The sequence below is a fragment of the Caretta caretta genome, chromosome 18 (genome assembly GCF_965140235.1).
Source record: "Caretta caretta isolate rCarCar2 chromosome 18, rCarCar1.hap1, whole genome shotgun sequence".
In the NCBI taxonomy this organism is placed as follows: domain Eukaryota; kingdom Metazoa; phylum Chordata; order Testudines; family Cheloniidae; genus Caretta; species Caretta caretta.
Window position 1 is genome coordinate 21,175,960 of NC_134223.1, and position 144,179 is coordinate 21,320,138.

Consider the following 144,179-nt stretch of genomic DNA (forward strand, 5'->3'; position numbering starts at 1 on the left):
TGAATTGCCATGGCGCTGGGCAGAGCATTTCCAGTTCATTTCCCTGCATTATCCTTGGTCTGTGGATAAACAGAAAGCAACAAGAGCTCTCTTGGTTTTGTTTTAATTGGGTTTTGCTGTGTTGTTAATTAGTAAAAGGGGGATCAGACTCAGACTCTCCTGCAATGAAAGCCGTCTCTGCAATTTGTTTACACTTTGGATTGAAAGTGTGTCAGTTTGTGTCACATTTCAGTTCCCCCTTCAAATAATTCACTCCATTATTTTTTTAATGTTGATGGTGTGTTTTAATTTTAACAACTTTGTTTTTCAAAGGTTGCTAATAGAATAAATGCTAGCAACACTCTGCTAGAAACCTCTGAACTAAATAATTGATGTTTATTCTACCTTCTTTGTTTGCTTTCACTGTTCTCATGGATTTTTCTAACAATGCCGGGAATATCCTTATACTTATCCCTGAAACAAATTGTGGAACCTGAATATTATGACAGTGCTAACAAGGTGGCACTGTTCAGTGGTTAGAGCAGAGACATGGGATTCAAGTTGCCTGTGTTCTGTTCTATTCTAGCCACTGTGTGGTGTAGACCAAGTCACAACATCTCCCTGTGTATCAGTCTACCCATCTCTCAGAGGGAAAAATTATATTTACCACCTGGCAGGGACTCTATTAGGTTAATTAACTGATGGATGTTTGAGAGCATCAGATATAAGGTGATTTAGAAGTGTCAAGTATTTTCATTATATAATCAACTGCCAAATATATGCATTAAGTTGAGGAACTCCAAGCCATGTTCTGGAAGGAAAGGATAAGTGTTCTGTTCCCAAAGCCAATACCTAAAAAAAATAAGGGAAAGATTGAGACTATGGTAACTACCAAACATTTCAGAAAGCTTCAAACCATAGAAGTGTCTTAAGACACTGTTTTCTGTCCTCTGACTAACAAAATATTTGGTTTTTCTCCTAATAGATTTGTCATTTGACTTGGAGTGTCTTGTCCTATTGACACAGGGAACCTCAATTTCAAAGCTATTAAAACCTCATTTTTTACACCATGCCCCTGAGAAATGCGCTAACTTTCAAAGAATAATTTATTTCTCTCCCCCATCCTCCCCAAAATTAAATCCTCCAAATGAGGGGAAGCGCATGACAGAGTGGCAGGGCCAAGGAAGTAGCCGCTTATATGTTTCTCTCTGCAGTGTCCTTCCAGGAGAGGAACGTAAATGCTCCTTAGATAAACTGCAATTTAGTAGCCATGGAGCATAAGCTGTATTTAAACAAGACAACTGCCACTTACTGATAAAATATAAAGTGTCTGCTGTTGTCATGCTCCACATTCTGTGCAAGCAGAGCTGAAGAGTCAAGGTTATTTGCTTACAACTTTTAGCTAGGAGGATGGGGTTGAGAAGTCTGCAGCTTGCTGGGATGAGTAGGGCACTGGGTCCACTGGACACCCCCACAGAATGGGGGTTTGGTATTGGGAATCTGAGCTGGAATTGCCCCCCATACTGCTAGGTTTGGATTCAGGCTTATCCTGTTAGCATTCAGCACTGTGGCAAGATCAGGATGGTGAACAAGATCTCCCACAGAGAAGAAGATGAGAGAAAGAATGAGAAAGTGAGATGAATTTTTTCCTTATGTCTTGTTCTCCCTCTGTTTCTCCTTCTCTCCCTCCTCTATGTGTCTTTGTAACACACATACAAGCCCTGATCACACTCCCTCTGAAGACTCAAGTACAAAACCAAATCTAACAAACAACTACAGGTTCTCTAGCTTGTTGCCAGCTATGATCCCGATGCAATTTTCTTCTGTGTCTTTGGGGGACTTTTCATTGACTTCAGTGGGATCTGGATTAGTTCCTTCTGCACTGTGCTTGAGATTTCAGCTGGGATCAGAAAACCAAGGCATTCCTTATTTTTCTACACCAATGGTCTGGCAAGTAGGAAGCTGCTTTTGCTTTTTGATAACCCAGTAGCGTTCTCATTAGACAGAAGAGGCTTCTCCATACTTATTTCATTGGAATAAGAAGAGGAGGTTAGAGTGAAAGCAATCAGACAGATTTGACTTAAGTGCCTTTGAAAAGCCTGTGTTGTGGGTAGCAGCTGCAGAGGAGGATGTGCTCTGGATCTGGTTTCATTCTGCACCATCTGTTTTCCCTTGGAGATTTTACATACATACCATGTATTATCTATCTAACCTATCTGCCAATCTTCATATGGGATAAAAATAAATCTATGCCCTCTGAGCAGATAAGCAATCTTTATTACAGGTGAGGAACGTAAGAAGCTTTTTTTTCTTAACCACAAATACCTGGCGCATGGTTATAACCAACCCTCAGATCAAGCAAAAATGCTTCCCAGCTAGTTTATTAATATTTCCAAAATATCTATCCTTTCCTCATGGAGGGTCAAATATTCTGGGTTATGAGGATTTGGCTTGTTCATCGCCACTGAGTGAGCCAACCTCTGTGCGCTGCCATTCTCTGCTCCAGAATCTAACCTGAGAGGAAAAGAAAAATTAAGTCTCTAGTCCCCATAGTTTCAAAGATAATTTTCAAAATGTGAACAAAATGTAAACCAATGCAATGATGCTCAAGAGAGCAAAACAATAGCTCTGAGAGATGGGCGAGCTCTTACTGTACATCTCAATGGAGTGCCTAGTTTGAGGGTGAATAAGAACTTAAATGTCAGTATTGCTATCTAATTTAACTACTGGTCAAAGCATGTGAGACGGAAGAGGAAAGTGCTATGGAATAAATATCTGCATAGTCTGCTGTGATTGGCCTCTCATTTTCATTCATAAATGGGTGGAGCTTGGGAGAATACCATAAGTTTCTTTTTCCAGCATCACCCTTGAGGAGGAAAACTTAAAATAGCTTTTGGACACCCTGTGTGCAAGCATTTGAGAGTTATAAAGAGAATGGTGGGAGAAAAACTGTTCAGGAGGATCCTTGGACAAGCAACCGGATACGGGGCATCAAACAGCACTAAGGGGCATTGAGTTTAGTTGCTGGAAAAGCACTGTTAAAAAGTGAGCTCTAGACATGGAAAGAGGTGGAAGCAGTGCATCCTGAACCATCTAAAAGTAGCCTGGGTCCCTGTACTCCAAAATGGACTGCAGGTAACAACCTTGTGTCAGTAGTGGGTGATACACTAGGTTTTTCTCCCCAGTCTCTAAACGGCTATGGATTTATTAAGCCTAGCATTCAGCTCTGTTTCACTCTCAGAAAGAAAGAAAGAAAGAAAGAAAGAAAGAAAGAAAGAAAGAAAGAAAGAAAGAAAGAAAGAAAGAAAGAAAGAAAGAGATTTATGGGATGGATCTAGGAGCTGGGGGCGGGGAGGAGCAAATCTATCTGAACAAAGGCAAAGAAGTAACAAATGGCATTATGCTCCAGCATTATCTCTTGGCATCGATACGGTACGACTTATGGGACAAGCAAAGCCACTTCCTGTTAGCCAGACATATTTATTCATTTGCATCTTGTGCACCTTCAGCATCTGTCCATTATGTGGAAGTGCACAAGTACAAACATTACTGCAAGCATCACAGTTTCAGAAAAATAGCCTGTCTCTTCCATTTCCCTGGATATACTAAGTTGAGAGATCTCTCCTTGCATTAGAAGTGGGGATTTGTATTTCAGCCATATCATAGGGCTGGTATGATTGAATGGAGCTACAGTTTAATATCTTTAGTCATAATAATACTTTGTAGGACAAGTGCTTTCTAAACCCCACAGACAGAGTGTCTGGAGTGGCATTTTAAAAGGGAAAATTTAGACAAGATTCATTATCGACACCAGTAAATGTCAAACATTTTATCAACTGTGTAAAGTGGCATGTTAGATGTCTCTTTCCCCCCCCTAAAGCTTGATTAAAACTCTAAGTGCCTTTTTAATATTAATATTAGTGTCTTCTATTTTCTGCTTGTTTGGTTATTTAGAATAGCAAGAAACAGAGGGATCACATTGCTGGCAGCTGAGTGGAGTAGTTTTGCTCAGGAAGCAGAAGGCACACACTACCCTCCAGGACATGTAGAAGGACAGCCTTCATATGTCTGAACATAATTAATATTTTTAACAGTTGAAGTGTAAGATGGCTGCTCTCATTACAATCCACGGTTGTGCAGTGAGGACAAACTGACTTTCACACAATCTCTGAAGGCCAAATTTTGCAACCCTCACTCACAATGAGTAGTACTTACTGACTTACTTATCAGACTTGTCCACCATGAGAATTGTCCCCGCATTGATCTAGCACAAGTTCAGCTCCACCGGTGACAATAACACTGGCTGATATAAACAATGCCTGTGTGGATGCTACCATTTTAACCACAGTGTCTTCTGACCCTGCTCTGAGCACGTCTAGAGGACAAGATGATAAAAATGTTGGCATCCCTTCTACATTAGCTACCTTTGTGAGCACCGATGGATCAGCCTCACAGAGCTAACAATGATGGAAGAATCTCTTGCCATTTTCAATGCAGATGCATGCCCTGCATTCACTAGGAATACTGATGTGAATAAACACATCTCATGCGGATGGGTTGTAGAATCAGGCTCAATAGCACTCAGGGATATTTGAAATTACCAACTGTCAGGTTTGGGAGGGGAGGGTGACATTGGCAGTCCTGTGCATAATGGTCAGGGAGAAGAGCAGTCTGGGTAATGGCCTACAAAGCAACCTCTTTCTCAGTTTGCAGAGTGCATCCCCAACAGTGCCAGCTGGTGCATTCATGTCCAGGTCTCCCAAGCACACCTCACACTTCTTGACCTATTACAGCCCAAATCTGCATCAGGTTGCATGACTGGTCTCCCCACAGGCTCCCATGGGCCTGCTGATTGGCTGGAGCCGCACACTCCATCCCCTCTTTTAGGCTAGGTGAGGGGGCCAGTCTTTTTGCCTCCATAACAGCAGCAACTGGCCATTGGCACAGTAAAGCCGGGCAGCCCTTGTGCACCCAGCACCAGGGAGCCCTGTGTGGCTGCACTAACAGCGCAATCCGCCGAGGCCTTTGAGCTGCAGCCACGGCTGGATGCGTTCTGTCCTGCATCTCCCCATCCGCATGCTGGCAAGGACATGAGTACCACAGTGAGGAACAAGAAACCACGGTCAGGGAGTCAAAGCAGCAGCTTCCCATCCCATCTCTGCTTACAGTAGGCTCCCCGTGGATGGAATTAAGCAGCGCTTTATGTTACAATTGTGAGCAACTAAAATTTTGCAAAAAAAAATGAAGTTGTCTTTGCAATTTCTAATAGATCCCTCTGGGAGCTGGCTGCTGCCCATGGTAAGGATGAGGATAACCTTCTGCAGAGGTTCTCAGCTTCACTCACATGGTGAAAGAAGAGTTTTTCAAATTAGTTTCTGAATTTCCAGAGAGCTATGCTCTGGAACGGTCATCTGAGAGATGGAGCTCAATGCTTTTATCTGTTTGTGAGTTGTTCCAGGCTCTTGGTGCACTTACACCTTAGAAGCATAGCTCTTCATTACTGTTCTTACTGAGAGTGCTGCATTAATTAAAGGCCAGCTTTATGTTGCAAGTACAAATTATCACTCTTTGCTTGGAGGTTGAGAATAAATCAGTATCTAAATCCATGGTCTAACTCTAGGACAATAATATTTACCTGCATGGAAGATTTTAAATGAATTCCAGAGTTGTTAATGTTGTTTTTTCTTTGTGAATTTTACTCCAGCAATACTGGGCAGCTCTGAATCAAACCATCCACGGGGGAAATGGAGAATTCACAAATTCTCTCAAGATTCAGTGAATTCAGAGAAGCTGGCCACCACTTGCACATTTACACGAGCAAATTCCTTTTTTCCCCAAATATGGGAGTAACCAGCCTAGGAGAGAGTGGCATTCCTTAGGAATTCTTTGACCAGGAGGCAGTGTTTGTTCCCCTCACAGAACGCCTATAAAAGCAGCTGAGGTTACTATTTCTTACCCCATAGATACCAGAAGAGCTCTACAGTTCTCTGAGGCTTAAATTCTCTGAGATTTCTTTAAGACGTTTGATTTGTTTTGGGGGTCGGGGGGAAGATGTATGGTATTAGGTTAATCAGCCTAACAAATAAATGGCTGAGAATTGTAATTCATGATGGGGCAAGGACTCTCCACATGGTTTTCCAAGGTTCTTATTACCTTTGTATCAAAGCAATGAATATCAGTGAATTGCAAGCGGTACATTTAATTGTGTGATCACAATTCAGACAAGTTATTCATTAACAAATAATTCCTTCTGTAATAGATACCTCTGATACTTAACCCATCCCCAACCTTGTGTCATTGGCTTAAGTGCATCAGTGAATGCCATATTCACGGAAGACTATGTAACTATTCCACAAGGAGAAAATTAATCCAGTTGTCTAGGAAGTATAATATTTCTGATGTGTACTGCTATTTGAAAGATTTCATAGATAGTTTGGAATACTATGCATTATCCAACAGGTATCCATGATAACATTAAACCATTGATACATTTACAATTAGATGTTGTGGACAGCAAACACTAAAGGTTGGAAGCGCAAGTATATGTTACTATGAATCAAATGTTATTAGCATTGTTTAAACATTACAAACAGCTAATCTTTAAGGTGTCTGATGTTTTTTGGGTAATGTATTAGGCTAATCAGCATAGTCAATAACAGTTGCAGAATGTAATTAGTGATGAGAACAAATTTCATTACAGTGAAACACTGGTCATTGGTCATTGTACCCCCAGCATACAGAAACCATTGGAGAAGCAGTAGAAATCAATACACATTTCTTTCCTGCAAATACATAGTGATTAATACATGAAATCAGAAATAATTAAGCAAAGTATCAACATATCTGGATATTGCTGCAGAGGAATGCTTCTCATTTTCTACTCATCATATTAACTGATATATTGAAATGATATATTTATTTCAATCTTCAAAGAATACATTTTGATGTAAAAATTGCACAGTGCTATCTCATATCAACTTATGGAGGTTTTCAAGCTGATTTAATCAAAGTAAGGGCAACATCAGAGAAATCCCTTGAACAGTTGGCATTAGGGATGGGGTTCAAAGCTCTCATTTGAAACCTACTAGTTGATGAAACTTTTCATCTCTTCCTTTTTCTTCAACGGTTATTTTAATTCCATATGAAACTCCAGATCATAACATACTGGACATGTTTGTTTGTCTCACTAATGTTACATTGGTGCGATGAGAAAAGATGCCCTGCATTCTCGGCTTAACTGACTGCAAGGCTGTTCTTTGACACAGCAAAGCCTGATGCTAAGATTTTCCAAAGTGACTAGCTTGAGAACCGGTAACAGGGCTTTGTGTTCACATTGGGTGCTGAGCACTTTTTGAAAATTAGGACCCTCCAATTTGGGCCCCAGAGTTTCTCATCTTGGTAAATCTCAGCTTTTGGAGGCAGTGGGATCACTTATTTGCCGACACCTTTGCAGAGTTGCTTTCTTCCAAACCTCGGATGTGCCAAAGCCAATGCTATTCCCCTTAAGCCACATGTAAACTCAATGTTTTAATAACTGCAAAGGATGTTCTGTTTGCAGTGGTTTTCTGCTAATGATTTCAGGCACTGAGTGCTTAAGCATCCATTCTAATTCCACTCCTCATTAATGCGTAAACAAGTTCTTAACTTTCAGAAAAGCTCCTCTTTATTCAAAGACTGAAAGTGCACATCAGCCATTACCAAGGGTTTTTCTCTGTCACTGTACCACTAGCCCAGGAGGGGACATAAGAGTGGACAGTCTGTTTTCTTTGTCATGTTTAAATTAAAACATCCCCTGATAGATTACACTGTTAGGGATACCCAGGCTTCCATCCTCCTCTTACATTTTTGGTCTCCTAGTTGTTCTCACAATTCTAGCCCGGCTCCACTCTGGTAGGCTAGAATTACGGTGAGGTATGCCATGGTAATAAGGCTACAAATAGACCACCTGTTGACAAATACATATGTAGAAAAAGTAACAGACAATAAGATACGTTCTTCCCAAGGAGAAAGACGTGGATATTTCATCACAGCTCAACAATTTTAAATCTGACCCAACATTAAAATGTTCTCACCAGTAAACTCAATGGCCAGGATGCTCTGTTCTGTTTGACCTGTGTTCAGATGTGGAGAATGGCAATTGCACACAGCTCCCTCATCCTTGGCTGCCCAGGCTCAGCAGCTGTTAGATTATTCCCCCTGCTGCTCTATTTCCTGCAGTGGAGGCTGAGCCATAGTAGAGTCCTGCTCCACTAATCAGGCACCCGTCGGGGTGGCGGGGCAGCTGAATGCAGCCGAGCACCTTCATCAGCTTTCCACTGGTGGAGAGTGTTTGTATGCGAGGGACCCCATGCCCAGCCTTATGAGCGCTGCTTTGTACCTTACCAGATTGGAGAATTGGTCCAATGTACAAACACAACACACGAGGCTTCTGAAAACAAAACACAGATATTTAGGTGCAGGTTAATGGCATATGGAACAGCATCAAATGAAAGTTCACAGACACAGTCTTATCCTAAATCGATGTTATATGGTTACACTATGGAACTACAGATACAAAGTTATTCTTAAAAACCAGCATTTGACCAAATATTCTGCTGTTGGCTGATATTAATTGATATTTCCAGGCTATGATTTTATATAGGTGCCTATCCCAGTTTTTTAAGCTCTCCTCCCATGGAAGCTGTTCCATATCCCTAATCATGTTTGTTGCCCCTCTCTGCACCTTTTCCAATTCTAATATATTTCTTTCAGGGGCGGGGGGCGGCTGACCAGAACTACACGCAGTATTAAAGCTGTGGACGTACCATGAATTTGTATAAAAGCATTATATGTACTGTTTTATTATTTATACCTTAACTAATGGGTCCTAATATTGTTAGCTTTTTTTGTCTGATACACACTGAGCAGATGTTTTCAGAGAACTATCCACAATGATGCCAAGATCTCTTTCTTGAAAGGGAACATCGCACTGGTGCCAATCCTTATATTAAGTGGAAATGTTCAAAGGACATTGTATATCTCCCACTCTGACAATATCCTTCAAGTGGTGTAGAGCCATATATTTAATTATCATAGCAAGGTTTATCGTTTCCCTTTTTAAAGTAAGGGCTGGAAGCTGGAGGTTCCCATGAGGACAGAGGTAATTGATGGTTGGCATCTTTCATTTTAAGTGCAGCCATTCCAATCATGCATGATTCACATTTAAATAAAGGTTCTTATATGGCAAACCATCTTGTTAACAAAAGCCCGAGTATAAGGCCTAAGGTAATCCAGCAAGTGTGACTAACTAGAGATGTGCTTCCAAATGCATGAAGCAAAAGCAGGAAGATGCCTTAGATTTTACAGAATCGAATGCTCACATGGTTACCCTGTAATATTTAGTATGAGAGGGGTAGCCGTGTTAGTCTGGATCTGTAAAAGCGGCAAAGAGTCCTGTGGCACCTTATAGATGAACAGACGTATAGGAGCATTAGTTTTCATGGGTGAATACCCACTTCTTCAGATGCATGACCCACGAAGTGGGTAGTCACCCACGAAAGCTTATGCTCCAATATGTCTGTTAGTCTATAAGGTGCCACAGGACTCTTTGCCGTATAGTATTTGTTTCCTTTCCAAAGACAGCAACGAGGCCAGTGAAAGGGGCATAAGTTAAAAGTAACTTTTAATTTTTTCCCCAGGATCATAACATAAACATACTGTCCCTTTTCCAGATTCCTTTGCCTTTATATGGAATAAAATGGGCCCAACCCACTGCTCTTGTAAATATCCTCTCCTCCAGGACACAAACAGCAAAGCTAGAACCTCCTAGAAACCGGGGTGCTTGAGTATAGCAACTATCTTTGCCAGCATGTATCCCACATGCTCTGTAATGACACTGAAAAAGAAAAACCACACCAGCTCCATGTTCTAAATGGTACAGTTCATACCCACATAGTCATTAACAACCAGGGTTCTCTTCAGTGATTGGTTAGACCTCTGATTGCATCACTGTACAGCAGCTCTTATCTTTTTTTTTTTCCATAAAAAGCATCTCAGAGCTATTTAGAGAGACCATAAAAGGGGTTGTCCCAGAAAAGCCATGATTCTGATCACACACTCGTTTTACACCAGTGTAAAATCACAGGACTGGCTCCAGCCACCAATTTTCACCCATCTTAGTGAGAGCAGAATCTGACCCAGTCTCCTCCTTCACTGATGCTTCTCTGTAATTCAGAGGGGAAAGCTATCTTTTCCATATATAAAGACATTATTCTTGTATTCTTACAGTCTCTCTGAGTGCTTTCACAAAGACAAATTTCTTGGCATGGCGCATACCACTTTATATCTTCTCTATAGGCAAAGAGGTTTCCTGGCTTTCCATCATCAGTTCTGGGGTATGATGGAATTATTGCAATAACTTTTGCTCACACTATTTGTCATGCCTAAAAGGGAAATGGTGCGTTGGATGGATTTCATGCACTATCCAGAGAAAGTTGCTTTTTAAGAAAGATGCTTTTTGAGGACCCTGCGTGTTTGTAGAATATAACAGTAATGGCATTTGCAGATAGTCTTTGGACATTATGGGTCAGTATCAGTGTTTGCCTCCCCCATCTACCCACAGTAGATTCTGATAATACACACATCAGCATGGTATCATTTTGTCCTCTTTGGGAGGGAGAATAAATATCCTCAACTTTGTTCCAAAACCAGAAGCGAAAATCCAGCCAGTCCTCCCTCTGGCTGAGTTGAGGTATCCAGTGAACAGATTGTCTCATGGTGTTTCACTGCTTTCACTTATGCCTGGAAGCAGGAAACAGGAGTGAGAGAAATGTCAACAACTACAGAAATAATTCAGCAAGTTGCATTTTTGGTGCAGAGTTTGAGTTGGTTCTTATCTGATCCAAAAATGGGTCTTGGCTCCCAAAAGGTCCCTAGCTGAGCTAACAAAATCCTCTATAATAAATAAATTAGTTTATGGTAGAGTTGGGAACGAGGTGTGAATTTCAGATCTGGTTTTGGATTCCAAACGCCTGACCTCAGAATATGAATCAAGGGTTTTGGTCTGGTCCATTAGCAAGAGTGGCCAACAGATGTGTTTAGAGGCACTAGTCTTGCAGGAACCAGATCCAAAGAATTCCCTAATACCTATGCTTTTCTTCTCAACCTTGCAATGACATTCAGCTGCCTCTGGGCAGCATGCACCCTGCCAGAATGGAGTTATGGGATGATAACCATTTGCACTTAGAGTTGGCACTTTTTATACCAGTGCTCAAAGTTCTTTGCAAATATTAATTACTGAGAGGTGGGTTAAGTTCAGTGTAGTTGATCGATGGCTAACTGAAGTAGGTCACTTCACCGCTCTCTATCTGTGGTCACACACTGAGTTGGGATAGAGCAGGAATCAGAACACATGCTTCTGGAGTCCCAGCATCCCGCTCCAGATGCTAACTAGACTTGCCCCCTTCATGCAGCTTCATTAACAAATAAGTATTTCAACCAATTTTTTAAAAAACCTGTTTTTTGTCCTATAATTTTCCCATTGGCAGAGTGGTGTACCTCGGCTACTTAGTGCTGAAGAGAGGGACAAGAACCTTGCTCTTAGGGGCCATCAGCTTGAATCAGCTTAGCACTTCTGCCGGGTCATGCATGCCACTGGGTGTATGTTCCTTCTGCTTTCCATTTGTTTTTGAGTGATAAAGTTAAAGGAAAACTGACATTTTAGCTTGTATAGAACATAAATACCTTGCCAAACAGGCATGCCTAAGAGACATGGGAATTTAACTAACACCTTGAATCTGTATAACACTTTCATCCCAAAGGATCCCAAAGTGCTTTACTAGATCTGTATATGTGTGTGTGCAGAGGTCACTTCACACACGCGGAAACGCAGCAGAGCCTTGGCTGAAAGACAGCAAGAATTCTGCTCTAGCAGTTGCACACCATGGGACGATAGGCAGCAGGAAGTGAGTCCCATGCAGCTAGTTGCTGACAGAATGAGGAGCAATGGTCTCACGTTGCAGTGGGGGAGGTTTAGGTGGGATAGTAGAAAACACAATTTCACTAGGAGGGTGGTGAAGCACTGGAATGCGTTACCTAGGGAGGTACTGGAATCTCCTTCCTTAGAGGTTTTGAAGGTCAGGCTTGACAAAGCCCTGGCTGGGATGATTTAGTTGGGGCTGGTCCTGCTTTGAGCAGGGGCTTGGACTAGATGACCTCCTGAGGTCCCTCCCAACCCTGATATTTTATGATTCTATTCTAGTTCAGAATACAGGGTAGGGATTTTATGCAAGTGCTATGTAACCACTCAAGCTGGAATATGCCTTAGGCACCGTAACTCCCCAAACCAACACTTTGTTGAGTTAGCTGCTATTGCAAAGTAAGGATGTGGGTGTGGCTATGAAAACCAGGGATGCCAGCTCTCACAATTTTATCACAAGTCTCTCAGTACTTGGTGTCTGAGCATATATAGATTATTGTATTTCACAAAATATGTACAGTGAATAGGCTGCAATAAAACTGGAAATGGAAAAACATCTATCATTCATCTGTGTGTGTGTGTTTTGTTCTTTCTTGTTCATACATTTGTTATATTTCCTTCCAATTTTCTTTTCATGACTCTCAAAGCATTTTGACTTGGGGTCAGAGTTGAGTTCACAGATGTTTAAAGCAAGGAAGGACCATTACACTCATTTAGTCTGACCTCCTGCGTGACCTAAGCCACAGAATTTCACCCAGTGATTCCTGGCTGGAGCCAGACTTTCTATTGGTGCAGGAGCACACCTTTTAGGAAGACATCCAATCTTTATTTAAAGCCTGCAAGTGATGGATAGTCTCCCACCTCCCTATGTAAGTTGTTCCAGTGGTCTATTACCTTCACTGTTAAATTGTGTCCTATTCTAGTCTAAATTTGTCTAGCTTCAGCTTCTAGCTTTGTCCTATAGATTAAAGATCCATCTATTATCAGACATCTTCTCCCTGTTTAGGTGATTAGCCCTAGTTTGGTGCTGTCTTCCATCCCACTCACGACTGAATCTGATGGGGTTGCCAAGGGTATATCTTAGTGCTGAGTTTGACTTTTCAGGCCTGATTCCTCTTTCAGTCACATGGGCGTAGTGCCCATTGGCAGAGCTTGCAGTCCTTAGTAGAAAACCACAGACAAACACAAAACCCTTTGGAGTCAGAATAGCCAGTAAAATTGAGTCTTTAGCCCTTCCTGCCATGGCAATGACGTGCATGGTACTGAAAACTGTGCTGGCCCTTACATTTTAAGTTCTTTGAAGGATCAGCTATGTCTTGAATCCACTTGATTCCCGCTCTAATAACTCACCGTGATGACACCTGGAGGAGGAGCACTATGAATGCTTGTTTCGTGTTTATAACTGTATAAAACAGAAGCATGGGAACCGCTGACTGCTGCTAAGGATTAGAAATGCATCTCAAGAAGCCTTAGCAACAGGACTTAACATCACTGGGTTGAGGCACTCTAGGCCAGACTTATGCAGCATTCCCATGGAAATCAATGTGGATTTCACCCAAGGATTTGGCCTGAGTTGTCTAGGGCAGGTCATGGCATGTCGGACACTCATCTACACCGAGGCTGCATTTAAGGACAGGAAGAAAAGGGGACAGGAGTTGAGGACAGTACATGTATTTTTAGTTTCAGGGTACTGGAGATATGGCCATGAGTTATGGTCATCACCTCCGTTAAAATACCCACATGCCTGTTTGACTAGGGCAGCTCCTAGTCTCAAGAAACAGAAGAAGAGGGAAGGATGAGGTCTTTCCCTCAGATAGCTGCTGCAGCTCCATCTCTGCGGTGGCCCATGTGTTTCATTTCAGCATGGAGGATGGTGCTGAGACCACTGAGGCAGTGAGTGATTGGTACTTGGACACCCACTGGAGCAGGGTCATAGAATCATAGAATATCAGGGTTGGAAGGGACCTCAGGAGGTCATCTAGTCCAACCTCCTGCTCAAAGCAGGGCCAATCCCCAATTTTTGCCCCATCCCTAAATGGCCCCCTCAAGGATCAAACTCACAACCCTGGGTTCAACAGGCCAATGCTCAAACCACTGAGCTATCCCTCCCACCTGTGAGGGATAGGGTCTTTGTGCTCTAGCTCCATTGGCTTACAACCCAGTGGCTACAGCAGCCACACCCTCCTCCTCCTCCCCAGTCTAGACTTTGGTGGGTAGAGTAGGGGTCCCATGTTTTGCTCTCAGATCAGCTCAAGCCCTCAGCTAACCCAGCTATAAAGTGGTTACAATAAATATTTGTCTGTCTCAGGGGATAGTAGTGAGGCTTGATTCATGCGCGATTGTAAACATGGTTTGAGAACTATAAGGGGAAATTCTCATTAGGCTTTCCCAGAACCTCTCCAGCTCATCTTGATTACAACCTGCTCTAGTAATTATATAGCAGAAACTTTGGGACAGGGACCCCAACTTTTGTGGGAAAACCGCTCAGTGGTTGAGCATTGGCCTGCTAAACCCAGGGTTGTGAGCTCAATCCTTGAAGGGGCTATTTAGGGATCTGGGGCAAAAATTGGGGATTAGCCCTGCTTTGAGCAGGGGGTTGGATGAGATGACCTCCTGAGGTCCTTTCCAACCCTGATATTCTATGAAATGTTAATGCTAAACAGAAAACATCAACATTGTTCATTCTATATGCCCTTTTAATTTTGCTGTGTGCCTTACATCATCTTACCTTGAGTTTTATTGGCAAAGATTTCAAACATCTGGCTCACCGTTTCTGAACCAGAAGGAAGTCATTCAGAGACATTTTATGGAGTTTACAGTAAATACTTGGGTGCCATTAGTATTCAAGGTAGCCTCTCCACTCTCCACCAAACAAAACTGCACATCTGCAAAGACCCTTTAAAGCATCACCCATCTCTGTCTGAAATAGACAGAACTGGGAGCAGACACATGTTTCAGATGGAGATGGCCAGCTTAATTTGCCATTTCTAAATCTGTAGAGAAGCAGCATGCTGTCATTAAAGATTCATTTAGACTTGTCTTAATAGGAAACAACGTATTACAGCCCTGCTCCTAAATGACAAATTACGCTTCCCACCCCAACCATGAGGATTTTAAAGTGACAGACACGCATTTTCCCCCTTTGACCTTTAGGTTATCTGTACGGAGTGTGATACTTGTTTGGAGTGTGCTGCACTTCAATGAAACTGAGATTAAGTGGAAACAAATGAAACACCTGTCAGACCTTCAGCATCACTGAAATCCAATAAAGTCATATAATTATGAGACTGTGTTTTAATTATATATTTTGAGAACGAAGGGTGCAGAGTTGGAGTTTACAAAAAGGAATGTGTTAATTGGCTTTTTTTTTTTTTATCATCCAGGACCGGAGCTTTACTTGTCAACAGGGGATTTCAATGTCACCACAATGGCACTTACTCTAAACACACTGGTTAGCAACATTATCCATGTGCATAATGAGCAGCAAGAGAAGGGACTTTCAGAAGTTCAGTGTTAGGATAAATATCTAGCAATGTGGACACGTGTTTTCCAAAAAAGCGGTGATGGGGCAAGATGGCACACGGTGGCTGGAGTCAAATTCAGAGTAGACAGACGGGATCATGGGGGGGGGGGGGGGAACGTAACCAGCAAATGGTTGCAAAAACAGGTCGCCCCCTCTCACCACCTCACGCACAGACATTTTGGTGTAAATCAGCATAGCTCGACTGAAGTCAGTGGAGCTGAGGATTTGCCTGATATCATGCATTTCCCTCCTATTGGTTGTCTTTCCAGCTGCAGCCCGTGCTGTCTACCCTCCTGGGATATAAATGGCTTCAGCAGACACACACACAGTGACACCTAACACACACTGCTGTTTAGGTCACCTCCGAATCCGCCCTTTCATCTGTGAATTATTTAAAAACAAGCGAAAGAGGGGATGGGGGAAGGCTCTGGGGTCAGTCGTTACAGTCCCTCCTGGTTTCATCAAGGGAAGAGTTTCCATTGCAGTCCCCTGGCAAGAGGAGCATGTCTGCACAGCAGGTGAACTCTGATGTGGACTTCTTCTGGAATGTTTCACACGCTGCATGCAAATGGATGGATTCTAACACCTTCCCTACCCAGGCTTCGTGCTGGACAACGTGCGTAGTCCTATTGGGATGGCTTCCAGCAGCGTATGGTCCTATCCAGCATGAGTACAGTTGGCAGATCTGGCCCATGATGATTACAGAGGCCTGGGGCCAGTGAACATCACAGCACAGCGTGGGTGCAGTCTGTCTCTCTCTGAGTTAGGGGCTTGGAGGCTTGCGGTGGTCCCTGGAGTAGTTCAGGGCAGTAAATAGTGACCCTGGTGCAATGTCCCGGATGGGATTTTGCAGGGACACAGACTCATCAGGGCTTACATCTGCCACAGCAGTTCTCCCTCTCTTCTTCTGCCCACCCATGCTCACCCCTGTCCACCCTAGAATGCCCCCTGCAACCGGGGCTGCTGTGAGGATGGCACATAGCTCATGACAGAGGTATTCCCTGGGGAGCCCTTATGCTTGCATATGGTGTGTTTATGTCAGAATAGATGGTCTGGCGGGGCCAACAGACGACAATGAATCAGGCCCAAATCAAGAATTCCTCTGCACACTTCATCTGGACTATCTCTGATCGCTGGTAGGCAGACAAGAACCTGATCACAGACCATCCCCGTGGGCATCAGCTGGAATTGTGGGTACTCAACATTTCTGAGAAGCCAAGAACATAAGAATGGCCAGACTGGGTCAGACCAATGGTCCATCTAGCTCAGTATCCTGTCTTCTGACAGTAGCCAATGCCAGGTGCTTCAAATGGAATGAAGAGAACAGGGCAATTATCGAGTGATCCATCTGCTGTCATCCAGTCCCAGCATCTGGCAGTCAGAGGCTTAGGGACATGCAGAGCATGGGGTTGCATCCCTGACCATCTTGGCTAGCAGCCATCGATGGACTTATCCTCCATGAACTTATCTAACAAGCTTCTGTCATTTTCCCTGGCCATATCACTGTCAATAAAAGTGTTGTAAGCTGAAGAACCATACGTCATTTTTGCCTGTGGTCTTTTTTAGAATGCAAAGAAAAGACGACTGCACTACGAGACACAGCTGTGATCTTTACTCAGACATAGGCTTTGTATGCATATATTTACAATGTGACAATGTGAGTAACATGTAGTGTTATCTGTTGCTGGACTATTCTGTAGACCTTAAAAAGTATAAGTGATAGCCTACTATTGGCCCTTGCAAAGAAGCTAACTTCCTAGGATGCATTCACCTCTGATGCCTCACTCACAGGGGGGAAGCTGTGATATACATACAGCAAGATTTAATCAAGTGGTGCTTTGTTAATTCTCTCACTCTATACAATGCACAAAAGATTTGGCAAGCAAAGATCTAAGAGCTAAATGTGGTAGAGAGGTCTTGGACTAATAAGGCTTCATAATTTTTACAAACAATATTATTAGTATATTAGAAAGTATTGTAAATCATTAAAAGCAAACTACAGTCACCAAAGCAAATGAACAAAATGCTTTTCATGATACATTTTTATAGTGTTCATTCACTTACTTGCTGATCTACAAAATTCAGTCGCTCGCAATGTTTCCCATTCATTAGTGTAAATTAGCAATGTTCCACTCCAATTCTATAGATTTGCAAGTCTGCTTGTTCTGTCTTTACTTGATTGTTCTTTGAACTCTGTGTAATGTTTCTGAGTTGACTTCCCAAAGCACTCTAGAGTCAGAGCATATCCCTGGATGGTGTCCATCCATATCAATAAAATTATAAAGTAAAGCACTTCCTAGAACTTCTCCCATTCTAAGAAGTATTTAATTAAAACCCAGTTTTATGGGGCATGCACTAATTATTACTTTTTAGCCTGAAGGCTCAGAATTAACTTGTTGCTTCTAATTCTATAATTCAAATCCACTGCAGTTAGCTTGAATGCTCAGATGTTTTCCAAATATATATATATATATATATATATATATATATATATATATATATAGCTATATAGGAGTACTCAGTGATTAAAAAGAAAATCGGAAAGCATTGTGCATCCATGGGTGATGCAGAGAAGTCATCTGAGGAGAATTTGCTTACAAAAAATTGGAGGTTTTTAGTTTTGAAAAATGATTACTAACAATAACTGTTCATATTTTGTAATGCAGCCCTGCCTGGATGTCCCAGCTGAGATTGAGGCCCCATTGTGCTCGGTTCTTTATGAACACACAAAAAAGAGACACCTTCTGCTCTAAACAACTCACCGTCTAAATAGAGAAGCTAGGCAAAGGTCAAGTTGTTGTTCGCATTTTGGAGCTCTAAGGCACAGCAATATTAAGTCCCTAGCAGAGTTGAGAATCAATCTGCCCCCCCCCCCACCCCGGTTCTGTGTCCTAGGCCAGTGCTTTAATCACAAAACCATCCTTCCTTCCAGCAAATAGTCTTCATCCTTCATTAATATTAGTGAATCGTTTACATTGATTGATTGGTTTCGACTTCTACAACCAGAAGGCACCTGGCCAAACCTCTACCCATCAGCTAAAATCCCCCACACAATTACAGAAGCCGAAGCAGCTGCACCCCTCAGCAAAGTCCAGAATAATCACATACAAATACAGAAATCGGTATCCCATCCTGCCGCAGGAATCTGGCCCGCTCTGCTGATGAGCGTGCTACCCCAGCTCTTACATGTAGCCCTCATGAGTCAGAGTTGGTCTGCCCCTGCTCTAGAGGGGGCGCAGAGCAGCTCCTGATGGGCAGTGGAGGGGGCAGATGAAGGGCTCAGAGCTGCTCTAACTTGTGTTGCTGGTTAGCAGCTCTCACGGAGGCTCTCTGCTGGCCAGGAAATGTCATGGTCCAGTCCCCAGTTCCCCCCCAACAAAACACTGTCTACCAAGAATCCTCAGCGAAGCCTTAATGCAGCTCTAACTCCTCTTTGAGCCACTGCAGTGGCAGAAGAGCGACTTGCAAAGGGCTGAAGATCTGGCCAATACGCTCACATATATAAAGTGGTGATGTCTGATCCAGCCCAGTATGCATGAATTCCCTTTCATGATGCATCATCTAAATTCAAATATATATGGTTTCAAAAGCAATAGCCTGAAGGAAAAGCACAAAATCAGGCAGCTCCAAACTTTGTACTGGACTTCTTTATCCGGTCTCTGCACAGCTCTTTTTATACAGAAGTGAATGATCACCATTGCTGGATTGGGAGTTACCATCCAGGAAAGAACTGTGAGCTAAGGAAGCCCTTGAGACCAACGGCAATTGGTATAGTTGTGTCAGATTTTGTATGGCTCAGATTCCCAGCCCTCAAAGTTCGATGCTGTGGTGAAATCGCTAGCATTTTCCTGACATTACAGCACTGCAAACGATGTGCCATGAGTCACTTAGTTTTCTTGAAAGATAGGGGCTATTGGAAATGCTTTGTTTGTGCTGCTTACCTGGCTTTGGGACTGACTCTGTCCTTGGCTACACAGGAACGCTCCAAGACAGAGATTTTGTACACAGGGAGAGCAGAACATGTTTCCACAGATGGCGTGTGCATCTGCCTGAATGCATAATCCATGCAAATCACTTCAGACTTCTAATTGTGAAATTCAGCCTTTTCTCTGGGATCTTTTATAAACACAAGGTACACAGAACAGACACTTCTCTGTCCCTGCTAGCAACCCAGTTAATGTTGCTGCCCTGATCCTGCACTGTTACAATATCTTTTACCACCTTCTTCCTCATATTCTGAAGCCAAGTCTATTCCAATCCAATAGCTATCTTCCAAACTTATAGCCCTCATAGATCAATCTTTCACTTTTATAGACTGATCTCCTCCTTGAGAGTGGCCAAGGGTACAATATTTTGGGGGAAAAGAATTCCTCTCCTCTTCAGTATCACTCTACAGAAAAAGTTGGAAAAGAGAAAAGACATTAGTCACTTGCTAATTATCTGAAAGTAATATCACTCACAGGCAGCTGCTAAAACCCACAGCAGTAATAAAGATGGTTTGAGGTTTTGGCTGCAGTGCTTGTTAAATAACAGGTATAGTACACTAAGCCCTGGTCTACACTAGGACTTTAGGTCAAATTTAGCAGCGTTAAATCGATGTAAACCTGCACCTGTCCACGCGATGAAGCCCTTTTTTTCGACTTAAAGGGCTCTTAAAATCAATTTCCTTACTCCACCCCTGACAAGTGGATTAGCACTTAAATCGACCTTGCCAGGTCGAATTTGGGGTACTGTGGACACAATTCGACGGTATTGGCCTCTGGGAGCTATCCCAGAGTGCTCCATTATGACTGCTCTGGACAGCACTCTCAACTCAGATGCACTGGCCAGGTAGACAGGAAAAGAACCACGAACTTTTGAATCTCATTTCCGGAGACTGCGGGAACTGTGGGATAGCTACCCACAGTGCAACACTCCGGAAGTCGACGCTTGCCTCGGTACTGTGGAAGCATTCCGCCGAGTTAATGCACTTAATGCACTTAGAGCATTTTCTGATCGAATATATAAAAACGATTTCTAAAAAAAGACTTCTATAAATTCGACCTAATTTCATAGTGTAGACATACCCTAAGGCTTTAAGAGTTGGTTAGCAAAATTGAGAACCATTAGTGAGTACTGGAGACTCAATTTCCAGACAATGGGATGAGATCTAAACTCTCTTCCAATTGCCTGTAGAATAATGCAAAGCAAATTAATTGGTCTCTACACTCAGTAGCTAATCCGATTAAATCCCTGGCTGCTGCCAAATGCTCCAGGTACATCCAGGGAGGATGCACTTATTGTTCAGGTGAATGAACCAGTGAATCCAGGTGCATTGTTGATGCATGTTCCAGTTGCAATTGAAAAGTGTCACTGATTCCAATAGAACATTAATGGGTGTCAGCAACACACCCGGAGCAGTGGCAGTTCAGAAGAGATTGTGAGTCACTCACAGAGACAGCTAATGTACAGATCATCCTTCCAGCTGCTGCAGAGTTCATCTGCTGCCTTGTGAGTGAACTTGCCTCCACGTGATTAGAAAAGGAAGACAGGACTTGCCAGACTTGATCAGATCAGGGTCCATACCCTGGTCAGTATCAGACGTTTTACAGAAAGGTGAAAAAACCCCAATCAGTTGTCCCCAGCCCCAATCAATTAGAGATTGGCTCGTGCCCTGAAGGGGGAGGGTTTTTATCCCTTCCAAATCTCTGGAGTTGTTTTAAGCTGGATGTGCTCCAGAGTTGACACAATTGTCCAGTTCTTGTCTGAATCCTGATAATCTCATTTGCTCCACAGCTTCCCATGCTTTCTCTAAAGAAACCACGAGACCAAGGATAAAAAAAATCCTCCCCAAAATATATCATTCCCTTTTTGTTTGCCTACCAAAAAGTTACATAAATACAAAACAATGTATTTAAAATAAAGAAATATTTTTTAGTAACGAGGGGTAACCAAGTCACCCATCCTGAAGTGCTACAAGATCACAGCACCCTGTAATGTAAAAAGTGCTAAACTGCATTTCACCCGCTGGTGAGAATTCCCTGAAAGACATTGGCCCTGATTCTCCACTCCAGCACACAGGTTTTATGCTAATGTAACCACATTGGAAGTTAATGCCAGTGCAGTTGATAAAACCATTTGCTGTAATGGAGAGGAGACCAAGGACTGCTGTCTTTGAGGAGGTGGTCCCAAAATAAGTTTACCGTGATCAAAAAATCTTTTGTAACTTACTTGTAAACTGGGTGTGTGTCACATTCCCTTTATGACGAGCTCACACAGAGAATCACAGCTTATTACTGCTACTGTCCCCTTTAGCTCAGCAGGTTAAGGTTTCTGCTTTAGTGCTTCTGGGGTTCTAAACCTGCAGGTGACTCAGGGCAGACGTTACATTGGAATCCATTACTTTATTTTACAGATAAGGGTTTTCTTTTCACCTTGTTATTTCTGGACACCATTAGCCCCTTGGCCTCTTGAGTTTAAGCAAGGTGTTCACTGTATTTTTATCTGAATTACTCACAGCTCTGTGTCAGATCTACCCTGGTTGCTTCTGTAGAGCAGTCTGGTTCCACTGATTGCATGGTTCAAGTTGTTCTCCATTGTTTGTTTGACATTGATTACGAAGCCAGTGAATCAGACGGGTTGTTGCTATCCCTAATTATGATTTTTGTGTGTGCATGTTCCCACTCTGCAGGTGGATCAAATCTATTTTCATGCAAAGTCTCTTTTGTTTAAGCTTTTAGTCCCTTTGCCACAAGATGATAATGATTCAAAATGACATCTGCATCCCTCTGGTGTGTACAATACAGATCATGGTAATTCGCTTTTCTTTTGTGTCCTAATGTAGTCAGTTAGATTCCCAGTTCTTCCAGCATGGGAGTTCCAGAAATGTGTGCATAGTAAAGAGATATCTGAATAAGTCACCGGAACAATTCCATGGTGCTAATAGCAAACATTTTACTTCTGGGAACACACAGAGACTGATCCGAGGCTTACTGAAATGGACATTGGATTGGATCCATAGATCTCCACTTTTTTCTCCTCAGGTGGCTGTTTTGCTGATGTCAAAATAATTTGTTACTTGAGCAGCACTGACGTCATCCCTACTGAGGAAGAAAAAATGAGAGTTAATTTGTAGGTTTAAGACTGTACTGGCCAGGAAATCAGATAGTTACGAATTAATCACAAAGTTCACACATTTCAGCAGCTCTGCTGTCTTATCATCCCTAGCTGGACTCTAAGAGCCCCATCCTTAGCTATTGTCGAAGGGTCTGACTCCTTGGAGGAGCGAGTTCTAAAATGTTTGCCTTCTGAAATTACTGCTTAAATCAGTTATGATAAAAGAAATCAGGCAAACCCCAAGGGGGTTTCATCAAGGTAGAGAGCAAAGGCCCAACTTCTTGTGCAATCCCCGCCCCCCATTTCAGTAATGAAGTCAGGAGCATGGTCTGGTGGAAAAAACAGACAGCAGCATGTTAATTAGCAAGCAGAAAGGCAGTGAGAGCTAATGGCAGGGCACTGGTTTGAGAGACAGAAGACCTGAGTTTTATTCCTGACTCTTCCTCGGAGTTGCTGTGTGACCTTGGACTAGTCCCTTGACCTCTTTTCCCCTCCTGCCTTTGGTTTGTGCAGTGTATATAGAATGTAAATTCTTCAGGTTGCAGCGGTCTCTTTCTGGGTGTCCAAAACAGCAGGGCCCGGATCTCAGTTGGTGCCACTTGGTGCTACTGTAATAGAAACAATAAAAATTAATAAACCCTCCCAGCAAGTAAAAGCAGCTGTAACAAGCAAAGGTTGAAAGTAGGTGGCCCCTGTGGATGATTTTTGCCTAGAGAACTCAGGGATGGACATATCAAAAATATAGAGAGAGATTAAAAATGGTGTTTTTTTGAGTTTAGTTTAGTTCCTCCACCATAATAAATATTTCAGACATTGGTCAAAATCTCAGTGACATGCAAGGAACGATAACTAGCGTGTATCTAAGTGTTTTAGCAGATGCTGAAGTGGGCTTCTTCCCTAAAGCTCTAGTGTTAATTCTTTAATTTCCTACAGTTGGTCTGCCTCTTCCAGCCCTGTTTTCCAGTCACTACCCTTGCAGCATATTCCTACTTCAATACAAGGAAGGCTTTTCTCATTGCTCCCCTCCCCGCTCATGTACATGCTTAACTTCAAGAACAGGAGAAGTCCTGTTGCACCTGGGAATGATTACTGTGTGTTAATGATTAAACTCTAGGGTCAATTTATCCAGGATCAATCTAGGGCATTAGTAATTATCCAACAGCCTAAAGGCCTCCTCATCTCCCATTTACATGAGTAAGAGTTTTGCTGTTAATGTCATTCACAACAGGCTTGGGAGCTCAACCCAGAGAGCCCCGCTAGGGACTGCAATAACAATCAGCCTTTGGTAGGCATGAAGGGATGTACGTATCCTGCACCCAGAAAGGGGGAAAAGGGTTAATGGGCTTCCCTGGAGGAAAGACATATTGGCTGACTGGCCTACAGGGCGGGCCAGCTGGAGCTCATTAGGGAAAGAAGCCTTTAAGAGAAGGGGGGGTGAGAGTGTTGGTGTTAGGAAGAACAGGCTCAGGAACTACTGCACATATAGGGACTAGGGTTAGACAGTCTATATTTCTCCACTGAAGACTTCTGAGGCTGCTGATGAGGGGGCCCTTGGGGCAATTTTGTGAGGTGGCCCCTTCAGTGGGGTCTGCTCCCTGCCAGCAGCTGTGTCATGCCATGCTTGGGGCTGGCTGGCTGCCCTAGGGGAGGGGCTTACAGACTCTTTAGTTTGAATCCCCCTGGGGTCCCACTCCTGAGTCATTTCAGCCCAAAGCAAAACCACAGTTCAACTCTTACCCCACTCAAGGGGGACCAGAGACCCAGGGTGGCCAGTTTCTGCCTCAAAGCCTCCTCTGGGTGGGTTTCTTAGCAGCATACGTTTGACAGGAAGATAAAGGCACAAAAGAGAGGCCACCCTGAAAGACTGCCCCTTCACAGTTCTAGTATAGCCTCGCTCAACCAACCCACTGCCACGCTATATGTTAAATGGATAACTGTGCTGTGGTCAGAGCAGTTAGCTGTCCGGCTGGACTCTGCCCTGCTATGAGTTTGAAGACAGCCTGGGCAGATGACTTAACTGCCTCATGTCTTGAGCTGACCAGCAGACCAGAGTTGCCTAGTTCAGGTGTGCTGCATGTCCCAACTGCTGCCAAGTGCTCTGAGAAACTCTGGGGGGCAGGAAGCTGCGGTAGAAGGGCAGAGCGTGACTATCGATATGAACCCTCTATGGGAAAGATGTATAAAAGAAGCATGTGTATGAGGGTGGAGGACAAGGCTGGCTCTGGGATTGATACACCTTCTCTTCCAAATAGAGGGAAAGACCAAAATTAAATGTTATGTAAAAAGGCCATTGGCCAGGTTCCGTCTCGCTCACTCCAACAACATGGATGTAGAAGAAATGGTGAGAGCACAATCAGGCTCTGTTTCTTCCGTGTTAGTCTTTATTCAATGTTCTCTTGGGGGTTTGCTTTGTAAACCAAACTGTGGTGCCTTGTTCAAGCCATTTCCTCTCCCTAGAGGCCCTGACTCCTCCCCAGTTCAGTGGGTCCCTGCTTTGATCTGCCAGTGCAATCCAGGATTCCCTACACCAATCAGCCCAGAGTCTTGTGGTTTGACTGGGGGCATTTTCCAAAGTGTATTTGTTGTAGAAGGAGGAAAAAAAGAAAGGAACAAGGAGCTGAGCCAAAGCTCCAAGCACAGTGGAAGAAAATGGAAAAGTTTCAGTAGACCAGTGAACCCACAAAAAGCAAGAGAGAACAGAGTGAGGTAGCAAAACATCCCATGCCCTAGGACTGAATATGAGACAATCTGTACTATAGGCAGGAAAGCTGCAGACGCCAGGATGTAAATATTGGCCTGAGCTGTATGGATGTGAAGGAAGCAGTCGTGGCCAATATATTACAGAGTTTAGTTCAAGACAGACTGACAAAGTGAAGAAAAAGAGACATGTCTACAGATGGTAATGGAAAAAGGGTGATGCTGAATTTATTCTAGAGAATAGATTGGGGTCTCCTGAGCATAGGCAGCAGCTGTTTTTCCTGAACACACAGTAAAAGATTTGGGCAAATTCTCTCAGGAGTTTTTAATTTTCTTTCCACCGATTTCAGAGTTATTTTCCTCTAAAACTGCAAGTCATGCTTATTGGAGGCTGCTAGAATGCTAATAAGTCTCTGGAAAGGGCTGGGTACAGAGCACTCCTGCCATGGACAGGGTCTGAGCGGAACCTTTAAGTGTCAAGTTGTGCTAGTCCATTTTAAAAAATTCTGTCTACTTAACCCCTAGCACAACTCGCGTTTCTCAACTCCCTTCCAAGGAAATTCTAACAGGCCACATGGAAGTCCTTGCAGGTAAAGCACAATGAAGGAAAGCAACATCTATGGATTGCATATTTGCAATGGTTTCAGTAAACTCTCTGACACAGACACTGCTGCAGTCTGAGAGAACCAGCCCTTTGTCTCCTAGGTGTCTGCTCTTTTGCCCCAAAGATTAACTCTGTGTCCTGGGAAGGAGGAGAAGTTAGTGAAAAGTATAGTGTCTACAACTGGTTGGAAATTACCAGCTGTTTTTTTTCCTGACAGTTCCCCCCGCCCCAAAATGGATTTTTGTGTGGAAAAAAGTCTGGGGTAGGGTTTTTTTTCAACATTGTTGAGGTTTGCACTGAAAAAAACAAAGCACTTTCTCATTTTAAGTCTTAAAATGTTTGGTTTTCAGGTTTTTGTTTTTGAAGAAAATTTTTGACAAAAATTAAAACATTTTTATTTTCATTGAAATTTTTCATGGGGGAAAAAAAGAATTCCCTGGTCAGCTCTAATAGCATCTAATGAGGGCAGCAGGAGACTTAATGGCCATGGTGACCGTGAGTAGGTGCTGGGTTAGCCTGAGACATGGGGAGATAAGAGTTATCATAAGTAAATTACCCTACTGGGATGGAGTGAAACTTTGTTATTGTTTGCAAGGCACACAGAGATCCTTGGATGGAAGGGAAGTACAAAGTCCTATAATCAGTCGTCCTCCTCCTTAGAGATGTAGAGCTGAAAGCAAGGTGACTGGGTCCAAAACTCTTCCTCCTGTTGAGTATGAGATCTGAAACAAATGAAAGAGAACGTTAAATCCTCCAAGTGCTAAAGACAGAGATTATTCCCTCCCACGCCATAACTCCCAGCACCTGGAAAAAATAGCATGGAGGAGATGGAAAACCACAACTCTTTGAATTAAAAAGCAAAAAACATCTTTGTGTTTTTCAGTTTAACAAGTTAGATAAAGAGGTTGATAATGTACTCTAGAGCTATGAATAAACATTCTCCTGTTCAAGCTATTCCATTCTAAAAAGAAAAGGAGTACTTGTGGCACCTTAGAGACTAACCAATTTATTTGAGCATGAGCTTTCGTGAGCTACAGCTCACTTCATCAGTGATTATTCCATTCTATTAATCTAGCCAGAAGTCAGATGTGAAGAGCATGTAACTGTGGGAATGTGCCACCATCTCAGATATAAGAAAGGGGCAAAATTTAACAGGAGTTTAGAATACTTAAGAGCTGGACAACAGGGAGATGCAAAGAAAGGAAGAAGATAGATACTTTAGGGCTGTAGCCTTTGGCTTTTCCAGATGTAATGGACCAGCACAAAAAAGGCCTGCTGGGGAGGAAAGGTTCTTACAAGAGGACACCCCTGCATTGCAGATACTTAGTGGCAAGCAGGCTGGCAGACTGAGAAGATGCCTTTGGGGAAAGAGCTGTTCCTCTGTATTGCATACAGCCACTAGCGTTTCCTAGAACTGCCACAGAGCTACAGTCCAGCCACTGTACAAGGGCATGACTGTGAGAACACAATTGTTATGTTTATGGTAAATATCATACACGTTCTCCACCTTAAAGTGCACCCAGAAGCAATTGTCATTTGCCACATCAATCAGAATTTTGCCTCTTTTTCTTCTAAAGAGGTGTGTATATATCCCCATTCATATGTTTAGATCCATATTTCTGTATGTGTATGTATCTGTTCTAAAGAAATGTAAATGCATTAGTGTCTTTCAGTGCCATTCCCTTTGTGGATCAGGACCTGTCATGTCTCCAGACACTGCTAAACACAAGGAACCAACTTATTCAGTGGGAGAAAATATTTATTTATTTATTTTATTCCTTTAAAAAGCTAAAATTCACCAGTAATGTGGAAAACTTTTCTCTGACCTCTTCTGGAAACAAATTTCTTATTGATCCATGAAAGACCTCTCATCATCAGGTTCTGGTTTTGCTGATTGCTCTTGCTGTTCGCTAAGATTTCCTGCTATAAAGAAACTCATTTTGCAAAGCAATTTTGAGCTACATCCAAACTGGTCCCACTGTACAAGATTAAGGTATCACCATCATCCACATGCAGTTTTGCCTCTTCCAACTAACTGCCAACGTTATTAGTATGCTAAGTAAACAGCAAAGTGCCTAATGCTCTGAAACGTGCCCAGAACCAAGAGTTCTGGAGTTTACATTTTGAAAGAAAGCATGATCAGTTACACATTTTAGCATCTGATGACCAAGACCACACTGCAGTAACAACAAAGATATGTGCGCCAGACAGTTCTCCTGCTCCTGTCAACACTGAAGCATGTGTATAATTTTACCCACATGATTAGTCCCATTTCAAGTCAATGGAATTACTTTCAGCTCTAATTCAGCAAGGTGTTTATATTAAGGAAGTAAGTAGTTCCATTAATTTCAGTGGGAGTACTTACTGGAGTAAAGTTATGGACATGGTTATTTACCATAAGGTATATTTTACAATGTACCCTATGCCATTCTTGAAAACACTTTGTAATACAACATTCAAATACCTTTTCTGTACAGTACCATCACCTGAAAGCAGGGGAGTCAGATCCATAGAATTCAGAGTAGCAGCTGTGTTAGTCTGTATTCGCAAAAAGAAAAGGAGGACTTGTGGCACCTTAGAGACTAACCAATTTATTTGAGCATAAGCTGTTGTGAGCTACAGCTCACTTCATTGGATGCATTGTTCTGCCATGCACACGCAAGTTGGACAAGTACAGTCAGTATCTTCTCCACCTTCAAGACAGGAGAGGCTACAGACTGCAGGTTCCTTCAAACCATTATGAAAACAAAGATGCCAAAGGAAAGATGCATCCAATGAAGTGAGCTGTAGATCACGAAAGCTTGTGCTCAAATAAATGTTAGTCTCTAAGGTGCCACACATCCTCCTTTTCTTTTTTAGATCCATAGAAGACGTCACCCAAAACTTAAAATCAGTCTTGGACTCATTTAGAGGTTCAAAAATGTCTGAGTGTCCTTTATTTGTGCTTCAGAGGGCACATGGGTGAATTTACTTTTTATCGTTTTATATGTCTGATTAGAATGGGCTATCTCTTCTGAAGCCAGGGGAGTATAAAACGAGCTCTTGGTAGCCACTTCTTTTCCTGTTTTATGTTAATCTTACACTGATAAATCTCAGTCTATGAACACCATGATTACTAATAGAACAGGGGGCCTAGTAAATATTTTTGACATTTGGCTGGTGCTGCAAAAGGCAGCTAGGTCCCTGAAAACCCTAGGGGGAAGGCCAGTGTTTGTTCTGGACTCATGGCGAGTGTTTGTTTCAGATCAAGACCTGGGATGATGAGCTTATTAATACAACGCTTAGAGGTTTAGGAGCTAGTGCCAACTGAGTCCACATATCTATTCAAGCCACACCATCGTAGGACCTAATCACATCAGTCACGCCATCAGGGGCTCGTTCACCTGCACATCTACCAATGTGATCTGTGCCATCATGTGCCAGCAATGCCCCTCTGCCGTGTACATTGGCCAAACCGGACAGTCTCTACGCAAAAGAATCAATGGCCACAAATCTGACATCAGGAATCATAACATTCAAAAACCAGTCGGAGAACACTTCAGCCTCTCTGGTCACTCAGTAACAGACTTACAGGTGGCAATTCTGCAACAGAAAAGCTTCAAAAACAGACTCCAAAGAGAAACTGCTGAACTGGAATTAATTTGCAAACTAGATACCCTTAACTTGTGCTTGAAAAGAGACTGGGAATGGCTGGCTCATTACACAAATTGAATCTATTTCCCTGTGTTAAGTATCCTCATACCTTGTCAACTGTCTGAAATGGGCCATCTTGATTATCACTACAAAAGTTTTTTTCCTCCTGCTGATAAGAGCTCATCTTAATTAATTAGCCTCTTAGAGTTGGTATGGCAACTTCCACCTTTTCATGTTCTCTGTATGAATATATACATCCTCTTCTATGCATCCGATGAACTGGGCTGTAGCCCACGAAAGCTTATGCTCAAATAAATTTGCTAGTCTCAAAGGTGCCACAAGTCCTCCTGTTCTTATTATTGTTTGTGTAATATAAACCTCCTAGAGGGCACATCCAAGGTCACATCTCCCTGGTACTAGGCACTGTCCCTGACCCAAGATGTTTCCACATGAACAAAGGGTGGGAGGTGAAACAGAGACTTGGAGACCTCCAAGGTCACACAGAAGTTCAATGGCAAAGCTGGAATAAAATCCATGCCTCTATGGTCCTGGAAAACCACACAGAGCTCCAGTTACTATTTAAGAGCTCAAAGCAATGTGTGCCAAAAGCAAAAGGATTTAAGATAAACCTGTGCTTTCCCAACAGTGCTTTTGATTGTAACTGCAATTAGCTGCTTTCTTCTACTTCCATGAGGGAGGGTGATATTTTTACTTTGGTTCATTATAAATAAGCATCCAGGGAAATATTAAGTCAGGAACTAAATGCCGGCTACTTACAGGATTGACACAAGAGTACATCTTCTGAGTATTTTATAGTCTGACAAATAAGATGACAAAAGCTTATGTAAATAGAACAACTTACACTTGGCTCTGTTTCCCTGTTTTGCCTTAAGCACTTTCTAAACCACTAGAACCTGCTGATTTGCATCAAAATAATGTAAACCAACTTATTCAGTAGGCAAAGCCAAGCCAGTTATCTCTTTGTTGAGCTGACTCACTAGTTTGGGTGATGGGGGAATGCCAGAAATAAGTCTTTATTTTGCAGAGTATTATCAGGAATGAGGACATGAAAGATTAGCATGGGCATCTAATGGGGCTGGCTGGAAAAGTTTGGGTTGGATTTTCTTTTTAAAACATCAGCAGCTTTGGGCATGTCTTGGCTGGATTGATACATTAATATTTAACACCTCTCTTCAACTTCCAGAGCAGGTGTGGAAGGACTGTGTGTATACAATGATGTTGTTTAACCAGGAGATGGCATTGTTTGTTTCAATGTTAACTATAGCCACCTCCGGTGAGCTTTCAGTTTTCAAGGAAGTGGGTCAGGGAGCCGGAAGTGTTGCTCCAATGGCCTTTAACCATTGCTGTCCGCTTGGTATTCCAAACAAACCAGCCAACAAACAAAACACTAAGAGTAAAGCAAAGGCCCTTTGACTTCTGGCTCCTTGTCTTAATTTTCCATCAGGGCAATACAGCGAGGGATCTACAAGCTATACAAAAAGGCCTCCCTAACCAACCCCCTAGATCCAAACACTCCCTGAACTTGGGAAGTGAGAAGAGACAAAGCAAGACTGAGAGTACCCTTTCTCTGGTTAAACTGCACTGAGTCTTTGACCAAATCTGCAATTTCTGCTGAACATTCAAGATCTTTTATGTTTGTGAAAATTGCTGGTTTTGCAAAGTTCTGATCCCAAACCCAATTGCATCTATTCTCCACACAAACAGCCCTCCCGCTCTTAATGATAAAACAAATCAGAATAATAATATTTGATAACAAGCTATTTTAAAAAAATCTATACATCTCTGAAAATCTCTTCTCCTCAACCAACCTCCATCTCAAAAAACTAAAGAAAAAGTAAGTAAATTTTTATGTCTTTTTATGTCTGTTTGTCCATCTTGTTTATTGAGATTGCCCTGAAAAGTTTGCAGAAACTGCTTCTGTTCTCTATTTGTACAGCACATAGCCCATGGGACCCTGCTCCTAATCAGAACTTCTAAGTACCATCATCATCACCATTATCATCTCTGTGAAAATGTAATTTGGCAACTTCTTTGGGTTATTTCCCATTGTAGATAAAAAAAAAAAATCTAACTTAATTTGAATGAGCTTGTATTTTTGTGTCTGGAACAGGATTTTTGACTGCTCCAAAACAATCCAGTCCTAAGTGATGAGCAGAGAGTCAACAAATTCAATTTATGCTCTTCAATTCAGATTTGTAACTCATCTTTCCTCAGTGCTCATGCGTACAATCCAATCTCACAACTGCTTATAAGGAGTTTAAATTCAAAGAAAAACCCCTCAGTAAATCATCACAAATTTTACTGAAAAGGTTGTGATCTGTCAATAAGTAAATTGCACATTTAATTATCCTAATTATGGTTCACTGAACTAATGTCATTGTCAATACAAAAAAAGAAATCTCCTGAATTGACAAAACCTTGATTACAGCTGCTGAGTAGCACATCTTTTCTTAAACCTTCCATTATTTCCTGTACATTTTGATTGGCATATACTGAAAGCATAGATAAAACCAAGGTTGGGCTATATTTACTATGGTGTTATTAGTGCTGTAAAACTGCTTTGTGTCGAATAAGGGCTAATAAAGACTGCCTGACTGATGCTTCATTTGGTTTTTCACCTACATGAAATTCCTTGGGTTTAAGGAATTGAGCCAAATGCAATAAAGATGCCTAGCACATCTCAGGATGATGGATTGCTATGTCTCTTTACTATTTTGTTAATGTAGTAACATTTACTGCCTAATTACTCCCTTCCATTCTTCTGCAATATGTAGAGGTAATCCTGTTTTGGTATAAACTACAATATATAGCTCTAAGCGTGCTGTGCTATTGTTTTGGAGTATTCATTGCAGAGTGTTTTTAGACAGAGTTTTCACTAGTTAACCGTTGGTATTTTTCCTGCAGGGATCAGATTTGATTTTTTTTATCATTAGTAAAAGACAGAGGAGTCAGCTGAGTTTTATTTCAAGATACTATCTTGGCACACAAGCTGCACAGCACCCTCCTCAATATGGATAAACTCCCAAAGCTCTTTTTCTCATCCTTCCTGTGTTTGAATTCCTGGATGCAATAATCTCTTTATGACAGACTCTGCTTGAAGATATAATGCTCTTGATGGCTTAAGCCTGTTATGATCATCCACTGTTTGGTCATGTCTGTGGATAAAATAACTTATCTTCTACATTTCCAAGATACACAAATGTCAGCTTCCATTTCAGAAAAGTAAACTCTGAACCTTATGGGCCCAATTCAGCAGGTCCTCATTCAACAAACACTTAACCAGGTATGTAAATATGTGCTTAGTGCTTTGCTGAATAGGGATAGACAGAAGCACATGGTTAAATGCTGTGTTGAATTAGGGCCTACATGAACAGGTGTGGTGATCACATTGTTTTCAGTGAAACCGGCAGCTATTAGTATAGTTGGGAGAAGAAGCAAAGATGTTTCTTTCCACCTTGCATAGTGCATTAGAGAAAAGCAACACCATCTGCCTTAAAAACAAATTTACTATTCATTTAGAACATATTTTTTGAGGAAAATCTCAATGAAATAAAAATATTTGGTTCCCACAGGCATGCTGGGAATTCTATGAAAGCATTTTAAGGTGTCAGGAGATAGTAAAACTGAAAGTTACTGCTCCTCCTGCCGAAGTGCTTTGTAAAGCGAAGGGAAGAGGCACAAATACTGTGAAATCAAAATTTCTCCACAGTGCAGATTGCTGTGGCACTAAATTGCTGCCGTATTGAATGATGTCGTTCGGGGACACTAATGTACAACCAGCAACAGAGAGAATCTCTTTTGCAAATATTCCCTAAATGGCAGCTACTGTGTATGTGTGAGGGAAACACCTAACATTCTAATGCTGCAACCATTAAAAATATCAACACCTTCAACAAGAACTGATTGAATGAGAATTTAGAATAATAAAAGAATAGAAAAACCTTGGTCTGATTAGAGGGGGGAATGAAGAAATCAATGTTAACACCAGAGGGCCCAACGTACTGCTGTATTATTGCAGGCTTGTACTGGGTTCCATGGAGATATGCCTGTTTCAAGCTGAAGCAATGAATTGGGTCCAAAGTCTAATTCTGGCCTACGGGCCTGGGATTGGTAAGCAGCATGCATACAGCGACAATGAGAGACAGCTGCTTGAATAACACAATCAGAGCAATTAACAAAGACACTTGTAATACATGCTGAGTGAAGAGCTCCCTTCCTCTTCCCCAACCCCCTCCACTTTTACATGCAGTGACTGAAAACATAAGGACAGGTTTCAGAGTAGCAGCCGTGTTAGTCTGTATTCGCAAAAAGAAAAGGAGGACTTGTGGCACCTTAGAGACTAACAAATTTATTTGAGCATTAATAAATAAATTTGTTAGTCTCCAAGGTGCCACAAGTACTCCTTTTCTTTTTGAAAACATAAGGGGTAAATTTCACCATTGGTTTCCATACCAGTTTCCTATTGACTCTGTGGATTAATAAACAGGAGTGCAATGCCTCTGAACTGGTGCTGCTGTGGCTGTTTGAGACTCGGGATGGCTGCCACACCCAGCTGCATGTGATGATTATCTGATTATGCAGAGAATGATTAGAAATGAGGGTGGAAGAGATCCAAGGGACGGGGTAGGGGTAACACACTTTCCAGTAGAGCTAGGCTGGTGATGTTTGTTCTTGGCTGATCTGGCAAGGGGGAAGGCCACAGAGCAGCTGCAGGACACGGAAGTTACATGACTCACAAATTCTGATTCACAGAAAATCAGGCAGTAGATGTGTTTTGAGCTGGGCTCCTTATCCCGTGAGCAGAAATTACAGAAGCAAAGCAGTGCTGTTTAGCTAATGAAAGCTATGGCAAGACCAAGAAACTAGATGAGAGCCTGAGGGGAAGGTGAGAATAACTGAGCTATAAGATGTGATGTGAGAGGGGAAGGTTTGGGGAGCAGAAAGCGGCTGGAAACTGGCGGGGCAGAGACATAAGCTGACAGCACATGGGAGAGTCAAAGAGACAAGAAGAAAGAGAGAGACAAGCGGAAAGGGCACTGAACTGGAACCAGGGCTGATGGGGATGGAGGATAAGAGTGTGAGAAAGGAAGAATCTGGGATTGGTAGCCGTGCTTCCAGGGGGATTCAGCCTAGAGCCGCTCAGATGATGAGATGAGGCAGAATAAGCAGAGGAGTAGGGAGATGAGTTGAAAGCTGAGGCCATGATTAAACAAAATACTTAAGTATGTGCCTAAGTTTAAGCATGTGAGTAGTGCCACCGACTTACCGGGCATGTGCTTGGGCACCCTATTGAATTGGGGCCTGAGAGAGGCACAGAGTGGGCCTACACTAGGCCAACCTTCCCTAGCATTTCCCACCGTGGTTAACACCAGTGCAGCTCCCCGTATCAGCAGTGCAAACCCCGCCATAGACCGGCTATTGGCAATAGAACCATGGTGACCTTTAACTTTGCCAAAGCTGGCCTGCGCGAAAGGATGGTTAAACACTGGTGCCTTGTGTACGCCGGGGCTCCCACCGTTAGGCCCCAGCGGTAGCTACGGGGTGAGAGATGGACAGAGAGAATTTGGGGAGGAGGATTCAGGTGGCTTTGTAGGAGGCTGTGCAGATAGGCAAGCAGAACAACTGGAGTCGCTTGTGCAGAATTGTGTCCTCCCCCTGCTGCCTTATAATAATAATAATCAATAATAACTACTCTGCACCACTCGCAACATTAGCTTTCAAATAATCATTTTACCTGATTGTGATTCATATAAAGTGACGAATGTGGTATCTTCACCCTGTCCTCTCATCGGGGGGAAATGCTGGTTCTTTCCTGCCAGGTTCGGCCAGCAGAAGAGCTAGGAAAAGCCCAGTGCTGTACGTCCTTGTGGCCCAGATCTACAAGGAATCCTGCTCTGCAGTGCCTCGTCCTTTCTGACCCAGTGCACAACCTTGTCCCTTTGTTCACATCTTACTCCCTGCTATGCTAGCCCAGGAGAACAGTGCACTGTAGTCCCACTGGCAGCTGGCTGAACCTGCCGGCTTTACAGCAAAGTGAATTCAGTGCTCATAAAAGGGTCAGCACTGAGAGCCTGTAGAGTGAGTTCTCTCCTGCCTCTCCTGAGCAGGTGCAAGATGTTTAGTGACCGGCCAAGGTGTTCAGGGTTGGGTGCGAAGCTGGACATCTTTTATCCATAGTTAGGCATCTTAATAAGTGACTTGGTTTCCAGGGGTGCTGAGCACATGCAGCTCCCAGGGACTTCCACCTCTGGAAACAGGCCCATGACACACTGCAGACATGTGTGTCGATGTGTCTCTGCTCTGACTTAGCAAGACTTCTCTTAGGGATGTGAGGGGAGTTCAGTGTCCACCCAGCTTTTAGCCTTGCCCTCTGCTGAGAATGCCAGTAAGGACCAGGCACAAAAAATGAAACGGGTAATGCTGTCAGCTAGGGCGCAGGCCTACAACCAAATGTAAGATGCAGGGTGAGGGAAGAAGTGGCCAGAGAAGGAGAGCAGCAATGCACTGCCATGTGATGTTTGTACTAAAATATAATCAATTTGTACCTTCCATGCATAGCAATTACAAACTGTTGATGGAAACTCTATTCTATTGGTAATCAATGGAGTGTTTCCTTTCCTTGAAGTCTGTGTTCCATGAACCCTACCTTATGAGGAAACAGAGTAATAAATGTTACTTACAAGCTAACAGACATAGGAACATAAATAAATCATGCTTCCCTATTGAAAGTGGGGCATGTCCTGGGCCCGGGAGGGGAAAGGGCAGATGGGTAATGGGAAGTCAAAACTTGTGAAGTCACCTGGTCAGACTATGACTTTGAGATCATCAGGATGAAGGTGTGATGGGAGGTGAGTTCTCCACATCAGAACTGAGGCACACTGATGGGAGAGTTAGGAATAAGGGATGCTTTGCCCTTATGGCTACGGCACCAGGCTGGGACTCAGGTGACCTGGGCTGAATTCCTGACTCTGCCATGTGACCTTAGAAAATCACTTAATCTCTCTGTGGCTCAAAGCCCTGTCTGTAAAATGGTGATAATAGTACTGACCTACCTCTCGGAGGAGGAGAAATTCCTTAAAGCTTGTGAGACTCATACTGTGCCTGAGTGAGGGGGTACATATAGCTACATGGGTGTATAGCCACTGTGCCTTTTCTGTTGTCAGTCAGGCCTTAATGCACTGCTAGAAGCTACTTGGGTGATGAGGGTGGAATGATAATTTATACTGAATAGAAAAGAGTCGACTTTTCTATGGATAAATGACTTGGCCCTGTGCAATCCTGAATACGCCTTCCGAAAAAACAAAAAAACAGCAGACGGAGGGAGGGAGAGTGAGTGGAAGAGCTCTCTTGTTACTGTAACAAGCCTCTGATAATGTATTTAATTACACCAAAGTCACCAAATGTATCCAAATAGACATCTTTGCTAGGAAAAAATATATAGGCATTTCGTCCCATTAGTTTGTTGTCATTTTCAGTTAAATTACGATAATGGCTGTCAGGGAAAGATGCTAGTTATGGATGAAACAGGAAGGAGAAAACTGTGTAAAACTATCATCAACAAGACCTTTGGCCTCAAATAAGCACTTAGACAAAATGGAATTGATGATTCACACTGCCCAGTGTCCCTGCTTTCTGTGAACTTGGGGACAGGTGTTTAAGATTAATTCTTCAGCATGGGATGCCTTCCCTCCCCCCACCACCCCCGCATTAAGGCTAGAAGCATTTTCCAGAGAGTTACGAGGAATTGGAAGGCACCAAGGGCAAAGGAATGTGAGGGCTAAGATCTTTCCCTCTTCACCTCACTGCCACCCGCCCTTCATTCAGACCTCACCTCAGGACATCTTTCTACCCTGAGGTCCATGATGGGTGAGCCAACCAGGACTTTCTTCTTCTATGACTTTTTCATTTGTTTTTTATATTTATTAAAACGTTTACAAAACCATGAAGGCCTTGTTCAGGCATGCTATGGAAAACCGATCATGGAAATTGCCACCCCACAGCAGACCTGTGGTCCATCTAACCCAATGTCCTCTCTCTGACAGTCACCAGCATCAGATGCCTCAGAATAAAGTGCCAGAAACACTGCCATGAGTAGTTATAGGATAATTTATCCACAGGGAAAATCTCTTCCTGGTCCTCAATATTTAGAAGTTGAAGATGGAGGGGTTGTAGTCCTTCCAAAACTCCTATTTTAATGTTTTTTTTTAAATCATCCTAGCTTTGGATGTTCTCGTTATCTGTGTGACTGTCCACTTAGCTCTGATGGGTAACTTTCGTCTTATCTCTGAGATCTCTCTTCTCCCCATCCCACTGCTTTACTGCCCTTTCATTGTGGCAGGCTATGAAATTAGACAGTTGGTGCTTATGGGCAAGGCCATTGTGCAATTTAAGAAGCACAAGCACTTAATCATCCTTTAAACCCCTCCAGAAAACCTTCCTCAGCAACCAGGCCTAGGAATCCCTACTGTCTGTCATTGGTTAGACAATTGTGAACAGAGACCTCCATTGCTCTGCTGCTCTCTCTCTCTCTTCATTGTGTTACCTTGGCTGCCTACTCTCCTCCACCCTGTCTGTCCATCATATCCCTCGACTGTAAGATCTCTGGGACACAGACTCCCCTCAGCACACAATGGACCCCTGATCCTGGACTGAGGTTCTAGATGGTACAAATATAACAATGGATATATCTGGTGAGGCCCCTAGCATGCTGTCTGATGCTGTACAAATAAATACTACAACTAATCATAACAACAGGAGAACAATCCACTGACATTTTCAGGAGAACAGTTTATCCGCCCACCTTCCCTGATCTGCCTGTAACCCCAGACATGTGGCCATCATGGCAAGAGCTCAGTGACCAAAATGGAAGAGCCATGAGCATCTAACTTCCACATACAAACCAGAAAGGGCTGGGATTCCCCTGCATATGGCTGTCAGTTTTTCAGACGAGATCCATGCTGTAAGTTTAAACCAACTTGCAATCCATTTACCATCTATCTGGCAGTTGAAGTAGTATTCAGATACCAACAGTTCTCCTCTCTTTAGACTTACATATTATTTATTCCACACTCTCCTCTAGGACAACTGGAATATCCAAGGACAGAATTCTGAGTTCAACTAAGTTTTAAGGAGCCCCTGAGATGAATTAACTGAGGTCAGAGATCTAAAGCTGCCGAATAAACATATTGTCAGAGACAAAAATAATGTGCATTCCTCTCCCCCCTTTACAACATTAAGAAGCTGAACAATCCATTTCTTCCTAGCCCCAGATAGAACAAGCCGTTGATAAATATTCATCTATTCAACTGGAAGCATTAGCCCTTGTTACTTCAAGTGGAATTAACTGAAAATTAATGATGGTTTTCTGAAAATGCAAGATTATATACACAGAAGCAATTAAATACAAACCTATTAATTATTTAATAACTTGTTAATGAGTAAAATTTTAGTATTATAATTCAAGCTAGTTCCATGCATTCACTGCTGAGTTACTTCTGAGCATACATCTTCTGAGCTGACTTTTGAATTCAGGTCCCTGGGAGTTAATAATGACAGCGAAGAGCTTACACTGGGAGGGAAAAGCAAAGAAAGGTTTCAACTTTATATCCAAGATGCAGAGCTGCACCACAGTTCTTCATTTCATTTCCAAAATGTCTCCTGGCAGCCTTGAGGCATTAGCTACATTTATATGCCTTTGAAATCCTCATTAAATATGTATCAATGGATAGAATTTGATTTTCTAATGTGAAGGAACCATTTACATTTATACAAAATGCACATGCGTTGTACAGCTTTCATCTGCTAGTTACCATTTGCTATGGATGACCCAAAAGAGGTCTCTTCCAGCCCAACTAGCAGTGTGATAATCACCCTGGCTTTTGAATCTGGGGCTGGAATTCCCATGGGAGAAGAAGTGAGCATTTGATTTGGAGGTATTATAAATAAGGTTCTGGCCTCTTGTAGTTATTGAAGACTTTATGGCACTATTATTTAACACTTATATTTCACCCACTCCTAGTGCCCTCACACAGATCAGGCCCTATTGTGTTGGTACCTGCACAATCACCTAGTAAGACTCAGGAATAATACAATTGCATTGAAAAATATGAGTTTTATTTCCACCTTCAGAAATATTTGTAAATGATTGACGCGTGCAGGTTAGTTATATCTGCCTGTCTCATCATGATAAAACATTGCACTGTACTCCTTAATCCAGGAGGGGGCGGGGAATTCCAGGAAGTGACTTGACTTATAACTCATGAAATATTTTTGCATTGTTGTCTTTGTCATATATTAAAAATTAAAACTAATACACCTTTTCAATTCTCAAAAAAGGAAAAGCAGATTCCCCGATATCTGTTATGGACTCTGGACTTGTTCAACATAATGTTAAACTTAGCTGTATATTGTGAGTTCCTTTGCTATATTAGAAGCAAAAATCTCTATGCAGGCCAGATCTTTAGCTGGTGTAAATTAGTGTAGCTATGCCGGTTTACATCAGCTAAGGATCTGCCCCCTGGTAATTGGGAGTAATTATTTGTTCTAGGGGCAGTGGAATGAACAGATGGAATTTCTGCTTGTTAAATTAAATTTAACTGAAAAAAGTTCCCTTTTGTTGATACTAATGGTGATCCTGCCAAGTGCTCCCATAAGACAGCAAACTGGGTCTTATCACTTTCACAGTCGCTTGTTTTGCTAGAAATGCAGAGAACGGAGCCTTTTGCTCTAGTCCCTTGTAAGACTGGCAGAGAGCATGTGAGTGAGGGCTACCCTGCCCAGTGAAAGGCAGCAAAGAACGAATAAGAAAATAACAATAGTGAACCAGAAAAGGCGGGGGGGGGAGGAGAAGAAAGTCAGAAAAGCCCAAAGACTTGTTGACAGTACAACAGCCAAAACCCAGAGTTCCCCGCCAGGGAAGCCCTGTTGGAGGTGACAGTGATGGAAGCTGTGGTGTATGCAGGGTTTATGCAGCTTTGCCACCCTGTCTTCTAACCCTGGGACTGTTTGCAGTGTCCAGCCATTAAGGAGGGAGGATGGTTCATTAAAGTAGTCAATAGGCAGGCCCTGGGCCAAATCCAGACCACCAGCAGCTTTTGAACGGACCCTGGAATCTTTTTATTTACTTATTTAGTATCATTATTGTTGTTTGTTTAATTATTATTTTCTCTGGAGTCTGGACCTTGACTTTACCTTGACCAAGAAATTTGAACCTTGACAAAAAACAATTGACTACCTCTGGTTCAATGGTGAGGGTGCTAGCCAGAGACCTGGGTTCCGTCCTTGCTCCCCTACCGATTACCTGTGTCACCTTTGGCAAGTTATTCATCTCTCTGGCCCTCAGTTTCAAAAATAAGGATAACACCTGGACATTGTGGGGATAATTACATGAAAGATTGTGAAGTACGTCTATGCCATGGTCATGGGGCGGGGAGGATATAAGTATCTCAGATAAGAGATCCGGGTTCAATTTCTGGCTCTGCCACAGATTTAATGTGGACAGGAAAATTATTCTTTCTTTTCCTCAGTTCCCCATCTGTAAAATGGGGGTGATAATCTTTTATTGGAAAGGCGAAGGCGGAGCGGGTATGCTGCTGCTGACCTCTACAGATGGGTATGCACATCTGACTTGTAAAAATTGCTGAGAACCAGCTTACAGAGGTGGGTAAAGTCTGTATTGTCTCTGACTCAGGTCAGGGCATGCAAAGCCTACTTGGAGGAGGCTCTTAGTCCATCACATCCACAAATATATTCAAACATGTTTCAATTCAGAGTGTGTCACTTAGCCCCCCCATACTAGTGTTTAGGTTTAGGTACACCTCTTGCATTTACTGTCCTTTAAGGCACACAGAGATAAGCATGTTTTAGAAAACCTGAAACATATCATCTAATTATATTGTATCCACATATTCTCTCTCTCCAGTTCTCACATATGTTCTTGGAGTCTACGAGCAGAGGCTAACATTTGCATTCATTCTCAAGCATTTTTAAATATATAAGGGGTTATATAAATAGGCTTGGCAGAATTTGATGTTTAGTTTTTTATAGTTTTGTTAGATAATGTCAATGTTTCCTTTAAGCATTTTTTTTCCATTTTTTATCATTTTAAATGTTAAGTTGTTCAAAATTATGGGGTTTAAGTCAATTTTTTATTTGCATTGATTTATATATTCACAGTTGTGGGAAATTAGGGGGCATTAGAATCATAGAATCATAGAATCATAGAATATAAGGGTTGGAAGGGACCCCAGAAGGTCATCTAGTCCAACCCCCTGCTCAAAGCAGGACCAATTCCCAGTTAAATCATCCCAGCCAGGGCTTTGTCAAGCCTGACCTTAAAAACCTCTAAGGAAGGAGATTCTACCACCTCCCTAGGTAACGCATTCCAGTGTTTCACCACCCTCATTGTGAAAAAGTTTTTCCTAATATCCAATCTAAACCTCCCCCACTGTAACTTGAGACCATTACTCCTCGTTCTGTCATCTGCTACCATTGAGAACAGTCTAGAGCCATCCTCTTTGGAACCCCCTTTCAGGTAGTTGAAAACAGCTATCAAATCCCCCCTCATTCTTCTCTTCTGCAGGCTAAACAATCCCAGCTCCCTCAGCCTCTCCTCATAACTCATATGTTCCAGACCCCTAATCATTTTTGTTGCCCTTCGCTGGACTCTCTCCAATTTATCCACATCCTTCTTGAAGTGTGGGGCCCAAAACTGGACACAGTACTCCAGATGAGGCCTCACCAATGTCGAATAGAGGGGAACGATCACGTCCCTCGATCTGCTCGCTATGCCCCTACTTATACATCCCAAAATGCCATTGGACTTCTTGGCAACAAGGGCACACTGCTGACTCATATCCAGCTTCTCGTCCACTGTCACCCCTAGGTCCTTTTCCGCAGAACTGCTGCCTAGCCATTCGGTCCCTAGTCTGTAGCTGTGCATTGGGTTCTTCCGTCCTAAGTGCAGGACCCTGCACTTATCCTTATTGAACCTCATCAGATTTCTTTTGGCCCAATCCTCCAATTTGTCTAGGTCCCTCTGTATCCTATCCCTCCCCTCCAGCGTATCTACCACTCCTCCCAGTTTAGTATCATCTGCAAATTTGCTGAGAGTGCAATCCACACCATCCTCCAGATCATTTATGAAGATATTGAACAAAACCGGCCCCAGGACCGACCCTTGGGGCACACCACTTGATACCGGCTGCCAACTAGACATGGAGCCATTGATCACTACCCGTTGAGCCCGACAATCTAGCCAGCTTTCTACCCATTATTAGACCATAATAATTAAATGACAGTAGATGCTGAAATTCAAAAAGTGAAAGCTTTCTGGTCATGAAAACACTTCCTTAAATTAAACTCTAAGTTCTCAAGCAGCACTTTTTACTTTGCCTATCTGTAAACTTTACTATCTGTAAAATATTTTTCATCAGTTTGGATGTGTCTGGTGAAATCAGCATTTACTGATAGAAAACCTAAGCCTTCCAAGCCTATATGTAATTCATAATGGACCTGATCTAAAGCCTAATGAAATCAATGGAAAGGTTCCATTGATGCCAGTGGATTTTAGAATAGGTCCAATAGTTCTTTTATAGCAACTTTAATTGAAGGATCTCAAATCATTAACAAATGAACTAATTATGACTAATAGCATCTAAGTGCAGTAAAAAAACCTTGTCTAAGCCTTTACTAATTAGCTTAAACATATGCAGGGAAGAGACACAGACTTTTGCGAGGAACTTAACTGAGTTCCAGAAATGTAACTTTCCCGTACCAGTCCCTTTCTTCAGAATTCAGAAATACTGTAAGTGACATTGGAATATATGAAGGATCAGTCCAACACTCATTACTCATCAGGAGCTGGCAAGGTGCCACATGGCTTTTTGAAGAGTTGGCTGGGGTATTATTATACGATTAAATACACTAATTGATACAAACCAACTGCCTAAGTTGGTTCATTTCCTCCCTTCACCCCCATAATTAACTGTAGATCCTGCATTTGAATATTGTGCTTACAGAATACCTCTGCCCACCTCCTGCGGTCATGGCTTAAGAGTTGCAGGACAGAGCCAAGCACTTGATGGCTAAAATAAGAAACCGTTTTTGCCATTGCACATGTGCTTGCTTTCCATCTCCTGACAGAGGTGTGTTACTAAAGCTCTGTGCCAGCTGCATGTGGGAGAAGGAAACATACTCCGTGTTGAGTCAATATCAGTAGTCAGATTCCAGATGGACTCCAGCACAAGGTGGGAGCATTGGGAAGGGGGTGCCTGGAGAAATGTGCTTCCTCATTGTGTAGGATTCATGAAGGGAGTTGAAATGCATTCACCTTTGTGATCAGTGTCAATACAGGGTTGCAGGGAATTGGTGGGGATTTCCCTGAGAGCAGCCATCATGGGGCTCAGGAGGTGGAAAGGTTTGATGTTTCCAAATCGAGTTGGATTTCCATGTGTCATTAGACTCTCCCCGCAAACCTCACCCATATACATATATCACACCATCACTGACCCAATCCAGCTTCCATTAAAGTTAATGGGGGTAGCGGGAAGCTACAGCCACTGGGAACCTCTTGACTCCTGGGAATCCCCACCTTGCAGGATTCAGCCAGTCTCAGCAGCTCAAAGAGAGCTGAGCAGGGCTGAAAATCTGCCCCATTAACTCTAGGATGGAGGAAATACAACTTCCAAAATCTCTGGTTTTCCCAGTAGCCTGAGTTTGATGTGTTGGGGCTGATAATTCTCTCACACAGCATAATCTCTGTGCGCACTGTATCTTGACTACAGCACTCAGTCCTCCATGATTCTAGGGTACTGAACATAGGCAGCTACTTTGTGCTTCTCTTGCACTGGGCTTGTGCACTCCCCCGTCCTCCTCGTCCTCCCCCCCCCACCACCACCACACACACACTTGGTTCGTTGTTTTAGGATGAATGCTTTATCTCTCTGCTGAGTTGTATGAGTTAACTGTTTACATTTTCCACTGCACCATTTACAGGTGTAAGCCTAGTGGATCCAGCGTGTGCTGATCTTGCTTTGTCAAAGATTTCTGCTCATCCTGTCGTGCTTTATTTCCTGAAATTCCAGGCTCCTATTCTAAATCAGCTGGCTTGATGCCAGGGCTTCTTTCAGATGACATGGCTGGATTTTAAGAATGGTGTGCTTTAAAAAAAAAAAAGAAACATCTGAAGTTGAGCAGGGAAGAGGAAATGAAGATAGCAGAGCAGATAAATGAATGGAGACAGTGTGGTTAGTTCTGAGTGCAGGTGAGAAGGCCTTGATTCATGGAAGAGTTTGTGTGGAGGGATAGGGAAGCATCAGGCATTGCTTGGTAAATGGTGAAAAGGCCGTTTGAGAAGAGGGAATGCAGGTGGTAAACTCCTTGGAGGGGTGAACAACATTCACAACAGCTCCCGTCAGGTGCTGAAGGCAAACAAGAAAGGGCTGACATTATCCACAAGGCTGCAGTGATTGAGGGGGCTGTGCCGTACTTTGCAGAAGATCCAAACAGCTACAGCAAAGGGAGGCAATGGGCAGCAAAGGGAAGAAAGACAGTCTGGCTGACTGCACAAGGGCAGAGTTGTGCACGTTGGGTGAGGGGGTGGACATAAGTGGCGGCTGTGCTTATTGCTGCTGGATGTGGGATATAGGAATTGTGAAGCACAGCAGGGTCCTGGGTGTGATTCCTACTCTGAATGCTCTTCTGGGTCAGTTATTTCATTGCAAAAGGGAAGGAGAATGAAGTAAGCTGCTGTCACTGCAGTGACACAGCATGGTATAAAGTAATTCACCATTGCCTCTCTGGAGATAGCAATGGATGGACCAAGAAATCTAGGTCCCAGTGATAAAGGTTTAATAACCTGCCAATAACTGAAAGGCTATTTATTTAACCTTGCTATGCAGGAGAGCAGGGGCCCTGTGTCTTGGAGCAGTAAATACCTTATACAGTAAGAACTGGTCTTTGAGGAAGAAAGGAGTTAGGCTTCTGTAACACACTTTTAAAGTTTGTATCGTGTCCCCTCTAGTAGCTGGTCTACACAGAGGATAATAGCCTACCACTGCTGTAAGCGAATGGTGTTATTGCTTTAGTTCGAGTGCTAGGCTGTCTGTGCTTTGATGTTGAAGGTCTCAGTTGCTGATAAACCCTGGAGAAATTTGTTGCTCCTCACTCTGAATTTCAGGCTCTGATATTTTTTGCTGCACTAAACTCCAGTACCTCCCCATCCTGAGAACTCGCCAGTTTGCAAAATGAATTCAGACCCTCTCAAACAAGCACACATAAGGCCATTTTTAAATAAAATAAAATAACTCTAAAATTTCCAAGTGTTTCAAAGTTTCAGAACCAATTTATATAAATTATGTTTTGCCCAATGGACTGATTGCCCACACCTAGAGGAATAAACATAGGATCTTGTTAATGGAAGTCTATACAGATCATGTTATAATTTCAGCAAATAGGAAAACTGTCAGACTGTAATGTGAGCAATACCAAAATTATGAGGGCTATTATGTTGTTAGAGACACATAAATCCCCTTAGCATCAATGGGAGCAGACATGCAGATTTTTCAATGTCTCAATGGATTGCTAAATAGTGAAACAATACAATGTATTTTTATTATTATTTGATCAATTATTATTAACTTAAGTCTGCTTAGCAGAGTGAACCATATATATATATATATATATATATATATATTTAACTTTTAATTTTCATCTTTAAATTATTGGAAGAGTGATCCAGATACGTAAGGACAGTGACCATGTTCTGGATAGGTAGTCACTCAAATTGCCAAGGTTTCATTGTTGTGCCTTATAGCCACTTCATACTTTGTCCATGAGGTCCTGAAGAAGCTCTGATTTTCACAGATATCCCCTTACATTTGCGTCACTGCTGGGTGTGGAATGTTGCTCTAGTCACAGCCATTACTGAAGTACCAGTGCCTTTGGTCCACCCCAGTGAAGACTTAGAGCAGCAAAAATTCTTTAAATCTGAAACTACGTTAAGAAGTGCACAAAGAAAGGCATTCACAGACCAAGGAGTGTTATTAGTCCAGCAAACCCCAGGAACTGCAACATATTCATGCATGCCACCCCCTGGCACTTTGATTAATTATTTGCATATGTAGAAACATCTCTTTCAACAATTCCCAGAGTGATCCAGATATACAGGAGTAATGACTTCCAGTTAGGTACAGAAAACATGGAATGCAATGAGGGTAGGATCAGGAAAGCACCACAGGAACAAATTCACCACCAGCACGAGTAGGTGTGCCTTCCATGAGTCAGTTGAGTGGTGACCCAGCGGTAAACTTGCATCATAACTGCAATGCTGAATCAAGCCTGAAGGTCTTATGTTGCCAGTAAAGTTCTATTAGGGGAAATGTTTTTAAGCATACAATACCTCTGGGAATGGAACAAACTGCCCAGGGACTGTGTGGAATCCCCATCACTGAGACTAGATAACCCTCTCTCAGGAATGGCTTAGGGCCAGTGAATGCAGTTAATACCATGCAGCGAATGGAAGGACAGCCTGGCTGCCCCAGCTGAGATTGCTTCTGCATCATCCCCAGTGATTTTAGGGCACAGACATCCACTGATGTGGCAATGACTGTGTGTGTCACTCAGCTCAGTGAATTGGTTTTGTGAAGCGTTCAGTCAATTCCCAACTCCCCAGAATCTTCTCCTTTAAAATAGATGGTGTACGTGTGCATTAATGGATGTATAAACCGTGTCCCGATGTTGCAATGGCAATTTAATCCTCACCAGCATTGTTTGCCATAACTCTTGGCCTGGATCAGATCTTTCTAGTGAAGTCATTCCTATCACCACGTCAGTTCTTGCTATTTTTAAAAAATTCTTTATTGTATTATCCTAGTACCTAGGAGCCCCAGTCACAGGCCACAACCCCACTGTGCTAGGAGCTGTACAAACACAAGACAAAATGTCCAGTTATTATAGTAACACTGGGTTTGAATGCAGGTCCCTTCACTTCTTTAGGCCCTCTGAGCTTTGCCATTGACTATCAATGGGTGCATAATCAAGACCTAAGTGCCATGTAGCCTGTCAGGGAATGGTAGAAGCCACATAGATTGCAACATTGAAGACTATCCTGGAGACAACACTCGGAAAACATACTATAGGAAACAATCCCACACAAAGCCTGTGGATATGAATTGGGTGTGGCCTTTAAGGGTCTCTCCCATCACTGATCTCTCTGATTTGAGTCTGTTCTAGCTTTAGCAGCTTTTGGCTTGGTGCAATGTTAGAAACCTGTCCTCACAGTTGATTGACAGACTAAATGAAGTCAGTGAAATTATATTGATCTACACCAGCTAAGGATCTGCTTGGCATACCTATAAAAAGTCTGGTCTCCAATGTATTCGTCTGTTATTTTCTTTAGGAAGTCAGGTCTGATGCAAACTGTAAACAAAAAGGGCAGGAGGTTCACTCAGATTGCACCAAGCCAAGATTATTTCCGTTGGAATGATGTCACTTTAGTCCAGCTGCGGAGCTGGCCCATACAATTTTGATTCTTAATCTGCACTTCTAAAAATGTCTAAACTGAAAGTAATTAGTGCAACCCGTTGGCAGCAGGCGTGTCAGATCTCTCACTGGAGTTCCTGTAGCACTCGTGTAGGCTTTAGTGCTCTGCCAGAGGCAGCTCTTCTTTGCACACAACAGCAAAAACTGGTGCCCTCTTGAATTTACAGCGGCCTGTAGTTTTAATCGTTTTTATCATCTGCTCTGATGATATATCATTTGGAAAGACAAAATTTAAAAAAGATGTCATCTTACTGATATATTTCTGACCTATTTAATATCACACATCAGTTTTATTTTATTATCCATTCTGAGAATTGAATAAACCAAGAAACTTAAAGGGACCAAAACAGTCATGGTAAACTTATGTATTGTAGCATGAAAACAATGTTCTACATCCTCAGTACAATAATGGTACAGTTTTTACTTTAAACACTGTATGTTTGATTCAGTATCTGTGCATCTTAGCTAGACCCTAAGCATAGTTTTATGAGGAAAGCCTCGTTTTTAACCGTTTTCAAATCACAGAGATAATTTAACTGAACTAACCCCTTCTGGCCCCTCTACTGCAGCAGCATGTGGCGTGGGAAGAGGATTGTCTCCCTGCATCTTATTGCTGTCTCTGAGCACTTAGGCTCCTGCCTAGTTTTTGAAAATGATTACTTATTTTTGCAGAGTTGCATTGACTGTTTTTGAGTAACACAAAAGGGGATTTGGGGGAGTGTGTGGGGAGAAAGGGACATTTCAGTGCAAAACCAACTCACCTCCTACCATTTCTAGAGGAAACAATCCCCTATTTGGACCCGGTTGTGTCTAAAGGGAACAGACACCCAGCATGTCCAGGACCACATCTGACACTCATTGAGGAGGAAAGAAAGCGACAGATTCCTCCGTGCATTGGAACTCCACTGGCCCTGGTTGCCCTGAAGGTCCTCCTTGTAGTCTCACTGAGCTCAGCTCCGGTTCTTACATGACAGACCCCAAACAATAGACACACCACTCCACTTCCAGTACTTCTCTTCAACCAGCTGATTCCCAGCCCCATCCTTTACCATGCATCCATCCCTCCCTGTGATGAATCCTTTGACATGCAGCCAGTTGTATATTGTGCAGACTCCCAACCCCTCCCACTGAGGATGTATCACCCATTGGCAGCACCCTCCCCCAGTCTTCTGTTGTTACTTGTCTGCTCCCATTAATGGGCCCTGAGTCTGCCCCTACTGCGACCATCTCTCCTTTGGGGAGGACATAATAGATCAGCCACTTACACCACCTCCAACGTGGTTTCTGTTTCCCAGGAGACACCCTGGGCCTTGTTTGAGATGTATAAAAAGAAAGAGACATTGGGAAATACTCCTTGATAGGGCTAATGTGGCAAATCCACTTTCGCACCTTGTCTGGACAGTGAGCATCATGGCCAAAAAATGGGATCCATCGTAGGAAAGGAAGGTCTGGGGAAATAAAATATAATGCTTTGTGTCTGGATAGCTCTTCATCTGCTACGAGCTTCATAAAAACCACTCTTTCATCCCCATAACTCGGCAGGCAAATATTAACCCCACCCCCAGCCTCTTGGATTATTTTTATTTACTTTTTTTTAATCTGTCTCATTTATAACCATTGGTGACCTGAGGCTCTGAACACTTCTGCAAAGATTAAACTCCATAACACAATTAATGTACCTGGAGACTGTATACACAGCTTTAATTATCACTCACCAGTCACTAATAATCATCAATAATCAAAAATCTGTTTTCTATATGTAAGAAAACTGAGATTCGGTGGGATTAAGGCCAAATTTTCATTTCACTGGAGGCAGCAAGTGCTCAACACTCACAAAAGGTGGTCATCTGAAAATGGGCACCAGAAATGAGTGGGTAGCTTTGAAAATGTTGCCTTGAGTGACTTGTTCAAGGCCATATTTAGATGACGATTGATTGAGTCGGGGATTGGCCCTGCTTTGAGCAGGGGGTTGGACTAGATGCCCTCCTGAGGTCCCTTCCAACCCTGATCTTCTATGATTCATACGAAGAATCCAGGTGCGTGCTGGGATTGGTGCTCTCGGTGCTCCACCACACCTACGTCTGTGAAGCTGACAGAGTGCAGAGCAGCTGAAATGCAGAAGAGTTCAACAGACAGGGCCATTTTTGTTTTACCGAACACTAGAGCTTTTTGCCATAGTCCAGAGTATTTCAGAGCTGGGGATGTGAGCAAGCTATAGTCCTTTCCCTGAATGTCTCACCTGCATCTCCAGAAGTTCTAAGCATTATCCCAGCCAGGCAGGAACACACACTCCTAAGGAATAAACCGCTTTGTGCCAGGGTAGTGTATTGTCCTTCAGGTGTAAGGAGGGGGAGTCTACTTGGCTAACGACTTTTGTAGTAGGAGTTTAGTTCTTAATACCTTGTGGAGAGTGCAGGTGAAACACACTCCTCTTGCCAAGATTCCCCCTCATACTTCCTGCTGCATGCCAACTGATGCTAAGGTTTATGGCTATATCATGCTGGATACACACCCAGAACAGAGGTTGATTCACAGCTCCACAATGTTTAATTGCATCAGAGCTGTTATAAAAGTCCAAATTCTTGCGGCTGCTAATGTTCGGGCCATTTAAAGTCGAATTGAAGAGGTGTAAATGGCAGCCAGGCTTCCTCTTCCAGCCCTGAGGAGAGACCAATTAGATCAAAGATGACATCTAAATGAGATTAGGTTACAATAGACCACAACAGATTGGAATTGATGCTTATTCATTATTTATTTAAAAAAACACTTCAGCAGGAAGTTAACCATGAAGATGCACCAGTTATTCAATGAAGGGTGGCAGGGTGCTTTCCATGGGGCAGAGACTCTAGAGGAATTGCATTTTCTAGGTTTGTAGGGGTTTTTTGGGGAGGGGGTGGGGCAAGAGGTTCGCAGGACCTCTGTGTCATTTGGGTTTCACTAAGGCTTTGCTAGCTACCATGCTTTTGGGGAGGTGAACATCCTACCCCTTTAAAAATGGCACCCTGAGCTTTTTGCTGAGGTTCACAGGGTAGATTTTACATCTTTTCTGTTGTTCTGTAATGATTCACCCTACAGGATTTATCACCACCCCTCTGTTTCTGTCGCTCTCAAATGTCCAAAGTATAAAAGGTCTGCTGTCCTGTTCAAAAGAAAGAAAAGGGGATGACTTTTCCCCAGCCAGACAGTGCAAATCCTTAGCCACTATCTGGAGCTATAGTTTGCTTATGTAGAGCATCACAATGTGCACCCTCCACAGTGTAGCTTTGCTTCGTGATTTATCTTCTTATGAAGCATCTGGTATTCGGGAAATGCCAGAGGCAGAGTGGCAGACTAGATGGACCAATAGTCTGATCAGATCTGTTCCCATGTATAACGTTGTCTTAATAGGAATAACATTTTCATTAGCCCCCTGTTTTAGGATTCAGCATTTCTGACAACGCTAAATTACAATAATAAAAGCAAGATCACACCAGGTCTATGTAGAACATGGGTAAATTTGGCTCATACCTGGCAGATATTTTCTGTTAATTCAGGATTTGCAAGTTCTTGTCTATTTCTTATCAGGCATTCCTGTATCTTGACAGATACATTTTTTCCTAATAAGCAGAAGTTTGTGAGAGCTACCATATAATATTTCTGCATATGTTGCAGATAAGGAAAATATGTTCTCATTTTTAGAAAGTAACAGATTGTGCGAGCAGGATGATACAAGGGAAACATTGCAAACATTTTGCCAACATGTTTGTTTGTATTTACTCCAATACTTGCCCAGCTAACGTTAGCCAGCGTGGTTCAGAACTGGACCATATGCGCACATGAGAAGAGAGAGGCAACGCACTGAGATTGTGGTAACTAGCAAGTCAGCATCACTAGCAGGGACAGTCACATTCTCAGTGTGTTGTGTCACTTACTAGCGTCAAATGAGATGCACAAACCTTGTCACCGCATAAAACACACCCTCAAGTCCCAACAGAATGTGTTATATTGTGCTGGATCATGCCATATTATACAGGGTACATCTGCCTCCAGTGAGCAGAATGCCTCACGCTGCAACTCTAAGACTAGCCAGACTTCTGTAGTGCATTTTCAAAGAGATGCCTAGGGAACCTGCCTGGAGGTGCCCACTGATGTCATTAGGCCACCTCCTGAAATCCTTGCTCAATACTGACTAAGACAAAAACCAGTTGCCTTCAGTATCCACCACGCTCCCTTTACATGTTCATCAACCTGAATTCTCTTTCACAGCCACAGAATGCTCTATCAATGTCAATTACACTGCTCTGTTACTTACCTCAGCTTGCTGATTATAACTATGTCTAATAGCTCTCAGTCTATACACATGTAAATCGCATCTGTCAATCTAAAAATAAGAAATCCCAACAGCTCCCCTGGCTCACCACATCTGAATCCTCGCCAAATTGACCACAGCTTAAAAAGCTCAGATCACTTTTCCAGTGTACAAACAGATGTGCCATAGATCTCATAAGAGAATCTGTCCTCGTGAGATTTCCAACTCTGTCATGCAGGATGTGGAGAAGCATCCAAACTTAACCCCAAACATCTTGAGGTTCCTCTATCACTAGTCTACATCTATTGGAAAGTCTAAAATCCCGTTAACCAGACTTCACAGCTTTGTTTGCTGCTATTATTTTGCATTATCTGCCATTAATTACTTTTACTGGCCTGCCAGATACCCCAGTGTTCTCACAAAGCTAAAGAAAAAAGAAAAAAAAGCTAAGCTTTGACCCTTCCACTTGTCAGTGCTATATTTCACAGCTCTAAAAATAGGGCAGCTTTGACAGAGGAGAGATATTTTTGGAAAAGCTAGTTATTGTAGCCAATCACACATCATTATTAGAGTCTGGGCTCTGAGACTTCTTTTCATTGTCTTTTGCACATACATTTTATGAAGTGCCAAAAAGAAGTGATGAATGACCTTGAGCATAGGCTACACGTTAGAGATTCTCTCTTTTGAGATGCCCTTCCTACCTTCTGCACCTTTTCAATATGCTTAAGTGGGAGGGGGATATAACTTAGAAAGTCAGACGTGTACCCAGAAGCCTCCTGCTGCGAGACAAGCCCAGGAAAGAAACCAACAGAACTCAGCTAAAACCTCTCCAACGCATCATCAGTGATCTACAACCCATCCTGGACAATGATCCCTCACTTTCACAGGCCTTGGGGGGCAGGCCAGTCTTCGCCCACAGACAACCCGCCAACCTGAAGCATATTCTCACCAGCAACGACACACCGCACCATAGTAATTCTAACTCAGGAACCAATCCATGCAACAAACCTCGAAGCCAACTTTGCCCACATATCTGCACCAATGACACCATCACAGGACCTAACCAGATCAGCCACACCATCACCGGTTCATTCACCTGCACGTCCACCAATGTAATAGACACCATCATGTGCCAGCAATGTCCCTCTGCTATGTACATCGGCCAAACTGGACAGTCCCTACGTAAAAGGATAAATGGACACAAATCAGATATTAGGAATGGCAATATACAAAAACCTGTAGGAGAACACTTTAACCTCCCTGGACACACAATAGCAGATGTAAAGGTAGCCATCCTGCAGCAAAAAAACTTCAGGACCAGACTTCAAAGAGAAACTGCTGAGCTTCAGTTCATTTGCAAATTTGACACCATCAGCTCAGGATTAAACAAAGACTGTGAATGACTAGCCAACTAAAAAAGCAGTTTCTCCTCCCTTGGGGTTCACACCTCAACTGCTAGAAGAGGGCCTCATCCTCCCTGATTGAACTAACCTCCTTATTCCTAGCCTGATTCTTGCTTGCATATTTATACCTGCCTCTGGAAATTTCCACTACATGCATCTGAAGAAGTGGGTTAGTCTGTAAGGTGCCACAGGACTCTTTGCTGCTTACACTGGTAGGTTAGATAGACCTGCAGTTTTGGATATCTCATTTAAAGTCAAGTAGAACAATTACCGTACGGTCATTCTAGTATCTATTTTATCTCATCAACCACTTCCTCAATGGCTTTCATTACACAGCCAAGAATACATCTGCTTAGGATTTATCCATGTGGCAATACATTGTGCTCATGGGTAGATCATTGTCTCTTCCATTATAGTTAGACTCCATAAGGCACTGTTGGAGACTTGCTCAGATGGAAGTGTGATATGTCATTACAGAGCCAGATGGAGATATCACAGTCAGCCATAGCACTGGTTTTATTAAATGCAGGTCTTTTTCTCCTATGGTTCTGATATAACAGATAAGCCTCTTTGCCAAGCTCCATTTTGGCCTCTGGAATTTGCAATAAGGCAGTGCACAAACAAGGCTACACTATCAAATGTGGGAAGTTTAATGTCATGGTCTTTCTCTTCCTCTTCTTCCTTCTCCTCCTCCTCCTCCTCATCTTCCAAGACCTAGGCTAAGTAAAACCAAGGTTATTAGCATATTCCATCCAAGTCTGTTTTGAGTTGCATCTGAACCTGTTGTGAGGGTGCCTGGAGGGTTTTATACACCCTGTTACACCACTGGTTCCTTTGACATCCATGGCCTCACCATGAACTCTTCCACAAAGAGCTATTTCAGTCACTCAGTATGAGGTCATTCTAGCAACATGGCCAAACAATTGTTATTGGTACCTTTTGATGATTGTAATCAGATGTTGCACTTTTCAGTCTTCTATGGATGCCAAGTCTATCTAGCCTTGTCATACCTACGAGATGGTGCAGGCACTTGTTTCCAAAGATTTGCAGCTTTTGCTGTAGACACTTTGTCAGTACCCAAGTTTGATGACCAGAAAGTAGAGTGGGTACAGTAAGCGTTATATATCCTTTGGTTTTAACTGCCATTTATGCTGATTTAAGGTTGCAAATGTTTTTACTCAAACGTGTGAAGGTTCTGCTAGAAGTAGCTTTCTCTTGTTGATGGTATCTTCACATTGGTTGTCATACGTCATGGTGGAGCCCAAGAAACAGAAGCTGTTTACTTGCTTGACATCTACACCGTTAATTACCAGTTTACCCCATTTTTTGATTTTACCATTAGTTTGATCTTTTGTTCATTCATTTTTAATCCTCATTCTCTGGCTATTGTCTACAGGTTAGTTGCTGCTCCTTGGTTATATTATTCTGTAGGCATGATCATTATGATATCATCTACAAAGGCTAGGTGATTGATAATTTGCCCTGATATCCTACAGCCTCCATCAATATTACTAAGGGAGCTGGACAACATGTTTTCTAAGTGTAGAGCAAAAATACTAAACCAAGATGGATCTCTCTTTAACTCCAGTTTTCATTTCAAACCACTCTGACAGTGCACTGTTGATTCTTACCGCATGGCATGCTGTGCTATACAGACTCTGCAGTATTTGAACGAGCTTGCTGCTAAAACCATACCACCTGAGTCCTTTTCACGGGCATTCTCTGTTAGCAGAGACAAATGTTTTATTTAAGTCAACAAATGTGGAAAACAGGGGTTCTTTGAACTCTCTGTATCTCTCCAAGATGTGTTGAAAAGCAAATATCTGATCTACAGTGGAATGTGCAGGCCTAAAGCCAGATTGTGACTCAGAAAGGATTTCCTCAGTAGTTCTTCTCATTCAGTTGAGAATCACTCTACAGAACACCTCGCTAAGAATGCTAATAAGACTGATTCTTCTGTAGTTATTGTAATGTTAAAGAGTGGTAAAATGATTGGATGTTGCCAATCTTCAGAGACTTCACCCTTCATCCAAATTAGGTTAAATAGTTTGCAAAGGAGCATAACTGTGCCTCTTCCACTGCGTTTTAACATTTTAGGCAGTATGCCATTTGGACCAGGGGGTGGTGATTGTGGCTTCAATTTCTGCTTCCAATATGCATTGTTCTCCTTCTTCTTTGTTTCCTTCACAGTTGATGGCTTCAAGGACAGCTGAGTCAGCCAGACTGTTCCCGTTCAATAGCTGATGAAAATTTTTTTTTCCATCTCTTGAGCTCTTAATCTTTATTTACTATATGGTTCCTTTGAGCATCACATAGTTGACTTGTTAGAAGGTGTTACCTTCTTTGATAGTAATCTAACTTTCTGAAAAAGCCCTTTTGCATTACCCTTTTGAAGGTGTTTTTCAAGCTCTTTGCCTTCACTGTCAAGCCAGTCTTTCTTAGCCTTTTTGACCATTCTTTCTAGTTCCTTGTTGAGCTTTCTCTATTTTTTCCTCCTCTGGGCAATCTTCAGTTTTCAGATGTTCTTAATATGCTTCCTTTTTTCTTCTTGATAGGTTTTCAATCACCCAGCCTTTCCTTTTTGGATTCAACCTCATCCTTAAAATGCACAAATCACCTTACTGTGTCCTGAAGTAACCCTCTGTGAGTGTCATTACCCCACCGGCAAGTGCAAAGAGAGGGGTGCACAAATGTTGCGGATATAATCTAGATGCCTGTTTCTGAAAACATGATCGAAAGTGTTTTAAACATAACAAAAATCGGCCAATATTCTCTGCCGGTTTGACTGTAGAGAGAAGCCTAGTTGTATTGGTCTTTCTATTGTAGACTAATAAGAATTGTTAGGGGGCTTATTCCTTCACCCACTTACTTCCCTGGTCCTTCTCGCATGAACAGAGAGCAACAATACCCGAAATCCAAAGGTGCAAACAATTCAATGTTTATTGGGGTGAACTTCCAGCAAGCATGATTCCAGTTTCCTTCCTTAGTGTCCCCCTTCCCAGCTCCGACACCACAGAGCCTTACCTGTGGCCCTGTTCCCATTCCTGCCCTTAGCTAAACATGATTCCAGTTTCCCCACCCCCATTCCTTGTTCCCATTTTCCCCCCACACACACACTTCCTGATTGACTGCAGACTATATAGTAAAACTTCAGTTCTGCTTAGCTATACCTTAACCAATCATTTTACTGAAATTTAACTAACCAATCCTAACATATTGTAACATGATTATTTAACCAATTATATCCCACCACCTTAATTAGTTTACACCCAGCAAAATTAACTATACAGCAGACAGAAACAATCAAAACCAGACAGATTATGCAGACAAACAATAGGGAAATGGGGACTACAGTGATAGAACAAACACAGAAATGAGGATTTCACATCCCAGCTATTGATAAGTGAGTTCTTGCCAGACAGGCTGCTATCAAACTAATTTTTCTTTTACATCTTCTAGGCACTTCCCTTTCTCTGGAGGCGATAGGCATTATCAGGACAGGATTGTGTTCCTAACAGCCCAATAGCACCTTATTTCAATGTGACTAGGTTGGAATGTGAGGATGTGACCGTTCGCTTCCCAGCTTATGGCTGCCTCTGCTGCTTAGCCAAAGATCTTAGCCTAAGCACAGGGCCTCAGACTGTCACAGTAAGAGAAGGCCCTTACACCAGCAGACAGTGATTTTGATTCTTTCTTTTATACCTCTAAAACTAGCTAAGTGATAAGAATATATCTAAATTCTTAGAGTATAGGCCTTTACAGACAGGCCTGAATATCTTATCCTAACAAGTATATATGGAAAGTAGAGACTTGGCAGAGGGGGATGGAGAGGGTGGTGAAATGTATAAGATTACTCCTTGCCTCTCATGTTTACCACCTACCGCCACCATTCTCCCCCTTAGAAAGTGGTGCCGATAAGCACAGCTTTGAGCATTGGTCAGTGAGGAAGACACAATAGCAATGCTCAGATTCTTAGGTCCTGGCAAAGCAAGGGAACTTGGTACAGGTCCTGGGGTCCCAGAGAGCAAGGCTCATCTGGGAGGCACTGTCTCTCTTCTACCTGTTTGTGCAGAGCCTCGCACAATGGCATCCCTACTCTTTGACAGTGGCCTCTTGGCACTACTATAATGGATAATAATTTAGACCTTCATCTTAAAATTATGGTGCTTTTGTGTTGCACTTCAGCATGGCATCATGTTGCAAACCGACATCTGCTCAAGTGTGCTCATACTATTTGGACTGGTTTTCATCAGTACCTGTCATTTGGGGTTTCTACCCCTGGATATTTCCCCCAGTCCTAACATTATAGCTCAGATAAGAAGGTTGCTTTCTTTGGGGGTTTGTTAGTCACCTTCAGTTTATACATTAGGAAACGTGTTCATATGGAAACTCTTCAATGTTGTTCAGTTACAACTGCAGAGGATATGAGGGAGATTCCCACACATGAGCCATTCTTTTTAGATGACAAATCTGAGGAACTGTCCCAGATTGAGGTGTCAGTAGACAAGGTTTTGGAACAAACTGATACATTAAACAGTAAAAAGGCACCAGGTATTCACCCAAGAGTTGTGAAGGGACTCAACTATGAAATTGCAGGACTACTAACTGTGGTATGTAACCTGTCACTTAAATCAGCCCCTGTAACTGATGATTGGAGGCTAATGTCAATTTTTTAAAAAGGATCCAGAGGTGATCCTGGCAATTACAAGCTGGTAAGCCTAACTTCAGTACCAGACACATTGACTGAAATATAATAAATACCAGAATTATCAGACATCATAGATGAACACAATATGGTGGGGAAGAGACTACACAGCTTTTGTAAAGGGAAATCATGCCTCATCAATCTATTAGAATTCTTTAAGGGACTCATCGAAAATGTGGACAAGGGTAATCCAGTGTATATAGTGTACTCGGACTTTCAGAAAGCCTTTGACAAGGTTCCTCACCCAAGACTGTTAAGCAAAGTAAGCTCTCATGGCTCAGTAAGTAGTTACAAGGTAGGGAACAAAGGATAGGAATAAATGGTTAGTTTTCACAGTGGAGAGAAGCAAATGACGAGGTCCCTATATGATCTGCACTGGGACCAATGTTGTTCAAAATATTCATAAATTATTTGGAAAAGGGGGAAAACAGCGTGGTGGCAAAGTTTGCAGATGATACAAAATTACTCAAGATATTTAAGTACAAAGCTGACTACAAGATGGTCAGGGATGCAACCCCACCCTCTGGGTGTCCCTTAGCCTCTAATTGCCAAAAGCTGGGACTGGATGACAGGGGATGGATCACTTGCTAATTGCCCTGTTCTGTTTATTCCTTCTGAAGCATCTGGCACCAGCCACTGTCAGAAGATGGGATATTAGGCTAGATGGACCATTGGTCTGGCCCAATATGCCATTTTTACATTTTTATCTTCAACATTTCAATTAAACATGTGGAGACATACATTTGGTTTTGTATCCCTCTTCAGGAAAATGTAGAGTACTCAGCATTCCCAATGTGTTTGTGGTCCATCAAGAGGAATGAAATCTTTCCCACCAACAGCACTATGATGTGTTTATGGCTGGGCCAACAGCCTGTAATTTATGGACTAATAAACAGGGAGAATGGATGTGTTATGAAAGTAAATTAGCAAATCAGATCAAACCAAACAGCCCGATGAATTTTTTCAGGCTAATTTTCAGAAGTGCTGAGTGCCCACAACTCCATCTGAAATCAGTGGACTCAGCGAATGCTGTCGTGAAGAGACCAGTAGTCTAAGGTATCCAAGGTGACAATAGTCTATCAGCCTGTTACATAAAATGGCTTATACAAGTCAGCAAAGATTGAAGACAGAAAGAGTGAATTGATTCAAACAAGAAGGTCTCCTGATATCAGGATATCAAGGAGTGTGGTCAGATGTTGACTGGTAAACAAGAGGAGACTGGAATCACAAATTAATGGACTAAAACATGTGTTTGTAAATTAGGCCTAGTTGGTGGACAAAATAATGAGGGGCTGAGCTATTTTGCCCATCACCTCCTTTTGAGATCTTTAAAAAGAGACCTCAGGGGCTATCAAAATGATGCAGATGGGGAGATGGGTGAAGGAAGATGCAAGCTTCACCGTCATGGCTAGCCCTCACCATCATCTCCTGGGATCCCAGCATCCACCCTGACACCCTCATGATTCTGAGTGATGTTCTGACTGCACTGGGCCAGAGAGATGGGACTAGATGACCTCACCACCTCCACCTGGTATGTGAGACTCAGGTTCCTGCTGTCACCCACTCCCTCATGTATCCTGCTCATTTCCCACCTTATTTCTTCTCTTTCTTATCTCTCTCTTTGCCTTTTGTTTAATAAGAGTCTGGCTTTGCCAGACAAGACTTGTATTTTGCAGCACTGCTGTGAGTCTAAGGCCGGAGAAGCAGCTAAAAGCAGAGCCCTGAACAACCCAAGGCTGGTACAAGTTTGGGAGGTCTCAGAGTGGCTGATCAGACCATGTGCTCAGCTTGAGTTTCTCCAGCAGCGAGGTTACAAGTCAGAATCAGCACCAGAAGCAGCCGTTGCATTTTCTGTCTTTGCTAGTCCTCTCTCCCCTCTTTGGTGTGTGTTTGTCTTGCTTTATAAGGAAACAGGATTGGACTTACACAAGAACAGCAGCAACAGCAAGACCTCTAGTCCCTCAGAACTAACTTCTTTTCTTTTCCCAAGAAGGACAGTTAATATCACTTGTAATACTATCTAAAAGATTGTCATACGGGAGGTCCCTATAAAAGGAAAGAGGAAGTCTGTTAAAATGAAAAGCCTTACTTAATACTTTACATTTCAATTGCTTTAATTGTTTTTCCTTTCTTTACTTTGATAAAAGGTTTAAAAGGTTTCTCTGTGGTGATTGTTGCCATTGGGCTAAGCAGCCTGGTCTCCATACTCAAAACCCTGAACCATATTTAACTGTTTAGTGTTGTACAGTTGTACAGTGCTGACACCTTTAACTCTCTGGGGCTATTTATTCCATTGAGATTAACACAATTGGTCCCTGTGCCAGTGAAAATCAGGCTCAGAATCTTTTTTTCCTCTTTATTAGGAAAGTTACAATAAAACGTTAACATACTACACGGTACATTCCTGAGTACTTAGGGTCAGGTTAGTATTCGAAGAACCTGGCTAAAGATTCTGTCTTGCTGGCCGTGGCGTCCACCTCTGCTGAGTATGCTAAAAAACATGACCAAATTTCTAAATACTTATCCACTTTTTGACACTTCTGTTGTGTACGTATTTGGTGTGAAAGCTTTTCCATTAAAAGAACAGTCCATATTTTACTGAACCACGAGTCCACAGGAAAAGTCATTTTCCCCAAAAAATATGCAGTACAAAGTCTTGCTGCAAACAATAAAAGAGAATTTCGTTTGTTGTTCTTTTGAAAAGGTAGATCCTTCACTGGAGGTCAACACTTCCATTGCATACCAGAGACAGGTGACCCAGTTGGTCACGACGGATTTAAGGATATGAGTAATACAACTACTCTACTCATCCCTGTGAGAAAGAATACTAATCTTTGCAGCATTGCTATGAGGCAGCTTGTCGTTTATTATACATTTTAATGGGCAGGAAACACAGAGGTTAAGCACCTTGACCAAAGCCCGCAGAACCTGGATGAGAGCTCTGGATCCTTTGTTCCCAGCTCATTATTCACTGCACTGCTTTTCCATGCTATCATATTTTAAAATGTGTGCTGTTCACCTTTAAATATAGACAATTAAGAATAATAAGGAGGAAAACTCATCAACTGTTTGCAATACCAAAAGGGCAAGAGACCATGGGCCAGATCCCCAGCTGGTGTAAATTAGCATAGCTCTACTGAAGTCAATGATGTTCATAAGTTGAGGATTTGGTCCTACAGCTGTAGATTTAAAAAACTGCATGTAAACTTTTAATACACGATAGTGGAAAAGTCCTTTCTTACTGTGTTTATGCAAATCATTGCTTACACATACTGTGAGAGGAAATCTCACTGCAGGACAATATATAGAAATCATTAAATCCAACCAGAAAAATTATCAGCATAAAAGATGTATGAAAACTGAAGAGCATATTTTTTTTTGTAAAGCTGTTAGCTCTGATCTCTCAGCAGACAGTTAATTCAAACTCTGCCAAAGCTGTTGAAAAAAAAATTGAAAATGCCTTGGATGTCTCTTTAGAAGAATTGAAATTACTACCACTCTTCATTAGAAATGGCATGTCCAAATAGTTCTCAAATTGTGAATATGATTGCTCTTCAGCAGGGTCAATAGATGGGCGTTTTAGCCTGAATAGGGCCGTGATGCAGAATTCATGTCTGTAGATAGAATCCCTGCACCTGAAAATCTGAGTCGGATCAGCCTTCAGTTCTTCGGGGAATAAAGCATCCAACTGAGTCTAAAAACAATCCAACACAGTCTGACCAAGATCAGCAGAGGAGCACCAACTGCTTTTAAGGTCAAATCCTGAGGTCCACTTTCAGCGTTTACACAGGCAGATCTCTCACGGAAATGAACGGGAGCTGTGTTCTGGGCTGAGGGTGCCTGGGATAATGGGCTGAGCACTCGGGCTGGAAGAAATGAGTTCAGTTTCAGGTTGCATCCTTTGCTGCTGCATGAATGTCACTTTGAGTTTTGGATTTGAAAAGATTCCACCTCCCCTGCCCAAACAAACAGAGGTGATGGAGTTTTGAATGAAAGCAAAGAAGGATGGAGGGAACTGGCTGTAAACTCAGAAACGAGGGTTGATCAGACAGCTCAGGAACCCTGGGAGCTTTCAGTACATCTGAGGAGAGCTGCTGGGCAGGAATTCTTTGATAAAATGGCGGGGGGAGAGTTTCTGAAAAACGTAGATACCTCAAAACTGAAACTGTTGGTGATACACCTGACTCTTTGGGGGAGGGGGGTGAGAAAGAGTTTTGAGATTCTTGAGCCAGAAATTTTGGTTTTTTTTTTTTTTTAGTCAAAATGGCTGGTTTGAAATGTTTGTACAATTTACACTTAGAAAAGCGTGGACTCTTTTTTTAAAGCAAGAATGAAAACAAAACGTTTCAATGACCCAAACTGAATTTATTTATTTATTTATTCGGCCTGTTTGGTTTGCAAAAATTGCTGGGATTTTGATTTTTTTTCCTCCTGATTTGGGACAGGAAATTTTTTTTCAAAATGTCAAAACTTCTCTCAGGATGGGGACCCCATTTATCGCCCAACCCTAGACGTGAGCTGAGGTTCAGCGGTGTAACAAGTTTGGCATAGGTCTAATGGAGGGGCACCTGCTGCCTGACCTCCTTAGAGCAACTAACACAGAGATGTTGCTTCAAAATGGCTTTTCCTCATTCCTAAGTTTTCGACCTCCAGTTTGTGATTCTGAACAGGAGTGTGCATCTTGTCCTGTGCCCCCAGGGACATGTCACCCCCACTATCCCTCGAGGTAGGGAAATCTCTAGCCAGTGGCAGCGCGTGTAAGTCAGTTGCAGTGGGTCACTCTGGAGCGATGGCCCGTGCTGCCTCCTGAGCATGCCTTCTCCGCGGTATGACAATCCGCAGCCGTTATGGGAGCAAAAATCAAATACAACAGATCAGGAAAGGCTGCTCCGAGTAACTCAGTGGGCCACTGCTCACAGCGATGTCAACCCAAAGCAAATCAAAGCTAGTTCTCCTATTTGGCTCTGAAGAACATTTTGGGGGCCTCCATTTCTCATACTACAGTAACAGAATCCACGCTGTGAAATTCCAGCTACGAAGCGGAGCTGATTGAAAAGCAAGAAGCACTTTTCTTGAACATTGCTAATTTTAAAAGTTTCACATTATTAATCAAAAACGTTCTGATGAAATTGTTCTAACCAGTTCGACTGCTGCTAATGGCAACAAACACTTTGCACATCCAAGGATCCCAAAGAGAGAAACAAATGCAACAGGTAGCAAAATACAATGTAAAATCTCCTCCACAACCCGCCCTACGAAGAACTCTGTGAGTACAGATAAAGTATGTGATAGTGCTCTTGGCTTGGAAGATCATATTTTCACTAAGCTGAAAGCTTGAGTATGACGCTCTGTAAATATAGAGTCCTTAGGATGCGACTGGCATCACCAATAAATTTCAAGCACACATTTTTCATAACATAAAGGTTGTGTCATGATAGCTGCTGCATCCCATTCCTGGATTAGAAAGTTTGCAGTATAAAGAAAAGAAAGATAAATCTTCAGAGATGAAGCTTCATTATCTGGGTGGCATTTCAGGGTAATTTATGCCCAACATCTTAACGTGTCGCTCAGCTGGAAATTGTATTGTTGGTTCTCTGACTCTCAGTCACTACAGCAGCTGTGTCAAAATGTACTGAAATAAACGGCTCTGACTTGAGTTCTCTGTGCATTTTTGTGGCTGGTTTTTCAGTATCATTGAGATAATACAAATTAAATTATTTATCTTTCACAGAAGGGGGAGGGGAATGAATCCTCAAAAATGTTCAAGACAAACAACTAGCACAAAAAATGCAGTGCCCTCCTTGATAGAATGGTGGATACAGACATGATCAAATCTGGCTAAGTTGTGGGTTATTTACACTAGAAATCAGCTTTGCTGATTCCTTGAATTTATATTCCCCTGTCTTTCTCCTGCTATCCCACTTCTTTGGAGAAAACAAACGCATCCGCTCAGTGACAGACCCTGCTGCCTACTGTGCCTGCCATGCAGAGTTGCCTAGTTGAGCATTTTTTTCTAAAATGCTGTTCGCAGAACCGGGAACCAAATCCTCCAGTGTACGAATGGAAGATTTGTCCTTCCTAACAACTGTCTGCTAGGTCAAATAAATGTCAGCATCAGGTGGCAGAGGTCATTCAGGAGCTGGGAGGAGAAGGAAAGGTGAGAGCCAGAGGGACAGACAAAAGAGAAAAATATACAGAGATAAGTGAGGGACAACAACACCAGAGTCACAAAAAAGGAAAGAAAAGAAATGAAGGGACGATAAGTGAGGGAAAGTAACTGTAGAAATAGAGACAGACATATCTGCATAGCATAGAAAGCCACAAAAGAAGGTGAAGTAGTGAGATGACGGAGGGAGAGGCCTGCTACGTTTCCAAAAATGCTCTCACATAAATGCTCACTTCTTTCTGAGCATGCTCCGTTTGCACAAGCACAGTGTCTGGTTCAGGAGCACCAGTCAGGACTGCAGACACATAGATGTGTTCAGACAACTCCCATGCTGTAGAGAGAGTTCGTGCTTTCTGGACACATGCACAAGTACATCAACCACTTTGCACATGAACTTCTAAAAATTTGGGCCAAAAAAGTTTAGCATAGCATAGAAAGGAATAAATTGAGGTGGGGATTCCTTTTTTAAGATGTTCAGCAGACTAGGGAGACGTATTTGACCCCAGTAAGTAGCACAAAGGCAGAAATAGGGTGTATATTTGATTTGTATATTTAATCGAAAAGTTAGCAAGGAAAGCTCTCTGGAAAATGTAGTCAAAGCAGTATATCCCTGTGCAGTTTGGGACATATGTAAGAGTCAGGGTCTGCAAGCAATCAGATTAGAAAAGGTAGGTTGAATTAGAAAAGATGTGGAATTGTAATGTTAAGAGTAAGAGAATTAGGAAGGGCACAGAAATAAGGGAACAAGCTAAACACAAAAGGCCACGGTTGTGCAGGGACATCTTGGAGGCTGGTAGATGGCAAGTGTGCACTGGGACCCTGAGATGGGATATAAAGGGGAGCAGACAGACAAGAGGAAGGCTGTGTCTGTTCATTTTCCCACTGTGCTTAGCCTTGAATCGTCCCCTGAGTGGAAAAGTTAGCCACACTCCTGCAAGACCTATTTTGTGGGCTATTTCCTTCACCTACTCCCAATTCAGAAAAGCCCCAGGTTTGTTAAATTTTAACTCAATACTTTGTGCATAAAAACTGCAAGGCAGCCTGTGTCCCGCATTCATTTCCTTGGGCAGAACCTTTGGACTGTCCAGTCATAGCTCCCCCAGCTCCTCTGTCCCCAGAGATTAGTTGCAGGTACAGAGCACTGCAGGTTAAGCAGCAGAAGATATTTAAAAGGTCCTGGAAAATCCTGGCCAAAGGCATTTTCCTCTCGTTTTTCCACATCATCAGTTTCCTACTTCTCTGCAATTGCCTTGAAATCTTCTCCTGGGCATTCTCATGGCAAGATTCAGGGGCTCGCTCTGGCTTGCATGCTTGCTCACTCTCTTTTCCCTCCTAATTCAAAAATCTTTGAGTTCCTGTGTAGCCCTTGATGGAGAGCGCTTTAGCTGGCCATGTAGCCAGGTTTTTACCTCTTGAACTGTCAGGGCGTTTCTTTTTTCCTACATTCAGATCAAGCCAGTTTTTTGGGCCGCCTGTCTTCCCCAGCCCTGGTAAGCCCAAGAAATGGAAATTCTTCCTAGGACATTAGCCTACCTGTCGACCTCCTTTGGACAATTTGTCAAGCTCTCTGAGAGCCCTGTCAGCCACGCTGTGCTAAGCTATCTCCCTCTCATTATAATGGACCTCTGGAGGGATGTGTCTGTGTTACAGTTATTGAGCACAAGTCTAAGAGAGGGCCCCTGTTCCTAAGGGCTGAGCACCACTGGCTGCCTGTACTGTTGTATGGCTGCTGAAAGGAGGTGTTGGAATGCCATAGAACTTACTGGCAAAGTATTTATTCCTTTCCACTGAGCCATCTAGTATAGCTAAAACTTGTTCTGACCTTCAGAGAGGGTGGTTAGAACTGCTTGGAGCTCCAGAGCCCATGTAAATCTGGGGTGAACAGGCAGGTCTCTCTGCCACCATATAGCTTTGCCTTGCCTCTTGCTGAGCTACAGAAGAAAAGGTGCAATGTTATTTGCGGCTCCTTGCAAGCCTGGGAGCTGCGTGCCTTCTGCGGACTGTGTCGAAGCAAGCTCGCTGCCCAGAAGGACGCTTCACTTCTGCCAAGTTACCAACCTCCACAAAGCAGCAACAAAGGCAGAAGCAGCTGCTGAAACCCGAAGCCGGAAATGCACCATCTTCAGCCAGGCCAAAGGGAGAGACCAGCAATGGAAGTTAATGTATAGAAATGCCGACCAATATTGCCAACCCCAAGAATTAAAAAATCATGATTTTTTAAAAATTTTAAAAAATAATGTGTTCTGTTTTCAACACTCAGGACACACCTGGGTCACAATTTCAAGCTTCTCTCTACAACCAGGAGGGCTAGAAACTTACATACCTCTCTCCCCACGATCCTCATGAGACAACATAACTCCTGGAGCTGGGGCTCTAATAAAAGCACTTAAGTCTTATGAAAACAAGTGGGATTTAGGCACTTAAATGGCCCACACCCAGATTTTAAGAAGTATTTAGACATTGCTGCACTCAGTGTCACACCACCTAACAGATATAGCAGTCTGCATCTCATCTGCAAAAGGGATTTAGTCACTTCAGAATCCATTTTGAAAATGAGATTTAGATTGCTCAAGTGTTAAGCATTGCAACACTGAGAACAGCAATGCCTTTAAAAATCAGGGGGTAAGTCCCTTTTGAAAATGGCACTTAGGCTACTAAGTCACTTAAGCAGTTTTGAATATGGTACCCAATGTAATTAAGAAGCCTTGGCATTTACTCTCTTGCAATAACTACCGTGGCTACTGGCCATTAAACAAAGCTGGACTCCTTGGGAAGTATTCCAAGGTAGAGATGTATCTTTCGTAACATTTATGTTGAAATGTTCCCAGTTAGTTGTTAAAGATATGGGTGTAATAAAACCCAACATAGTTTTCAGGTTTGAGCCTCTAGGTCGATTACGGAAAAAATTATTTAGTAGAGGACCACGAGGCAACCCTTTAAATGATAAAACAAGACTTTATTTAAAAGGAAAATAATTAGTTAGCAAGCAGGCATGTATTTACCGCTTTACACAATATTACTTATATTCAAGTCAACAGAGGGAAGTACACAGTCTTATAATCCTGGAGCCCAACAGTACCCTTCTGATGTTAGCTGGAGTTCTCTTGCCATTTAGCAAGGCTACTCTGTTTATAATTCATTATAATACTAATTAACATTAAAAAGTCCTTTACCATAATTATATTTCCACCACCTCTTTATTGGCTCTGACACTGCACGTTATTTAAATTAACATCTGTACCAATGTCCTTCCCATATTATCAACATAGATAGCATTTTAATAAAACATTCACAATTCTCAAAAACACTCATTAAAACCTTCCTCAATGCAGTTAGAACCACAACATAACCTTGGCTTGTATCCTCACTAACTTCAGGTTTCCCTTCTAACTCTCTCCAACTGATCTCTAATTTTCTCAAACAACAATTTCCCATGCTCCTCACTTAGTCCCAATTTCTGCATATTTTTTAACCTAAACCATCCTCGAGGTTACAGGGATCAGGCCAAAACCGCTGCTTGCTTGCTTTCAAATTCTAATTTCATTGCCGGCAGTGCACGCAGAAAGGAACCCAACATCAGATTAAAAGACAACCCCAATCTTTCAGACAGAATAATTGCATCCCATGTGGAGAGTAGAGATTTTTTTTCATGGGCATGTTGCAGTTCCCTCCAGGCTGTGAGCCCTGAATAAAGATATCTAGTGAAAACGGAATCCTTCGAACCTTAGTTTGTTTTAATTGTATTGTGTTGAATTGTTTTTATACCTCTCAGTCTTAATGGGGGGTATCTGGGAGTTTACTCCCATGGTAAATTGTTTTGGCAGCCCAGACTCCTTCGTTAGTCCAAACCACAACTTGTTTTCTCTCTAACAACTTTTGGCTCTTGCTTTCATTTGTTTATGTATCAAGTCAACACACAGCCTGCAGCTTCCTTTTTCAGATGGCAACAATAAACACCTCCTGCATAGAGGATGCATCTTTGGGTGCGTGTTTGTAAACAGAATAGCCAGCCAGCGGAGCAGCTGCTCTTGTCACACCATCTGATGCCCCAGATGACAGTCTAGCTGCCGGTTAGCCAGAGTAATCCTCACCGCAACAGCTCTCTTAATTATTCCTTCTGTTCCCCAATTTTCATGCTAAACTAAGAAAGGCGGTGCATGCCACAAGTTGGGTCTGTTTGCAGTGGTGTTGTAGCCGTGTTGGTCCCAGGATATTAGAGAGACAAGGTGGGAGATGTAATATCTTTCATTGGACCAACATCCATTGGTGGAAGAGGCAAGCTTTCGAGCCACACAGAGCTCTTCTTCAGGTCTGAAGAAGTCACAAGTTGTGTCTGACAGTCTCAGGTGAAACAGCTTCTTCTTGTCCCCAAATTCTCCCCAACTTGGGCTTTCCCTGGGAAGCCCCAAAGCTTGCAAGATTTGCAGAGAGCTGAGAGAGGCCAGAAGAAGGCATGCAGGGCTCAACCCCCACCCCTCTATGCACATGAGAAAGACATGTTGGTTGCAGTAAGAACTGGCATATTCTGACCCTGCTCATGACACTGATCACAGCTGTCTCACTGTTCCTTTGTGCTTCCTCTGTCTGTCTGCATCCCCTTGTTCTCTCTCATCTATGTTTAGACTGTAAGGTCTTTGGAGCAGGGACTGTCTTTTTATTAACTGTGTGTATAGCCCTCAGCAAAAAGAGGCCCCCACTCAATCCCCTTGGTACTGCAGGAATACAACTGACACACAATACTAGTGTCGCAAAGGAATGATACAAAAGATGGATCATGAGAATGGAAGGATGAGGAGGGGAGGAAAAGAGGAGTATCTGGCTGGCTTGGGAGGGAGGATGAAGAGTGGGAGGGAAAGTAAAGGGCAGAGAAATAGTGTTTTTAAAATGTGAAGAGAAAACTTTAACCCTCTCCCCCAGAATTTCAACCGGATTCCAAAGATACCACAAGAGGAAGAGCAGAAGGGGTCAGATTCTGACCCCCGACCCATCATATGGAATCAATGTTAGCCCAGTTTATCTTGGGGATTAACAGCTTATTTCCTAAATCTTCCTATTAAAAATGGTCGGCTGGGGGCTGTTTACAATGGAGCTGCATCTTCCGCTGGCTGCTGAATGGATCAATCCCTGAATGGCCGAGAGAGAGACTATTTTTACAAGTAATGAAACAGGGTGTGGAATGATTGTCCTGGGATCCATGAAGCACCTTGGATGAGATCACTGAGCAGCTAACAGACGTAGCCTTAGCTGGGTTTAGAACAGCCGTTCCTTGCTTCCGAATTGAGGGACGGTGCTGCCTAAATTAGCAGTCTAGCAGAGCTGCACCATCCTCATTTGTCTTCATTGTACAGGATCAAATCTACCATCCTTCAGAGTAACCTGTCAGCCTTTTCTCTTCACAGAGCTTGCTTTCCTTTGGCAGCCATTCAAGAGGTCACTACAGATCTGCAGCAGTCAGACTGGAATTGCCACCAGGTCAGGGTGCCATGCATTTATAGCAGAGCAGGGAGGTGGAGGACAGCAGAACTGGGCATCAGAGAAAGGAAGAGTCCCAGAACCTCTCCACAGCAACTAAGAAGCAGGAGCAGTTTGTTCTACTGCGGGCCTAGGACAGGTCTCTGTTGTTGTCACTCCGTCCCTGCTTAGCGGCACTCAGACCCTCCTGCTCCGTTTTTTCTTTCTGCTCTGTCAGCACTTTGTTTCCTTTTCATTCCCTCAGCAAGGTCGCTAGGAAACTGGGGCAACTTTTTCAAAATCGCCCTTATCCGGAGTTCTCTGACGCTCCAGTGGAATCACCAGTGGGTTATACCAGCACTAAGACAGGCAATAGGGAGCTAATTATTGAAACAGATTTTTTTAAAAATCCCTTTTGAGCATCTTGTATGATCCTTGTGGGTTCTTTTGTCGGCTTCTCTGGCAAGCACATTCCCCAGAACTCTCAGGAGCTAGTGTTTGTGCGTATGGAAAAACAGCTGCCAGTGCTGGCCTGCAGTGAGAGATTTTTACACATTCAAAGCTGCAAATAAAAGTTGTAACCTTGTGCAGGAGAGATTCACACATTGATGAATAATCAGAACTCATGACAAGTCCCAGACCCTCCCAGATTCCCCTGAGATACCCGCTGTCTCTGAGAGCATTGCTTTATGCCACAACGTATCCAGGTGTTTTACAATAAGTATGAAGCTTTTTGATATTCATTGCTATAAATTATTAGCTGTTTAGATTGCAATCACTTTTATATACAACTCAGAGTATTAGCCAGCATGGTATTAGCTCAAGATTACAAACCCTTTTTTCATTTAGAAAAAACTCAGTGTATTCAGGATCTGCAATTTCCTTGTCCCTACATTTGCTTCGTTGTTGTCATTGTACATATTGTTTGTTTCTGTTTAGCACTGATTTACGAATCACATGGAGTTAATTCTGTCCTGAGTTGCATCCATCAGCGACCATTAAAGTCAACTGTGCTTCCATGGCAAAAAGGTTTCAGACTCAACTGAATAAAGTTACTGTTGTCTGTGATACCGGGGGCCTTTTGTGGCTCCAGGGCTGTAGGCTCTGTGAAATGAGGCACATCCTGAGTGTGTCTTGCTTATGTCTGGGGGCAGAAAAAAGCCTGGGGACAGAGCGTCTGCTCTGGACAAATTTATCCTCCCCTGCAGGGTTCAAGGAAGAGAGAGAAGAGTGGAGATGGTGAGCTCCACGCTGCTAGATGTGCCGTGTGCTCTGCTTATTTGAACCCCCGCCTTCCTACTAGGCCATTTGTTTTTATTTCTATTTTTTAACCAAGTTTCAGTTACACGATAGATTTCTCTTACAAGCACCTTGTGGCCAACACTTCCATTCTTGGGTGTGATTTGCCTCCAGTCTGGGTTAGTCAAGGAAAGTTTGTTGCACGGGGAGGTTTAATAAAAGTGTATCTTCATTCTCAAGGTCTAGATCACAAACATAGCAGAGTGGAACACACCAGCTTTATTGATTCTGCCAGGTACTGGCCTGACAAGGTCCTTGCTCCTTAAAGAGTATTTTTTCTTTGCTGCAATTGTGTACAATCCCTCACTCTCTCCCCGTGGGGTCTTGGCAGCTCTTTCTAATCAGCTCCAAGAGGCTCTGGTCTGCAGTGAAATGATACCAGCTTTTTAAACACAGTGTCCCAGTTCTACAGAACTGTTACAATTTACCATCAGAGTCTGGCAAGGAAGAAAGTTATTGCTCTTGCTTTTGTCTTTGGCACAATGTTAGGGATGCAAATGGAGACACTTAACACCTCTCGGGGTTATTAGAAACAAATATACATTGGAAGAAAACATTCCACAAATGTGAACCTTTCTGTAGGCTATAAATCTGCTACATATTGTATTCTCCTCTAAAACAAGAGAGACTGCAGCAAGTAGAGGCTATTATTGCTCAGATATTGTTTAAACCTTTCTGTTGGGAGATGCTGCATGAAGAGAAGAGACAATAGCTGTCCTGACACAAGATTTATTAGAGAAAGTTGGCACCAATATATTTATAGTGAACAAAATGTTTGTAGAGATTATACCAGATTTACAGTGATTAATAGTGGATTGGACATGGCAGACATCAAAGGGTTTGGCTGCCTCGCAGTTTCTGTGCTGGATTGAGTCAGAGTAAAGATTAACACCAGTGTTTCAAATAAAACACCATTCTCTTAGTAAAAGGTTCTCTTGAACAATGGAAAGGAAACAACAACTAAACCCAGCTGTGTGCTGGGACAGTTAGGGAAAGGGAAAGGCTGGAAAGTTAACTGCTAACAACTGACTAATGAGCATAGAACTGTGCGTAGTGCTTCATGCCCCCAAGCCTGGAGAACTTGGAGAAACATTCTCTGTTTATTTAGGGTGAAAGTGTCCTTTACGCTGTGTCCCCTCCACCCCCCCAGGGGAACAAAGAGCAGGGCTGTTGAGTCCAATGGGTCAATGCTCGGGGTGTGGGGTCGGGCAGGGAGGTGGCCTTCATAGGGCTGCCAATCCCCAGCAGTGCACATGAGCAGTATGTCGACACGTAGGAGTGGGGATTGGACGTAACCTTGGCTCTGCATCTCCAACTCAACCTTGGGGTAGCCTAGCTGCAACCTGCCCTTGACTCAGGGTTGTCCGTAAGCTGCAATGCAGACATTATTTTTTCATTTGATCTCTCTGTCTCGCTCACTCACATTCTCTCCCTCTCTCTCACACACAAGGGCACTTATCCATATAACCCAGGTGTCCTTGACATTACTTAAAAATACCCACATCAGACACAACATTATTGGGCAAAACTAACACTCTTCTGTTCCATCTATTCCTCACCCTTGCAATTCTCCTCTGTCTTCAAATGCTTGGAAAAGAAATGTGATCTTTGCAGCATGCCCAGATGGTCATCAGGTTTGGACTATTTTGGACCAAGTGTGGCATGAATTCCAAAGCTGGGGGTGCCATGCGGGGAACTTCCAGCCAGCAGGGCAGCAGCTCAAGAGTCTTTCCTGATCAAATCTGGGAATAAAGACCATTCTGCTTCTGCATCAGTGTGTGTCTATAGTTCTTCCCCCTTTTTAAATTGCTAAGCAGTGTTTACCCAAGAAAAGAATCTTTGTTTTGAAGAGTTCACCAGCTCGGGGCTGCTGCTTCTCCATCTGCAATCATAATCCTTTGTTTGGGGGCGGGGGTAGAGGGAGTTTCCTCCACATCCCACCTGACAGAGCCACTGTTTCAATAAAAGCCACTTTTCTGGAGAAAAGACTATAGACTTTGTGCCAGTGCGTGCTTTTTATTACTGTGCAAGGCCTTTAATTAGGTGACCTCAAACAGCAGCGTTGCACTGGCAGCTAAACTAAAAGCTAACCAAACAAATAATGAAAAGGGGATGTGCCACCCTGCGGGGGGAGCCGCTTTAACCTCTCTCAGTCAGCAAAATTGCAAACTGTACTCTAGAGAGAAAAAAAAAGGAGAGATTTTGTTGCCACAATAGTGTGGACAAACTGGATGATCCATTTCTTTGGGATGGATGGAATTAGTCGGGATTGAACAGGAATAACTCTAACGTTCTGAGGGTTGTTCATTCATTAATGACGAGAAGGCTGCTGCTCAAAAAAAAAAAAATCTCACATATCACAATGATGAGTAGGAATCTCAGACCCTATGCAAACAGAGGGATTAAACAAAGATAAAGAAATGAGGGATGTTCCATTATATCACGGAGCATTTCCTGTATATAGCATGTGTGTCATGGTCCTTTAAAAAAAAAATCTTCCACTTTATATAGCTACATTCTTTAGTATGATTTTTAAGTATTGTACATACAACCCTTCTCCATTTACATTCACCTGTGTCATAAATATAAAGGGAAGGGTAAACCCCTTTGAAATCCCTCCTGGCCAGGGGAAAGCTCCTCTCACCTGTAAAGGGTTAAGAAGCTAAAGGTAACCTCGCTGGCACCTGACCAAAATGACCAATGAGGAGACAAGATACTTTCAAAAGCTGGGAGGAGGGAGAGAAACAAAGGGTCTGTGTGTCTGTCTATATTCTGTCTTTGCCAGGGATAGACCAGGAATGGAGTCTTAGAACTTTTAATAAGTAATTTAGCTAGGTATGTGTTAGATTATGATTTCTTTAAATGGCTGAGAAAAGAACTGTGCTGAATAGAATAACTATTTCTGTCTGTGTATCTTTTTTGTAACTTAAGGTTTTGCCTAGAGGGGTTCTCTATGTTTTGAATCTAATTACCCTGTAAGGTATCTACCATCCTGATTTTACAGGGGGGGATTTCTTTATTTCTATTTACTTCTATTTTTATTAAAAGTCTTCTTGTAAGAAAACTGAATGCTTTTTCATTGTTCTCAGATCCAAGGGTTTGGGTCTGTGGTCACCTATGCAAATTGGTGAGGCTTTTTATCCACATTTCCCAGGAAAGGGGGGGTGCAAGTGTTGGGAGGATTGTTCATTGTTCTTAAGATCCAAGGGTCTGGGTCTGTAGTCACCTAGGCAAATTGGTGAGGCTTTTTACCAAACCTTGTCCAGGAAGTGGGGTGCAAGGTTTTGGGAAGTATTTTGGGGGGAAAGACGTGTCCAAACAGCTCTTCCCCAATAACCAGTATTAGTTTGGTGGTGGTAGCGGCCAATCCAAGGACAAAGGGTGGAATATTTTGTACCTTGGGGAAGTTTTGACCTAAGCTGGTAAAGATAAGCTTAGGAGGTTTTTCATGCAGGTCCCCACATCTGTACCCTAGAGTTCAGAGTGGGGGAGGAACCTTGACAACCTGTATCTTTCTCTGTGGTTAGAAGGTCCCTAGAATATTTTGGATGATGCTATGCTCTAAATCAGTGGTTCTCAACCTGCAGCCCATGGGCTGCTTGCCGCCCAATCAGCACACAGCTGTGGCCCACGTGATATCCTCAGGGCCGTATAGGTAGTATGTATATTATGTGGGCCGCATCCACATAACACATAGAGAGCTGCAGTGCGGCCCACCATGGTAAATAGGTTGAGAACCTCTGCTCCAAATAGGAAACACATTATTAAGAATGTAATTATAAGTGATTTATTTTTACTCAGTCTGTTTGGGGTAAATTAGTTATGCACTGTAGCCAAGAGCTGTAATTGTATATTTTCTGTGTACTTGTTTGTTACTTACATTTGTTGGAATTTGTTATAAATTTGTGAAATGTAGGAACTAAAAAGAAAAATAGGGAGAATCTGAGTTTCTGAGAAGTGGCAGACATAGAAGTGTGTTTCATCAATGATGGATTGTGGAGTATTAATCAAACATTATTATATGTTATGGTTGGGAGGCATCTTGCAGTTAATGAAGATGTTTTCCCTCTATGCTGTTATCTTGATGCTTGGAAGATTTCAGTAGGAGTTCTAGTTCGGCATACCAGCCGGGGCTTATGGGATTTGCACCAGTCCCAGTTGCCATGGAGAAAGTGTTAGATAGCTTTAATACATCTGTGCGAATTTCTCCCTGGAGTTTTCCCATGACAAGTTGGATTGGAGGTAGCATATGAGAAGCAATAATCTTCAAACTGTATGAATAAATGATTGATTGAGCATGAGGGGTGTAAACAGGTCTCTGTGCCGCAAGACAGCATATGGCAAAATAAAACAAGATAATTAGTGCATCAGAGAGACAGACCCTCTCGCTAGATGTTCGCATGTTTCCTGTTCCTCAATGGAGCATGGATGCAGTGGACCATTCTGTTTGCTGTGGGCTTGTCCTCAGGAGAGCTATCCTCAAACTAAGACTCCAAGATGCTCTATCAGGGCCATGAGTGTAACACTTAACCACTTAACACACTTCAGAATCTCTGCATCTTCCTGATTAATAACAGGCAAGAACTTATCTTCCTCTTGCTATAAAGAAGAGAGGACAGGACGGGAGGACATTGCCATTCTCTTTGGAAAAGTAGTTGGGTGGTACCATAAAAGGGCAGTATGATACGTAGGGGAGAAAATAGTTATCTTATTAAGAATTTATTGAAGATACCACTTTGTCATTTGAATCTTGCATGGTCTATAGTCACAGAGAAGCAGGCAGCTCCAGTAAAATGTAATTATCATCTGCAGGTTTCTCTTTTTGTTGGTGTGCAAAGCTCCCATCAAGGGGTAATGTTTGTCACCATTACACAGTCAGCAAAGTTGTTTGAAAATAACATTAACAAGCCCTCCAGTTCCTGGACATTAGGAAGAAAGAAGCTGCATTCTAATGGATTAGCTAATTAGCAACTTCAGAATCATGGGTGTTAAGTCTTTTTCATCTTTATTAGGTCATATCTACTTCATTCCCTCAGGGTCAGTGCAAAGTTGTCACCTACATTATATTAGCTAGTGCTGTAAAACTAGATTTGATAAAACATCTCAAGCAGTGGTCCTCTGCTGTGTCTTTTAGAGCATCATTCTACCGTCTAATAAACTACCTCACTAGCAATTTTTCTTGTTTTATTTTCATACCATTGCTCTTTGTCATCTATTTCTAATAGAACTTAAAGCTGCAGATACCAGGGAGGGAGACAAATTGTTTAGAGTGGTTCAAGAGGGTATAACTGTCATTTGGCCCTTGACTAGTGTGACAAAGTTCCTGCTCTACCTTGGTGGGTCTTGCGCTTATTGGCGGATTTGCTCGCCTTGGAGCTTGACGGCAGCCCTCAGCTTGGCCGTTTTTCTGAATTCACAGTCCAGGTCGACTCCTCCTGTGTCTGACCAGGAGTTGGGAGGATTTGTGGGGAACCCAGGCCCACCCTCTACTCCGGGTTCCAGCCCAGGGCCCTGTGGAATGCAGCTGTCTAGAGTGCCTCCTGGAACAGCTCTGCGACAGCTACAATTCCCTGGGCTACTTCCCCATGGCCTCCTCCCAACACCTTCTTTATCCTCACCACAGGACCTTCCTCCTGGTGTCTGATAATGCTTCTACTCCTCAGTCCTCCACCAGTCCGCATTCTCACTCTCAGCTCCTAGTGCCTCTTGCTCCCAGCTCCTCACTCGCACACCACAAACTGAAGTGAGCTCCTTTTTAAAACCTAGGTGCCCTGATTAGCCTGCCTTAATTGATTCTAGCACCTTCTTGATTGGCTGCAGGTGTTCTAATCAGACTGTCTTAATTGTCTCCAGAAGGTTCCTGATTGTTCTGGAACCTTCCCTGTTACCTTACCCAGGGAAAAGGGACCTACTTAGCCTGGGGCTAATGTATCTGCCTTCTATTACTCTCCTATAGCCATCTGGCCCGACCCTGTCACACTAGTAAAAAGTTGGTTCGTTGACCTTCCTGTGAGTAGCTGCAGGTATCCAACTTATCTGTGGATATACCTAGATCCAACGAGATTGCCACCTCTGTAAGGTTAGTGCTTCCATTAGCAGTGTCACAGGATCAGCCAATATGTCCTGATATCAATCCCAGCAGCATTGTTTCCAAAAATGGGGACAGCCTGGCATGGCAGTGCACAACATTCCAAACGTTCAGACAGCCAACATACCAGTAAACTACTGCACTCGAACAGTTTGGAATTCAGCTTCCTCTCATCTCAAATCTAGGCATGTCTCTAATTATAGCTGCTTCTGTAAATATAACCAAATAGTTCTAAATTAATGTTGCCTAATTAACATGCATCCAGCACAAATTAAAGCAGATGAAATTAAATATATATTTGCTTTTGCATCAGTGCATTTTAATAAAAAATAAAAGTCCTAATGTTTACGTTGACATTGATGCCTTTCCAGTTGATAAAAAAAGCATGAATGATTCATAAAAAACAAAAGAATAAAGAATTTATAATTAAACATGCCAGGAAATGTGTAATTTACTCATGCAAATTATATTACTTTAGCCCAACTTTTATTTATTTATTAATACCAGAATCATCAATTTATTCAATCTTTTGGACCGCCAGGTTATTGTAAGCTGAAGGAAATGGAGCCAAGAGAGCAATGAAATGGGTATAAAAATGTGAGTAAATCAGGAAACCTCATATAGCAAAATTAAATGGAACAGGTGGGTACTGAAAACCTTCATCGATGTTTTATTAGGTTTCATTCTTCCCATACAGAAAGCTGGACAGTTTGGAAATCAATCCTGTTTTATTTAATTTAGTAGCAAACAACATTCATTACATAAAACTACTATGCACCACCCATCCAAACACAGAACTGCAATGCAGCATCTGGAGTGAAAATTATGTCTAGAAATTTGGCTGCAAATCAATAAAAAGAAAGAACTATTACCTAGTGGATAGAGTCAGTGGCTGGAAGTCATGAGACCTGAGTTCTATTCTCAGCTCTGCCACTGGCTTTATGTATGACCTTGGGCAAATCACTTCAATATCTCCAAGCCTCCGTTTCTCTATAAACTGGAGTTGATAATAGTTACCCTATTATCATTCAACGATCTTTGGACAAATATTGCTATGAAAGAGCAAAGTGTCATCATTTATTATTATTATTTATTATTAATAATTATTATCATTATTCTAAATGATGATCTTGCCCACCATCCGCATTTTTCTGAGCTATTTCAGATTCCATTCTCACGTGGTGCTGACACAGAGGTACTGTCCAGAGATGTTCCCATCTCAGTAACCCAGTTAGTTATCTGTTTTAACCCTCACTCTGTGCTTTATTGACACCATGTCAATAACCTCATCCAGCGATTATCTACTCTGTCTGCATATCCTACCCTCTGCCAAAAAGACATGCTGCAAGGCAGTGAAGAATTAGGCCGGTGAAAATTAGATTCAGTTCCGCAGCTGAAATCCAGGTTTCGGTTTGGGCTAATTTAGAATTTAGTAAGGTAAGTTAGCCGTTGCTAGCATGAGCAGGACATCTAATTCCAAGTCACCGGCATAATTGCAGACATGCGGGGGAGGAGATGGTAAAGGCAGGAGTCCCTGTCTGGTGAAGGTTGATAATAGGACTAGCTGGGATAAGATGATCACACATGATAGGAGATATTGATTACAAATCTCAAAGGAGATTAATGACAGGTTTCAGAGTAGCAGCCGTGTTAGTCCGTATTCGCAAAAAGAAAAGGAGGACTTGTGGCACTACTGAATGCATCTGATGAAGTGAACTGTAGCTCACAAAAGCTTATGCTCAAATAAATTTGTTAGTCTCTAAGGTGCCACAAGTCCTCCTTTTTTTAAAGGAGATTAAGATGTTGTCGTTTGTTTTCACAATATAAGATTTATATCTCAGCCTCACCTATCCCAAACATTCGCTGTCCCAGTCATCTTCAGGGATTTAGATAAGCAACCATTTCTGTCTCCGGACTGGTGCCACATAACCCTGTGGTGCATGAAACAAATTAACACAAAAGGCTGAGGCTTGTTTGCAAATCAGATAGGAACTTTCACTTTCAGTGCTTTGTCAGACCCTAGCAGGAAGCAAAGATAGTGAGACCTTTGTGCTCAGAAACTGAAATTCTGCTAGGCTATTGCTTATGGCATTTGTCATTAGAGATACACAAGTCCTCCTTTTCTTTTTGCATTATAGGAATTGTCCTCCATGTAAATGTGCTGTCACTGGAAGTAACAAGCTTTCTTGGTTATTATGCAGTTTGCCAGTTTAAGATTCCTTTTCCTGTTGAGGATCTGGGTTTCTGAGATTTTCTAGATGCCTTTGCTATCCTGTTTTAGGTACATAGAGCTGAGATTCACAAAAGTGTAAGGAAAAGTGACTCATTGCTGTGAAACTCTTCTTCAGAATGACCTAGGACTAGATGAGACATGGTTGCAATCTGTTAACATTCTGCTCTGCTCTTAACCAAAATGTTCAGAAAAATAAGATTATTTGAAATTCCCTGCAGTTACTATAATGCCAGAAATTGGGCCCCATTGGTGTCCTCTGACCCTCTACTAATGCCTGACACATATGGTACACCATATGTGGCACGTAACAGTTCCAAGCCATTGCTACAGAATAAATACACTTCATTTCACAGATGGCACATTTCATTAATAAATACCTTATTAAATAGTTCTCTAATGTTTATAATTGGCATAGAGGTTTAGCTGGAGTCTTTGCATGAGTGTTGGGCTTTCTGGATTAAAATAAAAAAGGGATTATAACAAATGCAAAGAACAACAGAAGAGACCACTCCACTGTTAACAGTTACCTAATAGCCCAGAAAATATAATTAACTAGGCTCTTAAGCCTGCTTGTAGGGGGCTCTCTGATTTAGAATAACAAACCCTCTTGTCTAAGGTCTTCAATATTCTGCAGCCTTAGAGAGGAATCATTTTAATAAGACAATAACAAATCTAGCAAACAGTGAGAAAAATATGGGTGAATGCAAAGTGCATTCAACTCTGGACTTGAAAAATATAATAGTTTTTTAAGCAAATTGAATGCCTATTGCAACAGCTTACACAATACTCTGTCAGGAGGGTATTACACTAATAACAAAAGGGGAGGGTAAAAAGAGGTAAGATATGAGCACTCAGCACAGAGTCAAGGTGCTAAGAACAAAATTAATCAAAGGACCAAAAAACAAGAAGAGATTAAATCCTTTAATTGCCTCCACACTAATGCTAGGAGCGTAGGTAACAAACAAGCTAAATTGGAATTATTCATTTATGAACATAAATTCAATCTAGTTGGTATTGCTGTTGATTCCCACAATCGGAAGGTTAAAATCAATGGTTTCAACCTATTTAGGATGGAGTGGGTAAAAGGAAAGGGAGAATAATAGCACACTATGTCAGAAATGGAATTACCTGCTTCTAAGACACGGATAACATGGAAGAAAATGCTCTTGAATGGTTATGGATCGATGTCCTAACAGATAAAACACAAGATGGAGTGTTAGTTGGTGTCTGCTACAGCCCACCAAATCACACTAGGGAACAGAACGTCTGGCTTCTTACACACCTATCTACCAAGTGCAGGGAAAAAAGCAACGTGGTCACTTCAATCTGTGTGTCATATATGGGAAGTCCCATGCTGCCGGTACTAAATTTTCCTTGGAATTTCTAAATATTATCAATGACAATTTTCTAACTCACGAAGTGTTGTAACTAACATAGGGGAATTCTTTATAAGACCTTGTCTTGACAGATAAAGAGGAACTGATCACAGAACTAAAAGCTAATGGGTTAAATGTTGGCTCACTGATAGGTCTCAAAATGTAATTGTAAATGGGGAATCATCATCAAATGTGTTTCTAGTGTGGTCCTACAGGTATCTGTTCCTGGACCTATGCTATTTAGCATTTTTATATATGACCGAGAAGAAAACATAAAATTATCACTGATAAAGTTTGCAGATGACCCAGAATTTGGGGGAGTGGTAAATAATGAAGAGGACAGGTCACTGAGATAGAGCAAACTAGATCGCTTAGTAAATGGGGTGCAAGAAAACAATATGTGTTATAATATGGCTGAATATAAATGTACGCATCTGGGAATAAAGAATGCAGGCCATACTTACAGGATCGGGGACTCTCCTGGGAAGCAGCGACTCTGAAAAAAGATTTGGGGGTCATGGCAGATAACCAGCTGAACATGAGCTCCCGGTGCGACACTGGGGCCAAACAGGCTAATTTGATCCTTGAATGCATAAGCAGGGGAGGCTCCAATAGGTTATTTTACCTCTGTATTTGGGACTGATGTGGCTACTGATGGAGTGCAGTGACCAGTTCTGATGTCCACAGTTCAAGAAGGTGGATATGAGTCAACAGTGTGCCCTTGTTGCCAAGAAGGCCAATGGCATTTTGGGATGTATAAGTAGGGGCATTGCCAGCAGATCGAGGGACGTGATCGTTCCCCTCTGTTCAACACTGGTGAGGCCTCATCTGGAGTACTGTGTCCAGTTTTGCGCCCCACACTACAAGAAGGATGTGGAAAAATTTGAAAAGAGTCCAGCAGAGGGCAACAAAAATGATTAGGGGACTGGAACACATGAGTTATGAGGAGAGGCTGAGGGAACTGGGGATGTTTAGTCTACAGAAGAGAAGAATGAGGGGGGATTTGATAGCTGCTTTCAACTACCTGAAAGGGGTCCCAAAGAGGATGGATCTAGACTGTTCTCAGTGGTAGTGGATGACAGAACGAGGAGTAATGGTCTCAAGTTGCAGTGGGGGAGATTTAGGTTGGATATTAGGAAAAACTTTTTCACTAGGAGGGTGGTGAAACACTGGAATGCGTTACCTAGGGAAGTGGTGGAATCTCCTTCTTTTGAGGTTTTTAAGGTCAGGCTTGACAAAGCTCTGGCTGGGATGATTTAATTGGGGATCGGCTCTGCTTTGAGCAGGGGGTTAGACTAGATAACCTCCTGAGGTCCCTTCCAACCCTGATATTCTATGATTCTAAGGATGTTTAAAAATTGGAGAGGCTTCAGAGCAGACCGGTCAAAGTGATTAAATGGTTAGAAAACCTGCCTTGCAGTGATAGACTCAAGGAGCTCCATCTATTTACCTTCACAAAAAGCAGGTTAATGGGTGAGCTGATTACAGTCTATAGGTACCTACATGGGAAACAAATATTTAGTAAAGAGTTCTTTGGTCTAGCAGAGGAAGGTACAAGATGATCTAATGGCTGGAAGCTGAAGCTAGACAAACGGAGACTGGAAATAAAGTGTAAATTTTCAACAGTATGAATAATGAACCACTGAAAAAAATGAGCAAGGGTCATGGTGGATTCTGCATCACTGACAATTTTTAAATCATGATTGGATGTATGTCTAAGAGATCTGATAGGGTATTCTTTAGGGGAAATTCTGTGCCCTGTGTTGTAGAGGAGGTCACACTGGATGATCACAGTCGTCCCTTCTGGCTTTGGAATCGATGAATCTCTGTCTCTTTGCGTAGCTGTTGTCCTTAAGCCTCAGACTGAACATATTTGTCAGTAAGTTAATGGTATCCTAGAAGATAGGGGTGGAAAAGACCTACTAAATCACCCATTGCTCCCTGTGCCAATGCTTTTGTGGCTCCAATGATCATTCCTTATTGTTGTTTTGTCCAGGCTAGTTTAAAAGACCCAAGCAATGGGATTTCCACCAGTTTCTTTGGCCTACTGTCCTGCAGCCTGATAGATCTTACTGTGAAAAATAATTTCTTAGAAGTCAGCCTAATTTTTCCAGTTACTGATTCCACTGCTTTACTCTTAGTTATAAATGTACCAGTCCCTCCCCTTCAAATACTGGTATAGTCTCCATCACTTAGCAATGGCTGTTGGATGCCCCTGAGTATTATAAATAATGTGTTTCAGGGTGCTGGAACACATACTTTGGGTATAATGTTATTCATGGTGTTAATAAAACGGAACTGATCCGGATGACATTGAGATACAGAAAATGAGATAGACTCTGATCTCCGTTATATCAGTGGGATACAGGAGTACAGATGAAATCAGAAAGTGAAGCAAGGCTATGGATGGGCAATAGTTCACAGGGTGATCAAGAACAAACAAAAGCGCATTTATTGTTTGATGCAAGAGTGGAGCAGAGGGACACAGTTCTCAGTGAAGACATTGAGTTGTTAGATCATTGCTGTAATGAATTCTTTCACCTTGCTCAATGCCATTTTCCTCATTTGATATCTTGTAGATTTCACACTGGGTAGGAATTGATGGTTGCACACTTGCACGTTGGCAAGCAATACATACCTCGCATAAGCTTTGCTGCGGGGAAAGAAAGGCAAAGACATGGAATAAAAAACAATGTACATTTAACTAAGCAGAAAACAGGGCAGTAAAACTCTAGGGAAATAGAGAACTTAGATAATAGTAATTGTGAAGAATTAGATCAGTGGCTTTTTAATTTTCAAAGTGTCACTCTGAACTGTTTCTGATTCTCCCAATAGCCTCTGTTCAGCAACCTATGGGCCTCTGAAATGAGAAGTGGAGCTGGCCAGTCCTTAAATGCACAATGAATGCCATATTTGCAGCAATTGCCCCTGTTGTTCAGTCACTTGCTGGCTAAGAAGTGATGGGTGGCAGAAGTCAGACTGAGCTCATGAACTCTGGTTTGAGAAGTGAGTTCTGATCCCACAGGAACCTGATCAGGCTTGAAATGGGAAATTTGTTTTATACCAGACGTATATTAAGGTGGTGATTTGGCAGTGCCGTGGTCAACAGCTTGGGTTTATCTGTATCAGTATATGCCCCCGGAGGCGTATCAAGTCAACATGTTCAAATACAGATGCCTACAGTCAGGCACCTAACTAAAAGTGTCCTAATGTTCAAAGCTGCTGAGCACCGTAACTCCCATAACCCCAGGTGCAGCTATGTGTTCTCAGCACTTCTGAAAATCAGGAGACTTTTCATCAGGTGCCTAGAGAATAGAGTAAGAGCTGAAGTGTATCCATCGAGGTTTGAAATGTTAGATCTTATGACTGACATATACTGATACAGCTAAAGCCAACCTATTGAGCAATGTATTGGTCCACAGATTTTATGCCCAGAAAGGACCGTTATGATCACCTAACCTGACCTGCGTGACACAAACCAGACACTTTCATCCAGGGATTGCTGTGGTGGAATAATTATTCTTCCCTGCTACTGAGTCCAAGAAACTTGTTGCTGAACGGAGCACACGTCTTAGAAAGATACCCAGTGTTTATTTTTCAGAGAGGCAAAGAGATATCATGAGCCTAGAAAAATTTCTAACAATCAGCATTCTCCACAATTTAATGATGAGATGGTCCATCTATTTCACGGGAGTCTGGGAATCCAGAAGCTTGGAATGAACCATCTAAAAAAGCAAGCAGCACGGGCACCTGGTTTCCACAGATGAACTGGAAAGCGGAACACCTGCAAAAATGTTTGAATGCTTTTCTCATTTGAAGAAAATAATAATTCTTGGCTTGACCTCCTTTTCCCCTGTTGGCTTTTATTATTGCACTTAGATCTCCTACAGTCTGCTGAGAATCCTATCACAAACAATGCACGTCTGAGAATATTTACTGGCTATGAATTAAGCAAATAAAGTCAATTGATTTGGGGGGCAGGATAACACAGTTGAATTTTTAAACAACAAAAAAGCAAGGTCATTGCCAAGATTTTCCTTTTTTCTCTTATCTTCTGCATGAGGCAGTGATAAAGAATGAAGGGGGAGCGGGGGCAAAATCTCTCTCTTTCACCTGACCTCCTAATCTTCCACTGAGGGTGAGTGCTATATACAGGTGAGTCAAATCTCACTACCTTCTTGTCCTGTATTGTTATCTATACAAAGACTTCCCATGGAATATTTTACGCTCCCCAACCACTTGCTCTTCCAGAGCACTCATCATTGCCTATAGATTTCATTGTATTATTGCTGGGTCCAATCCTGAGGTTCTTACCAAGTTTTCACTCTGTCCTTATATAGGCATTAAGATGAGAATTGTGCATGAGTCTAGACTGGGTATAAAACTGAATGCATGATCCTCCCTTTCGGGAGGAAAGCCCCTGGGAGTGGGCTATGTGCTTGTCACTGCTTTGGCACTTCCAGAAGAGTGCTTTGATTGTTCAGTTCCAAAAGGACTGTTGATCATTGAGCAACTTGGACAGAGAGGAAGCATGGCAAAGCACCTGCAGTGTATGGTACAAGGGGGTTAAAAGGAATTAATTAACTAGTTTCCAATGTTTCCCCACCTGAAATTAAAAACAAAAATGATGTGGAGCATAGTGTAATTATGTGAAGCACCAAACTACAATACACATTAAATGAGAGTTCAAAAAGTCTGGTGTTCAAAGGCACATATTTAGTGTAACAACTAATAAAGGCTTTGGCCCCTTGATCAAGTCCATTGAAACATTTATTACACATTGACCTTCCATTATGGATCTAAGCAGGGCCCTATCTGAAATTTAATTTCTAAGATATTTGGTGCTTATCCATGATCAGATTCCCTGTTTGAAATCTATTAGCATAGATGAGGAAATTGGTTTATATTTTATGTGCCTAGTTCAGTGTTATTGTTTTGCACTTATAACTGGCCCCTGGTGTTTAGTCCACCCCTAACGATTTAGCTATGCAAGATGTTCCACCAATTTATTAGAGTGGCGTTAGTGGAACAGACCATGCATATTAAATGTGAAGATTTTTACTACAGTAGGGTCAAAAATTTGAAAAGAAACACTTTTTTTTTTACTATGCACCAGATGCTAGTTTTGGAAGGACAGCTTCCCCAGCTTGGCATCCAATTCTTCTGATCCTCTTCCCAGGATGAATAATAGGATATCGTGGGGACAGATGACATCCCAGCACAAATGTATTTGGCTTAATTATTTATTATTTAAATGTTTAATGACAGGACTTTAGCTTTGTGAGTTTAAAATAACCAAGTACATGTAGGAATCAGAACTACCTTTCAAACAGTTGTGGGTGAGCCATAAACTACTAACTGTTCCATCTGAATCTTATGATTCTGTGCTGTCAATAAATCAGAGCTAGAATTCTCATGAGGTTCAGATTTTGTGCAAGATTTCCAGAAATTTTTGGTTTCAGATGAATCAAAAAGGTTGAGTGAAGAATCCTCCATGTTGTATTTCATTGTCCATCATGCTTTCTGGTCCTTCGCTAACCTAGAAAATGCAAAGACACTTGAAAGTTAACCTTCAAAAAGCTCTGGATTTTGGAGTTGGTTCTTATTTGTCCAATCCAGTTCATTCATTCATTAGGAAAGGCTCTGGAAAAAGAGCATCAAGATTTAAAATCTTAGGGGAAGATGAACATGAGCAAAAAGGAATCCTGAGGAACAATATAAAAGGATGAACAATATAAGAACAGCCAGACTGGATCAGATCCAAAGCCCATCTAGTCCAGGATCCGGACTCTGATAGTATCCAAATTCAGGGTAGACGATTATGGGTCAATTTGCCCAAGGAGAAAGTTTCTTTCCAATCTCCTCAGCTGGAGGTTGATTTGTGTCCTCAACCAAGAGGATTTATATAATTTCCTTTAAAAAAAGAGTAATTGAATATGATTGTAGATGTTCTCATTCTCTCCATATGAATGTCTTATCCTTTTCTTTTTCAATCCTGCTATGCTCTTGGCCACAGTGGTGACTTCTGGCCAGGAGTTCCACTGGATAAATATGCATCAAGTGAAAAAGCAGTTCCTTTCATCAGTTTCAAATGTGCCGCCTTTCAGTTTCACGGACTAACTCCATGTTTTTGTATTAAGGAGAAGGTTATATTGCAGCACCCCAGTGGCCTTCTCAACACCGTTTGTTGTTTTGTATACCCTGCCATGGCCTTTCATTTTCAAAGAAACAAGGGAGAAGCTCTAGAGGAAACAAGATTGAAACAACTAGGAAGAGAGAAGGAGAATGGGATCCTGAGTGGAACAACAAAGCAGAAACTCATGGTGGGGATAAAACCCCCAGAATAGACCCAACAGCCTCTTCTCTGGTGTGGGTGGAGAAATGCCCTCTGGGTTATGGAAAAGGGCAGCGATCCACTATTTTATTTCAATGGCCCATCTTTCTAGAGCCATAAATGTCCTCTTTCATGACCAGATTGAACCCTGGCATTTACAACATTGCTGCTATAACTAAAAAGAATATGATGTGTGTGTTCTGGTGAATACAGGCAAGTGCATTAGTGTGACAGAATATACTCCGGTATTCATATCCTACACACGATTGTAATAATCTTTGTACAGAGTATGACTTGTAAGGTACCATTTGAAAACTCATAATCTGCTGTTCAGCATTGTCCTGATAAAATTTGTGTGGCAACATTGTATGTGAAATTATAAGATTTCCTTGTATGGTGTTATTAAAACATGTCCCAAACCCCACAGCCCTGCCCAGACAGAAGCTGGCAAACAGGTCTGTCCTAAACAGAGCAATGTGTGCTCTGCTTAATTTGCATTTAAGCAGTAAACAGAGTCATCAAGCAGGGAGGGGAAACAAAGAAAGCTCAAACAGGTGAGAAAAACCAGCAGGGAACATCCGTCTACATGGACTCTTTGTCTCCTAGTGCCCAGCTGGAAATGGGTTTCAAAAGGGGGACTGCAACTGTAAAAAGGAGGGACAAACACCCCAAGGCCCCCTTCTTTCTCTCCCCACCCATTGCATCCACTGCACCTGAAGAGACAAAGGAAGCATTGGTTGGACTCTGGAGGAGGGGTCCTGACCTTCAGAGATTGGTCGGTGACAAGCATGTGGTAAGAAACTTTTTTTGAATCTGATACAGTTTGTTAAGTTATGCATTAGTGAGCATTTTATCTTGATTTTTCTTGTAACCATTTCTGACTTTTATGCCTCATTACTTGTTCTCACTTCAAATCTCTCTCTTGTGGTTTTACTGTTTTATCTAATCCAGTATGTTTAAACTAAAGTGTCTGAATAACTATTTGAGATAATAAAATGGCATATTATTCCCTTAAAGGAACAATGGATTTAAAAATATTTGTATTATCTAGGCAACTGTGGGGCAGTACATGATATACATTTCTGAGGTAAAGTCTAAGGCTGGGGGTGCATTGGGGTCACCTTGCAATATAAATGAGGCTGGAGAGAGCCAGAGTGTAATCCAAGTGTGGCTGGCAGGCTGCAGTTACGCACACTCAGGGTGCGGATTCCATGGTGAAAGGCTGGTTGTGAGTGGCCCAGGTGGGAGTGACTTCAGCGAGGCATGGTAAGGCACCCAAAGTTTCAGGCCAGAGTGACACAGCTACTCATTAGTCTGCGTTATACCCTGGTATGTCACTGTAGCCAGTCCCTTAATGTGCAGGGGGACCCTAGAGCTCACCTCTCTGCCTGGTGACTGGCCTGAGCCAGTGTATGGCATTTTTGGATAGAATGTATCCGCTCAGCTCCTATGTATGCTAATAATTTACAGCTTGTTTTCGTTCAAGATAAACAGACCAGTCTTGTCATAGATAGATAGATTGTATGGGGATAGATCAGTGGGCTGCACGCAGCCCATCAGGGTAATCCGCTGGCGGGCCGCAAGACAGTTTGTTTACATTGACCGTCAGTAGGCATGGCTGCCCGCAGCTCCCAGTGGCCACAGTTCACCGTTCCCAGCCAGTGGGAGTTATGGGAACCCCATCCTCAACTCCTGAGCATCTGATAAATGACCACTCCGCAGCCTCGAGCTACAAATGATCAACTCACAGAACCTGGTTGGAGCTGTTAGGTCACATAGCAATATCTTCCCTATCCAGGAAATATTGTCCCTCTTTTAGTCTTATTTGCATTCTACCGCAACTAAAATTTTCAATTACAGTTTTGTCATCTAGATCAGTCATTGCCTGTTCTTATTTGCTGGCCTAGAAAATCTGGATTGCAGCTTCATTTAAATTATTTTGCTTAGTTTATTATACAAGGGCACTAACCTGAGCCCAGCGCAATGAAATCAATGTGTTTGATATCCTAGAGTTAGCCTTAGGAACTCATGTTTAATGATCTGTTACCAGTCTGGTCTAGTTGTGTCTGCATTCAGATGAGGGGACCTTTGAATGCAGTACTGCTCTCTGTTCAGTAATGTTACACGCTGGAAATATAACTCAGTGATGGTCCTGTTACACATTCATTAAGGATGCTGGATTACAGCCCTAGCCACTTTAAATTACTGCAGAAAGGAGGTATCCTTTTACAGGATGTCAGTGTAAATCAGTGGCATTTCCCTTGCATTGCAGGAAGGCATTCCTAAAGAGCCTGGGCTGTATATTTAAACGTGTCCACGGAAAAGCTCTCACTTGGCTTTTTAACAACTAGTTTGATCTTGTGCCTGGTTTAGCTGCCCATGTGGCTTGGGGTACTTGCAATCCTTAGAATCACAGCTCCAAAACCCATCAGAATAAACTAATTTTGCCGCACTGCCTAGGAAGTGAATCCCAGGTAATTTGCTGTGGATTAAATCTTTAAAAAACTGATGACAACACTTGCCAGCTTGGGTCCCTATATGAAGGTTCTTCGATCCATATAGAGCCACCGGATCAGAAGTGGCCACATGTCCAGGCTTATTAGCATTGACTTCAATAGGAGCTGCAGTTACTCAACACCCCTGAAAATCAGACCAATCATTTAGGTGCCTAACATAAGGCTCTCAAGTTTGAAAAACTGGCCACACAGTCTCTGCTCTCCATATGGACATTCTAGTTCCCATGGGGTCATCTTCATAAGAGCACAGGGTTTGCTCCTGTATCCTCTGCAAACAACAGTTCCCCGCCAGCCCCGCATTATTGTGTAGTTTGCTCTGCACTGCTTGGTCATGTGCTTGCCCAAGATGTGCTGGATGCTTTCCAAACACAGAAGAAAGCAGGACACCTCCTCCAAAGTGCTACAATGCACAAGCAGTGTGGACCCTGGGTGATGACACACGTGTTTCTTGTGGGTTTTGTTGACATTGTTGGGATTATTTTTAAATGTTCCAAAATACCCCTCCTCATCCTCCTCTGATAATTCAGCCCTCTTAGTTGCTCCCTTACCCCAGTGCCTAGCTTTCACTGAAGTGACTTTACGTCCCTGCTTCCCAGCAGTCTCTTCCTCCCCTCCCCACAAAGGAAAAGAAATAAATGAAAAAGATGAATCGTTGGCACAGACTTTTCTTCAAAACCTCCTAAAATCAATGGTAGGCTTTCAGCTGATTTCATGAATTTGGGATTAGGCACTTGGCTAGATTCTCAGGAACCAAAGAAAGGCAGATTTAATGACCTGACCTATCGAAGCCCTTTGTCTCACACTTTGATTTGACTATTTAGGAGCTAAATTGAAATGGTAAACTCTTCAGGGGCGTGGACTTTGCTTAGCACAACAGGGCCCTGATCTCAGGAACAGGCTCGCTGCACTACAGCAGCACAAGAATAATAACGGAGAAGGTGCGCTCAACCAAGCCACCTTCTTCTCTGCCTAACATCATGTGCTTATGCTTTGCTAATTGAAACTCACGCTCGCCACCTTTCCTGCGTGGTGTTTCTCCACTGACCAAGTACCAGAGCTGAGTTTTAAATGTACGATTTATTCTGCAGCTGCTAGCACAATCAGAGATAACATATTCCTGAGATAAAGTAGGACTAATTAACATACAGTCAATTGCCTCTTTTATACTTTTAGATTTCTCAGCTTGTCAAGTTGAGACTGGTAACATAATTATATTAATTCATTAGGAATAATAATTTTAGACTAAATAATCTGTTTTCTCCTTTTACACTGCTGTTAGGTTAAGATCATCTTATTGACCCAGTTGGGGTTAGCATTCATTCACACTGGTGCTGAGAATAGTCATTCTGTTCTGGCAGGTTACCTGTCCTGACAATTAGCTGTAGACGTCTGGCTCCTATCAGAAAGTAACTGAGTGTTGGCCGTTAGCCCAAAGCGCCTATTGCTAAGTAAAGGCGTATTACTGAGTGAAACAAAGCCCTGGCAAGCTTTAAGGATCATTTGTAGTAATAATGCACAGTGAGGACATTAAGAGATTTGACCTTTACTGATAGCAGTAAGAATGGGAAAATTAGTTTCTTAATGTAATAGCCTGTTTAATTAAAGCAGCGGTAGGCAACCTATGGCATGCGTGCCAAAGGCGGCACCTCAGCTGATTTTCAGTGGCAGTCACAGTGCCCAGGTCCTGGCCACCGGTCCCAGGGCCTCTGCTGCTGGCCTGGGGTCCCAGCCACCGACCCCACTCAGCCCGCTGCTGGCCCCAGGTCCCAGCGACCAGTCCCGGGGGCTGCGCTGCAGGCCTGGGGTCCCGGCCACTGGCCCGGGGCTCTGAGCCACCCCCAGCTGTGGCCCACTGGCCCCAGCCTGGGGCAGTGAGGGGTGCAGACAGGGGCAAGAGGAGGTGCAGCTCAGCACCCCCACCTTAAAAATTGTTCCATTGCCACTGTACTGGGATATTTTTAAGTCCTGATTTGCTGCTCACATCACTCTCCCGCCACGTGGACCAGCGCGCTGCGTTGGATGTTGAGATTAGAATGTACATGCAAGAACTGGAATCAGAAGCGACTTGGATTTGTCTGTATTTCAGTGGATGGGTGTTGAAGATTTCGAAATGCAGCTCATTCAGTTGAAAAGCTCAGAAATGTGGGCATTAAAGTTTGGAGATCTGCGGAGTGCACTTGAAGCTACCAAGAGAGATCCTGGGGCCTCTATTCTGACCTGCTGGACGTCTCTGCCAGTGAAATTTAACTGTTTGAAGAAAATTGTGTTTGCAATGCTTTCAGCATTTGGATCCACATATCTATGTGAACAGGTATTTTCACACATGAAATGTGTCCTGTGTCCTTCTTGGAGCCGGTTAACAACTGATCACTCAGAAGCCTGTGTGCAGCTTAAAGTATTCAAATATGTGCCAGACATTGGAAAACTCAGCAAGGAAAAGCAAGGGCAAGGATCATACTAAACTGATAAAAGAAAAGGAGTACTTGTGGCACCTTAGAGACTAACCAATTTATTTGAGCATAAGCTTAAAGTGAGCTGTAGCTCACGAAAGCTTATGCTCAAATAAATTGATTAGTCTCTAAGGTGCCACAAGTACGCCTTTTCTTTTTGCGGATACAGACTAACATGGCTGCTACTCTGAAAACTAAACTGATAAGATCTGCATTTTAATTTAATTTTAAATGAAGCTTCTTAAACATTTATTTACTTTACATACAACAATAGTTTAGTTATATATTATAGACTTATAGAGAGAAACCTTCTAAAAACGTTAAAATGTATTACTGGCATGCAAAACCTTAAACTAGACTGAATAAATGAAGACTTGGCACACGAATTCTGAAAGGTTGCCGATCCCTGAATTGAAGCAAGTTTTTTTAATCACAAAATGCACTAACCCCATGAGTATGGAAAGTCTGGATATTTCAGTATGGGCCTGGAAATTTGCAGCGTGTATCAAACAAAAGGGAATATCAGTAACTGTCATGTATAAAAAAGGGAAAGTTGTAAGTGATAAACTGCTAATCTATAAATAGTTTTGTTAGAAGAATTGCTCTTAAAACTGCTCAAGTCATCAGCTGCAAGCTCCGGTTTCTAGAAAAACTAGATATCGTATGGAAATATCTTTCTTTGTCTTTGTGTGCTGTTTCAATAAAGGCAATCAAGCTTGAGTACTCCAGCAAAAGACAAGGCAAAGCAAAAACTTTAAAAGTGTTATAAAAGCATTTTTTTAATCTTATTCTTACAAAATTGTTTTTTCTTAGCTTAGCTTAGCATGATGCAAAACTGCTGATTTATGCTTTACAAAAACTTTTGCTACATAGGGTTTTTGTGATGGGGAAACATTTTATGTATTTATTTATTTACTTATTTGCATAAACAACTGCCAAGTTCCAGGCATCAGCTCTATGTACAGTGGGGTGTAGTGGTTGGAGCAGAAGACTGGACACTAGGACTTCTGAGTTCTGTTCCTGGTTCTGGTATTTACTTATTATATGACCTTGAGTAAAATTGTCTAAGTGACTTTGGAGCCAGCCCTATTTTCAAAAGTGATGTAGGCACTAAGAAACCTAAATCCCTTTGACTTTCAGTTAGATTAAATCTTCCTTTAATGTTTCTCTACCTCTTTTGTACTTTCCAAATTGTGCAGTTGAACACAACTTCCTTACAAAAAAATAGAGAAGAAGAAAAACAAGAAAGCAGTGTGAAAAATGGTAGTAATACAAACCAAAACCAATGGACAGTAGAAGAAAAATAGTTCTCACAAAAATGTCAGCATCAGCCCTGCAAGTGGGAGAATGGGAAGGATGTTGTTAAGGGGTAAAAAAAACCTCTCTATAAATAGTATAGATACAGGAAATATTGCACTAGAGGATAATGGTTTGAGGAATGTCAAAGGTAATTTACTTTTCTCTGCATTTTAGCTGCACAGGCATTCTCTGGATACTGACTGATCATGTTTATACTGTTGTTTCTATTGTACTCTCCACTTTTTGTATTTCTCTTCACTTTGCCTGTCTGTTTCCTTTCTGTTTCTATTTCTTTTCTTTATTATCTGTCTTTTCTTTTGATTTTTAGGCTACTCCCTCCTGGACGAGACAGACACATCTATATTTCCTACAGTAGTGACATTATCTCCTGCCACTGGGTGCCTTTTCTCTTGTCAGTATGTGTCTTCCATCGCTGGCTTTTTTATATTAATTATGGTCTATAAAGTGCTCTGAAACCCGCAGATAAAAGGTGTTATAGAAAATAAATGTGATTGAAGTAAACCCTCCCAGCACCCCAGTGAGTGAGGCCAGGGTTATAATAGTCCTGTTTATACACAAAGAAACCCAGCCAGAGAAACTGCGGTGCTTGGTCAGGATCATAAAGCATGGAGTCAGTTGGAGAGCCAAGAATGGGCCCTAGCAGTCCCCCAACTTCTGAATAAATCAGGACCACAATCCTCCCTCAGCTCAGGTGAGCTGGAAAAGGGCTCTCCTCTGAGCGTATCGCTGCCAAGTCTAAGCAGCCACAGGTGTCACTGTGAAGTCCCACAAGGCCCTTTCATTGCCTGTAAGGGGCGACTCTATTGCCCCTCTGTAACCAGGCCCCTGGAGTATGGCAGTTGTGACAGCATACCCGGGGCCTTTCTGTGTGCAACCACGGACCATTGCAAGAGCCCCCGTTTTCAGTTAGCTCATTTTGTTGTGTCCCAGACAATGGCTGCTCAGGAAGCCTGGGGCTAACAATTCTGCCAGGCTCCATTAACCCAAGGATTGCTTTGTTCATTCTGGAGGCAGAAGGGTGAAGAAACATTTCAAGGTCTGTGCTGCTTTGCCCAGCAAAGTGAGAGGAGCTGGTCCATTGTCGGCTATGATTTGAGTCTCCAGAGAACTTCTCACAGCAGGTCTATTGTCAACAAACAGGATGATTTCCATTCACTTCATCTTATTTCTAAGCTATCAAATTTTCCACAAAGTCTAGCTCTCCTCTCAGGTCATTAACTTTTTTTAACGTATTTGCTCAGTGCAGGCTGTTCTGTACACACCCAGCCTCCTCACTGAGCTTGTCTCTCTGAGGTTGACCCTTGTTGCCAACACGAATATCGTATTTGTTGATACCAATAATACTTACCCTCTAGAAATAACGAAGGCTCCCACGCATGTGTGTAGGAGAGAGAGGATTCTTGTGAGGAATGTGCTACAGGCAATGGTTTGTTTTTTCCCTTGAGCACGTGGGTAGAGAGTATTTTAAGAGACATAGTTAAACCAGGAGCTGTCATGAGGCCTGGCCGCAGGAGTAGGAAGCCAGGGAATGTGAGATGAGCAGTGAGACCAGGGGGAAACAAAACACTGTGATACTGGAAATAATTATCAACATTAATCTAAAGAACTAGGGTCAGAGAGAGGACATGTCGGGAGCTAACAGAGAAAGGAGGGCAAGCAGACTGCTCTAAGAACAGGAAAGTGTTAATTAGGTATAATTATACAGCACCCTCAATATGCATGGGACATGACAGGTATATAACCGGTAAGCAGACAAATGTTCAACAGTGCTGACTTTCAAAGGATGCAGAGAGATTCCAACCGCCGTTAGGGTTTAGACCCCCAGCTGCAAAAATCCCTTTTCAAAATGAGACTTAGGTTCCTCGATCTGTTAGGTGGTGACACTGACTGCCATCATACCTAACGACATTGAAAAATCTGGGCCCGGCTTGCGGCAGCAAGTCGTGGAGCCTGGGTCAACTGACTTGGGCTCCTGGGGCTCATGCTGCAGGGCCAAAAATAGCACGTTCAAGCTCAGGCTGGAGCCCGGGCTCTGAGATCCAGCGAGGGCAGAGGCTCTCAGAGCCCTGGCTCCAGCTCGAGCCTGAATATCACCACTGCTATTTTCAGCCCCATTGCGCAAGCCCCACGTTCTCGAGTCAGCTGACCCGCCTCTGACACGTGCTTCCTCTGGGGCAGGGGTTGTGAGTAGACGTACTGTAGGGGCCCATCCTGCAAATGCTCACTGCCAGGTAGAGGCCTGACCACCCGGAGCAGCCACCGTCGCTTCAGTGGAATGAGAGCACATAGGGACCCCTCCATTTGGCAGTAAATGCTAACCAGACTGGGGCCAGAATATAGAAAAGTCACTCAAGTGATTCCCTCCACATTCCTCTCCACCAACAAGTATTGCAAATGATTGGGTTATTGCAGGGCACAGATGTAGTTTTCCTGGGATAACTGACCCCCTGCTTTTGTGTTACCAGATAAAACTGACAAGACCATGGTAATGCCTTCGTGGTGGGTGAGTGCTTCAGATGTCAGAGCCTCTGTGCTCTGCAGTAGGATGCTTCCTGGGTGGGTTTTGTTGGTTACATTTAATCTGGTGGAGGAGCTGGATTGAATTAATATTAATGCAGTGGCTCCCTGAGGTCAGACATCTGGTTATTTATTTATTATTTGTGTCACAGTAGCGCTTAGAATGCCCCCACGACATCAGAGCCTGGCTATGCTGGGTGCTGTATATTTGTACTTACAGTATGGCTGCCATCACTCCAAAGCGCTGACAACTGAGACGAGATTAGGCAAAGTAGAAGGGGCAATAGCGGGCTGGAAAGGTGAAGAAAGCTACCTCAAGCTGCACTGCAGGTCAATGGAGAACAGGGCCCAGGGCTGACGTTTCCAGAGCAGGAGCCTAATGGTGAGACTTGCAAAAGCACATAAGGAGACGTAGGATCACAAGTCCCATCCTACCAACAGGAATTGTGCCCCTAAGTTACTTAGGTACTTTGGAGAATCGCACCACCTGCCACTCTCTAGGCATCAAACTATGGATTTAGGAGCCTAAAATCATTCTCCTAGTTTTGAACATTTTGGCCCAGGTCTCCTGAGTCCCTGTTCAGGGCCCTGTACGCTAGGGGCTCAAGGGCATGATGGCTGAATGGGTCCTTTTTACAGGCACCTGACTTACTGCTGCCAACTTTTTTATGATTTTATTGCAAGTCTCACAACATATGGTCTTTTTCTTGAAGTCCCAGATCCTGGAGTTATGCGAAAACGTGAACAGTTCAGCTTTCATTTCAAGAAAATAAATTTCTGGTCCTCACAACTGAAGAGAGAAACTTCAGTGACCTCTAAAGCTCACAACCGAGAAGACCCCAAAGGTGGTGTGGGTGTAGGTGTGGGTGGGTGTAAAATGTTTTTTGGAGTCTGACTCATGATTTTTTAATAGTTTGGATTGGCAATATGGTGACATAAATAATAAAACTTACAGACAAACTTTCTATGTAAAAAAGAGCCAATTTTTCAAAGTGGCAAAAGAGATGAGACAGATTCCCCAGAAAATCATTTTTCTTCTTCAGGTTCAGCAGAACTTCCATGAAGGGCTCTTTTTATTTTTCCCCCCAGTTCTTTACAGCCAGAGAGGAGCCTGTCATAGGTGGTAACTAAGGCTAACTAATTCAGATGGCATTCCCTCATGATTCCCAGAAGGCAATTTTAGTGTATGATTTCACTATTAAAGTGACCCTAAATTCCACAGACAAACTTGCAGCCAGTTTTCAGTTCCCAGGAAACAAATGACTATTTACATAGCAAATGTATCAAGGGGCCCAAATGCCATCTGAGTGTTTTTTAAACATTCATGAACTCTTCATAGAATGTAGGGTACGTTACCAATATCATATCATCACTGCTCTGGTTCAGAGTACAGAAGTAACTGATGTGTGTGCTCTTTACCTTCTAACTATTCCTCACAGCCAGCTGTCAGCACTTAACAGGTAAGGAGTGTCTAGTATGTTTTATGCCGTATGCAAGTGAAGCATCACCACATTGAACTTAGTATGTAGAGGCAGAGCTGTTTGCGAGTTAGAATAAAGGAGCTGAGAGTCAGTTCTTCTGGGGGGGTGGGGGTCCAGATCTGCCACTGATTTGCATAAGGCCACACAACATCTTCCTTGTGGCCTGACTCAGCTCACATCAAAGTCAATGAGTGTCTTTCCATTGGCTTTAGTGGAGTTTAAACTTTTTCTTCCTCAGTTTCTCATCTGTCTGTAACAATCCTGACCTTTCTCATCAAGGCGCTGTGCGGCATACTAATGTGCTTTGAGATCCCCTGGTGAAAGGCTGTGTCAGCGTGCAAAGCACTACATTATTATGACGATGATTCAACATGTGGAATGAATGAGTTGGCTTGGGGAATTGTTTCACTCTTAGAATATTTTGTTGTTTCTAAAGTGTCTTGTTTTGGAGAGTAATTTCTTGCACTTTGTCAAGCTCTCCTGTCATGTCTGTACTAGCTGAGTTTGAAGGCTATTTCCTGGTCTGTTTCATTGTTTCTGTATTATTTTTTGGCTGGTTCTAAATTTTCACTGATGTGTAGTTCTATTTTGTTTTGTTGACTTGGGAATAAAAAGATGTATGTTGCCATCATCCTAAAACCCCTACAAGGTATTTGTGTCTTGGGTAGTCAGAGAATTTTTATGGGTTTTGCTTGTTCTCCTGTCTAGTTATTTTTCCAACTTCAAATGCATACTGTTTGCATTGAGCAAGTGCCAGATCGGAGCGGTTTTTCTTCTTATGTGGCACAGTTAGGAACATAGGACTTACCAGACTGGATAGGCTTGAGGTCCATTTAGTGCAGTATCCTCTCTTCAGCATGCTTCAGGGGAAGGTGCAAAAAACTTCACAGTAGGGAGATATGGGATGGTCTACCTCCCCCGGAGGAAGTGTCATCTTAATCCAGGATTGCTAGATTGGTTCAAGATCTGAAGCAGTTTGCCATTAGACACAAGGATTCATTTGTTAGGTTTGCATTGGTTCCTGTGGACAGTGTTGCTGTGTCCACACTCATCTTTGCAGGCAGGTTTGCTAACCCAGTGAGGAGGGCTTTAAACTAGGTTCGCCAGGGGATGGAGACCTAAGCCCTGAGGTAAGTGGAGAAGTGGGATACTGGGAGGAAACACAAGGAGGAGCATGCAACAGGGGAGGCCTCCTGATTCATACTGAGAAATTAGGGTAATTGGATAGTTATTCTAGGTGCCTGTAAATGAACGCAAGAAGCCTGGGAAACAAGCAGGAAGAATTGGAAGTCCTGGCACAATCAAGGAACTATGATGTGATTGGAACAACAGAGACTTGGTGGGGTAACTCACATGACTGGAGCAATATCATGGGTGGGTATAAACTGTTCAGGAAGGACAGACAGGGGAGAAAAGGTGGAGGAGTTGCACTGTATGTAAGAGCAGTATGATTGCTCAGAGCTCCGAAACTGGAGAAAAGCCTGTTGAGAGTCTTTGAGTTACGTTTAGAGGCGAGAGCAACAAGGGTGATGTCGTAGTGGGCATCTGCTATAGACCACCAGACCAGGAGGATGAGGTAGATGAGGCTTTCTTTGGACAATTAACAAACATTTTCAGATCACAGGCCCTGGTTCTCATGGGGGACTTCAATTACCCTGACATCTGCTGGGAGAGCAATGCACAGCGGTGCACAGACAATCCAGGAAGTTTTTGGAAAGTGTTGGGGACAACTTCCTGGTGCAAGCGCTGGAGGAACCAACATGCTCCTTTTGACCTGCTGCTCACAAACAGGGAAGAATTGGTAGGGGCAGTAGAAGTGGGCAGCAGCCTGGACAGCAGTGACCATGAGATGGTCGAGTTCAGGATCCTGACAAAAGGAAGAAAGGAGAGCAGCAGACTACAGACCCTAGACTTCAGAAAAGCAGACTTTGACTCCCTCAGGGAACTGATGAGCAGGATCCCCTGGGAGGCTAATATGAGGGGGAAAGGAGTCCAGGAGAGCTGGCTGTATTTTAAAGAAGCCTTATTGAGGGTGCAGGAACAAACCATCCCGATGTGCGGAAAGAATAGCAAATATAGCAGGTGTCCAGCTTGGCTTAACGGAGAAATCTTCGGTGAGCTTAAACACAAAAAGGAAGCTTACAAGAAGTGGAAACTTGGACAGATGACTAGGGAGGAGTAAAAAATATTGCTTGAGCATACAGGGGTGTAATCAGGAAGGCCAAAGCACACCTGGAGTTGCAGCTAGCAAGAGATGTGAAGAGTAACAAGAAGGGTTTCTTCAGGTATGTTGGCAACAAAGAAGAAGGTCAAGGAAAGAGTGGGCCCCTTACTGAATGGGGGAGGCAACCGAGTGAAAGATGATGTGGAAAAAACTGAAGTATTCAATGCTTTTTTTGCCTCAGTCTTCACAGACATGGTCAGCTCCCAGACTGCTACGCTGGGCAGCACAATATGGGGAGGAGGTGAACAGCCCTCAATGGCAAAAGAACAGGTTAAGGACTATTTAGAAAATCTGGACATGCACAAGACGCTGACTTGGCTTGATAGTAAAGCAGTGTGGCCACTTTTTGTGATATTTAGAGTATTTCTTAAAGCCGCAGCTCATGGAAGTCTGATTAGGTGAAAATCTCGGCTTTCATTAATAAATAAAACTTCAGCTTTCATTCATTTCTAGCCTTCCTGGTTGCAGAGAAATGCTTGAAAAAGTGACCCGAATGCAACCCAAAAGCTCAAAAAACCAGAAGGCAAATACGAAGAACCCATAATTATTACTTTTTAAAAATCTTCTGATTTTGGGGGGCACTACTCTTGATTTTAATTCTTGGGGTCAGCCATGCTGCTAATGCCAGGAACGAAACATCTTGTCCCATTCATAAAAGGAACATTTTATTTTTAATTCTGCATTATCAGGCACCTGTGAACTTTGACAGGCACAGTGCCCTCCTGACTCTGCCCTCTTGTGTAGGTAGCAGCCAGTTTCTTAGCATGCCCTTTCTGGCGCAGCGCCCCAGTCCCGTCAGGTCCTAGTCAAGCAGTGCTACTCAGAGAACGAGAGAGAGTACATTTGTTTACATGATTCCACGGCTTATTTCCTACATTTCTGCCTCATTATAGAGGCACCCAGCTGGCATGATTGTGTCTGAGTCCTCCGAAGCTTGGCTGCCAGAGCCCGGTCTCATTTCTTGGCTGGTCGCTTTTCATTATTGTCTTTTTGCTTTGTGATACCTTAAGGAAACAGCTCACATTTTCCAGAGATGATCCTGCCAGCAAACGGGCCTCCTATCACCGTAGGTGCTGGAACTAGGGATGCTGCCGTCACCCCCGGCTTGAAGTGGTTCCATCACATACAGGGCTTGCAGTTTGGTTCAATGGCTCTCAGCTCCCCCACTACACGCATTGTTCCGGCACCCCTGCCTGTCACAGAGAGATGGGGGACAGCGCTCAAAACCAGGAGGGAGTCAGCCCTCATGGGGAAGAGCAATTGGCTTGGAAGCCAGGCCATTTACAGTGGTACCCTCTAGGGCAGAGCAGAGCCTAGGCCTGTTGTGGATTTACAGCAGAACATGGGTTATGAGTACAAGACACAAAACCTGCTTTCCAGGCCTGCGCATCCGGTGAGTTTTCTTAGTGACACGGAAGCGGGGCCAGTCATGTGTCTTGGCTCTGCTGAGCTAATAAATCCATGGGAAGAGGAGTACCCTCATTGTGGAAGGTTGCAAATGAAGCAGAAAGTCAAGGCTATGGGTAGGCCATGAAGGGAAGCTCATAATCCCCATTTTGCCCTGCAGCCAAGCATGGGGTGTGGTGAGGGGAGTGGGAAAAGGGGAGGCATGGCCAGTGCTTTCATGAGGTACATGGATCTATTGGCCACAGGAGGGTTGCACTGAAGGGCTGTACTATTACATGCAGATCAGTCACCCTACAACCTGTAGATAGGTGAAGCTCTTCCATGCCTGAATGGCTCCATATTCCCTGCTCTGCAGTGGTCTCAGGAACAGAGCCCACATGCTCAGGCTTTGCATGAGCGATGAGAGAGCCTTTCTGGGGCACAACCTATGGGCAACGCCCAGCTTGCTAACAATAGTCATGAACTCTTTCCACCACTCGAGTCACTGTGTCCGGCACTGGCCCCCTGAAAGGAAGGCCCAGAGCTGAAGGGAGCAGGACTTGGTTACCGGGCCCTGGCACTACCTGTGTGGAGAAGAGATGCATAGCATGTGGGGCTTCTTCCCTGGCAGTCCTTAATTTATGCCAGGGCTTGCTAGGACTGAGCCCCGGCACCTCTGGGCCCTGGCACCTCTGGGCCTGGCAGTTCAGAGCCCTGGCACCTCTGGGCTTGCTGCATCAGTTATGAAAGTAAAAAAATTGTTTGCACCCTGGCACCTCTGTCATTACAAATTAAGCCCTGTGCCCTGGAGTGAATGTTTCTGAAGCGACAGAAAAGGTTCCATTTTGTTTCCCTTGAGGGATGTACAAAGCCATGGAGAGCGAGGCAATTTCTAATTTAACTGACCTGGTTTAGTCATCATCAGACAATGAAAACGCTCATGGCCCTAACTCACTACTGCATTACTCCAGTTTTACCCCCGCACTGGAGTTACACCAATGCACCTAAAATCAGAGCAGTGAATAAGGCCTCAGACGATGTCGTTTAAACTTTCTACCTATGTGACAAATCACCCTCAAAGTGAAAGAGTTTTAAAATTCTAATTTGCTTGTCACTGGTACTGCTTCTCGTTCCCTTTTTGCATCTTCCTTAGCTGGAGCAATGAAAACTGACTGTCCCCCAAAGTGAAGCTGACTGGTCTATTTGTTGTCAATTTCACTTGCAGGTTTCCCTGCACTAGCTCTGTGCTTAAATGTTTGGGTTGCAAAAATGTGAGCTGACAATGTCCCTTTAAACCTAGATTCCCCATCTAATGTCTGACAGATGCTGTCTTGTTTGCCAGCAACACCAGTATGAATACAATGTGTTAATGTGTAGTGTTTCTAAGGCAGCATGCCTAATATGCTTTTGTTCTCAGAAGAGATTTTTGGGAAGACAAAGGGGTTGCTATCCAATCAAGTAGTTAATTTCAGAATATTAAGATGTATCTCTTGTGCTGGATTTAAGATACAAATTTATCTGAACATTATCTACAAATAAAGAACAATAGAGATTTGATATAAAAATCTATCTCAATAAAACAGCGCATCCCTTTGTTTAACTGGCTTTAGCCTGACTTGGAGTGAAAAGAAGTCAAAGTACCAAATTCTGAGGTCAAAGGGAGCTGTGTGTGCATAACTGGGGCTGAAACGTGGCCCGGTGGGCCCAAAGAGGCAATCCCTGGTTTTGATCAGTCCGATGAGTTGCGTAACTTGCATTTGAGAGTGTGGGAGGGTTTGCAGTTCCTTTTGGACTCAGCTGGGGAAAGGAAGAGAAAAGTTGACGTTTCCCCTGTAAGTAAAAAAGTTACTCTCATTAAACTGCGGCTGTTTTATGAAATGTAAATTCTACCTAGAAACTTTTTAGCCAATCCGTGTAGATCCCAGAATGCAGGTGAAATATGCTGCTACCTGAGGTTCTGATACAGCTCCCGTCACCCATTGCAGCAGGAATCCAGAGACAAGTAGCATGTTCCCAGCAGGAACACTGGGCACACAGCAGAACTGTTTTTTTCAAGAGGAAGTTAATTGGCAAGATCCAGTCTAGCCAGGGCAATAAATTCTAAATTAACAACTGAAGCACCAAATTATTTAAATACAAAGGATTATGCACTTTATCACCCAAATTCAGATGGATTAAAGAGGCAATTTAATACTCTGTTTAAGCAGTTATTTTAAAAAAATCAAGATAATCCTTCAACATTGGAAAACTTGCTGCTTTATTTACTGTTTATTAATAAAAGCGATGGCCTAAAACAGCGACAAATACCTGAGATTGCACAGTTGGGATTACTGTGTGGGTATAATATTAGACACTTGCAAACTAAAAGGCATGAATATTTGTTCTGTAGCACTTCCCCTCACATCCTCTCTCTTTCTATCTCTAATTCATGCCTCTCTTTCTTTCACTGGCATCTGATTCAAAGTGCATTGGCATCAATATAAAGATTCCCATTGGCTTCTGTGGGTTTAAATTAGGCCGCTTGTGGACAAGGAGTCTTAAAACGGGCCACCATTAGGTTCATAGGGGTGGGTATATGGGAATAGACATTCCACCATCCTGCTGTGTGAAAGCAACTGCCTATCTACCAGAAAGTAGAAAGCATGATGTGATATTCCCATAGATAGGTATTCACCAAAGAAGTCTATATGATGAGTGTTTCTATTGCTTTATTTGAAGATTGATGTCAAAACAAAATACAACAGGGAAGAGGATCCAGCAGGGCAGAGCCAGTGTAAGTCATCAGGAGTTGCTGTCGGCATAAATATGGCTAGGGTGAGAATTCTATCACTACATTTTTTATCATTTCATCCCATTCGGACCATCCTTCCTCCCACAGGTCAGTTCAGTTGTTAATACAATGCTGAAAATACTTTACTTCATTTGTTTTAATTTTATTTTGGCAGCTAAGCGTATTTAGATGGAATTTGTTTTTTACACCCATAATGTGGAAATATATTTACTGGCGGCAGTCACAAAAATTCTGAACAGGGCTCTATTTTTATTCAATGTCAGCAAATCGGGACATTTTCTTAACATCATACGAAATTAGGGACTATATCCCTGAAATAACTCTTGTGTCAGTTTTCTACTATCAGGCCTTTCAGTTTGGGAAATTGAAAAGGCTGCATTTCGGGAATATTTATATTTCAAATGGTTGTTCATCAACCAATTATTGACTCTGTTAAGAATTTATTGACTCAGCTAGGAAGGCAGGAAGAAAAATAGATATTTTTGATTAACTTCAGTTAAAAATTCTAGATCGCTAGCATGGGAATTTCACAAGTCAATATCCATTGGGCTGAAGAGCTTTCTGACCATATTAGATTCCTGCGCTGACTTTGGCCCAGTGTACGTGTCTGAGAGGCGTTTGACATGCAGATTCATGTATCCTTAGAAGTCATTAGATTGTGTTTATTTAAGACTATTGGAAAAAATGAGCCCGGATGGCTTGTTCCATCTTTTATATTCCAATCACTCGAACCTTCATTTTTTCTGTGTGTCCCTGTAAAGATAAAACAATGCTGTCTATTTACAGATTATTCTGTATGTAGAGGAGTCACTGCTGACTCTTATTACTGCTGGATAAACAGTGGTTGCAGCGAAACAGGACACTGAGTGATGACAGGGAAATGCTCTGTGCTCTCAGAGAGCTGTAAGCCCAGTGTCCGCTACCCAAAGAACAAGCTGCTGCAACGAAGTGATGGACATTCTGCAGTTAATATTAAAATGTAGCCGTGTATGAGGCAGAGGAGTGAGATCTGCTACCACAGGCCAGGCCAGCGTAAGCAGTGATGCAGGTTCCTGCAGGTTGCTGGGAGCTGGGTCTGATTTTTATTTTTATTTTATATGGGAAGGTTGGTTTGGGAAAAATAAAAATGGTCTCAGGCCCTGTGAGGTTCTCCTGTCTGTACTCAGACAAGGTCACGTCATGGGAGGGCACTGAGTGAAGGTTAACGCCACACACCGCTATGCTGCCTCAGTTTCCTCTTCTTGGACTCCTCTTACTCGTGGACTACTACCACAATGTTCTCAGCTCCAAATTCAAGCCCTCCTCCCCCTCTCCTTGCCCTCAGGGGAGGATGCCACAAAGGCCGGTAGGGTCTTGTCATAAAACAGAACGTATTGTCTGTAGTTGTAAGGCCATCATAGAGAAGGCCCGATGGAGGTGGGCATGAGGAAAGAAGTGAATGCAAGCAAACTGGAGGCTGTCAGGATATATGTGAGACATGTACATGGGGAGGAATGCCTAGAGACTGAGTTTTACATGTAACCCACAAACAGCCTATTGTGCGTCTTTGTCCCCCTCTAGTGGCTGTCCACAAAAGAGGTTAATGAATCTGCTGGAGCTGCCTCCTCTGGGATTCAATCAGCAGAGGATCGTGCTTTCAGCTCTGTTGGTCAGGGGTTCAGACCTTGCTGTTGCACAAGGGTAGTTGCTTGCAAGTCCATTTGCTCCAGGAGAGCAGCATCTGTCACTCACACTGGCTCCCAGGTATCATTTACGCCCATGCAAAACGACAAAGGTAGCATTTTACATCCAGCGTGTATGGGGGTGAATGACCACAGAAGACACAGTAATGGAGAATCATAGAATCATAGGGTTAGAAGGTGACCTCTAGTCTAACCCCTAAGCCTGAACTGTCTGCTCCTTTACACCCGTATTCTCACAAGAAGTCCTTGCTGGAGTAGGCCCATGAGGCCAAGAGAACTTCTTGCATAGATAGTTAGCAGGAACAGCTAGGCCTTAATTGACTGGGAAACATTCATGCTCCAGAACAATGTCATTAACTTATTCTCCATCCCTGCCTGTGGGTAGAAGGGAGACTGAAAACAACATAAGAAAAATATTTTCTGAACACAATTTCAATACAGAACTTAGGATACTGGGCAATTTTAGAGGAGCTACATGACATCCCTTTTTAATAGGCTTTAGCTGAATCAATTTCCATACTCTCAAAAAACCCCTTTTTGCTGCTTCCTATTTTCTAAGAGAATTGGAGCTATGGCAAGGGAAGAGTAGTGTGATTATCTTGGCAGATACTTGGAACATTCTCCAGCTTTGTGCCATCATTCTGAACCTTCTTTTTAATTGGTTTGTTTGCTTTAAGCAAAGTAGAACTGTATACACTTCAAAAAAAAGATAATTTGTTTGTTCCCTTTACTTTCTGCCAAATAATAGCACTTTGCACATGAATAGCATTTTCATCCTAAGATGTCAAAGCAGCTGTCAAACATTCCAGACAAAGCCTGGTAATTTCTCTACGAGTTAGAAATTATTGTCCCCATTTTACAAATAGGGAAACTGAGGCAGAGTAGGGCACTGATTTACTCACAATTATACAGTGAGGCAGCGGCTGAACTGGGAAGAGAACCCTGGAGACCTGACTCACAGTCGCTGGTTCAAACTATTGGACACCCCGTCTAGCAGAAAAGCTTTGGAGTGACAGCAATTATGCTCAATAAGGCAGGCGAGTAAATGGGATTTAGTTGTTTGAAAAACAGCCCTGTCCAAATGTACATTTACTTCTCTGTATTTCATACAGAAAACACCAGTTGTTCCTCTATTTTCCATCCTAAGCAGAGAATTTATGTATAAAATTTGTTGATTAACGTAATCAATGCATTTCATTTTTTTAAATTGCCGCATGTATTTAGTTTACAGGGCCGAACTAATATTTGTGAATATATACAAATTTCATTATTTATAAATAATTAAATATTCATGAATCATTTCTTTCCATTATTCTAGTTCTAGAATTGCTACATAAATCTGATCTGATGAAATGAAAATATTTTGGGAAGATCAGTCCAAATTTATGGATTTTGTGGACTAAACTGGCCCCCAGCCCACAGGGCTGAACTGAATCTGGACTAAACTCTTCAATCACACACTTCATTCTGCCTTCCCCATTCACAGTCAGTCTGGTCAAATAGGTGTGAAAAGTCTATTGCAATACATCAAAAGAGATTTGGGATCCGGAAATAGATCTGTGGGTTTTTAAATATGGGAGACTTGACCCCATCCAACTCTATCTCAAGCTCTATTTATTACGACACTCAACAAAGGTTCCTATTTAAAGCACTGTATATTACACAAAACCTCCACCTGAGCGCCCTGTTTACGCTCCAGTGTTGAGATAAGACTCACTCCACTCCTCCCATGCTCTTTGCAATTTTGAAAGCTTAAATAAACACCCCTTCGTTATGTGCATTTGCCCAAGAGCCATTCTGATTTTTTATTATAAGGATCAAATGGCATTTACTGTTGAGCTAGCACATTTCTTAGGAAATCATTTTATAAGTTAAGTACAAGGTAAAAACTTGAAAACCAAGTTTTTAAAGTATTGTGCCGTGACTTTTACTGATGTGAGGGCTTCCTTGCTAAATTGAATTTAGCAATGGTGAAAGGTGCTGGATTGAAAGACTTATTGCTTCAGATCTTTTCTCTGGCCATAGAACACGTACAGCATAAATCCTGCAAGTGAGGGCAAGGAGTTGATATATTGGGCAAAGGGGAGCCCGCTGAGGAATCTGAAGAAGAGAGCAATCATTTTAGCAGCTGTGTTGTGGATAGACTGGGGAGAAGGCATCATCTGGACATCAGGGAGGCCAAAGCAGTAGATGCTTCAGTACACTTTAGTATGATTGACGCAGTATTGCCAACCTCAAACAGTAAAAAAAGCACAAGTCAGGCCTACATATTGTGAGATTTTAAAAAATAATAAAGATTGGGTTATTTTTATTTGTCTTCTGTTTCCTGAACTTGATGGGTATTTGTGGTTCATCTCTGTAGGGTTTTTTTGTGTAACCATGAGGGCTAGAAACATACTTTTAAAAAAAAACAAACCCTGAGGTTTTCACAAAAATCTCTGTCCAGGAGCTGAGGTCTTCAATAAAAACACAGAATATCATGAGAGTTGCAGCAAACTCATGGGAACTGGTGACACTGTTTGAGCATAGGTTGTTTCTTTGGCAAGGAGGAACCTAATCCAGCTCCCGTGGACTCTGGTGGATGCTAGTGTCTCTGGCTCATCTGCAAGAGAGGTGTTAATCAGTGGTAACAGGTAATTGTGGCACCCTTCAAGGATAGTTCCCATTCTGCATGTTGTTCAGCATATAGAAGAGGCCTCTTGCCAGCATCATTCCCAGTCATGAGGTCATGTCTTTCCAGGAGGACAATCATACGCAGCTGTGCCGTTTGAGCCAAACCCGTCAGAACCGTTAGAGCATTACTGTACATTGAGCTGTGTGCGAGTGAGTGCTCAGGAGCTGTCCGACTGAAATGGTGGAGACTGGGCGGGAGTGAAGTGGGTGTGGCTTGCTAACTTGCTTGTGACACCACATATAAGAACAAAGTGTGTGTGTGTAGGGGAGGCATGGCTGTAATCATGAGAGGGTGGGATCTAATGGCGACGCTGTGACTGCAAAGTGCTCTCCGAGGTCAAGGGAGGATTTCAGATGCTGAACACCTACCCAGTGTGCACTGCTGGCTGATAGCTCTCAGGGTGTTTAGTACAGCTGTGCAGTTGTTTTACTGGAAACCACACAGTGGTGTTTGTCATGCACGTATGCTTGCCCCTCTGGAGGCCTCAAACGAGGCACATTCATAAATTATTCTCTCTTAACTGTCACCATAAATAATAAAACGTGGGGGTTTGTAGTTGAGGTTTAGCCTGCTGAAGTATGGGACACGCTACTTAGGCACAGATTTGTAGACACAACTCTTCATTTGTGAAATTCTCTTTTCAGCCTCTTCAAATCTACAAAAGACTCCAGGTGACGGGAAGGGAAAACATGCCTCTTCTAGACCAGGAAGCTGCCATTGTCTTTTACTTTTAAATATGGAGTGATTTCCACATCACCTGCTACAAGAAATTCTCACTCAAGGGCACATGGACAGAGTTGTATGCTAGTCAATGGCCTCACTTATACATAGCATGAGACAGGTACCATGGAACAGATTTAGGGCCAAATGCAGAGCCCAGCACGTCGTCTAAACAGCCAGATCAGGCCAGGTGGCCTGTACATCTGTTCCGTGAGGAAGGGAGTGATCTTTCTTCAAAAGACTAGGGAGCCTCCATAGACTGGAGTAGCATCTGCAAGGCTTTATCTGTCCTCCCACAGGAGAGAGTCAGTGGAGCAACCATCTTTCCTCAAAAAGAAAAGGAGGACTTGTGGCACCTTAGAGATTAACAAATTTATTTGAGCATAAGCTTTCGTGAGCTACAGCTCACTTCATCGGATGCATCTTTCCTCAGTGGCTCCTACCCCAGTACTGGCCCACCAGTCTCAAGCTGGCTAGCTTACGTGGCCTGCAGTATTGTCATAGCTGAGCCTTTTCCTGCCCCTGAGGTACCACCACCAGTCTCATAGCCAGAGAGACTTCAGCAATCACAGAGAAGGGGGCTAGGTGGCTTTCAGTGTGTCAGCTCAGCTGCAGCAGTTGTGAAAAGTCAGCTCAGGCTCAACTAGGGCTGCCTGGAGTTTGTTCGTGGTATGGCATCTGGTGTCCCCTGTGTTGGATTCGGCCTGTTTCTCAGCTCTAAGCACACTACTGAACAGGGCAATCCCACAGAGTCATAGATCTCATGGATTTGAAGTCCAGAAGGGCCTGTTATTATATCTAGTCTGACCTCCTACATAGCATAGGCCAGAGTTTCATCCAGGGAATTCCTCCATCAAGCCCACAACTTCTGCTTGAGCTAGAGCATAGCTTTTAGAAAGACATCCCCACTCACCTGGGAACATGTAGCTGGAATATCTCCTTAGCATGACACCTTTATATTAAAAAGAAATTTATTATTTAAGAAAGAAAGGAAGACTGTTTATTGGCCTGAGGTATTGCCCTGAGCCTCTGAACAACAGGACCTAGGTGACATGTCTCACCCAGGAGAATTCTTCTCTACGTGTCCCGTATCCTGGACCACATTCCAAAAAGCAATTGGTCAGGCCACCACTCTCACCTCCTTCCCAAATTCTCACTACTGCAGTGATGCTGACAAGAAAGTAAACTTGGGGAGGGGGAGGGAAAGAGAGAGAGAGAGAGAGAGAGAGAGAGATCCTTTTTCACAAAGAAATAGTTCCTGAATTAAATGAATCACCGTGCTCAGATACTACACTGACGGCAGCCATACAAGTACCTAGAGAGCTAGATACAGCTTATTTGTATAATTCTTTCCAACCCAATACATCTCATTCCCTTTCTTTTCTGTTTTCACCTTCACTATTTGTTTTAGCTATTTGCACTGTAAGCTCTCTGGGGCAGAGACTATGCCTAAGAATCCGTTCTGAGTCTAGCATGTCACAGGATGCAGTACAAGTATGAAATAAGATAACAATTTAAATGATATTCTGACCTTTCACTCCCACTTACTACCCTAACTGGGCAGAAAATTGAGAATGTACGAGCTTGTTGCTCAACCAGAATTCTAGTGACAAATTCCATACAATTATTTCACTTTTCTTCACACTACAGGAAATTTACTGCAATTTAGACGTGGACAACACTTAAAATTTAGATCAGCATACCTACGTCACTGGGGTGAGAAAAATCCATGCCGCTGGGTGCTATAGCTCTGCCAACCGAAGCCCTGGTGTAGAGGTGGCTAGGTCAATGGAAGCATTCCTCCTTTGACTATTGCTGCTCTGGGCGGTGGATTACCTCCAGTGATGGAAAATCCCTTCTGTTGCTGTAGGAAGCACCTAAACTATGGTGCTACAGAAGCCTAGCGACAGTTCTGTGGAGCTCATAGTATAGACAAGCCCTTATTTCTTATTGTCATTTGTTCAGAATCCAAAAATATAGTCAATTCTTTATAGACAAAAAATGCTGGAACACTGTATTCTGGATGACAAGTTCTTGTTGGAGTTAACCTCATTTTCAACGTCAGCTCTAGCAGAATTTGCTCAACACAGATGCTGAAAACCTCAATGAAAAACCCGCTTCTGTATCTTTGGACTTAATATCTGCTTTCACCAAATTTCCAGCATGAGAAGTTTCTAAAATGTTCTCCCATTATGTACGTCTGAGCCCTTGCCAAGAAATTAGGACACGTTCAACGGGCAATTTTATACTAGAGTTGAGAAGCTTTCAGGAGTGAATCTGCAAGTTGCATTATGAGATCATTATCTCATGAAAGGTAATTCCTAAATTATACAGATTTTCAGAATTTGTTTCTTCTGTGGTGATAGGTTTATTGTTTTGGTCAGGGAAATTCATGATGCAAATTTACTCTAAGACTTTTAGAACAAGTTATTTTCTGTATGATGACTCTCAAAGTAGATTGCCACCGTGAATCTGCCATGTTTGAGGATCACTGGGTTTCCTGCCTACCTGGCAGTTTAAGATGCTAGGACGTTTATAGCATGTATCAGAATGAAGAACTGGTCCCAAATAAAGTTTACTTTTAGACGTTTCTGTCCCAGTAACACATGGCATTCAGATCACAGGACATTCATCCCAAACTTTAGCCTTCTGTTTTTCCTTGAAGCTGACAATTTGAGGTGTGGTTGTTTTGATTTTAAATACTATTCTTGTCATCAGCTACATGCTCTGATCTGTCTATCTAATACGCTGAGAAACATTGGAACAATTTACCAATGGATGTGGTGGATTCTTCATCACTTATGAGTCTTTAAATCAAGATTCAATGGCTTTCTAAAAAATGTGCCCTAGCTCACCCACAACACATGGGCTTGATCCAGAAATTACAGGGTGCAATTCTCTGGCCTGTGTTATACAGGAAGTAAGACTGCGTGATCATAATATTGTCCATTTTAGCCTTACAGTTTATGAGTCTGCAAATCCTCCTCTTCTCCACCCTACACACTTCAGAATTTGCTCCCAAAAGAAGTTGCATCTAACCTAATATAAGACAATATCAATTTATAGCATCTTTCATTCAAGCACGATAACCTAGTGCTTCATAGAATTAAAAAATGGCCAGATAGACAGTAAGTGGTATAAACTGCAAAAAGCAGTGGTGTAAAGAGATTGCATGGTTGATAAATCAAAAGGATCAGATTAAGGCCAAATATCACAGGGCAGAGAAATGAAGGAGTGTAGGTAGGAGAGAAAACACTGGCTTCCCGATGAGATTTGAAAAGAGCTGGAGAATCAGTGAGTTTGAGTGTAAAATAAAGGCTATTCCAGATGGTGACCACATAGCAGAGAAGGCTTGCAGATAATACAGGTGAGGCTGTGTGAATGGATAGAAAGCAAGAAGGAAAGGGAGTAAAGAAAGACATTTAAGTTAAAAACTCAACTGCAGATCAAAGTCAGTTGTGGTTTGGGAAATACCCACCCAGATCAATTTGGCCAGTTTGTAGGCAGGCATGTATGGTTAAAACTGACGACAAAGTGTTAAGTCTGGGAAATGAATTAGCTGCACTAGCTGAAATTGGTTTGACCCTGAGTTTAGTTTGAACCTGTTTCTACAAGACAAGGAAGATGAGCTTGTCCTGCAAAAAAATAAGGCATGTTCTGAGGGGAATGTTCTTACATCAAACAAGGCAATTTGCACTTTTCCCACAAAAACCTCATGGGGCTTGTTCTAAACCCTTATCAGTTCTGAATAACAGAATATTTTGTGGAAAGTGGAAAGAAGAAAAGAGCTAGTTTGGAAATGAGAGGGCAGAAGGCTTTTGGAAAGAGACAGGAAGATGTCCTAGGAACAGGAGACACACACAGAGGGAGAAACAGAAAAGAGAATGTGAGAGAGTATGTCAGGTTGCCAGTAATAAGTGCAAGTACAGTAACAGGGCTAGGCAGAATGTATCTTCCTTTTTGAGGTGTAAAATCTAAGCTAGGAGTTAAAAGTCCCTCCAGACCTTGGTGAGCAGAAGCTGAGCAATGACCAGTCAGTACTGTGGTGAAAGGCAGAATTATCCATAGATCAGAAAAAGCCAAACCCACCTTAAAAGGGCTATTTAGGACATCTGAAAGTGTCCACCAGTTCTTGCAGAGTCAAAGAGCAGGAAGCCATGTGCCTAGCACCTGAGACCAGCCTGTGAGAGAAGAATTGAATCAAGATCTTTGGGGCAGGAACCATGTTTTTGCTGTGTTTGTACAGTGCCTAGTATCATAGGATCTTGGTCTGTGGTTGGGGCTCCTAGGTGCTATCACAATATAAATAGTAACAATAAAATGTAAGAGGAGATTTTCATTCAACATCCCCAGCCACCTCACTTTGTCCCTGGCATCAGACTGATACCTGGTCTGGGCAGACACACTTGTAAACTATTAAAAGCCGAGCAGCTGAAGAAATATCTTAGACTTTCCACCATAAAGTTCAACTAAGAGTCCTTGCAAAAAACATAAATTCCAAAATTATAATCTGTAAAGCCTTGCAGCCTCTGGGCAACAAGATAAGAGGACTGCTAGAATAACTGTTAAGTAACTTTTACATTTTGACACCTCACTTGAGTAATGTAATAAGAAGCAAAAAGAAAAGGAGGACTTGTGGCACCTTAGAGACTAACAAATTTATTTGAGCATAAGCTTTCGTGAGCTACAGTTCACTTCATCAGATGCATTCAGTTCTTGCAGAGTCAAAGAGAGTCTGAATGCATCCAGTGAAGTGAGCTGTAGCTCATGAAAGCTTATGCTCAAATAAATTTGTTAGTCTCTAAGGTTCCACAAGTACTCCTGTTCTTTTTGCGAATACAGACTCACACGACTGCTACTCTGGAACCCGTAATAAGAAGCATTTGCCTAAACTGAGCCTTTCCTCTCTGCAGCTGGCAAGGGCTGCTGCTAACTAAATGAAATGTGAATGCAAAACAACGTGCTTGTCCGCTGGGTTTGAAGTTCAGTGGATGATCTACAGACCGAAGGGTGTTGCAACATGACCTGATTTTTTTTTTAATTTCTGTCTTTTAATGGGTAATAAGAAAGTATAATTTTATTCACTGTGTGGGTGAAGTCCTGAGACCTCCATCCTGGGCAATACAGAACACTAAGTATCTGGGGCTTTTTCTGTAGGGAAAGTCATCTTTCTGGCAGTACTTTTCAAAGTTAAGACTTTCTTTAACTTGGGTTGTAAGTAACTAACAGACCTGCTCAGTCCTTGTAGCTCTTCATATACTAGCAACATAAATATGTAATTAATTTAAAAGAAAACTGTGTGCACATTTGCAAACTAATAATAATGCAGTCAGAGTGATCTGCTCAATCAAACTCATGTATGCTTGCCTGTTTGAAAACACTGCGAGTGATGGGGGCCCTCCAGATGCCTGAGGTTCTAGCTTGTTTGGCTAATCAGCCCAAAGGGGATTGGGACAGTTATACCTGTGAGCAAAGGCACTTCCAGAACAAAAACTGGAGGAATTGTTTCTATAGGCTATTCTCTGCTGAATAATTTCTACAGAAAATCCACATGCATACTGGATCCTGTCCCTTTTATTTCTTCCTGTTGGTCCCTGCAGTGCTTCACTGTGCAGTCTCTGTGATGCTGGTTGTTCTTTAGCCAAGACATTTGTTTTCCCTTTCTTTGTATCGGATAGACCCAGAAAGGAGAAAACAACAACTAGTGAGCAGGCATTTGCAGGTATGTTTCTTCTTCAAACAGGAGACCAGGAACAACTGGATATCCTGGAGCTGCACATGCTTCGTGAACACCATTCACAAGAATGTGAAGCTGAATCCATCGGCAGCTCCAGCTTCACCACAGCAAAGCAATGAGGATACAACAGCTTTATTTCTGTCACCGAGATCCTTCTCTTTCGAACTGGCTACAGAAAGGATACCATACTTCACCTTCCATGTCACCAGCAGATGCTATTGAAACCATGGTTTAACTCCCACTCATGCTTTTATTTCAAAACCCACCTCCTTGCAGCCACATTAATACACAGGCTGGGCAGATAAAGGAGAAGGGAGTTGTATTGCCAGATAGAGGCGGGCAAACATTTTACAGGCAAAACAAACCTCATCCCGAGGATTTAAGCAGACAGGAGCTCTTTGTTTCATTATGATACATATTAAACTATGGGTGTTTCATTGTCACAAAGCTGCCTGCAAAGTTGCATGGAAATGATTATTTCTTACTAGGCTATTAGCATAATCTGAAAGACACAGATCTGAAAGTCTGGATCACAGGTAATTAAGGTTAAGACATTAAATACAGAATGTGAGGAGCTGAAAAGTAAAAAACAAAAACAAAAAAACCCACCAAAAAAACCAACAACAAAAACCAAAATGAATTTAAAAAGGGGTAAACAGTCAGGTGGCAAAGTTTGCAGATGACACAAAATTACTCAAGATAGTTAAGTATCAGGAGGTAGCCGTGTTAGTCTGTATCCACAAAAACAACAAGGAATCCGGTGGCACCTTAAAGACTAACAGATTTATTTGGGCATACGCTGTCGTGGATAAAAAACCCCACTTCTTCAGATGCATGGAGACAAGATAGTTAAGTCAAAAGCTGACTGCGTGGAGTTACAAAGGGAGATCACAAAACTGAGTGACTGGGCAAGAAAATGGGAGATGAAATTCAAAGATGATAAATGCAAAGTAAACTACATTGGAAAACATAATCCCAACTCTTCATACAAAATGATGGGGTCTAAATTAGCTGTTACCACTCAAGAAAGAGAATTTGGAGCCGTTGTGAATAGTCCTCTGTAAACATCTGCTCAATGAGCAGTGGTAGTCAAAAAGGCGAACAGATTGTTAGGAACTATTAGCAAAGGGAGAGATAATAAGACAGAAAATATTATAATGCCACCATATAAATCCATGGTACGCCCACACATTGAATACCGTGTGCAGCGCTGGTTGCCCCTCTCAAAAAAGATATACAGAGTATTAGAATTGGAAAGGGTGCAGAGAAGGGCAACAAAAATGATGAGGGGGATGGAACAGCTTCTACATGAGGAGAGATTTAAAAGATTGGGACTGTTCAGTTTAGAAAAGAGATGACTTCGGGAGGATATGAGGGAGGTCTATAAAATCATGACTGGGGTGGAGAACGTGAATAAGGAAGCGTATTTACCCCTTCACATAATGTAAGAACTAGGCGCCACCCAATGAAATTAATACATAGTAGGTTTGAAACAAACACAAGGAAGTACTTCTTCACCCAACACACAGTCCACCTGTGGAACTCATTGGTGGATGTTGTGAAGGCCAAAATTACAGGTAGGCTCAAAAAAGAATTAGATGAGTCCATGGAGGATAGATCCCTCAGTGTTGGTGTTTCAGAATTGTGGAATGTTTTGACCAGCTCTACCACTGCACAATGTTCCTGTGTTTTCCTATTTACTATAATTTTCCCAGTCTTTCCTCTCTCTCCTGCAGCATTATGACAATCTCCCAACTGCCCCCGCCCTTCGGCAGTTTGGTGCTGAATGTGAACATTGTGTGTCCCCCCAGGGTTCCTACTGGGGCAGTGTCATCCTGTCCTGACTGCAGTGCAGGCCATGCTGTACAGGCCAGCCCAGCTCTTTGCTGTTAGTCACTGCCAAGCTACCCTGCAGTGTTTCAAGAGCATAAGTACCAACCTCAGGGCAGTGTATGAACTCCAGATTGGTTGTGAGTTCTATAGATTTCAGAAACCAACGCTCACATGTAAACTCCCCAGACACATTTTGATTTCTCTTGCCATCCCCTTGATTTCACATGCAAATGATGGGGGGGGGCGGGTTGTTGTTGATTATTTGTGTTACTATAATGCCTAGGAACTACAACAGCCTAACCATGGAGTCACAGAGAGCCCCTTGGGTACTCCAGTCTGGCTTGCCACCCAGGTGGGCTTACCTTTGTGAGAGATGGCCCCTTACACCAAGGATCACAGCAATATTCAGGTTAGGGTTACTGCTAGCCTCAAAGGGTCAGTCCCATATCCCAGGGCAACTGCACTTTAGATCTTACACCAAAGACAACGCTTGTAGCCAATCGAATAATAAACTGTCTAAAGATTTATTATATAGGAAAAGGAATTAAGAGAGTTATTTAAAAGGTTAAAGCAGGTAAACATACATATGCACAAACTTAAGTTTCAAAACGAAATAGAAGCTTCTCTAATAAGTAAGCTCTGTATGTCCTTAGGGCTAACCCGGGCTAAGCACTAAGGAGCTTTTGCTTATGCCTTGTAATCCTTGCCCCCAGAGCCCAAGCAGCATAAAGATACAGTTGCTTCTTGTTTAGGGGTTTTTATTCCCTCCCCGGCTTCTGCTCTGAGCTGCTAACTCAGCTGATGGGAGGAATTCACTTGCAAGGCTCATCTTCATGGGGGAGAGGGGACGTAAACAATTAACTCTTTTGTCCTCTTTAATGTGCTGCTCTAGTCCGCCTGGCATCGATGGCACTCGGGCAGGACATAACACTTTCTGCTGGAGACAGCATTTCACACTAGCTCATGTCTCTCTCCTGCCTGGTGATTTACAGTTACAGAGGCTTCCAATGCAAATCCTCAAATATTACCTTACATCACGGGTTACGGCTCTTATAAATGAGATTAATGCATGCCCCCAGCAACTTGCAAGCACTCAGTAAAGTCTAAGCGATCCCTCCTTTGACAAAACTACCACACAGGTGAGCCAGACTGGGTCCAGCTCTATATCTGTCAGTGTTCCTGGGGACCCTGGAACGAGCTGGCTCCTGTCTGCAAACATCACAGTCACAACTGTAGCATTATCCACAGAATGAACTGCGGTGACCATAATCCACATCTTGGATTATGTCTTGTCATGAGGAAGACTGTGAGTTTCCCTTCCAGAGGCAGCGCCTGTGGTGCTCTCTCAATCCACCCCAAGAGCCCTTCCCCATATGTCATTGCTTTCGTGGGATATGGGTCGCTATCCATGCCCTGGCACACAGAGCACAGGGGCCTGGGCGATTTGCTGTTAGGGTCCTTGGCAGCTGTGGGCAGATTATTTGAAGCTACATTAGCTGGTATCTCAGCCAGCGGGTTATAAACTCCCCCAGGCGGGGGCACTGGGAAGGACGGTGGTGGCATGAGTTAGTACAGAGTCTGATGAGCGGCTGCAGACACGATTGGGCCTACTGCTCACTTGCCACGATTGCTGTACAGCAGTCTAGTGACAAATGTCAGATCAAAACACTGACTGTTAATGTTCGGAGAGCGCATCACCCGCGAAACCAATGTGATCCAGTGTGGTCACACCTTCCTGTTAGCGTGCAGTGTTACTTTGCATTACCGACGAGAGCCAGGCCAGTTAATGGAGTGAAATGGTTACTTCCACTGGGTTGATTCTGCTCTGCCTGACAGATGCTTAGTCTCGTTTTCACTGCAGGTTTCAGTTCTGCCAAGCAGCACATCCTGTTCTAATCATCTCTCACGTCTGGACACAGCATTAATGCCTTTCACTGCAGTGGAGAACTTCAGTTTCCCAGCAAGCAAAGTGCTTTTTGAAAAGCACATTAACCCTGAAGAACCCTGACCTGAACAAGCACCACAGGAGGGTCGGTGAGGGTGTGGGGGTCTACTGTGTATTATGTAATACTCTCGGGCCTGCCTTTTCTCTCATGTACACTGGTTTTATTCTAGTGCAATTCAGTTACTTCAGTGGTGTTATGCCTGGTGAACTCCAGAAGCAACCCTCTGGGTCAAATGTTTAAAGGGACCCTCCTAACTAGCTGTATTATTTCCATGCACACTCACTTATGTGCCAAAACCACATGCCTGTTTGTACAATACACATTTGTGCCCATTTTCCATGCGCAGTTCATAGAATCATAGAAATGCAGGGCTGGAAGGGACCTCAAGAAGTCATCAAGTCCAATCCCTTCTGCTGAGGCAGGACCAAGTAAACGTAGACCATCCCTGGCAGGGATGCCCAACCTGTTCTTAAAAAACCTCCAGTGGCGTGGATTTCATGACCTCCCTCAGTGGTCCTTTGGAATTTTGGCCTTGTATGTTTTTAGCATTCAAAGGGTTAAAGGTCTAGTTATTGTATCAATGTTACTTCTATTAATCTGAGTTTTACCTTTACCATATGTAGCACCTACTCTTGTCCTATGTATTTCTGTGATTGATCCAGGCACAATATAAATGGTGTAAAATTGTCTTCTTTAAAATATTGAGTTATTCAAGCTACATTTGTCTTAGATTAGCAGACCACAGACAATGAGTGAACTCATATTATGGGGATATCGCCTAAGATGGATGCAAAATATACTATATATATATATGAATGATCTTATATATAAAAATGTAATCAGTTAATAAAACAATAGCAGCTCAGAAGACAAAGTGAATATAAGCCAAGTTGCATCTTCTATGCCAATGGCTGTGAAAATAAAAACAATACTCAGTGGGGCTGTTTGAGTCAGCAGTGTGCACTAAAGTCCAGCTACATTGTCATGATCTGCAAAATGTATGTAGTGAAGTTACAAAAGACATAGAAAAAAGAAACAGAAACATATCCCAGGAAACACTGAGAAGCCCCAGAAAGACTCACAGAGATCCTCATGATGGAGAGATCAATGTGAAAAACAAAAATGCCAATTGTGTAATAATCTACACAAACTGGAACAGATTTTCTGCCCTGTGCCGTTGCCTTTGCACGCCTCACACCAGCTGCATCCCCCTAAGTGGGAATTTCCTATAGCTTGCAGGAATCCGCAGTAGGCATAAAGTCAGCGGAGCTGGTGCCTACACCATCCTCTTTGTACAGACATCCCTTCCTGGTGCAGGGGGCGTGTTGAGGGTGGGGAAGAGCAAAAAAAACAACAGCAGAAAGGGACGGGAGCTGGTTTGGCTACTCTAACTGGAGCTGGACAGATAATCCAGGAATTGTAACCAGTGCTCTGATGACCCTTCTTCTTTGCTGTATGTAGCAGAGAATCTGTAAGCTTTTGGGAGGCGGGACCCTGAGTACAATTGTCAAACGGTCTAAGTGACTTGGAAACCAAAGTCCCCTTTGCAAAATATGTGACTTTGGTGTCCAGTGTCACTGAAAGTCAAAGGGACCTAATCTCATAGAATCATAGAATATCAGGGTTGGAAGGGACCCCAGAAGGTCATCTAGTCCAACCCCCTGCTCGAAGCAGGACCAATTCCCAGTTAAATCATCCCAGCCAGGGCTTTGTCAAGCCTGACCTTAAAAACCTCTAAGGAAGGAGATTCTACCACCTCCCTAGGTAACGCATTCCAGTGTCTCACCACCCTCTTAGTGAAAAAGTTTTTCCTAATATCCAACCTAAACCTCCCCCACTGCAGCTTGAGACCATTACTCCTCATTCTGTCATCTGATACCATTGAGAACAGTCTAGAGCCATCCTCTTTGGAACCCCCTTTCAGGTAGTTGAAAGCAGCTATCAAATCCCCCCTCATTCTTCTCTTCTGCAGGCTAAACAATCCCAGCTCCCTCAGCCTCTCCTCATAACTCATGTGTTCCAGACCCCTAATCATTTTTGTTGCCCTAAGTACCTTCTATGTACCTAAGTATCTCTTAAGTACCTTTCATGAAAATGGAACTTACGCTCCTAAGTCATTTTGATGCTTTTGACAATTTTACACTTTGTCTATTTGCCTTGTCTGCAAAGCACCTAGTGCCTCTGAGGCATGAAATGATGAATACACGCTGAAATCTGAAAAGCAAATGAGAAATGTTGTCTGAAAACATTACCGAACTAATTCCTGCTACTTACTGTCTTGTGCTGTACTGTCCTTCTGTACTCAGCCATGAATCGGTCTCTGCTGCATCTCATATTGGCACAGTATTATACTGGATCCTGCTCAAAATAGTGTCATAAAATAGAGGAGAAAGAGGGACAGAGTTCTGATCTTTAGCAGTGGAACTAACAGTTGAAATGGACTCCATGCATCAGGGTGTGAGAACTCTTGGAGTTTTCCAGAAATGAATCTGACATAGGTCTTTATCCAAGCAAGCACTTGCTTAGCATTTAGAATGTGAGTATTGCTTTTGACTTCGTTGGGATTACTCATATGCTTAAACGTATGCACATACTTAAGTGCTTTCTTGGACTGGCACCATACACAGTATAATTACTGTTCAATATTGAACTGGGTTGTTTTGTCAGCTGCAAGACAAGCACTTTAATAGTTAGCGTTGGGGACCATCTTATCTTCCAAAGTGTTCAAGCACTCTCTTTTTAAATAACAACAAGGCTCCATTTACAAAATATATTCTTCCACAGATCATGTTCTACATCTTCCGCCACTCCGCTGTTTTATTCAACGCTGCACAGGGACATCATAAAAGCCATGTGCTTAGTGAAGTGAAATGGCTGACTCTATTACCCTGGTCAAAGAAAACTGTCTGTCTTAATTGCCTTTCTTATTAATCAAAAAGGCATTGGTGAGTCTGCTCTGTTAGGTGCAGCGCATCTCATACTTACAGCTGATAAAGCTGATTAAACGGAGAGCCTTCGGGGACAGAGACCCTCAAGACTTTGGCTCTTCTTTACCTGTTGAATAGGTAAGATAAACTGATGGGTGTAGTTAAAACACATATATAGGGAGATACAGCTGACTTCTGTGTCCCCAGCTGGTGATGTGAGCTTTATCCAGCTGTTGGCTACCCACCCTTCATTAAGGTTACAATCATCAAAGTCACAGGTGGCAAAGCAGGGCATCCAATTTTAGAAACTGTTAATACTTTAATCACACCAGAGAAAAAATGAGTGTTTCTTTAATTACTGCAGGTTAATGGATTCTCCTCACCACTTTACATGAGAGGAGACAGTTCAAGTACAAAATCCATCAGCAGAATCTGTTCCACACCCGCCACTAGCTTGGGAGTTGGGTGCTCTAGCCATGATGGCAGCATTGGGCAGGAGTTGCATGCAGCTTGGCACCTAGGTCTGGTCCAGTACCTGGAGTGGGGAGAAGTGGGGTCACCATATTTTTCTGCCATTCCTGAATATGCCTCACTTCAAGGGATGAACTAAGCAAAATAAAGGCTTGAAAACAAACACGTGTGTTAGGACTAGAGGTGATCAGAAAATGGGTTTATTTCTGTGGAAAAACTGAGCTTTCAGCCAAAAATGTAAATTCAAAATGGGTCAGTTCAAAACTGAAGTGCCGCCATGGTGCCTACGTGCTTCGTGCTCATATTCTCCTTTATGGAGCAAGCTCCTTTCTTGGATACGTCTCTCATGATGCATCAGTGTCTCCCCTCTGGCATGGCTGTGGTGCCTCATGAGAGATGAAATCTGGCTGGAGAGCTCAGTGTTAAAGGTAGAATGAGAGCATGAGGCAGTCAAACTACAATTTCCATGAGGCACTGCAGAAGCATTTTAGGATTGAAATATTTCCATTTGGGGCATTCAATGTTTTGACAAAACAATCAAAATTTTCCAATGAAAACAGATACTTTTCTTTAAAAATGGAGTGCGTCGAAACCCTTCAAAAACAAGTTTTGACAGAAAAATTTTAAGCTGCTCTCGTTCAGATTGCAGGTGGTGAAACAAGGAAGGCAGCTGCACAGACATAAGACTTGTGTGTAAATACATGGAGAACAAATATTTAAATAACAGGCTTCCCTCCATTGCATTCTTTTGAACTTTCTTGCCTAACTTTGAGCCACTAGAGGCTAATCAGGAGCCCAGCCTATAGCTACTCTAAGCTCTCCTTAGTGAATACATCAACGAAAGCACCGCATGGTTATGCAGAAATGGCAAACTCTGCACAGGAGAAAAGGTCTTTCTGCAAGGCTAAAGCAGCAGATGTTGTAGGTCCACTAGAAAGGTTGGCATGGCACCAGCATGAACTGCAGCATCTCACTGTCCCAAGGATCATATTCAGACCTGAAATGTTTTCAAAAGAAAGAAAAAGGGACGTACTACAAAAAGGGACGTTGTTCCTGCATTTTGTGTTGAACTCACAATCAGTTTGGAAACTGGACAGCATTGTCCTCCATTCCAGCAGCCAATGCCCTTGTGGAGAGAAGCAGTTTATTCACATTCCATGTATGCTTCTGATATCCACCCCCCTCCTCTTCTTTATGGCACTTGCATACACCAACCCCAAAGACACTTAATGGAGCAGATGTTTTGATGGAATTTTCTAATGAATTTGAAAAGTTCCTGCACCAATTATTATGACATCTCTAATATCATGCACCTGAAAAACTATTGTTAAATCTGTATAGGCTGTTAGAAGTCAACCTATTTATTTTAGATATTCTGCTTTGAAACATTTAATTGAGTTTTGGGAAAGCAGCCATCAAACCAAAGAACTAGGAGATTCAGTTAATAGGACTTTTCCTTAGAGAGAGATTTCCATTTAATGTTCCTTTCTTTTCCCAGATACCTTTTATCCCATCTGTAGAGAATATATTACTTGATTAAGAAGCTACAGGTTCTTCAAGGATACCACTCAAGGAAAATGAAGTGAACTTATCCCTGTCTCACTTTTGGTCATTTGCACCATCAGCAGGAACATCTAGCATTGATTTCCCTGTCACTGAGAGTGTTAGATGTTCCAGAGCATAACTCACAATGTGTGGGTTGATGGAGTTCTAATAGATACTGTAGCCAGTTATTAAGATAATAATTTTTTTTAAATCTCCATTATAAATGGAAGATACCTAGCCAAAATCGGCTGCCACTTAAACCTGTGCTACTCAGTGTGGAGTTAGTGGGGGGTGTTCCATATTTTGGGGAAATGAACGGAAATACATTTTTTGTGTAAGCTAATAGAAGCTGATCGGTTATTGCCAGACTCTGGATAAGTTCTACATGACTCAAAAATGTGACAATATATAAATTTCTCCATTGTCTATTGTATAACTCTTCTCGGTGCGTTTCTTCGTTTCTGTTGCCTGTTCTGTCATTTTCCACTCTGCTCATGCCGCAGCCACGTAATTTTCCTTTCATTTGAAAACGAGTAAGAAAAGACTTTTTATTGTATCTCTTAAGAGTATTTTGTGGCCAAAATGGCAATCAGATACCAGGGCCGTTCCAGCATTAGCCTGTTTTCAATCAGTTTTCAAATAGGTCATTCATTTTCAAATGAAATAACTGCCAAAGATGATGCAAATCTCGGATTGGACTGTTCAGTCACATGAGACATTGCAAACCATTTACACCATAGGCTACAATTCCCACCGTCTCTCATAGATGAAAGGATGCCAACAATAAGCACAGCACAAAGGGCTCTGTTGGACCCCAAAACCTAAGCACTGTTCATTGGACCAGCAGCTTCTCTAACCCCAGAGAGGCTGTCGTGTGAGAACGTAAACTCAAAGCGTAACACTGCACAGATGCCATGTCAGCAGGCTGACCATGTCCCATAGTGGAAACAGTGACACTTTTTAGAAACACTGGTATTTTCACAAAAAGGCCTTTTCTCCCCCCAGAGCTGCAGATCTTTATAGCAGCTTCTGAAGTCCCTGCCAGTTGAGTACAAAGAGCTATTTTAGGAAATGGCTATGTTTCTGGGAAAGCCACTTCTCCTGGTAAGCAGCACTGATTTCAGACAATGAGCCAGGCATGCTGGGCCTCCATTAACTAGTTTCAATAATGCTGCAAATCCAGTAGAAAGGAGGTGGACTCTAACAAGTCTTTAACACTCAGGAGGTGAGAGGCAAACGAGTTGAGCTTCTTAGCTTTCCACTGTCAACTTCATGGCTTCTAGAGAGAGAGACTGAGGTTCCTCTAGTTCATGACAAAAGGCCTACAAACAAGCAGCTTACAATTATACTCTTCTTGACAAAACAAGGTGGACAGCTAATCCCACCCTTTTTATGCAGATGTTCTGACTGTGCTGGATTTATAGAGCTTGAGTTAATACTGCCCCAGTTAATATTGCTAAGTGTTATCCAGAGGTATCTGCCCTTCAAGCCAGGGACACCCCCTGCAAGAACAGATGTTCTATGCCTCTATATACAACATTGTATGCAGCGTTGTAGCCATGTTGGTCCCAGGATATGAGAGAGATAAGGTAGGCAGGATGATATCTTTTATTGGACCAACTTCTGCTGGTGGCAGGTACAAGTTTTTGAACTTCATGGGTGAGGATCTTGTCCTTTGCAGAGCTTTGGCAAATAGCACGTTCCAAAAGATGTGAAAGGTGAGTAACACTTTATCTAATTAAAATTAGTGTTAAAAATCTAAGGTGACTTCAAAGGTTATCAGAAGCTTTTCCCAAATCAGAAGCAGAACCCCTCAGTTGTGTCCTGTTTTTCTTAAATCCATGGAAGTTAGAGATATTCTGCATCTTGCAGGGGCCCACTTCAAATGACTGCAGCATATTCACTGCAAACAGCATTCTGGGGCTTGGACTGCTGGAATGTTTGTAATAACAAATCAGTGATGAGGATGATTGTCAGGGTAAGGAAACAAAGTGCAGTCAGAATAATCCTTATCTGAGGACAATATGATGTGAAATTTTAGTCAGTTTCATATGATTTAAATATTTTTCACTCATTAGCAAAAATTTAGAATGCTTTTCTTTTTTTAAAAAACTTGAAATATAATTTTAATAGCCTTGTAATTTTAGACTTTATCATTAAAATTAATGATATCCTTCATGTTCTGTGTGCTGTGTAAAGCCTGATCAGGATTTTTTCCTTTATATATCATTACTAAAAGAACATTTTAATGGCTGTAATTTCCAGAACTGTAGATGGAAACCTAAAAATAGGAAGAAAGCCTATTTCATCATGCCATGTCACTGCTAGCCCCTAAATAATTCAATCACTGACATTAAAAATCTGATGCTGGGCATGTTCCTGGCTGCAGTCAATGAAAGATGCTATGTAGTACTTAAAAAGAAAAAGAAAAAAGACAATGACTTGAAATGCAGCTCCTGCTGACCTACAGTCATACAATGTAGCACAAGAACAGGAACATTCATTGCAATATGCTTGGAACAAAGGATAAGGAAAGTTCTGTCACTTCTTAACACAATGGTCTGGGTTAGCAGGTGGTAGTCTGATACGGATGCTTTGAGTCTGAACTCTGTGGCTGTGTTTAATGAAGATTGGCATTTCTATTCAATTGCTATCCCAGGTTTTGCAAGGTGGGGAAGTTCATCCTTGTGGCTAGAATGGGGTGAGAAACCTAGAGAAGGTTGTGAGCAGGACCGGCTCTAGGCACCAGCAAAGCAAGCAGGTGGTTGGGGTGGCACAATTCTAGGGCATTCTGGCCACCCCCCTTTTTTTTTTTTTTTTTGGCTTGGGCAGTTGCGCTCTCGGATCTCGGGGCAGCAAAAACCCTAGAGCCGGTCCTGCTTGTGAGATTACAGACAATCTTTGGAATTTTCCAACACCAATTCTGATGTTCTAGCAGCAGAATTCTCAAGCTGTCTGTATTGGCCTAAGTCTCCACTGAAGTCAATAACAGGAGACTTACCGTTGATTTCAACAGGAGCAGTTAGGCCAATGCTGAGAGCTTTTAAAAGTCCCATCCAATAAGTACCAACTTATTTGTGAGGGAAACATATTCATTCCCTTTCCAATTTTTGTTTTGCATTCCAATTCTCATATGCATTTGGCTGTGAAACACTAAAGCCATTGTCAATGCAAAGTCTGTAGGAACAATATTAACCAGCCTGGTAAAGGTAAATTAAGACAGGCCTTGTGGATCTTCACCTTTTTGTTATTAATTCCTGTGTGTTGACTTGAAGAGTTAAAGATATTGCACAATGCAAAAAAATATTTACTAGGGGCGATGGCTGTTCAAATCCACCCACATGTCGCTTTGGGATCTGTGCAGGCATGTCAGACTGCCTGTGGACTGTACAAACTCACCCCCTAAGTGTGGGAGTAAATCATGGCAAATCACAACATGTGAAGCCAAAGCACAATTGGAAAGGAACAAATCCAGGCAAAGATAATAGCAACAGTATTCTTAGAACTATACAGCAGCCTTTGCAAATTGGTTGAAATTAACTAGCATGGAAATAAAGAAGCGTGAGAAGCTTGACAGAAAAGGATGCTAAAGGGATCAAAACATATATATATATATATATATATATATATATATATATATATATATATATATATATATAGTTGGAGGGATATTGCTTTCTTATATTTCCAGGCTACTTCCAGCTCATGCCAGGGGAACTTCAGATGGTCTGGGTTGGTTCAGATAAGCATCCAGTAGTTGCTTTCATTTTTTCAAATTTCTGTGGCGTAAGAATCTCCGAAGAACACTTGGGAGACTTCCAGTAATTCCTTGTTTCAAATGGGCTGGAAAGGTCCTTTGACTATGAGGTGGCCTTCTGGAAATTCTAGGGACAAAACCAGAAGGCATAGCTGAAATACAAAAATCAACACAAGCAGAAAAGAGACAACTCTTTGCAAACTGAGCCCTAGTAAGTGTCTAAGTGGAGACTAAAAACTGGCCAGTGGTAAAACAGCCTCCTACATTAGTACTGGAGCTGAGAGGAAATAAGAGCATCCAGGACAGGAAATGGAACAATGCCACAGGGGCCTGTACAGAACAAACACACTGTCAGTGCAGGTGCTGGAGACTTGGAGGGCAAAAATTACAAACTGACTGAATGGATTGAGTAAACCAAGTTCATGTTGCCTGGGAAAACCCTGGTTTCAAACAAGAACTTTCACACTTTATTCTGTGTCACCTTTATCCAGGGGAGCAGCCCTGCCCCTCAGATATCTGCAAGGCACCTCACTGTGCGCCTCCATATTCCTCCTTAAAACCTTTCCTTGATGTGATGCCTGCACAATGGTTAGGTGGCTGGTGTGCTGTGATCATTGCCTATCGTGCAGACCAGTACTGTCTGATTGTTACCTTGTGCTTCCCTGTCTCTCTGGCTGCCTGTCCTCACTTGTCATCTCCTGTTAGATTGTATGCTCTTTGGGGAAAGGGCCATCATTTTTGTTATGTTTATGAAAAATGTCTGGTGGAATGGGCCATTGATCCATGATTGGGCCTCTATGTGCTATTTCAATAATAATAATAATAATTAATAATAAATATACTGCCACAGTAATACACCCAGAGCTGATGCAGGGCAAAGAGATTAAGCGGTACAGAGAATATTTAGGCTATAAAGATTCATCTGGCTTTACCACAAGGGAAAGGAGTCAGGACGTTTCCTCTCAAAACCCCTAAAGAAAGAGGAATAAGGTTTGCCACCAAATTCTCTTGGAATCTCTAAGTCTTGGCTTCACGTGAACCTAGTGGGGATGATCTGCAATGGTCAGACTCATGCTCAAACAAGCAGGCGGAGTGCTGGATGATGTATTCTGACTTTTTTTCAAGCTCTAACAATTCCATGAGTCTGTGAAATAAGTTAGCTGCTTGCTGCCTGGCTAATAACTATACAACAAACTCTACAATGATGTTCCTTTGGACCGTTGAGTCTGTTACTGGTCAATATAAACAATTGGATTAGCCAAGATGAGAGCTTTATGAGTCACCTCCTTAGAGGTGAAAAATGATGGATATACATTTATTTGAAAGTTTATAACCCAAATCTGGAAGAGAAAAATCTAGACTGACCTTTAGTAAAAAGAATCCACTGTGCAGCATTCAACTTCTGTATCCCATGGAGATACTTAACTGTTTTCAGTCAAGTGTCATATGGAGGACCAGGCAGGGGAGGAGAGAAAAGAAAGAAGGTAACTGTATCTCACCTTTTGAAGTTTACAAGAATGTCCTTAGATTGTTGGCTTTGCTTCACCTCTTATAAAATCTGTTTACAGCTCTTCTCGTTTCCTGCTCTTGTGACGAAAATAGCTCCTGCAAATTTGCAGAAACATTATTTTAAAAGTTTAAAATAGAGAATATATTCCCCCAAATAGTCAGGATACTGACTGAAATTATTCTGGTTTTTTCATCTCCACTGTTCTCCACAAAGTAACCAACCTGATAAACAAAGAGTCATCTGTCTGTGGTTAAGCATTATGTCTATATCACTGTTTTCTCTTCATAGGTCCATCAATGGCTATTAGCAGGATGGCCAGGGATGCAAAACCATGCTCTGAGTGTCCCTAGCCTCTGTTTGCCAGAAGCTGGGAGTAGACGACAAGGGATGGATCACTTGATTGCCTGTTCTGTTCATTCCCTCTGAAGCATATGGCATTGGCCAGTGTTGGAAGATAGGATACTGGGCTAGATGGACCATTGGTCTGACCCAGTATGGCCATCGTATGTTCTTATCCACTGCAAACAGCAGTTTTGCCTGTTAACTTTTTCATTCCCCAACCGTAGTTCACTGAGCCTCTCCTGGTGGACACAGAGTGAAACATTTTGAGCATCACGTGTTGAAGGATTGGGAAATTAGGTGAAGAGGTAGTCCATGGGGGCAATCTTTCATTCTGAAAGAATGAGCTGGCAAACAACTCCACTATTACGTATTCAGGAATAGATGTGTATCATTATAATAATAATTACTAGTTACGAACATCCAAAGCCAGTTTCTTTAGAAAACTTTGTAAAACTAAAGTGATGGTCAGTGCCCAGAAAATAAAAAGAAAGGCTTGCAGATGGTGGACCTTAGACAATGGAACCATGACAAAACTACTGAGATAGCCAGGAAAAAAACCCATTTTTGTGCAGATTCTGATTATTAAAGTGTCCTCATTAATTACAGATGCATGTGCACAATCCCCAACCAGAATGTGTGTACTCAATCGGAAAGTGGCCTTATGGCCACTTGTAAAGATCTTCTGGTGTGAGAACTACTTTTGATGGGTTAGAGGAAAAGGAGCGGGTTTAATGTTTGGTATTTCTCTTTTGTTGATTTCAGTGCTTTGAAGGAAAAGCCAGAGCAGAACAATAATAGAGAAAATTAGTTCAGCCACAAGTTATTGGACTCAATGTGGGAATTCTGGGCTGAGATTCTCTGGCCTGTGCTACACAGGAGGTCAGGCTAGATGATCATAATAGTCCCTTCTGGTCTTAAAATGAATGTGCCCCTGAAACTGCCATACACTGGGTGAAATGATACTAAATTCTTAAGCCTGATAAATCCTATCTGTTCATCCTGTGATGGGCTGAATCACAGAAACCCGCTTGGGAACTGCCAACTGATATGCCAAGATTACTTCTGCCCCTGCTTTCCCTGCCAGCTTGGGACTCCAGCACCCAGTCTTGTTGAGCCAGTCACGCCAGTCTGCTCCAACGTAGACCTAGGGTCTGAATCACGTACCCCAAAGCTGCAGGCTTAACTGAAAGAACTTAGGAAGTGTTCCTGTCTTTAACACTCAGATGCCCAACTTCCAATGGGATCCAAACCCCAAATAAATCTGTTTTACTCTGTATAAATGTTATACAGGGTAAACTCATAAATTGTTTGCCTTCTATAACACTGATAGAGAGCTATGCACACCTGTTTGCCCCACCAGGTATTAATATATACTCTGGGTTAATTAATAAGTAAAAAGTGATTTTATTAAATACAGAAAGTAGGATTTAAGTGGTTCCAGGTAGTGACAGACAGAACAAAGTGAATTACCAAGCAAAATAAAATAAAACACGCAAGTCTAAGCCTAGTACAATAATAAAACTGAATACAGATAAAATCTCACCCTCAGAGATGTTTCAATAAGTTTCTTTCACAGACTGGACGCCTTCCTGGTCTGGGCACAATCCTTTCCCCTCTTACAGCCCTTGTTCTAGCTCAGGTGGTAGCTAGGGGATTTCTCATGATGGCCGCCCCCTTTGTTCTGTTCCACCCACTTATATATCTTTTGCATAAGGCGGGATCCTTTGTCCCTCTGGGTTCCCACCCCTCCTTCTCAATGGAAAAGCACCAGGTTAAAGATGGATTCCAGTTCAGGTGACATGATCACATGTCATTGTAAAACTTCATTACCCACTTGCCAGCCCACAGGTATACAGGAAGACTTACAAGTAAAACAGAGCCGTCTACAAGTAACTGTCCTGGTTAATGGGAGCCATTAAGATTCCAAACCACCATTAATGGCCCACACTTTGCATAACTACAATAGGACCTCAGAGTTATATTTCATATTTCTAGTTTCAGATACAAGAGTGATGCATTTATGCAAATAGGATGACCACACTCAGTAGATTATAAGCTTTGTAATGATACCTTACAAGAGACCTTTTGCATGAAGCATATTCCAGTTACATTATATTCACACTCATTAGCATATTTTTTATAAAATCACATAGAGTGCAACGTCACACATCCATTAAGCAAAGGAGTTGCAGAGAACTTTAACACTGTGATTGAGGAAAGAGTAGCAAGGAATGAGTCTGCCACAATTAAGAAAATAGCAGACAGATGAAATGAGGAATGAAAATTGGCTGATGTGATTAGGCCCTATGATGGTATCCCCTACACCATCATAGGGCCTAATCACATCAGCCACACTATCAGAGGCTTGTTCGCCTGCACGTCTGCCAATGTGATATATGCCATCATGTGCCAGCAATGGCTCTCTGCCATGTACATTGGCCAAACCGGACAGTCCCTACGTAAAAGAATAAATGGACACAAATCAGATGTCAAGAATTATAACATTCAAAAACCAGTCGGAGAACACTTCAATCTCTCTGGTCACTCAATTACAGACCTAAAAGTCACAATATTACAACAAAAAAACTTGAAAAACAGACTCCAATGAGAGACTGCTGAATGGGAATTAATTTGCAAACTGGACACCATTAACTTAGGCTTGAATAAAGACTGGGAGTGGATGTGTCATTACACAAAGTAAAACTATTTCCCCATGTTTATTTTCCCCCCGTACTGTTCCTCACAGGTTCTTGTCAACTGCTGGAAATGGCCCACCTTGATTATCACTACAAAAGGTTTTTTTTCCCCTCTCCTGCTGGTAATGTCTCACCTTACCTAATCACTCTCCTTACAGTGTGTATGGTAATACCCATTGTTTCATGTTCTCTGTGTATATAAAATCCCCCTACTCTATTTTCCACTGCATGCATCCAATGAAGTGAGCTGTAGCTCACAAAAGCTTAAGCTCAAATAAATTTGTTAGTCTCTAAGGTACCACAAGTCCTCCTGTTCTTTTTGCGGATACAGACTAACATGGCTGCTACTCTGAAACCTGTGAAGAAGATGTGACTCCAGCTTTCGCATTCAGACGTCTTCTCCATTCTACCTGCTGTCTTCAGAGACAATAATACTGGGCCAGATTCCACCATCTTTACCTGCAATGAGTAGCACCTTACTCAGTGAGTAGCCCCATGGAAATCAACAGGACTTCTTGCAGAATAAGGCCCTGAGTCAGGGAACATTCAACATCAGTAAGAGCAGCAGAATCTAGCCCAATGGTAGCAGAATCAGACCCACTGTCATTGTTCTTGGCCCTGCTTGCATGCCTCTCAGCTGAAAGCATGGCATAAACATAGTTTTACTGAGACTCACAAATCTCCCATGTAGAGGTAATGTTATACCTGACTCTGCTACAGACTTCCTGTGTGAATGTGGGCACATCACTTAACCTCTCTATTCCTATAGTTTCTGCATCTCTCAAATGGGAGAAGATTGACACAACTTTGTCAATTGCTTTGAGATCCCATAGAAATGTAAAGTACCATATTATTTTTACAAACTGTCACTTCTTCCAGACATCCACTGCCAGTAACTTCACTTTTATCCCCATCACCCTTTTCTGGAAATGGAGCACAATCAAATCTGTGCTTCAAAAGGTCTACAGTTCAGTCCATTAGATGCAGTAAAAACAACATCCAATATATGCAAAATATGAAAGAATGAAGTTCAAAAGGCTTTTTAATTGATTGAAGAGTTCTTCCTCATTCACTAGTATCAACGCTGGCATGAAAAAGAGTTTTTGCCAATGCAAAGGGAAGATGCTCTGAGAAGGAAGAAACAAAGCAGCCCAGAATAATTCAAATTTATTTTCAAATCAGACACAAATGAGGCCATACTGAACATGTGCATAGACTGAAAGTCAGCGTCTCATGGCAGGTACCTGAACCAACTCCATGTGACTTAGGAGGATGCTTTTAATATGGGCGATATCAATGGAGCCAATGTTAGCTAGCTGCCAACTGCATATTCAAAAGAGAAGGAAAGTAATTCCATTCAACCTTGTCTTTCAATTTCCAGCTCAGCACTGTTGCATAACCAGCCTGTGCTTGACGCTGCCTTGAATGTCAAAGGTCGTATGACAAAGAGAATATTTTATCCCCAGAAGAGCCACATCTGAGGCTTCACGCCGTAGAATAACACCTCAATTTCAATTTGGCAACAGCAAGCTAAGTTAAAACAAGGTGCTATTCCCTCCAACATGCTGATTTACAATATATCAAACCTGACCCAGCATGCACTTTCCGTTGAAAAGGAAGTGATTATCCGCTTAAAGCCATTCACAAAAACACACAGTTAGGAATTATAGGTGCAATATTCTGTATTTCAATTACCCAGTAAAATGGCTTTTCTGAGTTCCTACATTATTTAAAGTGTATTTCACTGTAAAACTGCCACTACTCATTCCTGCTCTCGTATCAAAACTTATATTAAAGTATGAGGAGATGCAAACAGACATCCACCATTCAATTAGTCTTTCGTTTGTTTCTGAAAATATGATCCCATGAAAGATTTTTCACTGTGGGGTGGGAAACAGGGGAACAGGCAGAAGCTAAGGCCAGAGGAGTAAAGAGAAGCTAGCAAGGAAATCTGGGACTTCTAACCTCTGGACAAACAGCTGTTTCTGGAGCAAAGGCTACCTTAACAGTTTGGGGGCAAATGTGGATTTTTGTTCTCTATGGGAAATTTACACAGGCTTAATAAACAGAGAGCGTGTAACTTTACTGTATGGATAATAAGGCAAAAGTAGCTCAGCCACCTTTTGCAAAAGGAAGCCCTCATGTTGGATACCTGACTTTGAGTGCCCAACTTGACAGCCCAAGGTGTTTCTCACCTGGGCACCCAGAACCAGAAGGCACTCCTGGTAATGTTGGCCTTGGGTATTAAACATTAGCTTGACAAGTTAGAAGAGGCACTTTTAATAACAGGATATGTCAGACCCTGCGAATTCAAGCCCCGAGGCCAGACATGAGCATGGCTTTGTAACAGGTTTGTTGGCTTCCCCTGCCCTGCAGCAAGGCCAAGGAGGCTACGGATAGCACTAAACTGGAACAGCAGCTCCCGCTACCTTGCAAACCACTATAGCACTGCACATGTCCTTTTTGAATCTGAGTGCCCAAGACGTGAGGATGGATTGGAGCAGAGGCCCTCACTCCAACCAGACTTTGGAGCTGTGGCTGAAAGCAATCCATGGAGGCCGGAGTGTATTTCCAAGGGGATCTATCTCGGATCAGGGATGGCAGTTGTGATATTGTGTTTCCTGGTCAGCAGCCACTTCATTACAAAAGGATCATAGCTGGAGTGGAGGTTCAGCTGCATGAGTGATACAGTCTGTATGTAAAGACTGATACGTGTCTGCAGGAAGCTCCTGCTGAGCAGTTACTAGGGGTGGAAAGGCTGCGTTCTGCCATTATCATTCAGCCCCCTCCCCTGAATCCTTCGTTTCCAAACTGGATTGGACTGCTGATCCATCTAATCCCCTCTCCTGTCTCTGACAGTAGCCAGCACCAGATGATCTGAAGAAGATGCAAGAAACCCTGCAGTAGCATATGTGAGATAATCCGTCTCCAGGAAGGTCTCCTTCTGATCCTGATTGTGAGAGATTGGCTGTAGCCCCAAAGCAGAACATTTTGAAACTCTATCGTTAGTATTAATCATTCTAACTCTGGATATTCTTGTTATCTGTATAAACGTCCAGGCCCTCTTTGAATTCTTTGCCTCAGCTACATCACATGGCAGTGACTTCCACAGCGTAATTATACGTTGGGTGAAAAAGCATTTCCGAGGATCAGTTTTGAATTTGCTGCCATAATGTCACTGAGTGTCCCCTGGTCCTCACGTTATGAGACGGGGAGAACAGAACCTCTCAATCTATCTTCTCTAAACCATTCGTTACCATTTTAATATGGACATTTAAATATATCACAAATGCAGTTTAAACCCATAACAATGGGATAAACCAAAACCCAAGTCTGAACATCAGAGACTGGGAGAGCTCAAAATCCGGATCCCAATCCCCTTGGTTCAGCACACGCCTGTCCCTAGCACCAGTCTGCATATTGGCAGCGTACCTTGCAAACTGGGGCACATCCATTTTGTGCCCTGTCATGGATCCACAGCATCTGTGCGACCCCCCTCCCCAGCTTTTAAACAGTCTCGTTCAGGAACCCCTTTAGTGTGCCAGGTCCGCAGGGATCTCACTCTTCCTGCAGGGTAGGTCATGCAGCCTCACCACCTGGTAGACTGAGTCTCTGGGCTCCAGCCCTCCTGCTCCGTGAGTCCCACTGGGATAGACTCCTGGTTAGATACTCGTCTACTCTTCAGGGACCAAGGCACGCCGGCAAGTGTCTACAGTGACACCAGGCAGCATGTTCTAAACAGAGTAGGGTTTATTGGGTAACTGAAACAGAGCATTGGAAGTCTTAGGTTAGCACAGAGAAATAAAGGTTAAAGCATAGTCTGTTCTGGTCTAAGCCAGAGCAAACTACCCGCCAAGCTGCTGTGGATTCCACCTTAGCCTCTGTCTCACTCTGACTCCTGAGTCAGTTTCAGGTGAGAGCAGCCAGCATCTTCCAGAAGCCAACTGTCTATCCCCTACCTGTCATGTCTCAGTCTTTTGTTCTTGAGCTGGGGGGGTCTCTGCTCAGCTTCCATGCTGACAGGTGCGGGAAACCTCCTTTCTCTGGGCCATTGTTTGCTAGGTGAGAATATTCTGGTCACTGGGGCTTCCCATTGTCTGCATTGATATGGGCCAGTTCCTTAACAGCCCTGTTCATGGCGGCCCAGACAGCAAAGCGACACCCATACCTTGTGGCCTGCGCTGCTCCAAGAGCAGACTTAACCCTTTTCTTACGCTGGGTAGCAATATCAAGTACAGAGGGAAACTGAGACACACATAGGTGTCATAAAATATTACAGAAAAATTCCCACTTCATCACATACCTCCAGTAGGCCTGGGCTCAGTGAAAGAAGTCCAGCCCCACCAGAGATGAGCACGAAAATCTTTAGCAGCTGACGCTCACCTTATTTCACCTTCCCTTCCATACTGCCGTGCTGGATGGCATTTGTTTGCTTTAGGGACCAGTTTGTGTTGCTCAGCAGGTAATGTTTTTTGTGCTATTTTTCACAGTATTTCTAAAGTGTGAAATCGCTGCTGCTCTCCTGCCAGTTTTGCTGTGATTGTTCATTTCCCGTGATGTCTTTGTGACACTTCTTCCACTGCTGGCTCCTTTCACTATTGTTCTGCCTTGTACCCTTTTCTCCTGTGAGTGGAGCCATCAGATTGATTGGTTCAGCCCCAAGATAAATTATATTTCTTTAATATGCTGCTGGTAATAGAATGAGTGGAAAACATTATTTGCAAATACTCATTTTAAAGCAAATTTCAATTCGACCATGGGTTTTTGTTTGTGTTTGTTTTCCACCAATGTTTGAGTGCTCAAATTTAACCATCACAAATACTTGTGAAAGGGAAAATTTAAGCTAAAATATCTTCAAAAGAAAAATTCACCATATATATATATATATTTATTGTAAAATTTTCAATTCATAATTTGCATTGAGTTTGCTAGTTCCATAAATCATCCAATCAGGGAGCAGAAACAATACCATGTGATCTAAACCACTGGGATTTCAGTGACAGCACAATTTGGAAATATTTGCACTTTGCGAACAATTGGCAGAATAAGAATTATTTTCAAAGATCAAGCCACCAAGTTACTAGGGCATTCTGAAACCTCATCTCCAGTTCAAAGGACCATTTCCCATAGTCTCTTTGTAATTTGGCATTTTGATCCTTTCTCCCATTTTTGCAAATGTTGGGTGACCACATTAAAGCTAGGTGAGTGATGAAATTGGGATAGGGCAAGCGTAATTGATGAAAGACTATCCAGATTGGAGAACTGCCCTGATCCCTTAATTGTGCATTTACATGCTTTCTAACTTGTGTGTCTTTTAAAAGGAGTAGAATTTTCGTAATTAAAATGTTATATTGACATTGAGTGTTTGTTCCCTGTAGTCTCTTGGAACATGCTTTCAACCTCAGCTCTTTATTAACAAACTTTTTTTTCTTATGAATATATTAGTTACAAGTTTTACTCCTAGCTAAAGCTAAAACAATTGTTTTCAAATTAACAGTGACCTCGGTATTTAGGAGACAAATGCTCTGCATTCGGTGCTGGATACACATGTCTGGGTGCACACCCACACCCACACTTGTGCATGGAGGTTCACTGCTTCTGGAGGCTGGCTGAGCTGTGATGCTCCTGCCTACGCCTGTCTACGCTACTCTGAGAGAAACTCGGCTGTGCTGTCCTTGGCTTTGCTGACTCCTAAGCCAGTCTCTCCCATGCCACTTCTGCCACTCTGAGGGTGTTGCCGCTGTGATGAGTTTTCTCTTACTGTTCTGGGTTTATTCCCAGTGAGTTTTGAGGTAGGGAATACAGAAAGAGTAATCAAGAATCATGCATTCTACCTCCCACTGCTCTGTTAAGGAGGTAAATTCTCTGGTTAACATCAATCTTCTGTGAAGCTCGCTTTCATTCCTTCCTCCTTACTCTTCAGTACCAGTTTCTAGTGCTGATTATTTTCTTTAGGTGCTTGTTGAAGTTCCTGCTGGGCCCATGTTATCTTCTAACACCTCGTAATGATCTGTGCCAAGACACCCCCACAATTGCCCGCTAAATGCGCACATGCTGGCTGTGGAACAGAAAGCACAACCTTCTGCTACATTAATTGTCAGTGATATTAAAGCTTAAATACTTTCCTGGCCTCCAACCTTTAGAGGGCAAGGTGGTTGCAAACTTACAAATACTTGAACACTGTATACCTTTCCCAGACCTGAGGAAGAGCTCTGTGTAGCTCAAAAGACAGTCTCTTTCACCAACAAAGTTGGGTCCAGTAAAATATACCCCACCCTTCTTGTCTCTCAAATACTTACACACCAATCAGTTGCACTCAGCAGAGAACAATAACACAAAAACACACACATTTTATATGCTTGTCATTTATCTTAGCTGTAGAACCTGCACCTGCATCTTGGACACTGAATCTTATCACCAGTAGGCGTCACTATGCACAAATTACTATTACTTATTTAGTGTACATCAGGATATTGCTAAGCTGATATCTTTGTGACTTTTATACACATAGGACATGATTTATATTAATATCTATAGCAGTCTCTTTCACACACAACCAAAATGCTGATGTTTGCCTTAGGAGTCACAATTTTGCTCTATATCTTCTGAGCTCCTGGGGACTATTATCCATGTGCATTATGTTTACACACACACACACACACTCACACACACCCCCTCTGTTTGGTGTATTAATTCATCACTGAACCACCTTGTCCTTTACAACTGGTTAAATCATGTAAAAAAAACGCATGAATAATTTATTTGATGGTTGATAAAAAAAATTAGATACTTTGTTTTCTTTCCCCATCATTTTTGGCATTTTTCATTGCTCACAACATCCAACAGTTCATTTTTCACGTCATTGACCTAGCTCTTTGAATGTTATTTGTCAAATAAATAAAAAACATGTTGGACAAATTTTTTTTGGCCAGGTCTCCTCCCCTCTAGGTTGCACTGTATCAGATAAAATAATAAAACGTGGCTTTGTCTTTTTTCCGGAGCTCTAGTAATTTTGTGCAGGCGGTAATGATATCACCAACTCCATAGTGCTCTGTCAATTGTGACATGTTTTGTTTTGCTCCATTTCCCACCCTTTAGCCTTGTGCTTCGCTCAGATGCTCTTGCTGAGCAACCTAATTCTGACACTGGTCAAGTGAGTGCACTCTACCTTCTCTCGCTGTTCAAGTATGAGAGGTAAGCGACGGCCTCAAGGAATGGGAAGTCGAAGTGCCACAGAAGATCAAAAACCCTTGTTAAACAGCCAATTTGGAAAGGAATAGGATTGTCTCTTGTAATTGCGTGTCTTCCAGATACCACCAGGCAAGATCTACTTCGGCCTTGCTAAGATAATGAGGCCATTGTTTGCATGTTTGGAGAATGAACCTGCCTACCAATGGCCTTCATCACACTGTTTTAAAGACTGGAGGGTTACAACCTGAATTTGTTACAACCTGGATATAAACTGGCCACTAGGAAATTTAGATTAGAAATTAGACGAAGGTTTCTAACCATCAGAGGAGTGAAGTTTTGGAATAGCCTTCCGAGGGAAGTAGTGGGGGCAAAAGATCTATCTTGCTTTAAGATTAAACTCGATAAGTTTATGGAGGAGATGGTATGATGGGATAACATGGTTTTGGTAATTAAATGTTCATGGTAAATAGGCCCAATGGCCTGTGATGGGTTTTTAGATGGGGTAAGATCCAAGTTACCCGGGAAAGAATTTTCTGTAGTATCTGGCTGATGAATCTTGCCCATATGCTCAGGGTTTAGCTGATCGCCATATTTGGGGTCGGGAAGGAATTTTCCTCCAGGGTAGATTGGAAGGCCCTGGAGGTTTTTCGCCTTCCTCTGTAGCATGGGGCACGGGTCACTTGCTGGAGGATTCTCTGCTCCTTGAGGTCTTCAAACTACAATTTGAGGACTTCAATAGCACAGATATAGGTGTGAGGTCTTTTTTAGGAGTGGTGGGTGAAATTCTGTGGCCTGCATTGTGCAGGAGGTCAGACTAGATGATCATAATGGTCCCTTCTGGCCTAAATATCTATGAATCTATGAAGTTTCTGGGTGAATTTAGTGGTGGAAAAGGGGGCTGGACTGGCAGCACTGGAGGAAGAATGACATCCTGTCACACAGGCAAGAGGGGAAGGTTTCCACAGCTTGTTCCCAGTCCCCTGAGACAGCAAACTAGCCGCCCCACTTGGTCATCCCGTCCCCTCTGTGACTAGAGCATAGTTTGTCCCACAGGCTGTCAAATATTTGCCTGAACCCCCCTCAAAGTGTAATAATATATTATTACACAAGGATTATTTTAAGGCTTTGGTGCTGCATCTTCATCAAACCATTATTTTGGGGGAGTTCTAAATCTTGATTTTTGAACTTCTGAGGTTGGCGACTCCGGGCCTGACTCTCCACTTTCTCTTACACCCAATGTGTGTCATCATGCTTATGTGATTCAGGAGTATTGTCTCCGGCTAGGAAGTTTGCCAGGAGGGTGAGTGAGGCTCCTTTCCCATCCTGCAAATCTGATATTCTCCTGTCTCCTTCTTCACACTGCTGCTAGCTGGTGTCTTTGCTACATGAACTGAGTCACTGGCTCCTTCCTGTTCTTGTCTAATGCCCATATTACTTACTTATTATGACCCTGCTCTTAGCAGACTCTGATTTCTTGTTGCTTTTTAAGTGCCACATGGTGAACAATCAGCTGCCATCTCCAAGTTACAGCCGAGCTAAGTGATTAGAAAACTAGAAGCAATAAACAGCCCTTTGCCCCTACCCCAGTGTTGCTCACAAAGTCTTAAAGATACACAGCTGGTTGAGACACCAGCCTTTATATTTTTATAGGAAGACAAAACTGTGACACAGGAAGAGCTCATATTTTCCAGACATTATTGCCTCTAATCAGAAATCCTCTTGGGACACAGTGTCACACAGTTACCAGAACAAACTGACACTGCCAGGGATCATTGTTTGAGCATTTAATGGCTCCCTTCTGCTGCACAAAGACAAATTCAGAGAAAGAGATTTCAGGAAAGATTGGAGCTGCTTCTGTAACCCCAAGGTAGCAGATGGGGAGGTTCAGTATGGAAGAAGATAAAATACACAGGAAGAAATGTAGCAGGGTGTTATTTTCCATCCAGTACAAAAATCAGTCACTATGGAAAACAGAAGCCAATGTGCCAGAGAGCCAATGAAGAGGAATGTCCAATCCCAGGAGCAGACAGGAGAACGATATCCAAAGAGGATTTTTGTTCTAAAATGGAATTGATTCAAAGGGCTGGCTGGCTCTTGGGAGCAGTAATAGGGGGAGATCTGGAATCTTTCAGCTTTTGGTCACTGATCAGTAGGAGCTTTGCTAAACTCATCTCTCAGCTGGAAGCCTCTCTCCTCCTGCCTTATGGAGACATGGGCTGGGGGACTCTGTTTCCTTTTTAGACAAAACTGCTGCCATTGCAGAATGGCTGATAATGAAAAAGTATCTTTGGTCCTGCCAACTGCCTGAATTTTCTCACTATTGCTCAATCCCCATTGGCGATGGCAGCATCTTTGATAAAGCCTGGTTATGGCATCACATACTCTGCCATACAGCTCTGCCTACTTGCTTGTGAGCGATGAATGGTTCTCATGGTAGATTCAGAGCTTGAGAGGCCTGCACAAAAGCAATATAGAAATCAGACTAGAACAGACCTATGATGTCCCCTCCTCAGCCCTCCCCTGAGCAATGCCGGGATATTCCCCAAAGTGAATCATCCAGTAATCTGCTCACTGTGAAGTGGCTCATGGAATGGGGCTTCCATCCACTCAGTGGCTTCTACATTTGCTTTAAGGACCTAGCTGTCACAGACCAGGATGTGGGTGACTGTGTCTAGTGGTTAGAGCAGGAGTCAGGCCCAGTGGATAGCGCAGGAGTCGGTAGCCAAGAATAGGAGCTCAGGGCGAGAACCAGAGTCAGAGGCCAAATGCCAGAGCCAAGGGTCAGAACTGGCATCAGAACTCAGGAAGGTCAGAGCCAGGTTACCTGGAGTGAGGCAAGGCTGGGTGTGAAGCAAGAGCTGTCACAGCCGTGGGCAAAGGCTTTGAGCAGCCACCAGACATACGCATTTGTCTGCTGACTCTTCCCATCCATCAGGCAGTGTAGCTAGTCAGGCAGCCTACTGCAGGCCATCTGCACTCATTAGGTTGCCCGGAGACTGTCTCTGTTGCAAGCCCTCAATCCTGACTCTGTTGTCCCCAGAGCTTTCTGAACGTTAGGAGATCTGGTCAGTTGCCAAGAACAGTCATTTTCCACTCTGTGTAGGGACCAGTAGGTATTGTGTCTGACAGTTTTGGCATATTTCTGCATAGCTGGGCTTTGCTGATCTGAGATTCCAATGTAATCCTTTTTCTTTTAACTTTATTTTTATTAGTTTATGTAAAATATAGACACATAATGAAACAAAACAGATATAATACATGCACAAGATGGAAATAGCATATAAATAACAAAATTCAGCATTTGTTATTTGCAAAACCAGGAGTGAAACAAAACAAAAATAAACAAACAAAAAACCTGAACCGGTAGAGGTCAATTATGAAAGTGACTAAAAAGATAAATAAATGAGAATATAAGCAATGAGTGTCTGGGACTAATACATACCAAACTTCAAAAGTATGCAATTGTTTCATGTGTGACCAGTCTTCTTCATAGTTTTCCCAGTGTTTCTATTGGGCACAGTTATTTTCCCCATTAATGCAGGAGCGGATATCTCACTAAGCCAGTCTGTGTTTGAGGGAGGCATTGCAGATTTTCTTTTTCTCAGACTAACTCTTTTGGCCACTAAAATAGTTACTACAATCCATTTCTTAATGTTAACTTGTAATACCAACTCATTCAGCACCTCTAAAATACACAAGTTTCGAGCAGGAATGATAGTAACACTTAAGTTTTTGAAAAAAGAAAAGGAGGACTTGTGGCACCTTAGAGACTAACAAATTTATTTGGGCATAAGCCTTCATGGGCTACAGCTAACTTCATCGGATGCTGTAGCTCACGAAAGCTTATGCTCAAATAAATCTGTTAGTCGCTAAGGTGCCACAAGTCCTCCTTTTCTTTTTGTGGATACAGACTAACACGGCTGCTACTCTGAAACCTGTCATTAAGTTTTTGAGAGAGCACTGAATATAGTGTTCCAGAACACAAGCATTTTTGATAGGTATAAAGGATGTGTGAAAGGTTGGTTGCCAATCTAGCCTTAAACAAATGTTGTGGAATCCAGTAGTACCTGTTTAATATCTTGTTCTGTAAGAATCGCAAGTATAAGGAACGTGAAGTATCTTTCACATGAAGCCAGATACCCCCCAGGTGTCTGTTGAGATACACTGCAATTCTTTGTGTGATAGAAGAGGAAGGTATGGTCTTTCATTTTCATTATCTGTTTTTTTCCCTACAGCCATTCCAATAGTCCACCTGGCTGCCTTTTCCCTTTCCGTAACTACTATCAATACCTACTTCCTTGATTTCAACATGAGGTTGGTTGTTTATTGCTGAGAGCAGATTGACAGCGGAGCTGGAGCTGAAATTCCCAGCTCAGGAAGATGAGCCGGTAGAACCAGCATGCTAAAAAAAGCGGCGTAGCTGGGGCCGTGCGAGTGCTGGGAGGGGCTACGTGCCCGAGCAGGTTCCCCTCTGAAACCCAAGGTTCATATTCGGCGTGGCAAGCCCCTGCTGCCACATGACTCCTCAGAGCTAGTGCAGGTATGGCTACCCGGCAGAGAGAGAGGGGATTCCACGCTGGGAGAGGAAAGCCACGCTGTTTTCTCACCGCTCTCTGGAAAAAAAAAAAAAAAAAGGTCATGTCTGAAATAACCAAAGCTTTAAAGTCTCCTCTCTGGGTGTCAAGTTGACCTTCCTAGTAGGCAGTATCTAGAAGCTCTGCCCAAGTGAAAGGAAAGCTTTACCGAAGCCATTAGCTTTGATGACTTCACCACCCACCCCAGACTGCATTTACCACAGTTCTCTGTCCTCCCCATAACAGGGCTGTCTGAAATGCCAGTTGCCACGCCACTGTCCAGAAGGAATTGCAGGCAGTCACACGTTACTCCCTCCATTTTCATTGAGACTCAGTCTGTCCCTCTGTTATTCCCCTCCCCCTGCCTCAACCCCCAGGTTCAAGAACAAATATAACTCATGCCCCAAAACCTGAGCTTGAGTGAATTGTTCTAGGTTGAAATTGCTTGTCCGATTCCTCTCAAAGTAGAGAGAACACACTGTAGCAGGCCAGAAGTCA